At 50.8% G+C, this 140,750-nt stretch overlaps 2 protein-coding genes across 5 annotated transcripts; both read left to right on the top strand.

The window, feature by feature from the left end:
• Positions 1 to 8,956: 8,956 nt before the first annotated feature.
• Positions 8,957 to 91,017, top strand: CUEDC1 (CUE domain containing 1). 2 transcript variants are annotated; one of them, XM_086686873.1, is made up of 11 exons: positions 8,957 to 9,111; positions 71,341 to 71,974; positions 76,106 to 76,233; positions 81,087 to 81,213; positions 82,171 to 82,363; positions 83,473 to 83,574; positions 85,914 to 85,985; positions 86,822 to 86,915; positions 87,618 to 87,676; positions 88,492 to 88,562; positions 90,691 to 91,017. In XM_086686873.1, exons 2-10 carry the CDS (start codon positions 71,639 to 71,641, stop codon positions 88,557 to 88,559), a joined length of 1,179 nt encoding a protein of 392 aa, XP_086542999.1. In that variant the 5' UTR covers positions 8,957 to 9,111; positions 71,341 to 71,638; the 3' UTR covers positions 88,560 to 88,562; positions 90,691 to 91,017. The 2 variants fall into 2 exon arrangements, with proteins under 2 accessions (XP_086542999.1, XP_086543000.1); XM_086686874.1 differs by lacking the exons at positions 86,822 to 86,915; positions 87,618 to 87,676.
• A 10,828-nt stretch (positions 91,018 to 101,845) lies between these two features.
• MRPS23 (mitochondrial ribosomal protein S23) lies at positions 101,846 to 111,274 on the top strand. Of its 3 annotated transcripts, none has more exons than XM_086686876.1 (6): positions 101,846 to 102,001; positions 102,492 to 102,662; positions 104,687 to 104,764; positions 104,989 to 105,115; positions 105,540 to 105,675; positions 111,008 to 111,274. In XM_086686876.1, the coding sequence occupies exons 1-6, from the start codon at positions 101,958 to 101,960 to the stop codon at positions 111,016 to 111,018; spliced, it is 567 nt and encodes a 188-aa protein (XP_086543002.1). In that variant the 5' UTR covers positions 101,846 to 101,957; the 3' UTR covers positions 111,019 to 111,274. The 3 variants fall into 3 exon arrangements, with proteins under 3 accessions (XP_086543002.1, XP_086543001.1, XP_025772952.1); XM_086686875.1 differs by lacking the exon at positions 111,008 to 111,274 and adding an exon at positions 106,054 to 106,600; XM_025917167.2 differs by lacking the exon at positions 111,008 to 111,274 and having other exon boundaries at positions 105,540 to 106,028.
• Positions 111,275 to 140,750: the final 29,476 nt, after the last annotated feature.

The raw sequence follows: 140,750 nt of genomic DNA on the forward strand, positions 1-140,750 counted from the left end.
TTGAAGGAAAGTAATAATCCATGAACCCACAGTAAACCAAGCCTGGGGTGGCTCAGTCTGTTGAGCATCCGACTTCAGCTCAGGTCGTGATCTCACAGTTTGTGAGTTTGAGCCCCACGTTGGGCTCTGTGCTGACAGCTCAGAGCCTGGAACCTGCTTTGGATTCTGTGTTTCCCCCCCCCCCCCCCCCGTGTCTCCCTTCCTTGTGCTCTTTCTCTCAAAAATAAATAAACATTAAAAAAAAAACCAACAGCATAAATCTCAGTTTGGGCTTCCAGTGACCCCACCGTGCAGTGGTAGCTATGCCCCTCTATGCTACTATATTGCTGTGCCTCTCCTCTGACCTGCCACCATCATGTGACACTTTCCTAATTAGGAAACAGAGCTGAATTGAGCCCTGGCCTCTATCTCCTCCTACCCCAAGGGAAGCAGGCCCTGCAGGATCAGGTATGGGACCTGGAGCTGAGGGTCTTGGACCCTGGAAACTGAGTCACAGCCTAGGGTCCCCTTGTCCCAAGGGTTCAGCTCCTGCCAGAGGGCTCTATTTTCCCTTTTAAAGAGACACCCAGTAGGGGCGGCTCGGTCAGTTGAGCATACAACTCTTGATTTCTGCTCAGGTCATGATCTCCCGGTTTGTGGGATCGAGCCCCACGTTGGGCTTTGCACTGACAGCGTGGAGCCTGCTTGGGATTCTCTCTCTCCCTCTCTCACTGCCCCTCCCCTGCTCATTCACTCTAAATAAATAAATAAATAAATAAATAAATAAATAAATAAAAACTTAAAAAATAAAAGAGACACGCAGTAAGTGGAATCTCCCTCGAAGATATCACTCAGCCCTCTAGGGAGGGTCCCCTGCCCACCACCTTGGAACTGGCCATGGTACAACCCCAGGGAAGCTCTTCTGCCAAAGAAGAAGACATTCCTGCCTTTCCACTAGTGTCCAGAGCCTCACTCAGGGACCGATGATGTAGCGCCAGCTTCCTCTCTTTCCTTCCTTGGCCATTTACCGGCCCGCCCGAGGGGTCCTCCCCAGATGCTCCTTTACCTGCTCTGCTCTGCTCTGCTCCTTTACCGGCTCTGCTCCCCAAATCCGACTCAGGAATATTCATCTTGCCCCATCCCCAACCCCCTCCATGAATTGCTGGGACGGACCAGATCTAACGTCTTAGACTAATTTGATTTCGGGCAGGCCTCTTAGAATTATAAGAATGATAGTAAGCAAAACAGGCATCATTGTCTAAGTGTATTACAGTGATGAGGAACGGGCACTGCAGCCAGACCACCTCCTCCTGATCCCAGCTCTGCAAAACAAATGTGCACAAGTTATTTAATCTCTCTGTGCCTCAGTTTCCTCATCTGTGAACAAGGCCTAATGGTAGTACCTACCTGAGGGCTGTTGAGGAGTAAATGAGGTAAGAATGTTAGTGTTGGGGAGCCTGGCTGGCTCAGGCAGTAGAGCGTGCAACTCTTGATCTCAGAGTCCTGAGTTCAAGCCCCAGATTGGGCATAGAGTTTAAACGTTTAAAAAAATTTTTTTTTTTAATTTTTTATTTATTTTGAGAGACAGAATCCCAAGCAGGCTCTGCACCATCAGCACAGAGCCAGATGCGGGGCTTGAACTCAAGAACGGTGAGATCGTGACCTGAGCCGAGATCAAGAGTCAGACACTTAACCGACTGCGTCACCCAGGAGCCCCTAAAATTTTTTTTTTTAATTTTAGAGAGAGAGAGAGTGTGGGGGAGAGGGGCAGAGAGAGAGAATCTCAAGCAGGCTCCACACTCAGCATGGACTCGATCCCAGGACCCTGGGATCATGACCTGAGAGAAAATCAAAAGTCAGTGGCTCAACCGACTGAGCCACCAGGAGCCCTGGGGGTAGAGTTTAAAAATAATAAAAATAGGAGCGCCTGGGTGGCCTAGTTGGTTAAGTATTCGACTTTGGCTCAGGTCATGATCTCAGAGCTTGTGGGTTCAAGCCCTGCTTCAGGCTCTGTGCTGACAGCTCAGAGCCTGGGGCCTGCTTCAGATTCTGTGTCTCCCCCTCTCTCTGCCCCTCCCCCGCTCGTGCTCTGTCTCTCTCAAAAATAAACATTAAAATAAATTAATTAATTAATAAAAAGACTTTTTAAAAATAATGTAAAGGTTAACTGGCACATAGTAAGCATCATGTGTTTGCTTTTATAATCATTGTAATTGTTAACTCCAGGAGTGTAGTGAAGGATATGGACTCTGGAGTCACAGGCTGGGTTTGTACCATGGTTCTCCCACTTACGGTTGGAATTTGGGCAAAGCTTTTGGCCTCCCTCTGCCTCAGTTTCCACATCTGTGAAATAGGAGTGAAAAACAATGCTTGCCTCTTAGGGTGTTTCTGGATTAAATGAGGTAAAGTGTGCCAAAGTGTTTAAAACAGGGTCAGACACATTGTAAATTGTTCAAAAAACTTTGTCATTGACTATTATTGTTTTTATTTCACTGTTTTTATTTTTAAGTAATCTCTACGCCCAATGTGGGGCTCAAACTCACAACCCCAAGATCAAGAGTCATATGCTCTACCGACTAAGCCATCCAGGCGCCCCATACCATTATTATTTTTAATCTAGTGAGGAAGACAGTGATATTCTTACTGTCGTTTTAGAGATGAGAAAACTGAGATTCAGGCTAAGTACCTCGCCAGTAAGTAGTACAGCAGGGATTTACTTGTGCCCTGGTCTGACTGGAGCCAAGGTCTTGGTCACCACACTATGCGGACGGAGCAGGTTTAGAGGGAGTTTACGAGGAAGAAGGAATCTGCTGCTCCAAGCCAGGATTGAACGTCTAGCCTCGTGAAATATTTGTGCAGGCTCAAAAGCCACTTCGTCAAAGGCGCCCTCTCTGATCTCTCCCCCGTGACAATGAACCCCTTCCTCCCTAGATCTGCTTACACCTTGACCTTCGTGTCACACTCTGCCTTGTCTTGTTTGCCAGCTGCTCCACATCTACCTTCCCCTTAGACTTGGGAGGTGAGGTGAGGAAGGGCTAGACCTTGTTCATTTTGGGGGTCTCAGTATGGGAAGTGGGCGAAAAAGGTCCTAGAACTGGCTTGAAATTGCCTAAGTTAAATGTAATTGCGGAGGGAAAGGTATTTATGTTTAACTTTCCTCCTTCCAATCAAGGTGACCCTGAAAACTAACACAGACATGTACATATATATGATTACAAAGGAATGTACATTCAATGTAGGAAATTTGGCAAGTCCAGAAAAGTATTAATTAATAATAATTATTAATAAAACAAAAGTTATCTGGGGTGCCTGGGTGGCTCAGTTGGGTAAGTGCCCGACTCTTGATTTCAGCTCAGGTCATGATCTCATAGTTCATGGGTTTGAGCCCCAAATGTGTTTGAGTGCTCTCTCTCTCTCAACATAAATAAACCTAAAAAAAAAAAAGATAAAATAAAAGTTATCTATGAAACTCTCATTCAACAATTTGTTAATATGTTGGCAAATTTTCTTCTATGCTTATAACTAAATAAATGAAAATAAAGAAACGGGCTCATAATGCATAAGCTGTTTCATAGCCTCCCTTTTCCAAACACATTGTGAACATTTTTGTAGACATTAAATGTCCTTTTTGTTCGTTTGTTATTATTTATTTATTTTGGGGAGAGTGCAAGCAGGGGAGGGGAAGAGAGAGGGGACAGAGGAGCCAAAGCGGGCTCTGTGCTGACAGCAGCAACCCAGACTCGAACTCACAAACCACGAGATCACGACCTGAGCTGAAGTCGGTTGTTTGACCAACTGAGCCACCTGAGGCCCCTGGATAAAGGTTACCTGAAATTCCATTTATATATGCCTGATCGCCACCCCACTGCCTTGTAGAGGACAAGCTGGCAGACTTTGTACAGGAGGTCAGGACCCCTGCAGCCTTACAAACTTACCCGTGAAGGGAGGACATGTGGTTTTTGTAAGGGCAAACCAGACGCGTCTCACCCACCTGTCAGAAGTCAGTCCTTTGGCAAATAGTTACAGACAGTCCTTGCCTTTCAGTGGTCCAGTTTGTGATTTTTCGACTTTATGATGGTGCGAAGCACATACACACTCAGTAGAAACTCTACTTCGAATTGTGAATTTGGATCTTTTACCTTGAAATGTGAATGTGAATCTTTTCCCGGGCTCGTGATATACGAGGCTCTCCCGTGATGTCGGTGGCAGGACGAAGCTTCTAGTCAGCCCCAAGATCAGGAGGGTCACAACCCATACGCTGATAACCATTCTGTACCCATACAACCGTTCTGTCCCTCACTTTCAGTACAGTATTCAATATGTGACATGAGACAGTCAGCACCTTATTATAAAATGGGCCCTGTGGTAGATGATTTTGCCTACCTGTAGGCTAATGTTAAGTGTTCGTAGCACAGGTCAGGCAGCCTGGGCGAAGCTGTGATGTTCAGCAGGTTAGATGTATCCGATGTGTTTTTGACTTATGACACTTTCAATTTATGATGCGTTTGTCGGGACGTAACTACTGTAAGTTGAGGGAGATTTGTACTCACTCATGGCGCTGCCAGGCTGGGTGGTGCCAGCACTGAGACAGAGGACACCCCCTGTCTCCCAGGAGCTCATGCGGAGAGCTACTACCTTACCCTGAGCTATATGTAGGCAGGATGGACAGAGGGACCGCTGGGGAGCAGCGGGCTACTCAAGAGAAGGAGAGTTCGCAGAAAGTCAGGCATGACATTGGCATTGGTGCCCCGGGAAAGGGGTGAGGGGCCTGGGAATCCTTCTCTCAGTTGGAAGTCAGGTTGGCAATCCCACAGGTTTCCATCTAGTTACCATCCCGGGAGGGGAGGTGCGTACTCATTTATTTTGAGTAAAAAATGTTTCCCGTGTTTCCGTGTTTCTCTCATGTGTTCTTTCAAAACCCCCACGTGTTACTGCCAATTACTTGTCAGCGTCCTCTGAGTTTCCTGCTCAGATCGGTGAAGCTGGAGAAAGGGATAGGATTACCCCAATTATCTGGATGTTCGCGCCACTTTCTTTTCCACCTTGGACCTAAGCTTCAGTGATGCTAGAAGGCTTCTCTTTAGGGCAAGAGAATGGGCTGTTTCCCAAGCCGCAGCCACGTGTTCTTGTCCACGATTTGTGCCCCAGCATTTGCCTGGGGCTGTGGAAATCCCAGAAGGGCAATGTCTGGTTTTCCCTGGGGTCCAGTTGGAACCCGCTCTTTCCAAGCCTGAGCCCCACAGCTCAGCCTCAGCCTCACTGCAGAGGTGGGACACAGAGGATATGCTCCCACTTATCTGTGCTTAGTATAGCCACAGACTTGGCAAGAAGCTTTCCTCACCTTCCCATTTGCTCAGTGGGAACAGCAAGTGGTCTTGACTGTCCTAGCATGGGGGTAAGGGGCAAGGACAGGAAAGGGGAGGGACTGGATTGTAGGCGAAGGGCAGGCTGGGAAGGCCTCTCGAAGGAGTTCAAATTTTATTCTCCAAGCAATGGGTTGTCATTCGTATCTTTTCAACAAGACAGAGACATCACCAATCTAAGCTTTAGAAAATAACCTGCTGGGCGCCTGGGTGGCTTGGTCGGTTAAGCGTCCGACTTCGGCTCAGGTCATGATCTCACAGTCCGTGAGTTCGAGCCCCGCGTCGGGCTCTGTGCTGACAGCTCAGAGCCTGGAGCCTGTTTCAGATTCTGTGTCTCCCTCTCTCTCTGCCCCTCCCCTGTTCATGCTCTGTCTCTCTCTGTCTCAAAAATAAATAAACGTTAAAAAAAATTAAAAAAAAAAATAAAATAACCTGCTAGCATCGAGAAGGACGGATTGAAAGTCAGGAGCCCTTGGTGGCACCAGCAGAACAAGGGCAGAGCCGTGGGAATGCAGAGGGGGCACATTCCAGAGACATTCAGGAAGTAGAAAGCCCTGAATTCGCAGCATATGAACTTGGTAGCTCAGATGAATGGGAGGTGCCCTTCTTCAGGACAGAGAGTTCCGGCAAAGGAGGATGTGGAGTTCACGGCTTCCAGGCTTGCCACGCTGAAGGTGAGGTGGTTCTGTGCCAGCCTGTCCAATGGCAGTTACACATTCCAGGCAGGAGCTCAGGAGAGGGAGTGGGGACCCCAGAATGAGTCATCACCCCAGACAGTGGCGGCAGACGCAGTGCTACTATCATCAGTAACGATGCTAGCCGTCACTGAACATTTTGATGTGCCAGGCAGTGGTCTGGGCGCTTCACATGCGTGGATTTGTGTAAACCTCACCCCGATCTTTGGAGGTAAGGCACTGTTGTGAGGTCCAAATTCAGGTGAGGAAAACAGGCCCAGAGAAAGTTCAGTAACTGCCCTAAAGTCATGCAGCACGCAAGTGGGGGCAATCGGGGCTTGGTACCTGCTCCACTCTAGCCCCACTGAGAGAACATCTTGGGAGTTGTGGGATTTAAGGAAGAGGCAAGAGATCTGTACCCTGGAGAAGCTCCTGGGGCAGGCAGGGCTGAAGAAAGGAAGGAGCTGGTAGGAAAGCAAAGAAGGTGGGAAGCCACCGGGTGGGAGTCATTTCAGGGTGTTAACTGCCCCTGGAATGCTGGGGGCAGGGTCTCAACTGCAGGATCCAATGGGGATTGAGGGATTAGACAGCATGTCTGGTTTCTTTTTGGAGAAGTTTATTGAGCTATTGAGGAATGGGCAAGAGAGAACCAGGGCAATGGCCGGAGGGCAGGGCAGGGTTACAGGCTTCTTAGAAAGGGGGGCATCCCTCAGGTTTGAAGGTATGAAGGAGAGAAGGAGAGAAAGAACCGATGGAGCCTCCTGGAGCGTGGGGGTTGTGCCTGAGAGCATATGTCATCCTCTGAGCTGAGCAGGGACAACAGGGGCCCAACCCAGAGCAGAAGCTGGGGGAATAAGGTGGGGGTGGGGGTGGAGGAGGAAGGAACAGGACTTGGTAACCAATAGAATATAGGGCAAGGGACACTTGAGATCTGAGGTTCCCAGCTGCCAAAGAGGATGAGGAGGAGGATTGGACAGGCAAAGGCTCGGAGTTCGATTTTAGCCTCCTTGCCTGTGAGGTGTCCGAGGGACCTGCAGGCCTGGCCTGGGAGCCTCTGGGCCCTTATGGCTCAGAGGCAGTGGTAGGAGGGAGGGAAGTTACCCAGGGTGGGTATCAGAGGCAGGGGAGGGGTCTGAGGAAAAGCTTCCAGAAAGACAGCCCTGAAAGGAAGGATAAGGTAGCAATGCCCAAGAAGTGTCCTTCAATGAAGAGCGTCCATTCGAGTGACTGATTTCATTTGATGACTGTATTAATAGCATATTAAAAGATTTTATGAACACTCAGGGGCAAATGCAAATAGCGGCATCTCCAAGTCTGCGGATGCGTTTTCCGGGCTCTGCAGGTGACAGGGAGGAACTGCAGAAGCATCTTGCAAGTAGGCAGAAAAGTGAACCGCACTATGGGCTGGAATAAGGTAACACTCATGATGACATAATTTAGAAGACCGGCAAACAGGATCAATTCCAAGCTCCCAGTTACAACGTCAGGACAGGAGCCAGGAGTCAGCAGGGAGGCAGGAGGCAGTTGGTCTAGATTAAGGGTGTTTGATCTGGGGTCTAGGACTACCTCCTGAGGTTTCAAGCACCTCCCCCCACCCCCCACCCGCAAGGGCATGTACCACCAAGTGAAGGAGCATGAGGTGGGGGGTGGGGTGGAGAGGAGATCCTCAGAGGGTCTGGGCACCCCACCCTGGAGCTGTACTCCAAATGCTAACCTGATGTTGGACCTCCCCAAGGAGGGTGTGGTTCTGAGGTTTCTCCTCCTCACAGGTTCCCAACTTGCTAAAAAAACCTTCCCTTGACATGCAAATGATGGAAACACATGGTGTCTGGGGCACTCTGGTTTGTGGTTTTTACCATCAGATGTCTCTGTGGCTGAGCAGGTTGACTTGTCTCAGCAGAGCTAGGGGGAAGCCCTCAGAGGAAGAGGGGAGAGGGGCTATTCCCTGGAGTCTGGGCCCACATGGGAAGTGGGCCTCCAAGGCAGGCTGTGGGAGAGGAGGGTGCAGACCCTTCGCAAGCTGTCGGGGGCGGGGCTGGAACTGCACCCTCCTCAGACCTCCTATGTAGCTCCTCTTCAACGCAGAATACTGGGCTGTCGCCACCTGCCCCCCACCGCCCCCCCCCCCCCCCCCCGGCCCCACATTGGAGTTTGAAGCCAAACCACATGAAAAAGAATAGTCAAATCTGATCTCCCATTTATTGGACAAGTTCTTCTGTGGAAAATCTTGTCAGGGCTCAGAAGCCCTCAAAAGTGACCGGGGATGCTGGGAGATGGGGAGATGGCAGGAGGTATCTGATGATGTGATGTGATGGATAACAGCTTTGATCTCCTGACCCCCTCCTCACCATCTCCTCCGACCTCGGCATTTTGTTTCCTTCCCGGAGCCCTGGCTTCCCAGGGGCCACCCTTCCCCCACACCGCAGCTGTCCCAGGCCCAGATGTGCGTCGTCCACCGTCTGCACCCGCCCGGGCAGCTCTGCTCGTAGGTGGCCCTCCGAGCCACGCGCTCGGGTCCCCGCCCCACCCCGGCCCGTCTCCGGGAGCGCCTTCCCGGCGCCGGTCCCCGAGCAGGGAGGGGCAGGACGCCCCGCACCCCACTAGCCGGGGGAGACCGAGGCTCCTAGCTCACGCCCTCCGGCCCGCCGGTGGGGGCTCACGGCGGCTGGTACGGGGGCGACGCAGGGGAGACCCCGCCAACCGTCCCCCGGAGCCCCCCAGCCCCGCGACTGTGCCGCTTCCCGCCCCCCCCCCCCCATTCCTGCTTCCCTCCTCTCTCGGAAGGGGTCGGGCCTCCGAGAGGGTCTGGGGGCGCCGCGGCCTGGCCGGCGCCCCGCCCGCGGTCCCGCTCCTCCCCGCGCGGCCCCACTTGTGGCCCCGCCGGCGGCCGCGCAGGGACAGCTGCATTTCTCGCCGCCCGCCGCTAGGAAGCTGGCCTCGCCTCGCATTCTCCGCCTCCCGCGCCCCAGCCGCGCCGCCGCGCCGGGCCCGCCGCCGCCACCGCCGCCACCGCCGCCGGCGCGGGATCGCGGCCCCTCCCCCGCCCGCCGGCCCCTCGGGCCCGCGGGGCAGCGGACGCGCGTGGCGGCTGCTCGGTAAGACCCTTCCTTCGCTCCCCCGCGCGAGCCGGCTCCGGCCCGGCCCGGCGGCCCCACCTTCTCGGGCGCCGATCGCCGCGGCGCTGCCGGGAGGGCCGGGCCGGCGCGAGTTTGATTCCCGGCGCTGCCGCCGCGGCTTCCCGGGAGCCCGCGCCGCCCCAGCCGCGTGCGCCGGGTCGCGGCCCTCGCCTCCTCCCCGAGCCCCCTCCTCACCCAGGCCGTGGGCGCGCGAGGCGGGCGGGCACCGGGGGGCGGGGAGCGGGGAGCGGGGCTCGGGGCTCGAGGGGTGGTCGCGGGCGGGCGGGCGGCGCCGGGATGGGCTGCGAGGCCTCCCCGAGCCGGCGCCGCCCTGAGCCCCTGCCCCGGCCGCTCCCCCTTTTGTGTGGGCGCCCCTCGCAGCGCTGCCCGGGCCTGGGGGCGCTGGCTGGCGGGGGGCGCCTGCTGAGGGCAGAGCTCCTCCTAGGAGGAGGGGAGGCTGGCTTCCCGTCCCCGCCGATGTCACAGGTCGGCTCAGCCTTTTCTGGTCCCACCCGGTCCCCTGGGAGCTGCATCTCCCGGTGGCTCGCTAGGGAAAGTTCAGAACGCACTGTCCCCGCCCCTGCTCCCCCGCCCCTCCGGCTCGGTATGCCCCCGGCTCTAAGCTCCAGGGGGTTGGTGTTGGCGTTTATTCATTCTTTCCTCTTCAGTTTCTCCTTGCATTGTTGCCTTACACCCGGCACTGGCTTGGCCTTTTCTTTTCTCCTTAAAAGAAGTTTTGGCTGCAGGAAATTTTTACTGAAATTAAATTCCTGGAGAGGGACTTGTTTTAGGGGAAAGGAGGTTTTAGATTTTCCTTTATTTTATTAATTTTATTATGTGTGTGTGTGTGTGTGTGTGTGTGTGTGTGTGTGTGTACATTCACACACACACACACACACACACACACGTATGTATTTTGGTGAGAGTGAGGGCAATGACTGGGAGTTTAGATGTAAGATGTCCTAGAGGTGGTGCGGGATGCAAGGAGACCATCTCACTCCCCACCTGGCCCTGAGGCAGGAACACCACCCCACATGGGGAATTACCTTGCCTGTTGGTTATTCTGAGCATCCTGAGCCACCTGGTCCTGCAGAAAGGACTCAGGGAGATGTTCTGGGCCTCTCATGCTCTTTCTCTGGCAGGCATGCTCATCTTTACCGCCTGGTGGAGTTAGCCATGTATGCCTGAACAAGTGAGGGACACAGGGAATTCTCATGGAGGAGGTCACCTTACCATGAGATTTGGCCCCTTTGTGGAATCAAGTGTGAAACCGGGCCCTCTCTGTTGTCAGGGGTCGATGCCATTGGGACCTCTATTTTGAATGGAGGGTGGCATCTCTGGGATGGAGAGAGAAACCTGGCCCACGTCACCAGGAGGCTGAAGGGTGTGTGCAGGAGGGTTGGGTTTGAAATCCGCCTGTCCCCTTTCTGCTGCTGGAAGGAGCAGGAGACAAGGGAACAGGAGTGGTGCGTCAGGCCTGGGCACATCCTTAAACAGGAGAGAGACCTTGGACGACTAGGATGGCCCAGCAGTGGTAACATGACTAGCGGGGGACTTGGGGCCAGAGGCTGGGGTCATGGGCCCCTTTGAGAATCTGGTGAAAGCCCCAGCTCCTGCTGTCTCCAAAGTGCACGTGTGCAGGGACACATTTTGTGTACGCTATCACGATGTTACCATACCCTTTGGAACTGGAACCCCTTGGAAGACCCCCGATCTACAGTCTTGGTCCAGCAAAGTCCATTCAGAACGGTTCTCTCCTTTGTGGCCAGTCAGTGGATAATCCCAGCGTGCGAAGAGTAGACTTCTCAGGAGGTCGTTTCTCATGACCTTCTCATGCAACTTTGGGCGTGTGGCCACGGTGACCTGGGAACTCTGGACCAGAGCCCAGCTCCCTACAGTCAGCCAGAGGATGGGGGCGGATGGCTGGGGCAGGGGGCTTCTCCAGGGGCGGTCTGTGTGGCGAGAAGGCTCTAGGCGCTGCGTGGGGGCCACAGTTCTATCGGATTAGAGGCAAGTATAATTTCACTGGGTATGGAGCCAGGCGCTTTAAGAGCCCCAGCTCATTCTTGGGGAAGAGGGCTTGAGGTGGAAGGAAGAGCTTCAGTGGAGAGTGCAAGTGTGAAAACACTGCCCCTCTTGAGGAGTTTTGGGGCACCGTTGTCCAAGGCCAGGATCCAGGTACCGTAGGTTCCTTTGGACCTTAAACGACAGTGGGGGGCCCAGAGGAGACAGATGTCACCGACCCCAGTGCACCCCAGGAGGTGTGGCCTGCCTTTGGTTTCTTAACCAAAGTGCCCTACTTTGGCTGCTCAGGTGTTCGTGGCACCTACGCTTGCTGTCGGGTCTGGAAGGGCCTTTAGTAGGGGCTTCCATCTCTGACTTCTCTGCTTTGGTGTTGAGAAGCACTTCTGAGGCTCAAGTGCCCCGAGACAGTGGTAGCTCATGGGCATTTTGCTTTATTTAAGTAGCCAGCGCAGCGTTTGGGGTACAGCAGTACCCACACTTGTTCCCTCCTTCAGAGCTTCCTACATTTCCTCAGGAGTGTTCTAAAGCCTTGGGGGCAGGAAGCTGGAGTCAGGCAGGGGTCACCTCTAACTATGCAAAATGGCCCAGAGGAGGAGATGCCTCCATTTCATTGAGCCACAGGAGGCCTTGGAGACGCCATAGTCCAAGTCCCCGAATTTGGGACTTGGAAGTTGTCTTGGTGAGATGTCAGGGTCCTGTGGCAGTGACTAAAATTTCACATTCACTGCTGCTGCCCTGGATAGCACTGGCGACTTGAGGATGCTGGTTGTGGTGGCTCACTCAGTGCTTCTCTGATCTCTGCCTTCAGCGTCCCACTGAGCACGTCTGATCTGTCAGAGCAGTTATAGTGGGCTCGTAATAACGCGGCTATTACGCTTATTTTTAATTTTTGGTTTTTTGTTTTTTTTAGAGAGTGCACATGAGTGGGGGAGGGACCGAGGAGCGGGGGAGACTCTCATGCAGGCTCCACGCTCAGTGCGGAGCCGGACATGGGGCTTGATCCCGCGACTCAAGGATCATGACCTGAGCGGAAACCAAGAATCAGATGCTCAACTGACTGAGCCACCCACAGGGGCCTCTCTTATTATTTTTAAAACAGGTCATAAATGGCAAATGCTATAACAATGCCTGTAAACAGAAACTCCCTTGTAAAATGTGGTCTTTCCATTTCTGTTATGGTGGCACCAAGTGTCTCTGAGGAATGATTGGTGGGATAAAGAGGTTCCAGCTCCTTCTAACCTCCTTCCCCCAGAGGCAGTTGGGGCCCTTTGGTGCCCTCCCCCCCACCCCCTAGCTCAGTGGTTTAGAGCGTAGGATCCGAAGTTAGAGTCCCAGCCCTCTCTCTTCCTCTCTGATTTTAGAAGTGCCTCAGTCTCTCAGATTTAGAAAGCGTGGAAGGAGAGCTAATGTGTATGCCAAAGAATAAATGTTCTTTAGTGTGGAAGCTATTAGTACTATTATTTTTGTTAACTTTTTTTTAATGTTTATTTATTTTTGAGAGAGGGTGTGCGGCAGTGGGGGAGGGGGAGAGGGAGCGGATCCCAAGAGGGCTCTACGCTGACAGCAGCTGCCCCATGTGGGGCTCGAACTCACAAACCACAAGATCATGACCTGAGCCAAAGTCCAATGCTCAACGGACTGAGCCACCCAAGTGCCCCTATTATTACTATTATTATTTCTGCTCATGGGTGCTAATGTTCTGAGGCTCCTTGTTGTTAAGGAAAATCTTTGGTAAAGATTTTACAGTCTAAAGACTGTAGAGGTGGAAGCTGGCTTTAGGAGGAGTAGGATGAAGTGTGTTCAGGCTTTTAAATTATGAGCAAAGGGTTCTGCATGGTGGGGAGATGGGAGCCTGAAATGTCAAGGGTGATGATAGAGAAGCGTAGTTGGGTACAGAATGACTCAGCATCTGTAGCCCTGCTGTGGAACTGACTCTTCTCCCTTCTTTTTGGGTAAGAGAATAAGCTGATGAGAGTAAGGGAGTTGGGAAAGGGTCATAATAAGGTAGGAGAGTTGCATGACTTTTATGTTGATGCTAACATTGGTTCTGGAGAAAGGGAGTGTAGCGGGGGTGGGGGGCAGGCCCCCTATGCAGTCAAGAGTGAAAGCTGCAAGGTGGAGGGGGTTTCGGGAAGGAATAGATCTGCTGAATGATAATTCCAGCACTCCCTGAGCATTTGCTATGGCTCAAAGCCTGTTCCAGGTGCTTCTCACGGATCAGCTCATTTAATTCTCACAAGACTCTATGAGATGTCAGATCTGTTTTTCAGTTAAGAAACAGAGACGTAAAGAGGTTAAATAACTTGCCCAAGATCACATGTCTAGAAGGTGGTAGAGCCAGGATTTGAATCCAAGAGGCCTGTCTCTGTAGAGCTTACATCCTTAAAGAAATTCTGGGCTAGGGGTGGAGAGAGGCGAGGATGGTGGGGCTGGGGCTAAAGGGCTTCGTGCTCTGCTGGAAGGGCAGCCCAGGCCACATTCAGACATCACCAGAAGGTGCCTGGAGTGTTCAGTCTGCCGAGAACCGCTGGCCAAGTGCCAGGCACTCTGCTGGGGCTGACCCCCCGTACAAAGTCATTGAGGCCCCTGCCTGCAAGATGCCTGTGGTCTTGTAGGGGAGACAGGTTAGCCCAGAACTCCACGGCAAGCACTGCTGTGAGACAAAGCACTGCAGAGGGGACGCTCTACTGTCCAGAAGAGCTGGGGTGGGGAAGGCTGCCTGCAAGAGAGGGCACTTGAGCTGAGCGAGAGCAAAGGTGGCCGCTGTCTCCGGGACATCACTCTCCCACTCTGTGAACTTTGATTAGAACCGAGGGTCAAATTTTCTGGATCCTGCAACACCCTGGCTGGGGTGAGGCAGGAACTGGGAAGTGCAGTTGGCTTCCTTGATGTCTTTGTGGTTTTTAAGAGTCACCTCCTGTAATGCTTGCAGTGAACTTGCTGAAGAAGAAATAGAAATCTTCTAAGAGTTACTGCCCAGAGGGGCACCTGGCTGGCTCAGTCGGTGGAGCATGCAACTCTTTTTTCTTTTTAAGTTTATTTAATGAGAGAGAGAGAGAGAGACAGAGAGAAAGAGAGAGAGAGAGCAGGAGAGGGGGAGAGAGATAAAAGAGAGAGAGAGATTCCCAAGCAGGTTCTGCTTTGTCAGCACGATGCGAAGCCGGATGTGGGGGTCGAGCTCATGAACTGTGAGATCATGACCTGAGCAGGAATCAAGAGTTGGATGCTTAGCCCACTGAGCCACCCGGGTGCCGCTGGAGCATGCGACTCGTGATCTCGGGGTTGTAAGTTTGAGCCCCACATTGGGTGTAGGGATTACTTTAAAAAAAAAATAGAGTTACTGCTCAGAGCACAGTGATTCACTCCTGTCTCTCCGAACTTAGAAGCAGAACCAGAGGCAAATGAACGTAAGCTGCGGAGGAAGGACTCGAGTAAGGGATGAGGAAAACGTTCCTTGCAAATAGGATGTGAGATGTGAGAACAAGTGACTCATAGGAGCGGAGGGGAATGGCCTCCCCTGAAGGTCTTTAGAAATGGCAACGAGTTTCATTTGTCTTGGTGGTTTCAGAGATTTCATCTGGAGACAGGAAGATGAAGTAGAGGCCCCTAGAGGTCTGTGTCAGCTCAGCGATAGGAGGGTGAAAGGAGCTGGAATTTCTGAGCTAGAAGATGGCTCAAATCTGGCCTAGGTCCTTATTTTGCCATAACACGGAGTGGCTCATCCATTAGTCAGTGAGCCGGGACACGAAGCACATCTGCCCAACAGCTGGGGTCTTGCCCTGCGCTGATCCCAGTCAGAGTGCTGACTTACCGGGAGTGCCCACGGGGTGGGGTCCAAGCCTTGTGACGAGGCCTGCGGGAAACCCGCAAGGAGTTGACCTTTGGGCTGTTGGCACTAGAGAAAAGCATCAGCTGTGCTCAGATGCTTCTGAGGATGCCTGTTCCCTGCTGGAGCTACTGGGTCATCCAGGTCACCCTGCTGGCCTGGCACCCAGAAGAGCTTTGGGTGCACATTTGGCGCCTTTGGCGAACCTTGCCGAGTGAAAAGTAAATAGCAGAAGTTATTACTCTTTTGCCATACACCTGTTGGGCCAGCACCCTTGTCCTTGCACTTCTGTGTAGCATAGGCTGACAGTAGAATCATTGTCTAATCCCCCCAGGCGCAGAGAAAGGTGTCCCAAAGCATGCTGGGGCGAGGGGAATTGACACAACACAGTTTAGGATCTTCCTCAAAACATACAGTTCTTTGAAAGAACATCAAGGACTGACGTTATGTTCATTTATAATGACCTGCTTTTTTCGTTTGTTTTGGGTTTGTCATTGTTCCTAGCACAAAAGTAAAGGCTGAATTTTCCAAATTGAGGAAAAGCATAAGGATATAGTGATCTAAACTGCATTCAGCAAGAGGGCCACAGAGATCTCTGAAGAGAAACAAGGCTTGCTCTCAGAAGAGAATCTGATTAAGAATGAGCCAATGGGCGCCCGGGTGGCTCAGTCGGTTAAGCGTCCAACTTCGGCTTAAGTCGTGATATCACGGTTTGTGAGTTCGAGCCCTGCATCGAGCCCTGCACTGGCAGTGCAGAGCCTGCTTGGGATTCTCTCCCTCCCTCTCTCTCTCTGCTCCTCCATAACTTGTGCTCTCTCTGTCAAAATAAATAAATTAAAAAAAATAAAGAATGAGCCAAATATGAACAGATGTGGAACAGTGGCTTTGAAATACTGGGTGGTGGGCTTCACTTGCTGGGATTAGTTTAAATGGACTCATGCAAATTAAAACAAAGCAGCAACAGAAATCACTCTGCCTCCTCCTCTAACCTTGTTGTCCCTTGTTTGTTAAGGAAGGAGTAGGTACTAGGGGGCCATTCTCCAGAGCTCTGGTTTGGAGCTCTGTTGAGAAGATTTTCAGTGGTCATGTAGGGTGATCAGGCATAGGAAATGATTTCATTTTGTTCAGGTCTGAGATTAGTTTCGGTTTCAGGCTGTGCCAGGAGCTGAGAGAGCCAGCGAGCTCGGGCGAGCGGCGGGAGGGGTGAGCTGGGAGGGAGCCTCCCCGCTGGCCGCGTGTGGGCCCGTGGTAAGGTGGCCAGACAGGGAGCCCCTGGGTTGCGCAGGGAGAGGAAGAGGATGAATCAGAGATGGAGTCGGGCTAGGAAGCCGTGGAGGGTCTGTGTGTCTGGGGACTGGGATGCGTGATGAGGAAGGGAGTGTATGAAGATATCAACAGGAGTATGTAGGACACAACGTTGTGCAGTTACCTGACTGCTGAGCCACCGGGCCGGGCGGTCACAGGGAAGCTGTGAAACACATTACCTGCGTCAGGTGGGTTTTCCACGAGCAGGTGTAGACCTGAGAGGAGAGCAGGTGTAAGTATGCCACAAGGCCCACACACACCTTGGACTCACATCCTTGAAACTAGCCCCCACTGTGCACATTTTCTTGCATTTGACTTTCCTTAAAAAAAAAAAAAAAAAAAAGAAAGAAAGAAGAAGAAGTCAAATTAAGGTTTGCGCGCTGACAGTTGAGAATTAGCAGACCCTAGCAAGTTTGGGGTGTCCTGTAAGAACTTCAAGCTGTCATTTTTCCAGAGACGGTTTGCGGCCTGTCTGGTTGTTTTACAGGGTATCATTATCCTGGAAAACCAGGAGTTCTCCTCCGCTGGTGGGATCTGGGGAAGGCACACACAGATGTTTCAGTCTATCTTAGCAGTCCCACCACATCATCGCATTTCTCCAAGTCATAAATTCATTTTATTTCTAAAAGAGAGAATCACTGGGGTGCCTGGCTGGCTCAGTCGGTAGAGCATGTGATTCTCGATCTCGGGGATGTGGGTTTGAGCCCCACATTGGGTGTAATGATTACTTAAAAAAATAAAATCTTTTAAAAAAATTTAAATGTTTTATTTATTTTTGAGAGAGAGAGAGAGAGAGAGAGAGACAGACAGACAGAGCATGAGCGGGGGAGGGGCAGAGAGAGAGAGGGAGACACAGAATCTGAAGCAGGCTCCAGGCTCTGAGCTGTCAGCACAGAGCCTGAAGGCAGGGGCTTGAACTCACGGACCACAAGATCATGACCTGAGCCGAAGTCAGATGCCTAACCACCTGAGCCACCCAGGTGCCCCAAAACCTTTTTTTTTTAAAGTTTATTTCTTTATTTTGAGAGAGATAGAGCGTGAGCAGGGGAGGAGCAGAAAGAGAGAGGTAGAAAGAGAGAATCCCAAGCAGCCTTCGTGCTGTCATCACAGAGCTGAATGCGGGACTCGAACTCATGAACCGTGAGATCATGACCTAAGCCGAGATCAAGAGTCGGATGCTTAACCGACTGAGCCACCCACACACCTCCCCCAAATAAAAATCTTTAAAAATAAAAAAATAAGAATTACTGAATTTCGTTTATTTATAAAGTTTATTTATTTATTTTGAGAGAGAGCAAGCAAGCAGAGGAGGGGCAGAGAGAATCCCAAGCAGGCTGTGCACTCTCAGCCCAGAGACCCACGTGGGGCTCGAACCGGAAACCACAAGATCATGACCTCAGCTGAAACCAAGAGGCTTAACTGACTGAGCCACCCAGGTAGCCCTTGAGAATCACTGAATTTTATAGCCAGAAAGGATTTCGAAGCTCTCCCAGCCCGTTCCTGGAAGAATTTGTGATCCTGGGTTGTTAAGGCAGCTCAGAAAGACCTATGGTATGTGGTTAAGAACATGAGTTTGAACGCCGCCTCTGCAGTCGCTGTTGGGTTTTTGGGGCAAGTTAGTCTCTCAGAATCTTGGTTTCCTGACCCACACAATGAGGGTATTGCTGTTCCCTAATAACTGCCAATGAGATCAAATACTTAACGGTTTTTTTAACTTTTTTTTTAAAGTTTATTTTTATTTTTGAGAGAGAGAGCGCGCAAGGGTGGGGGGGGAGCAGAGAGAGAGGGGGACAGAGGCTCTGCAGCAGGCTCTGCACTGACAGCAGAGGGTCTGATGCGGGGCTCAAACCCATGAACCGTGAGATGGTGGCCTGAGCCGAAGTCGGACGCTTGACGGACTGAGCCACCCAGGTGCCCCATGAATCAAATACTTACTGAGTCCTTAGCGCAAGGCTTAGCATATTTGCAAGTTAGCATATTTGCTAACACGTAAGCGTTAGCTGCTGTTGCTGGTGCCAGTTGTTGTTTGTATCATCATTTCGTGAAATGACGTGGTAGTTGGTGGTAGGGCCAGGGCTACATGTGAAATGCTTTTCATTGCTAGCTCTCCAGCATGGCCAGAAGGTGACTTCATCAGTCTTGATATACGACGTGAAGAGCATTCATGGAAGCGCATGTGTAGAAATCTTGTAAGGAGCGTTCATAACAGAGCTAGAAGAGATGGGCTTAGTCCATTTATTAGATACAATTAAGAGTTTGGGCAGGAGCATATGCTTACCAAATAATTTGTTTCCACAAATATCATTACTCATGTTTGGAGGTTCCCTAAATACCAGCTTGGTTACCTCTGCTGGAAAGGTTGGTGTGTTTTCTGATGTTTTTGTGGAACAGTTCTTCTCAAACTGGAAACCTCCATTTCGATGAGTTGTGGCGGCAAGTGAGGCTTTAGGCGTAATGGAAATATTTCTGTAGCCTGGCTGCTATTTATCAAGGGTGAAGACAGTGCGTGTTTAAAAAAACTATGGGCTTGGCAGAAGTCCACACGGCTTAGGCCAGGCCTGCATAAATGTGCTCCCAAATGATTTGCACTGACCTTTTTTGCAAATCGCTGACAGCCTAGGAGCCTCCCGAGGGAGCCCTTTTAGTCTGAAACATTACTGAGGCCCGTACAAGCCTCCGCCGTGAGTGGTCTTTTGACACCTCTGATGGGGTGGCACCTTCTCCTAAGGCCGCTTTGGTGTGTTTTCTTGGAATATGAAAACAAATGGAAATTGATTTTGTTTGGCAAATCCTGCACCCTTCCCTTGAGATACTGCCACTCTCTGGGGGCTACGGAACTGAAATCTGTTTTTGATGCTGATCCATGGCACTTCTTAAATTTCTGTGCCTGAGGGAGGGAGCGTGCGAAAGTGTGAAGCTCGTCAGCGTGTCATTTGGAGTCCAAGACCAGAGGTCCGGTCTCACCCCTGCCACGAATGGACCGTGTCGTTCTGAGCAGATCACCTAACTTCTTGGTTTGTACTTTTCTTGAGGTTAAGCTATTGTTATACCCACAACAACAAATGCCTATTGAACACATCTGCTAAACAGAGCTGTTAATAATAATCCCTATCGCGCAGGATCGTTGTGATGGTCCAGTAATAACAGCTAGCATTTATTCCATGCCTGTTGCCTGCCAGCCACCTTCTTAAGCACATTAATTTATTTACTCAGCCCTATACGAGTATGGTATTATCACCACTTTACTGAGGCACAGAGGGTTGAATCAACTCGCCCGAGATCCTTCAGCTAATTAGTTGAGGAAGTGGGATGCGAACCCAGGAAGCCAGGCTGCTGAGTCTGTAGATGGTGTTTACAAGAGGGCTTTATTCTGTGGTAGCGTTGGACTTTTTATTCTTTCACTGCTCCTCTTCTTTTATTTGAGGAGCCGAGGGAGGGATAAGCTGAGACTGGAGGTAGATTAAGTGTACAGATCACAGTGTTGGAAAGAATGAGGGGACGGAGCATATGAGAGCTTTTTTTGGAGTTATAGGGAAACAGCTGCTTCTAAGTTTGGGACAGAGTTGAGGAGAGCCGCAGGGACAGAGAAGGACGTTTTCTGGGTGGATTTTTACTATCTGCCATGAGGGAGTGCACCGTCTATGGATTTAAGAGCCACGTGCCTCTTTCCCCTTCTATCACATTTTATCTGGAAGCCTGTCTTTAAATCCCAACTCAGCCCTCAGCTGTGACAGCTATAGAAACTTAGAAAATGAGCCAAGGATAGTGAATTCTTGGGACGTGAAAGGAAAGGTGAAGCAAGGGCTTTTTAGTGAATTTCTTCCTCGCTACCAGATTTCTATCAAGGACTTATGGGGATGAGCCATAGAGTGGCTTGCGTTCAATGAAGAGAAGATTGGAAACTTGTGTGACTTCCTTTTTTCTCATGAATCGACTTAATAAGAGACTGAATCATCCTATTAGCTATCATCCTGGAAAAGAAAAAAGAAAGGAGAGAGCAAGGGAGTGGGATGGCATTTGACCAAAACCAGAAGCCTTCTGTGGCAGTCTCCCCAGACAGAGGCCAGGCGGACACGAGGGGCCTTGAGGTTCAAGCCAAGGCTGAGGTCCCTCCAGGGGCTCTGGGAAGAGCTCCCAGCTTCCTGTCACTGCCACCCTCAGCCCTTGCCATCCCTGTGAGGCTCTGGGGAATGAACAGGCCTTAAGGGGAAATGAATAGGGGGTGTAAGGGTCATTTTTAAATGACAAACCACTGGTGAAATTCACACACAGCAGTGATCATTTTGAAGACATTAACATACAAATTCATTACATAAAACTAGACAATTCAAAAACAGCTTTTGACCTTCGGCGATGTGAATGGCTACTTCTGACCCCATCCTGTGAAGGTGGCAGGGGCCCTCCCTGTGCTGATGCCTGATGCCTTGGACCGTCTTTGGGGATCTCTCGGTCTCTTCCGGGACTCCAGACAGGAGGCTTCCAGGTGTGAGCACATCCTGCCTGCCCAGCCCCACCGGCAAGTCGCCCTGTTCTCTGAGTTTGCCAAGAGGCTGGGGAACACATCCTTTTCTGAGCCACTCTTTGTGACCTTTTTGTGGACCTTAATTTGGATTCTGAGCTGAGGCTGGGGTCACCAGGGGAATGTGAAGTCTGCCCGGGAGAGGCGGTGGGGAGGGTTGCAAGGAAGCTCCTCACACCAGCCCCTGGAATGTTAAAAGGGTGGTCGTGTTTTCAGACACTCTCTGGCTTCATGGCACACATTTTCCAGAGTGTTGGCTTTTCTCAACAATGTCTCTCTGTCCCCATTTTGCCTCGTTTTCCTTCCTGCCCCAGCCATCAGCAGCCGCCACTGTTAACAGCTCCCATTCATAAGAGGACTTACTCTGTGTCAAGCATTTCACTTAAGTAATTCAATTTAGTCCTGTATCAGCCCTGTGAGCTCGGGACTGTTGTCTGTTTAGAAGTAGGAGCTGCGACTAAGGACTAAGGTGTGAAGTAACTTGTCCAAATAATGCAGCCATTTACTAGGTAGGATGGTTTTTTGGTTTTAAACTTGTATTGTGAAATTTTTCTTTTCCTTCTTTTTTTAAATGTTTCTTTATTTTGAGAGAGAGGCAGGGGAGGGGCAGAGAGAGAGAGAGAGAGAGAGAGGGACAATCCCAAGCAGGCTCAGCTCTGTCAGTGTAGACCCTGACTCGGGGCTCGATCTCATGAACTGTGAGATCATGACCTGAACTGAAATCAAAAGTTAGATGCTCAACCCACTGAGCCACCCAGGCACCCCTTTTTGTGAAAATTTTCAAATATACACAGAAGTAGAGAGACCAGTATAGTACATTCACATATCCTCATCATCAGACTTCTCCAAGCTTTATTTATGGAGAAGCACTGTCTCCGTGCTTCTGTGGGTTCAGCATACAGCAGATACCACCGTGTGAATTAGAAGACAGGACCCTTTCTCGGGGGACCGAGCTTGGTAAGCAGAGCATAGGCTAGATTCCAGCCCCATTTGCCCCCTTGGATGGGCACCTTGTGAAGTGAACTGCTCACACAACTGTATATGGCAACCCTACGAGCTAACTTCTCGTCTAACTTTTGGCATAAAGGAAGGGGACAATAGCGAGATACCAGTTCTGGACAATGATTATTTCTCTGGTTGGTCCTCAACTATGTGGGGTCAGGAGAGAAAAGCGTAGTCGTTGGAGACTTTTGGGGCTAAGATAAATGAAGTGGGGGGGGGGGTGATTCCCAGAGGAGATCCTTCTGCTACAGAGGAGGGTGCGGGCAGAGGAGTTGTGTCTTCCACTGCTCTTGCTTTCTACCAGCCACCTGCTCTCTTGGTGACTCCTCCCTGATGCCTTCTCTCTTATGTTCTGTGCCCAGGGCAGGGGAAGCACTTGTGTGTGGCCATGAGGCCAGTGGGAGGGGAGCTGGGAGGGAGCAGGGTGTGAAAACCTGCTGTGAACTCACTCTTGGCTGCCACCGTCCTGGAGTTGCTGGGACCAGCTGCCTTTCCCTGCTGGCAGCTTACCTTTTCTCAGAGCTCAGTGTAGCCAGGCGCTGGCTGGGGAGGGGGGGGGGGGGTGGGGCTGGGGGGGTGAGGGGGGAGCTGCTTTCACACCTGTGGAACTGTTCTTTTTTAAAAAAGCCCCAGAGTGGGCATGTGGGTCACCAGATGAGGAGCTTCTTGAGGGAGGGACTGGGTCTTTTTTTTTTTTTTTTTTTTTTGGTACAGTGCTTTTGGCTCTCCCCATTACAGCATTTGGCTCTGGTGCTCTAAAAATATTTGTTAAGCAAATGAATGTTAAAACAAACAAATGTAGCATCCTGCAGACCAGGCAAATGTGCTGAAGGGCACAACAGGTCGAATAACTTGTGAACTTCAGTCAGGAGAGGCTAGACCTGTGCTGTAGTAATAACCAAACCCTAACGTGCCAGGGGCTTGACACAATCTGGGTTTCATTTGTGCTCATGGAGAGTCTGATGCCGTTCAGCAGTCCTCCCCTATCCACACCGTCTGAAATCTGGGACCTTTAAAGTTATCACAGGAGTGGAAGAGAGATGGAGACAGCCCCTGGCTTCTAGCCGCCTCGCAAGGAACAGACACCCCCTACTTCCATTCACATTTCATTGGCGGGAACTAGTCCCATGGATTCAACCTAACCGCTAGCGAGGCTGGGAAACACAGCGGGGCAAAGGGCTGTCTTCCCAGTTTCAAAGGATTTTGTATTTCTTGCCGGTGGCTTTAGTCCATTGGAGTGCCCCCAGCCTAATCACTTATCCTCAGTTATCCGCGTTTTGTTTTGTTTTTTACCTGCCACTTCCTTTAATCCTTTAAGGGGAGGAGGCACGAGATGGCACTGAAGGAGAGTCACACAGCACCGATTGTAACCTCTCCTTTACTACACGTTGGTCATGTGACTTCCATTGAGTCACTTCACCTCTGTGAGCCTCTTTCGTCATTTATAAAAGGAGGATAATAGCGCAGCCCATCTCTTAGTTCAGACTCTACTGACAGCCAGTAACAGAAACCTAGCTTGAGCTATTCGAAACCACAGAGGAATGGAAGATGGAGGGCAGGGACTATGGCTGGCCTCCCAAGTACCTACAAATGCAGGACGCCACTGCTTCCGTGTATGTGTGCCAGAGGTCATGGGCCCTCAGCTTCCAACTAGACCGGTTCTGGTTCCAGTAACCATCAGGCTGAATAGCAGCTCAGAACCTTGATTCAAATTCCTGGTGAAAGAAGCTGGTTGGCCCATTCGTGTCAGCTGTCTCCCGTTGGTCTCATCAGCTGGAGCCAGGAGGCCATGGTCTGTATAGTACCACCAAGGCCTGGGGGGTGACCCTGTGAAGGGGGGTAGAGACGGTCCTCAGAAAGGGGCCTGTGCTTAGCTGGTTCAAGGACTGGCGAGTTGGTTGGGTAATATCTGGAGTGCTGCGTTAATGTGAGCTGGCCTATTGGTGTGCGATTTCTCATTAGGAATCTCGGAGATTGCGCTGCCCCAAAGGGGGATGGGAGAGGTTGTAATCTTGTGAGCAAGGGGCCTGTTTTGAAACAAAAACAAAAGATAAAACTCTCCTAGAGGCAGAGGAGCTGTGTGTGGGAAGGTCACGGAGCCTGGACCCTGGATGGGAGGGAATGGACAGGACTGGCTTGGGGCATTGCCCAGGGTCAAGCTAGGTTCACAGGCCATTAGACCCTAACATGGTGAAACAGAGAGTACCTTGACTGTGCTCTCACCTGCCTAAATATGGATGCTTCTGTAGCTGAAACTGTGATGTGGAAAGGAACTGAGCCCAGGTTATGGCACTTCGTTCCTTGTCTGGCACTGTCCCAGCTGGCTGTGTGACTGTGAACGAGTCACTTCACCTCTCTGGGCTGAGTTCTCTGAAGATCCTGAAGTGCAGTATATGCGTGTGTCTGTGCAAGGTGGGGTTAAGGCCTGGAGTCTGGAATTAAGACAGCTGGGGCCGAGTCCTTATTCTCACTCTGCTAAGCTGTATGAGCGGGGGAAGTGTCTTTACCTCCTTGAGTCTGGGTTTCCTCACTTGTGAAATGATGATATTTGAGGTACCTTCCTCATATGGTTATGGTGGGGATTACATGAAATGAGTGCCCCATAAAATATCGGCTAATACTATTAGCAGAAGCCAAAGCTGGCCACTTGCAGGGACCTGTGACCAGGTAATTCTGTGCCCGCAGACCCTCTGCGTTGGAATGAGCATGAGGGCTGTATAGGGGTGTGGTGGGCCGGGTGCAGCCAGAAGTCCTGACAGGCTAGGGGGCTGGAGGGAGCTTGGGGAGACTGCTGACAGAGGCACGTCTAGCAGGCTGACGCTCAGGTCCTTGTATTCATTCAGTTCTGCCAGCACTGCCAGGTGCCAGGTGAAGCTTACAGCCCCTGGAGTGCCTGCCTGCCCACCATTCTTCCCACGCCCCATCTGCTTCCAGCAATTTGTTGAATTCGGGGGTTGGGGGGCTCCTTCCTTTCAGTCCTGGGGGGTGGGTGCGCGGAGGTTTGGGAGGCTCTGGGTGCAAAAGCGGGCTCAGGGTTGGGATTAAAGTGCTTCCCTTGTGAAACTGCAGACCTCGGAGAGCTGAAAAATAAATGAAGAAACCCTTCTGAGCGCAGAGCAATTTGAGGGCTGAATTATTTAGAGGCTGCTATCCCTCCGGCCGGTCCTGGGGGAAGGGGGGCTAGGGAGGAATGTAGGACCCGCTGGGGCCGAAGGTCCCTGACCCGGCCTGGGCTGCCCCTTTGTCCTGGGGTCAGCGCGGCGGTGGCCTCCCGCAGCCCGGCGACCCCGGCTGGCCTCCCGGGTCCTGCTAGGCTCCGGTGCGAGGCGATAATGAGTTACATAAAGAAGTGACCCCATTAGGGGCCGGTGGGCAGTGTCACCCCCAGCGTGGACGGGTCACCCGCCCTCCTCCAGGGAGCCACTGAAGGGGGCTGCCGCTAGGCTGCTGGGGGGAAGCCCTAATCCTCTTTCGTTTCGTTCAGGATTATGTTTTGAGCCGAAGACTTGAGGAAAAGCAGCGCCTCCAGCAGCTACGGGGCCCCGGAGAGGGTGTCCTGGCGCTGAGGCCTGCTGTGTCCTGCCAGGGGTGGACCGTGGCCATGGCAACTCCTGCCCGGGGCTGCGTAAACACAGGCTTTCAAAGGGGGCCTTGTTCCCTGCGGGAGCCCTTCAGTTCCAGTCCACTGGGGCTTTTCAGGCCTGGGGAGGAAAGGGAGGGCAGCGGGGAGGGGCGGGCCTGCTGGTGCTGGTGAGGAAGTGTCACTCGCGTCCCCCCCCTCTCCCCCGCCCTAGGAATGTTTCCTGGAGGCCCCAGTTTCCAGAGCTCCTGCTTCTGGGGAATGAAAAGAAGCGTAAGCATCAGGAATTCGTTCAGTCTCCAGGCAACAGGGTGTGTGTGTGTGTGTGTGTGTGTGTGTGTGTGTGTGTGTGTGTGTGTGTAATTGAGGGGAGGGAAGGAAGCTTGAAAAAAAAAAATCACTCTCCCTCTGGCCACCTCAGAACGGAAGCCCTCAGTCCCCAGACGGATTTCAGCAAGCTAGACAGGGCCACCGGAAGCAGATCCTTTTGGCAATGAATATCAAATGAGTGTAATCTCACAGAAAACGTCGAATCATTCATTAAGTGTAATGTAACCTCATGGGCAGTTTGTATGCTTATGTATGAGCCAGTGAATTTTTGTGAGAAGGCTGATCTTTGGAGCTTGAATAGACTCCACTGTCTTTGGGGGAGCCTGGCCCTGGGTTCCCCTCCCATCATTTTGTCTTTAAGGTAACCCCGGTGTAAAACCCGGGAAGGATGCATGGCTGATCACTAAACATCCATGTCATTTATAAGGCATCTTCTGTGTGTTGGTTACTAAATGAGTGATGAATGCATTTCCACTAGGGAAGGTGGGGTTGTGACCCGGTCTTTCCCCTTGACGCTGCCCTCCTCTCTGGCCTTGTGTGAAGATGCGGCCAGCAGGTGTGGGGAGGAGAGGAGGCAGAACACAGCTCTGACTGCTCTCTCAACTGTTAAGGTTGGCCAGCCCTCTGTCTGTGAGTTCTGATCCTACTGGGGCTCCTCGAGGGATGTGTGAGAAAAGACCCTAGCCTTTCAGGCTCAGATTTGGACAGCGGGTTCTGAGCCTGCTTATATTATTTTCAAGTCACTGTCAGTCTGAGGACCACAGGGTCCTGTCTGGTACTGCTACCGACCCCCAGTGTCACACCTTACGTTCTGGTCAAGAGGGGTGGGAATCGGGACGCACCTGGGAGGCTCAGTCGGTTGAGCGTCTGAATCTTGATTTTTGCCCAGGGCATGAGTGAAAGGTTGGTGGGATCCAGCCCCATGTCCAGTTCTGCCCTGACATTGTGGAGCCTGCTTGGGATTCTCTCTCTCTTTCTCTCTCTCTGCCCCTCCCCTTCTCATTCTCTCTCTCGCTCGCTCTCTCAAAATAAATAAATAAACATTAAAAAAAAAGAGGGATGGGAATCCACAAAGTTGAGTGAACACAGGTGGGTGCCCTGGCCACTCAGCCAAGTTTCCTCACACCCAAGGGAGAGCATGAAGGGTTCTCATTCACAGGTTGGACACTGAGAGCAGAAGCAGGTGGCTAGATTCTCAGGGACTCTTATGTCTTCTGCCCCCTCCTCCTCTCAAAGCTTGGAAGGGTCTAAATTCTTCTTGTCATTAGCTGCTGAATTTGGGGGAGCTGGTGCTGTTTGAAGCGGCTTCCTCATTTGAAGTTGGAGTGGAGGAGGCTCAATAACTTTCCAAACTTTTCTGATTAACACAAAATAGGGGGAACTGCATGGAGCTTTGTGGAGAGAGAGAGAGAAAAAAGGAAGATATAGTTCATGCTTCTGGAGAGATCCGGTCTAATGGATGAACCAACCAACACATGAAAAGAACATTAAGGGTTTGTAAAGTGACAGACATTCTTGTTTGCTTGTTGAATCTGGGGCCAGAATCAGAATGGTGTGGGATGGGGCCCTGGCGTGGGTGAGTTTTATAAGCTCCCCGGGTGTTCCTCATGTGCCACCAGTGTCCCAGGGCACTGTTCACAAATGGGGATGGTTCTGTTTCCCAGGAGACATTGGTTGTGTCTGGAGATATTTTTGGTTGGCATTCCTGGGGTTACTGGCATTTGTGGGTAGAGGCCAGGGACGCCATTACACATCTTCCAATATACAGGATAGACCTCCTCAAAGAGAATGATCTGGTCCCAAATGTCAAGTTAAGACAATGTTAAGAAACCTTGCTCTTGTGACCGCACCAGACCTTCTGGAGATTTGTGTTGAGCAGAAGTCTGAGAGCAGGAAGGACCAGCGGTCGGGTGGAAAGGAGCCAGGTGGGAGCATCGTGCAGGGAGATAGTACATGGTGGGGTTTGGAGGTAGGAGAATGTGATTTGGTTTTTGCAAAGGGAGAAAGGCTTGCGGTTGCATGAAAGTCATCTGAGACGTAGAAGGAGGTTTTCAGCCATGTGTCCCCTGGAGTTGGGCTTGCATCGGGTCGGAGGGACTTTTGGTTGGGACATCAAGCCCTTCTGACTGTTGGCTGTGTATGTCAGTGACTCTTAGGCCTCTGTCCGCTCTGTGTGAGTGAAGGAGCCCCTGTCAGGTACCATCCAGTCCCACTCTGGGGCTGGCTTTCCCTGAGCTCATGCATATGGGAAAGCTGCCCGCCATCCCTCTGGCACCAGGAACAGGCAGTGCCGTTTGCCTTAGTTAATGGCTTCGTGCGTGGCCCCTTCTTTCGTGTCCTCCCTGCTTTTTAGGGAAGGTGAGGAGAGGCCCAAGTCTGCTGAGTGCATGCTGTCTGCCCACTTCCTAATGGTCCTGGCTCATGGCCGTTGGTCTGTCATGTTTTTGAATAAACGAATGAATCCTTGAATGAATGGAAGATCGGGGCCTTCCGCAGTGAATTGCCCCTTGTATAAGTACATAGTCCTTCAGTCCTTGTGCCATAAGTTGTAATAGGAGAGGCTGCGATTGGCAATAAGGAGGAAGGTCTCTATTGTCAAGAATTTCCAGGGAGTAGAACGCATAACCGGAGGGTCACCTGAGGGAAGTGGGGGCCGTTCGTCTTTGGAGAAGAGCTGGCCTTTTCTGGCTGCAGGATTGGCCACCGAGGGGCCATTTTTGCCCTCCCAGGGTGACCCACATTACGTTCCCTCCTCTGAGGCTTCCAGCTTTTAATTAGATTTCTTAGCTCTTAGAGTAGACGTGAATATCCTTTTATAAGGAGTAAAAAGTGCTGTCCGAACACGCACGTGTAGTAATTCTCCTGGGGCATCACTGCTGGACATCCACAGCCTGGCACTCTGGCACGAGCGGAGCGAGGCCGTGAGCACAGTTCAGCCAAAACACCCCCTCTCCTAGGGTATGCTTAGAGGCAGCATTCCTCTGAATGTCTGCTCCTGCTTCTGAGCTGGCTTTTCTCTGCCTTCAGTCAAACCCTTGGGACAGAAAGGGCTTCTGTTGGTGCAACTCAGGAGAAAAGGGCCCTGGATGTCCCAGGCTCAGGCTGGTGTGGTAAAGGGTGTGTTTCAAGGGCTGCCTGTGAGCTGAGCCCAATCCTACCTTCCTCATAGCCAGGCCCGAGTAGTGAGCCTCTTCTTAGACCCTTTGCTAGACTCTGGCTGGCTTTGTCAGGCGAAGTTTCTGGCACCTGCCTCATCTGCCCTGGTGTGCTTGTGCAGTTAGAACCTTGCTGCTCAAAGTCCAGACTCCGGACTGACAGCCCTCACATCACCTTATTAGAAACGGGGAGTCTCAGGCCCCACCTCAGACTGCCAGAGTCAGTCTGCGTTTTACCAAGATCCCTGGTGGGTCATGTGCACGTTCGAGTCTGAGAAGCACCATGCTAGAAGACTTTGCATGCTGAGTGGACAACTGAGGGGATGGCTGGAGGCTCGCACACATATGCCCCCGTCTTTGCAGAGTGCTTTAGAACAGGGCTTTTTTGGGGCGTCTGGGTGGCTCAGTTGGTTAAGCGTCTGACTTCGGCTCAGGTCGTGATCTCATGGTTCATGAGGGCCTCATGGGGTTCAAGCCCCTCATGGGGTTCTGGGCTGACAGCTCACAGCCTGGAGCCTGCTTCAGATTGTGTGTCTCCCTCTCTCTCTGGCCCTCCCCTGCTTGCTCTCTGTCTCTGTCTCAAAAATGAATAAACATTAAAAAATGTTTTTAAAATAGAACAGGGCTTCTTCAACCAGCTGAGGTGAAGGATGGGTTGTTTTCATTCATTCAGGGAAGGGTATGGGGTCCCAATGTATGACCAGTCTGCACAAGTCTGACAGTGTCTGAACGGCTCTGTATGTGTTCCCTGTTCTAAGAGGCAAGTCCACCACCACCTGCTGGGTTGCTGTGGCAATGTCAAATTGCTAGAAACGTCTTTAAATCTACTTTCTTTTCCTGTACTTAACTTGCCAGGGACCCATAACTAACAGTTTGTGGATGGTCTGTGGACTTGCTTTCAGTGGTCCTGGTCTAGAACCCCGTGTTTAGGGTCAGATAGACCCAGGTTTGAACCTTGGCTCTCTCACTTATTTGCTGTGTTTTCTTGGGCAACTGTTTGACCTCTCTGAGCCTTCATTTTGTCATCTGTAAATCAGAGATGATAATGTCCTTACCTCATAGGATTGGGATGAGGATTAAATGAGGAAAGCACAGAGCCCAGCGCACAGAATGCACACTTAATGATATTGTCTGTCCAATGGCACTACTGTTATTGTTTAATGTCTTGGAACATCTGAAAATGAAGACAGTAGTGCTGGTTAAAGGATGCCTTTGTTTCTAGATATATAGTGGTCTTTAAAACTAGCAAATTCCTTTGGGACAGAAACATTTTTCCCCTGCTAACTTCTGGTAGTTTAGGGCTGCTGATAATGAATTTTCCTCTGTATGGATCCAAGCGAAACCCAAAATCAGAATTAAGACAGTGTTGGAACTTGTTTTTAAGTGATGGAAAGAAATAGTAAGCACTGTAGGAAATCCCTATCGTCCCGCAGGGCCTCGCTCTGAAAGCTTTCCCTTCCCTCTACCTGGGTGGACTTTCAGTGCCAAGTTGCCTAATTCTAAACTGCCAGTACATCCTTCCTTTCTGGAAATTCAGGCTGCCCTCTTGGCTATTTCTTCAGAGGAAAGAGGTAAAGGGAAGATGTAGAGGACCCAAGTCAGAAGATCTGTGTTCTAGAGTCATCTTAGCAAGGCTAATACCTCATTGGAATACAGTTCTTAGCCTCTTTTTGAGGCCCAGGCCCTTTGGATAATCTAAAGAGAACTTTGACACTCCCTTCCACCCTGAACAGTGAATGCACACACAAACACCAAGACTGTATGTTCGATTTTGGGGGACTGGTGGGGTTGGGTCCATGGACCTCATCAAACCCTCAAGGACTCTTCCACAAGGCTTGCTTCTCGTGTACCAGAATATCTAAGTGACCCGCAGCATGGGACAAGGGTTAAATGCACAGGCTTTGGAGTCAGAGTGCTGGGGTCTCAATCATTCTTCTGCTAGTTGCCAGCTTGTTGACCTTGGGCGAGTTACTTATGTCTTCCAAGCCTCAGCTTTCCCATCGATAAAGTGGGGATAAGAGTGCGCCTACCTCAGTAGGGTAGTTGTGAGATTAGAACAGGTAACATTTGTCAAATGTACATATTGCACTATTGTTTCCCCTACAGAATGTCCCATTGCCTTCTGAAGGAGTCCCACCTCGGTAGCAAGAGCCCACGTAACCCCTTTTTCACAGCATCCAGTATTTGGACTGAGAAAATGAGGCTTTCCTGTGGATGGGGTGGGGGGGGGGCGGGTGGCACAGACCCCTTGCCGTACCTCTTGGAAATTTGAAGGGCTGGGGAGCTTTGGAGCAAGGCTCCTAGAAACCCGCTAACCCCAGCTGCTCCTGTTCAGTAATTGCCATGCGCTGTTGGTTTTGGCTGCAGGCGCGCAGATCCCTGCCTCGGGAGCTTCCCTGAAACTAGACGCCCAACCCAGAAGGCTGGGGAGGAGTCGAAATGAAGAATGGAGAAGCAGACTTTTTTTTTCTCTCCTTAATTAACTCTGGCTCTTTTGCTCCCTGGGCTCTCTGCAGCCCCAGCAATTAGTGGGAGTGTTAACTGGGGTCAGGGCAGAGGCAGGGCTTCAGGGAGCTCCTGGGGACAGTGCTGAGGAGGCGGCGGAGGAAGTGCCTCTCAGGCCCGGAATGAGGGCTTCGCCTCCTGCTGCCCCGGGGCCCTCCTACCCCTTGCCGACCCCTTTCAGCTGAGCTGCCCAGACACCCAGGCTGCCCCCGTTACATTCCCCGCTCTGGCTCAGCTGTTCTGTGAGAATGGCGAGGAGTAAAAGGACTCCAAACATTGGCCCCCACCGGGCCCTTAATTACATTAACGCACAAAGCGGCAGTGCCGGCCGGCTGCTCCGGGTGCAGCGCCTGGCCTGTCCCCGAACAATTGCCCTTCTGTTCTCACGGCCTGTTTTCCCCCAGCTGCGCCTCCTTTCATCTGGGCCTCTTTCCCAGGGACGCGGGCGCATTCCCAGGAGGGTGGAATCTCAGTCCTAACCTTCTTACTTCTTCCCTGGTTTGGTCGGTTTCGTTTCCTCCCTTGGCCTCCCTGAGCCGTCTCTTTCCCCTCTGGTTCAGGAGGCCCATATGAGCCCCGTCTCGCACGCTCTGGACGCAGCCCCATCCAGTCTGGGTTTGGAGCGTGTTGCGGGGAATGATTGCGGTGGGGGGGGTTAATGTGCTCTTCTGTTTTTGCTTCTAGTTTGCAAGTTGTCACGAAAGGGAAGCAGAATGCCCACTTTATAACGACACCCCACTAATCATAATGATGCCTTCCGTTTGTTTAGAATTTGGTAGTTTTTAGAAGTGCTGTCCCATACATGTCTCACCGACCTGGGAATTTTTGTGTACGGCGGCCAGGACAGGTACCCCTGACCCCTCATTCAGGGTTTCTCAGGGACCAGGAAGCCACAGAGCCGGGCCAAGACCCAGGGTGGACTCCCAGGCCCCCCTGCCTCCTTGGCTTCATGAGCATGGCCCTTTTTCAGGCCTCCTCAGTGCCTCAGCAGAAATGCTGGCCACAGAAGGATGTCCAGGAGGGGCCCTGTTGGTGTTGGTGAGCTGGAGCTCCTTGCCATGACCTGCAAGAGAGGGGCCCCTGAGAAGTCGCATTTCTAATCTCTCCACTTGACTCTGTCCCCTTCCCCAGCTTCAAGGGCTGAGGCTGTCACTTCTGCTTCTTCCTCATTTTAGTGTTGAGCCATTCCAGATGCTTAGGTCTTTTGAGACTCCAGAGAAGGAAATTCTCTAGTCCTCCCCACATTCCAGGGTCAGCCGGCCCTGGCACGCGGCACAGGCCTCCTGACCCTGATGTGAGCTTGCCAGTAAGCGCGCCCGTGGAATCTGCTTTCTGGACCTGGGCTTGCCTGCCCAGCCCGGGGAGGCAGCAGGCCTGCGGCCCCAGCCGGATGCACTCTCACCACTGCCGGGCCGGCCATCGGGCGGCTAAGCACAGGCGGCTGGGTGCCTGCTGCCCCCCCACCCCATCCCCCGGGGAGCATCTCTGCTTGCAGAACCAGGCCTTGCTCAGGCGGCACAGCCCCTGTAATTAGTGTTCTTCAGGAGACAGCTGGTGCAGTTTTTTTGCTTTAAACCCCCTTCCTTCTTCACAATTGCACACGGCTTAGGGACCTGCCATTCTCACTCCCACCGACATTCCCACGAGGCTCCTGAGCCCCATATGGTGAAGTTTGTCTCTTTTCTCTCCTTGTGGCCGGGTGGGGAGTGGCGCAGGCAGGAATCCTTGTCCGCTGGGGGTCTCCAAGGGACACTGGGCCCCCGCGGGTGGCAGCTGGCTTCTGCTTCTCTGCCTGGGGCAAGGCACCTGACTGGGCCCTGTTTCACTTAAGCGTCTTTCACCAAAATCTTTTAGAGCACTTTGAGGGCTAATGGGCTTTTGTTAACATTCCCTGGAGAATTTCAGCCCCTTGGGAAAGGTACCCCACTGGCTTGTTGCCCAGGTGTCAGCACTGCGCCCGCTAGCCTCTGGACTGCAGCTGGGCCAGTTCTGTGTCACTGCTGAGGGTCGCCTGGGGTTTATGCCATCCCCGCAGATCTGCATCCAGACTCTCAGGCTCACTGCCTGTAGTCAGAATGTGTTCCTCTTATTCCTGCGCACTTTACATGCTCACTGAAGAAGAACTGGAAAATGCTTAATTTCTGACACAGAACGATCATTCTGATAATTTAAGCACTGCCACTGATAACGTTTGGTTGTATTTCCTTCTGCTTTTTTTTTTTTTAATGCACATAGATTTTAAAAATAGTTGTAATCTTACTAATTACCTACTTTTTTTGTAGGTAGCTTTTTCGTGTAACTGCAAAATGAGCATTTTTAATGAAATGGCATGATTTTATTTTATTATTACTTTTTAAATGTTTATTTATTTTTGAGAGAGAGAGAGCGCGACGGTGCAAGTGGGGAGGGGCAGAGAGAGGAGACAGAATCCGAAGCAGGCTCCAGGCTCTGAGCTGTCAGCACAGAGCCCACTGTAGGGCTCAAACTCATAAACCCTGAGATTATGACCTGAGCCGAAGTCGGACACTTAACTGACTGAGCCACCCAGGCACCCCTGAAATGGCATGATTTTAAAACGTGATTTCTGGGTGGCTCAGTCACTTAAGTGTCCGACTTCGGCTCAGGTCATGATCTTGTGGTTTGTGAGTTTGAGTCCCCCCACTGGGCTCTGTGCTGAGCCTCCTTCGGATTCTGTGTCTCCCTTTCTCTCTGCCCCTCCCCCACTCATGCTCTCTCACTGTCTCTCAAAAATAAATAAACATTTAAAAATTTTTTTAAAAATGTGGTTTCAAATGGCTGTAAGATATTTCATCGAATGGTCATACCATTGTTTATTTGCACATTCCACTGTTGTTGACCTCTCCCCTCCCCAGCTCGTCTTTGTTTTGAGCCTCAGAACTTTATGGAACATGACAGTCAGGAGCCATTTGTTTGGGTTGTATTGGTGTAATATTAATCCAGAACTGGGACCTCTGCCAAGGCCTCTTCTTGCCAAGGTGCTGGGAGGAGGGACCTGGCTATGGTATAGGCCTGGCTGCGACAGAGGTTCCTAGCATGGCCCCTTTAGTCCTCAACTTCCTAGTCCTTAAAGTGGGGGAACTCATGTGAGTGGCCATCAGGAAGCTTCTGTGGCTTATGCAGGGGTAACTCGGTGGGACACAAGTTTAGACTGGCTCTCAGAACCCATCAGGAAATTGGTTGAGTCTCATTTCCAGCCTTGGGCCTGGCATGGTGGCCCAGGTGCCAGGAACATGCTGCTGTGACCCAGCTTGGTCTCCTTCCTTGAGCTGTTTTGGACTCTTGCCTTATCCCACAAGCAGAGCCATCCCTTCAGACCTCCTGGGTATTCACCCTGGAGTCATCAGGTGCTGTTTACCCTTTCCCAGACGGCCTGGGAAGCTCAGTGGCCTGGGCTGCTGGAGACTGCCTAGGGCCAGTGCCTTGTTTAGCCACTCTAAATGTCAGGGCAGAAACCAGCCTTCTCTCCCAGTACCTCTTTTTTTTTTTTTTTTTTTTTTTAATGTTTATTTTTGAGAGAGAGAGAGAGAGAGAGAGGGAGAGAGAGACAGAGAGACAGAGCACGAGTGGGGGTGGGCAGAGAGAGAGGGAGACACAGAATCTGAAACAGGCTCCAGGCTCTGAGCTGTCAGCACAGAGCCCGATGTAGGGCTCGAATTCCGGAACAGCGAGATCATGACCTAGGCCGAAGTCGGACGCTTAACCAACTGAGCCACCCAGGTGTCCCCTCCACCCCCCGCCCAGTACGTCTTAATTCCACATCCGATGGGGGTGCCTGGCTGGCTCAGCCTGAGGAGCATGCAACTCTTGATCTCAGGGTTATGAGTTTGAGCCCCACGTTGGGTGTAGAGATTACTTAGATAAATAAAGCTTAAAAAGAATTATACATCTGATGGTGATAAGGATTAATAATAACTATAATGATAATAAGCAGTGTCCTTTGTACTTGAGACCCACAGCCACTTTCAGTTCTGTTGACCCTTTTCCCTCTCTTCCTGCCCCAGCGAAGGGTTAAGTTGAGGCGTTGAGAGATTTGAGTTTGGTGCAGTAGTGTAAGTAGGCAGGAAGGATTGGCCAGGCTTGGGTTCCAGTCCTGGCTCTGTCCTCTGTTCCCTTGTTGCTCCCCCACTGAGCCTCAGTCTTCCTCAAATATCCAATGAAAACAGTGATGCCTGACTTGCAAAGCTGATACAAGGATCGCATGAGAGTCTTTCCGTAAAATTTCCTGTGACGTAGTAGGTGCCCCCTCAGTGTTGTTTTGTGGATATTGTTCAGGGTCACAAAATACCAGAGGGACTTGCCCACCCAGTCCCCTCCCTGCTCACGTTTTCCTGGAGTCTCTTCAACTGTGTGTTTACCTAGCCAGCTCTAGGCAGGAAGCTTTCCTGTTGGGCCGATCAGAGAAGTATGGCAGGCCAGAGCTGACATCGTTTTCAGCTCCTGGCTAGGACATTCTGCCAAGACAGGCCATGTTCTCCTACACCTCGCTCATTCAAGTGAAAGTAACTGGGGCCTTTTCCTTTTGGCTTTTTCCTTGGCTGGTCTGGAGAAGGCAGCTCCACATAAATGCTGGGTGTGGTGTCATGATTAATTTGCAAGTATGTCTTCGTGGCCACACATGTCTGCAGGCTCTTGTTGGAACCTAAAAAAGCCAACAGGAAGCCCAAGAGAGTCATCTGGGAACAGGCTTTGCTTCTGGGTCCTGCCACCCTAACTAAGGTCACAAAGTTGGCTGCTTCCAGCAGGCACTGAACTCCAGCCTGGCTAGACTGAGCTGGCTCTTGAGAGTGTCCAGAGAAGAATCTTACAGACTTTCCAGCCGTCTTCCCAAGACCTTGAGTTTTGGATGCCATTCCTCTGGAGGCCACAGATCCATAGCATCGACATCACCTGGGAGCTAGTTGGAAATGCAGAATCTCAGGCCTCAAATCAAACCTATTGAGTCAGGACTTGGAGTTTAGCAAAATCCCTAGGAGGTTCGTGTACATGTTAGAGGTTGGGAGGCACTGATTTAGATCAGTTCTCAGCCAGGTGAAGTTAGAATCAGCTGTAAAAATGGGGCACCCGGGTGGCTCAGTTAAGAGTCTGACTTCAGCTCAGGTCATGATCTCATGGTTCGTGGGTTCAAGCGCTGTACTGGTCACTCTGCTATCATCGCAGAGCCCCTTTGGATCCTCTGTCCCCCTCTCTCTCTGCCCCTCACTCACTCTCATTCTCTCTCTCTCTTTCGATCTCTCTCTCAAAAATAAATAGACATAGGGGCACCTGGATGGCTCAGTCGGTTACGTGTCCTGACTTAGGCTCAGGTCATGATCTCGTGGTTTGTGAGTTCAAGCCCCGTGTCGGGCTCTGTGCTGACAGCTCAGAGCCTGGAGCCTGCTTCAGATTCTGTCTCCCTCTCTCTCTGCCCCTCCCTTGCTCATGATCTGTCTCTCAACAATAAATAAACGTTAAAAAAAAAAATAGACATTAAAAAATACAGTTAAAAAAAAAAGTATAAGCTGTAAAAAATGTACCGATTCCCTAGGTCCTTCCCCAGACCACTGAATCAGAATCACTGTGGATAAGATCTGGGCACTGGTGGGTTTTTTGTTTGTTTGTTTTGTTTTGTTTTTTTAAGTTTGTTTATTTATTTTGAGAGAGAGAGAGAGAGAGAGTGAGGGAGGGGCAGAGAGAGAGAATTCCAAGCAGGCTCTGCACTGTGAGTGCAGAGCCCAATGCAGGGCTTTAACCCGTGAACTAAACCATGAGATCATGACCTGAGCTGAAACCAAGAGTCCAACGCTTAGCAGACTGAGCCACCCAGGCTCCCCTGGGCACTGGTATTAAAAAAGAAAAAAATTTCCTCAGTGATTCTAACATGCAGCTGTAGCAGAGAATTAATTTAGACCCTTATCTTTGGGATGGATGTTCATAAATGACGATGATCATGAGAGTGCTAGTTGCTGTTTATTGACCTTCTACTCTGCATAAAGGTCATTACCCTTACCTAGAGTGCTGGATGAAGGTCTTTAGCTTTATCTAGAATCCTGCATGAAGGTTCTTTAGCTTTATCTAGAATCTTTACTTAAACCTGAAGGTTGTAGCCCTCTCACTGAGGCTCAGAGAAGTGACGCAAGGCCCCCAAGGCCACGTAAGTGGTGGGGCTGGAACTGCCTGCCCAGACGCTATACTGAAGCTCGGGATGGTTCAGATGGGTCTGGTTCTCCTTGGAAAATCCGGCAGCGGGTTCTTTTCTTTCCTGCCTCAGTTTCAATGATACTTTCAGATGGTGTGGCTTGGGGATCATTTAGTTCGAGGAAAGGCACAGCAGCTTTTAGCCCTCAGATTCATGTGTCTCCTAGAATGAAGGGATGGAGGGGTGGGGTGAATGGCAGACAATGATAGAGAAATCTCAGGGAAGGGAGGTATTTCCACAGGTCGTAGAGCCCCAGCCCAGCTCTGTCTGTGTGAAGCTAGCGGTCGGTTCCACCAAGTCCCTGTGTCCCTGTGTCCTCAAACTCCGCACTCCTCCAGATGAGCAGTGCTCTTTCCAGTTCTGCAAATCTGAGTTTCTACGATAACAGTGGGGAGACTGAGGCATTGGCCAGAAGCAAGCCAGACCGCAGACCCTAAGTCGTCTGCTCCAGGAGTAGCCGGGAGGCCATCGCGCGGGGGATGGTTGCCATGGGGGAGTCAGCGCACGGTGGAGGGGGGAGTACACAGAACCCTGAAGCGGAACCTCCCCGGGAGTTGTGAGCCTGCAGAGAAACCAGGCGAGAAGTGCAAAGAAAATGGGCCAGACATTGAGAAATGGCCCTTTTCTTTCATGTTTTGAACCATGTCCAAACCTAACTTCTGAGTTCGAATAAGGATTTGAAAATCAGCCTGAGGCTCCCACGGAATCTAAATCCAGGTTACTGTGTGCATCTTCCTTATAAAGTCATGGAATCGCTGCGTTGAGGGAATGGAATGAGCAAGGGTGGGTGTTTCACTGCTTCTTTTTTTTTTTCTTTCATTGCTTTTCTTTTTAAGAAAACTCCTCGCCCTTGTATTGTATGGCACCTTGCTATTCTCAGGGGCCTTTGTGCATGTCACTGCATCGCTGATCCCTGCACCATCTCTGTGGGGCCCAAAGAGTGTGTGAATGACCCCCAATATGTAGCAGAGGACGCACAGGCCCACAGATGCTAAATGAGAGCCTTGAGGCCCCACAGCAAATTGGGGCATAGCCTGGCCTGGAATCTGGGTCTTCAGACCCCAAGCACAGCAGTCCTTGTGTCCCACCAGTGCTTTTCTGGTGACTCCCTCCTCGGGCCTTCCAGGGTCTGGAGCTGGATGCTGTCATAGCCTTGGTGTAGGTGTCGCTCATAAAATACAGTCAATTTCAGTCATCTGCACTTGTGTTTTACTTATTTATTTTGAGAAAGGGCGCAGCGAGTGAGGGTGGAGAGAGAGAGAGAATCCCGTGAGAGCAGAGAGAGAGAAGCGGGGCTCACCTGAAGTGGGGCTCGAGCTCATCCGATGTGGGGCTCGAACTCATGAACCGTGAGATCATGACTTGAGCCGAAGTCCGATGCTTAACCGACTGAGCCACCCAGGCGCCCCTGCACTTCTGTTTTAAAACATGGTTTCCTTTTAAATTATGTAGCCAATGCACAACTATATTACTTTCATTAAAAATTTCAAATAATACAAATAAATAGCCCCCTTTGACTACCCTCTCCCTAGCCCACTCTTCAGAAGCAACCGCTGATGACAGTTTGATGTGAATCCTCCTAGTCCGTTAAAAAAATGCATTTTGCATGTGTTACTGATGGATTATTATAATCCCTAACCATCTTGCTTGCTTTAATTGCCAGCTGTGAGTGCATGTGTGTAGAGAAAGCAAACGTTCTAATATTACCTTCAGCAAGATAAAACCAGGGTGGTAAATCAGCCAGACTGGGGGTTTAAAGCAGTGATTCTCCAACTTGCACGTGCATATGAATCACCCATAGATTGTTCTAAAATGCAGATTCTGATTCAGTAGGTCTGGTATAGGTCCTAGGATCCTGTGTTTCTTTTCTTTTCTTTTTTTTTAATGTTTATTTGTTTTTGAGAGACAGAGTGCGAGCAGGGGAGGGGCAGAGAGAGAGGGAGACACAGAATTGGAAGCAGGCTCCAGGCTCCGAGCTGTCAGCACAGAGCCCGACGCGGGGCTCCAACCCATGAACCGTGAGATCATGACCTGAGCTGAAGTTGGACGCTTAACCAACTGAGCTACCCAGGCGCCCCAGATCCTGCATTTCTGATCAGCTCCCAGTTGGCACAGATTCTGCCAATTGTAGGCCACATTTTAAGCAGGAAGGGTTTAGAGCACAGGCCCTGGGCTCAAACACACCTGCCGGGCCTTTCATTGCCAGGTGACTGAGCTGGGCAAGTGTGTAAGCTTTCTGTGCTTGTACAAAGAGGATAAGAAGGACGCCTTATCCATGGGATTCTTGTGAAAACAAAATGATCTGGGGCATGTGGAGCATTTAGTCCAGTGCCTGGCACGTAGTGAGCGCCCGATAAATATAAGTTATTAGTGTGACCTAGAGATGAATACCATTATGTTGTCTAAGCCAAACAGAAAACGCCTGCTGGTTGGCTAGTATTTGGAACTGTCTGTACTGATGCACTTCTCCATTATTCGTTCCGTGTCATAATCACCATCGTCATCATCAGGATTTTTAATACGCTTTGTATGGTATTCTTTACTTATGAGGGAACTGAGGCTCGGGGAGTTTTTGAGTGAATTAACCAGATCCACAGAGCTAAGAAGTAGCAGAAACAAACTTACACCCAGGTTCCAGGTCTGGTGCTTGTTGTATATACGCTGTAGCTGACTTCTCTTGTCTGCGGAGCAGGAGCTAGAGCCTCTGAGGGTGGTGCCAGGGAAATTTTGAAAAACTGTATCCCCTTACACATTTTTAAAATTCACATGTAAAAACTTTTATCATAACTTTAAGTAGAGTGTATTACCAGGCTGACGGTAGGTCACCTACTTGCTTCGAATATATTTTTGTCAAACACAGCCCTAACACAGCAGGCTCAGCCCATGCAACTACGGAAAATGTCTGTCATAATTCCTAATGGGCAGACTGGACCTCGTTGTTCCAGCCCTCAGCCAAATCTTACCTTGTGTCAGAAAAAGTCAGACTTCATTTTGCGATTTGAATAAATGTGTTAAACGGGTGTCCCTGTGTCCGCTTCCTTGCTTCCCGATCCTAACCCTGAAATAAACAGATGGGTAGGTAAGGAGGTAGATAAGGCCTTGGTAAAATAAGCCACGGGGGCTGCATTCTCCAGTAGTCCCTTTGTTTGGTGGCTTTCACCGCCCGCCCGCCCTCCCCGCCCCCCCCCCCCCCCCCCCCCCCCCCGGCCCAGGGGAGAGCACCAGCGTGCAGTTAGGATGGCTAGCGGTGGGTCTTTCTTTTGGGAAATGTTGAGGAGGGCCATCATGAAAAGAGAGCTGTAGATCCAGATGGTTCCCAGCACCGTCTGTCTTTTCTCGTTTTGGAAAGGACTACCAGGGGCGCCTGGGTGGCTCAGTCGGTTAAGCATCTGACTCTTGATTTCGGCTCAGGTCATGATCTCATGGTTTGTGAGTTTGAGCCCTTCGTTGGCTCTGTGCTGACAGCATGGAGCCTACTTGGAATTCTCTCTCCCTTCTTTCTGCCCCATCCTGATGGGTGCTTTTTCTTTCTCTCAAAATAAGTAAACTTAAAAAAATTTATTTTTGGAAGGAAGGAAGGAAGAAAAGAAAAAGAAAGAATGAGAAAGAAAGAAAGAAAGAAAGAAAGAAAGAAAGAAAGAAAGAAAGAAAGAAAGAAAAAGAAAGCGAGCAAGTGAGCAGACTGTCTGTGGAAATGAGGTTTTGGAAATTGATCCCTTGAAAGCCAACCGTGTCTGAACACCCTGGGAAGTGCCCGCATGTCCCAGATGTATGCTGGTGGGAAGAACACTAAACCAGGTGCCCCACCAGAGATGCTACCCAGGGTTTTGCTCTGCAAATGTTATACCGCTCACTCCAGAGCTTGTGGGCCTTTGGGACTCTTTTGCTGGAGCTGGAGTCTTCCTCCTGTGGGCTCCCCAGTGACACCTTGGACCCATGCCCCATGTCTCTTCCCAGCTGCCCTTTTCCCAGTGAGATGGCAAGAGCTCACACTGTATACCTCCTTGTTACAGGTAAACTGAGGCCCAGAACAGGAGACTAACTTCATGGCCACACGCCAGTCCACGTACCCCACCAAGAAAGCCACTGGCTTTCCCAGGGGGAGCATCACAAGGCAAAAAAGCCTTGGGTGGGTCAGAAGAGCTGGTCTTCAGAGCTCATCCCCTGCCTCAGTGAAAGTCACTTGCACTCTCTCGTCCTCAGCATCTCTGCTAAATGGGCTGATGTGGCAGGCATTTGGCCGAGTGTTCACAGGCTTGGAAGCTGGGCACACCACACTTTGCCATTTACTAGCTGAGTGACCTTAGGCAAGTTCCTTACCTCTCTGTGCCTGTCTCCCCCTCAGGAAACCGGGATAAGGATAGTATCTCCCCCCTGGGCCGGTTGAGAGGGTCAATGAAACAAAGGCTATTTAGCGTCTGGCCCACACAGCATGCTCAGTAAATATTATTGTTGCTGTTACGCTTGTTTTTTGTTCTCCGTAGGAATTGTAGTCAGGAGAAAAAACTGAGTGGAGTGAAGTCCCAGTTGAGGCTTTCCAAGGGCAGGGCCGTGCTAGTGTGTGGCATCGTCTCCTTCCCAGGATGGCAACACGTGCGGAGGGGCGCTTAATATGTGTCACCTGATGACTGACGGGAGCCAGCCCAGAGGCTCTCATTACTGCCCTGGGCCCCTGCCATCTGCTGAGCCTGCGGTTGGCATCTTCCTCTGGCCTTCACCCTCCCGGGAGCATTTCAAGCCTCCGCCTTGTGCCGGGATGGGCGGGGGCGGGGGGGGGGGTTGCTGAAGACTGCCCCCTTCTGCTCCCCACATTTCCCCTCAGCTAATAGCTTTGAGAGTGCCCTGCTTTTGGGGTCCACCTGCCTGGCCCCTCCTGCTGCGGGTTCCTGCGCTCTTTGGGGGTGCTCTTTGGGGGTGCGTGGGGCCACAGACGCTCAGCCGACTCACCCTTCTGTTTCCAAGCTGGCCCGTCTCCATTTCTCATGGGCCTCTCCCAGCAGATATTTCATAAAGAGTCTTGTCCCCACCCCTCCATCCCTTCCCCTTGGGAATTTTGTCATCTTTTCTTACAAACTTTCAGCTGGAAGTCACTCCCTGGCTCTCTTTCCTCAGCCTCAGACACGGAAATAGTGAAACAAAATAAACGCTCCAATTCACCATGGGCTTTTGCTGTTCCAAGGAATCCCTTTGTCAAGCAAAGAATCCTTTTGTAAAGTGAATAATTGCTCACTTTGGATTTCTATCCGGGATTTTTTTTGTTGGGGAACTTTCTCAAGAGTGGGGCCAGGCTCGTTCGTAGGCCTGGGGGGTGGGGAGGCTTCTCACCTCCCTCCCTACCAACTGAAAAAGCTCAGGGTATGGCTTCTAGATCTTCTGATTACCTTTAATCCTTCCGCCGTCTTCCTGTCAGGGCTCTAGCCCGCCAACATCGATCATGCCGCCCGGAAGGTGGTGACGGGTTTGTGTTTCTCGCTCTGTTTTGTTCCTTTGCTTCGCCAGTCGTGTCTCCATGGAAACAGGTGCAGCCTTTGTGTTGCGTTTGCTTGGGGCAAATCGATGCCTAGTGGGGATTTTTCTTTGCTCTCCACCCCCCTCCCCAATTTGGCATCAAAGACAGAGGTGGGGGCAGCGCAGGGATTTACAGGGGGACTCTGGTAGCCGGGAGCACCCAGGGTGGGGGAGCTCTCGTCAGTCCTCCAGCGGGGACTCCAAGACTTGGAGCCTGGCCTGGCTTCCCTTCGTGGTTGCCGCATCATGAGGCTGTCAGAGGGAGGGGAGCCCGCAGTGGTTTGTAGACACGCAGCCCTCCTGGGCCCTTTGTATTTGCAGGGGCAGCTGCTTGCCACGGCGGCAGGGGCGGGGGGCGACGGGAGGCTGAGTGGGAAAGGTGACAACAGCACTGATCCTTTGGCAGGACCTGCGGGGCGAGGACTTTGACCTTTGCTGGCCTTGGTGTCTTCTGAGAGCGTGTGAGGTTTTAAACCTCTTTGGTACTTAGACTCCTTTTACCTTAAGGAAACCCCGCATGTGGGTAAACTCTGCTAAATTAGCGTCACATGATTGTTCCATGGTGAAGAGTAAATGCTGTGTTTGATTCAAACCAGTGAGTTACCTGGTTTGCGATGAGCCTTCAGAATCAGGAAACTCTCTTTAGACTGAACCTCGTGCTTCTGATCCAGCCCCCCTCCTCCCAAGCTCCCCCACCTCCTGCCCAAGGTATTCTGCATCCCTGGCTGATCACAGTCTAGTAGGTGAACCTTCTGTTCCAGGTCAAAGCCCCAGGGTTGGCCCCAGCAGCCTGGGGCGACAGCAGATCCGCTCTGTGTTCTCAAAACCCTCCCAGAAGTTCATGGGCAGGTGGGCTTCGAAGCAGCAGTGTCCTGCCTGAGCCCTGCCTGCCGTATTTCCCACAGTCACCTCTGGTCACCACTGCTTTGACCAACTCCGTCATCCAATAGATGACACAGTAGGCTTCTAGCAATACTGCACTCGTGCTAACCTTAAGGCAGTCACATCCACTTCTTGATTGAATCAGCAAACTCCAAACTTCATTTTCATATCTGAACTCTACCCAGCTGCTTGTTAAATGCAGCAAAGGTTGTATTTAACCTTGGCTTTGCATTGTCTGAAAGCCTCCCTCGACACCAGACCTGGAGCAAAATTCCCTGAGGAGACTCCTGAGCAAGTTAGAAGATACACTTGCTAGTGGTGGTAAAGGTCAAGTTGTCCGTCTCCTGCCTGCAGAATGGGTACATGGTGGGGCTACAACTTTCAGGTTTCTGTGCTGGAGAGTGAACTCTCTAATGCCTCTTCATAGTCAACAAGTTTCTAATGGAATCTAACTTAAATCCCATCTCATTTTGTCCTGGCTTGAGGAAAGATAGAGAACAAAGGGCAAGTATCCTTAATGCTTTACTCAAAGAGCCTTAAATCTCTGCTCAGCCTTGGCCAAACACACCCCATTTTTGAGGGTTGCCTTCTCGCTTTCTCTTCTTCCCGCAGAACAATGCCCGAGTTTGCTGTTGCTAAGACCAGGAGAATAGTAGCTGTCTCATTGGGTTGGTGTGAAAATTAAATGGAGGCTCTGGGAATACACCTCACTGTGCACCTGTCCTGTGGTTCATTTTCAGTCACTCCAGTTGAGCCTGAATACATTTTATTTCCTGCCTACTGTTATGCCACTCAGCCTTCCTGCTTTTTTGCACAGCCTCTCTGGAGTAAAGCCCCTGGGCTAGTGGGACCTCCTCCTCATTGTTCCTGGCCCAGACAGGCCGGGTGGGGCACGTGCAGGCGACCCCTCTGCTGCTCCCGAAGAGATGTGGGTGTGGGGGAGAAAAGCCTTTCTACGCCACGGTCTTGGATGGCATTGTCCCTGTCCCTGTTTCTCACCCGACCTCTGCTCCCAGTTGGAAACGCTGACGCCTGGTCTCTCTGCAACCTGGATCCGTGCTTTGTCCAAAGCGCGAGGTATGAGCTGCTGCGACCCCTAAACCTCAGGGAGCGAGGGCTTCAGAGGTAGCAGGTTTTTTTCTCGGTGTTACTCTTTCTCCCTTTGAACCCCACATGCCTTAGCAGACTGGTTGAGAGCAAGGAGCAGGAAGCCATGCTCCCTGGGTTCTTGCCCAGCTCTCCCACTATGCCTCCCTGGGCCTCAGGCTTCTCCATGGCACGTGGGAAGTGCTAAAACAAGTATTTGCTGTAACTAAAAAAATTTGCCTAGTGGAGCTGTTTGATTTAAAATCCCCTCCCCCTTTCTCCTGGTCAGCATAAATATCCATATTGCTTGTCCGCTTTATGCTGCGCACTGACCTAGGTGTTGGGGCGGAAGAGCTGAATGAGACCAGAACAATCCCTGCCCTGCAGGTGGGCACCGGACTGTTGGGGCCACCGGTCAGCCGCACACTGGTAATTGTGATATGTGACGTGCTGATGGTGCAAACAAGAATCTAACAGGCCAAGGCTACGTGGGGGTGAGCCAAAGAGTGCCTCTGGGAAGACTTCTTGGAGGAGGAGGACTGCAAACTGAATCCTGAGATAAAGAGTTGCAGTTGATCAGGGTGAGGCTGTTGGGGCCAAGGCATTAAGAGCACCAGGAAAGGGGCACCTGGGTGGCTCAATTGGTTAAGCGTCTGAAACTTGATTTCTGCTCAGGCCACAATCTCACGGTTTGTGGGTTTGAGCCCCACGTCAGGCTCTGTGCTGACGGCGTGGAGCCTGCTTGGGATTCTCTGTCTCCCTCTCTCTCTGCCCTCCCCCACCCCACTTATGCTTGCTCTCTCTCTCTCTCTCTCAAAATAAATAAATAAACATTAAAAAAAAAGGAGCATCAGGAAATGTGCCAGGATCAGCGGTGGTCAGAGGATGCCGTGGCCCAGGACTCGGACATGCACTGGCTAAATCAGCAGGTCCCTGGAGGGCAGGTCCACCTGAACTAGGAGGATGGCATCTCCTCTCCAGAACCAGATCTCTGAGTGTGCCCCGGGGTGGGGCTGTTGGGCAGAGACTAAGAGTACCTCAATGTTGACATTCCTTCTCCTCTCCAGCTTATCTCTAGGTTCTGGTGATGTTTTTCCCTACAGCCCCTTCCCCTCCCTTCTCCTTCTTAGATAATGATTTGCTACTCACTTCAGGGGAGCTGGGTGGGGGGGAGGGGTAGTGTCTTTTAAATAGAAGCCCCCAGAATAATACCCTGAGCCTCTTTGACTTGCTTGGGGTGGGGATGGTTGGGGAATGAGAATTGCCTGTTCCTCAGGAAATTCTGATTCAGTACGGGGCCCCGGACCTTTGTCTTTCACAAGCACCCCCCACCCTGTGATCCTGTTGCACAGAGGGGCGGGGGGCACAGACCCCCCTGCCTGGTCTCCTTGCAGTTTCTTTAGTTTACTTTTACAGGAGGCATTGTTGTTGCTTATTTTTAAATCTCTCCTTTTATTCTTCCAATGGGGATCTCTATCATCTTGTTTGGGGCTTTACTACTTTTTAAAAAGATACTGTTAGCTAGTGAAATGGGGGCACAAAGAAGTAGAAGTGGCCCAAGGTCACGGAGAAGCCAACATCTGCCTTATAGAATCCATGGGATCTTCAGCCTGCTCAGAATGTCTCGTCAGGCAGAAGCCTCAGTGCCCAGAGCCCCAGATGTTTGCCGAAGTGGGACAACGGTCTGCTCCTCAGACATTCGCTACCTTTTTATAAGGCAGGGTATCTTCTTGCCTCCCTCCCTTGGGTTCCAGGCCTGTGTCATCACAATTGACATAGGCTAGCAGTCCAGGGACCCGGGGCAGTGGGGGGGGGGGGGGGGCACAGGACGAGTCAAGAGGGTCCTTGGCTTCATGCAGGATAGAAATCAAATGCAAGCAGAGTTTACTAAACAGCTTAAGTGATAGGGTATAGCAGACGGTGTTGTCTGAAAGACTCAGAAAGGAAAGTTGTCTCTTGGGCTTAGGGGTTTATATTGGAAAGGGGTCCAGGGTACGTGTTCCTTCAGGAGTCCGGGATAGGGTCCAATCCAAAGTGAGTGTCAGGTGAACAATAGGTGTTGTTTCATAAATCATCAAAGGGAGGGAGTATTGATGCCAGCGTGGGCCAAGGTTTGTTCGAAACTAATGTCCTGGAACATGTTTGAGATCTGGTTCTTCTTAGATGGTGTCATGTGTCTTGGGGGCCTGGGACGAGACTCAGAGAATGATTAACTTCCTCGTTTCCCCCTTGCAGTGGGAACGTAGCTTCTCTGGTTTACCCAGACGCAAGGTGGGATACGGAGCATGAGTAAATGGAGCCTTTCTAAAATGGAGTCCCTTCTGCTTCCCTATCTCACAACCATTGTTCTGCCCACTTTCTTGAAAATCTGTTCTCCTACCAATACCTGCCCATATATCTTGTCTCCAGGAAGTCCTGGGTGGCTTAGCCAGGGAAAAACGAAGCCTGCAAACGGCAAGCAAACCTTCACCATGGCTACACGTGGGTGTGACCACAGCTGTGGTCACCTCTCAGGCCAAGGCAGTGTGTGGGTAGCGGTCTCTGGGGCTGCAGAGGTGGGCTGTTTGACTGCCTTTGGGAGGAGCCCTTTCTGCAGGCTTCTGTGGCAATGTATGCTATTGTAATTCTTGTTCTCCACGAAGAAAAGATATTTTCCTCTTGGGTATCCGACCTACAGTAGGTGCCCCCTAAGTATTTTTTGACTGACACTGAATGAATGGGTGCATCGTTAGGAGTCTGTGTGTGAGTGAAACAGATTCAGTTCTCCTGGGACATTTAGAATACCTCCAGGATAATGTGGGGTCACTGAAGAAATGTTCCTCCCAGCCCCTGCCCTTAAGAGCTGATATGATGGAAGGAGGCAGTGAATGGCAAAAGTGACAGGTTGCCCATCCACATGGCCACTAAGTGCTCTCTCCCCTTTTCCAGACCACCAGAACACTTTCAGTGCTAGGGATGGTCTAGAAGAACAGAGATCGATATGGGCTGACGTTTCCAGGGACTGCCTCATGGAAAGGGGAACTTGCACTAGCTCTTTAAAGCTGGACAGGGCTTGTTTAGGAGACGGAGGAGAGGTGCAAATCAGTGTTCTAAAGTGTGGTCTCTGGGGGCGCCTGGGTGGATCAGTTGGTTGATTTCAGCTCAGGTCATGGTCTCGCGTGAGTTCGAGCCCCATATTGGACTCTGCGCTGACAGTAGAGCCTCCTTGGGGTTCTCGGTCTCCCTCTCTCTCTCCCTCTCCCCCCTCTCTCCCTCTCTCTCTGTCTCTCTCTCAAAAATGAAATAAAGTGTGGTCTCTGGACCAGTGGTGTCAGCATCACCTGGGAACTTGCTAGACATGCAAATTTTGGGACCCCACCCCAGACCTAGGGAACAGGAGCTGTGGGTTAGAGCCCAGCAGCAGCGTGTGTTCAAGAGCCCTGCAGGTGACCCCAATGCTCTCTGAGTGTGGCCACCGCTGATGCAGACAAAGGGAGGAGTCTGATCTTTCCAGGACAGAGGAGCTGGGAAGTGACACAGCATATCGGCATATCGTAGATGAGTCCTTCTGTTGGCAGCACAGAGAGAAGACAGGAGGGGGACGGGAGAGCACTAGGAGACATCAGAGAAGCAGGCATGGGATAAACTTGAGGTTTGCCCCACTTTAAGAGCATTCTTTCCAGGGTGCCTGGGTAGCTCAGTCGGTTAAGTGTCAGACTCTTGACTTCAGCTCAGGTCGTGATCTCATGGTTTGTGATTTCGAGCCCTGCATTGGGCTCTGTGCTGACAGCATGGACCTTGCTTGGGATTCTCTGTCTCCCTCCCTCTCTCTGCCCCTCCCCTGCCTGCTGTCTATTTCTCTCTAAATAAATAAATAAAGCACTCTTTTCTTTAAATGTTTAAAATGACTTGTGCCCTGTCACACTTAGATGCTGATCATGGAAAAAATGTAAGAAGGAATGAAAGGTAGGGGCGGGACGCAGAAATCTACCATCCAAGACAACTATCGACAGACAGCGTGTTTCCTGCCACCCGTCCCCCTATGTGTGTTTCCTTGACAGGGCTGAAAGCATACCATATGTATCCATTTGCATCCTGCATTCTTACTTAACAAAATATTGTAAGCATTTCCTGATGTGCTTTCAGGCTGTCTCTTTTATTGTCATAAGAGCCCTGTAAATTGCCCAGAGGCATTGCTGGTAAGGAAGGAGTAACTGAGGCCCAGAGAGAAAAGGAAACTTGGTCCATGAACTTCAGACAGTTAGGGAAGTCCATAGTCACATAGCCTGGGCTCATCAATTCACAAATTATAAGGGGGAAAAAAAAGGGGAGATGACGGGGGAAGCTGTAGATTAAAGGACAAACAATAGGCAAGGCTAAAAGTACAGTGTCCAGGGATGTACATTTGAACAATAAAGAAGTGCACAAAAGTGATTACTGCAAAAGTCACTGTGTGGCATGTGGAGGGGTTATGGAGTGGCTGGCCACGTCTCCTTTCTTTTTTATAAATTTGTTTTTAAGTTTATTTATTTACTTAGAGAGAGAGAGAGAGAGAGAGAGAGATAATCCCAAGAAGGCTCCACACTGTCAGCACAGAGCCCAACTTGGGGCTGGAACTCATGAACCACAAGATCATGTCCTGAGCGGAAGTCGGACACTTAACTGACTGAGCCACCCAGGAGTCCCGCCGAGTCTCCTTTCTTGGCACGAATGTAACAAACTTACATTTGTTTAGAGCCGTTTTCTCTTATTTATTTATTTATTTATTTATTTATTTATTTATTTATTTAGGGAAAATGTTCAGGGGACAAAGGTGTTGCTCAAGGATCTATGTGGCAGAGCCAGGAGCAGAACCCAGGCTCAGAGGTTCCCCTCAGGTCTCCGTTCCCCATCGTTCCCACACTTTGTGCATTGTCTGCTCACCTGCCTCCCAGCCCCCAGCCTCCATCTGCCGCTTGCTGGAGAAACTACAGATTGATGGTTCGTGTTGGTTGACTTTCAGGGCTAGGCCAGAACACGCTTGGGGAGACCGGTGATGGCCCTTGACTGAAATGGGGAAACTCTGAAGGAGATTGGTCACGTTAAGAGTGAAGGTGTAGGGGCTCCTGGGTGGTTTAGTTAGTTAAGTGTCTGACTTCAGCTCAGGTCATGATCTCCCAGTCAATGAGTTCGAGCCCTGTGTCGGGCTCTGTGCTGACAGCTCAGACCCTGGAGCCTGCTTCGGATACTGTTTCTCCCTCTCACTTGCCCCTCCCCTGCTCACGTTCTGTCTCTTTGTCTCTCTCAAAAATAAACATTAAAAAAAATTAAAAAAAAAAAAAGAGTGAAGGTGCGTCTGTCACCATCTCCCGTCATCCTGTGCGGTGTGTGCTGGGCCGGGGGGTGCCTTGACCAGTCCTGCTGTCTCCGGTTGGTTCAAAGACAGACACCCAAACACCCAATAATGCTTACTTCTCAGAGTCCCTTTCCTTAGCCCGGTCCATCAGTTTCCTTAAAATACTGTTTTTTTCTTTAATAAGCACTTACCGTCCCCCTCCCCCCATACACGTGGCCCCTCTGCCTCAGGTGTTCTTTTCTTCTCTTTCCTATTGTTTTGGACAAGCCCAAGGAGGCAGTGCCAGGGCCACCACAGGGCACACCTAGGAGAGGGGACAGAAGATGAGCCCTGATGATATGAAGCACACCCTTTCTCCCGGCAGACAAATAGGAGGGCCTTTTCCAAATCTGGGCTTCTGAGGCCAGGGCCCTGCGAGTTTTGAACCCGGGACTTGGGCTTCTAGCTGGACCTCTGCTTCTCTCTGCCCAGACTGGCAAGTTTCATAGAACCAGCTGAGGTTCTGTGAGGACCCCAGTGGGGAGGGGTCCCAGGGCTCACCCCAGCCCTGCCTGCTCAGGAGAAGGGGTCTCTGCACTTACCCACCCTTCCCGGAAGGATGTGGAATTGGTCCTCTGTCGGGGATCAGCTGCCCACAGTCCTTGGTCTCTCCCAGATAATTGTACCAAAGGGCTCCAGGGCTTTTCACACTGCTAAGGAGGAAGGCTCCCCTTTCGGTTCTAGAATAGCACTGATAGAACTTCCTGAAATGTTGGAAATGTTCTAAAATATGTACTGTTCAATACCATGGCCATTGGCCTCGGTGGCTGTTGAACACTTGCAATGTGGTCTATGAGGAACTGAATTTTATTTTATTTATTTATTTATTTTTAATTAAAAAAAAATTTAATGTTTATTTGTTTTTGAGAGAGAGACAGAGACAGAGCATGAACGGGGGAGGGTCAGAGAGAAGGGGAGACACAGAATCCGAAGCAGGCTCCAGGCTCTGAGCTGTCAGCACAGAGTCCAATGCGGGGCTCGAACCCACAGACCTCGAGATCATGATCTGAGCTGGAGTCGGACACTTAACCGACTGAGCCACCAGGTGCCCTGAGGAACTGAATTTTAAGTTTTATTTCATTTTAATTAATTGTAATTTAAATGTACATGTCATATGGGACTAGTGGCTACCTTCTTGGACAGTTCTAGAAGGAATGGGTCTCTGAGAAGTCCACAGTGGCCACGTCGAGATGTTTCAGAAGTGCCTGCCGCCCTCTTTCCTACAAGCCCACGTACACACATTACACATTTCAGCAAGGCCCTGGATACAATGTCCTTTTATAACAAAGGCCACTGTTTGAATATTCTTATCTCGAATGAGGTGGAGCAGCCACGGACCACAAATGTGCCCCCACGCACGGCTTCCCTTTGTCTTTGCACAATTGAAGGCAAGCGGGGTAAGACCTCAGGAAACCGTGCACCTGAGAAGTCCCAATCCAGCAGACAAGCCTGCTGTTGCGCCCTGGCATAGGGTCTTGCCGTTCCCAGCTCCTCGCCTTCAGGAGGAATGAGTGCAGTACCAGTTGATGCCTGGTAGCTCGCCGACCCGAACGCTTGTGTGAATGAGGCCTGGTCACCGGGGTGATCCGCCCACACTGGCAGTTTTGACCTTACTTCCTTTTGAACAGCTTGGCCCTCAAGTAGAAAGGATTTTTCCTTTCTGTAAGAAGGTGGAGGCTGGGGGCAGTTTTGGGTTTCTCGGCTTTATATATGTGTGTGTGTATATATATGTGTGTGTATATATATATATATATATATATATATATATATATATACACACATATATCCATATATATATCCATATATATATATATAAAAGTTTATTTATTCTGAGAGAGAGAGTGAGCAGGGAGGGGCAGAGAGAGAGGGAGAGGGAGAGGATCCCAAGCAGGCTTCACACTGCCAGTGCAGAGCCTGATGGGGCGTTCAGACTCCCGAACTGTGGGATCGTGACCTGAGCCGAAACCAAGAGCCAGACACTTAACCGACTGAGCCACCCAGGCACCCCTATATGTACATATTTTTGAGCAGGATGGGTGGTGGCACGGATGTTTACCAGATGAGTCGGTTCTCTTACCCCCTGTCCCCTGCCTCCCATTTTCCCAGTGTCCAGCGCCCAGGAGCGCCCTGTAATGTTTGCTGAATGCATGAATGAGTGATTTCCCCCTGCCAGGGCACCCTGTAAGACAGACCTCTTCTTATCCTCCTCTGTCTTAGGCTCCTTCTGTCTTTTCTTCCTCTGCCCCTGCAGTACAGACAAGCCACCTCCCCTCCCTGCTCCCTTTCTGTCCCAGGCTCTCAGTCGCGTGCTTCATTTTCCAGCACGCTAACCTTTTCCAATAGCTGTTTCCCAGTGTGTCGTAACCCACCTATTCCGAATGTTCCGGAACGTATCCCTGCACTGCCATCTCCCCGCGGCCCCATGGCATGTGTGACTCTGCAGGACCACGTGAGCAGTCCTCATCAACAGGGGTGTCATTGTCCCCTGGCCCACTCCATGCAGATGGGGACAGAGTCCCTCTGTGCCGGCAGGATTTCCTGTGCGCTGGTTGCCCTGTGTTCGAAAAGAGCCCGAGTGGCGCCCCCTTCTGTCTGGTGATTCCGCCACCTCCTCCTACCTGGCTTCCTTAGGTCTTTACTTCGTGTTGTGGTAAAATCTGTATAACATAAACTTTACCATTTTAACCACTTCTAAGGGGCAGTTCGGTGGCATTAAGTACGTTCACGCTGGTATACGATCATCACCACCGTCCACTTCCAGAACTTGGTCATCATCCCCAACAGAAACTGGGTGCCTCAAACCATAACTTCATTCCCCCATTCCCTCGGCCGCCGGTAACCTCTGTCCTAATTTCTGTCTCTCGGAATTTCTCTATTCTAGGTAGCTCGTAGAAGTAGGATCATACAGCATTTGTCCTTTTGTGTCTGGCTTTTAGCATGTTTTCAAGGTCCGTCCGTGTTGTAGCATGTATTGCAATTTCCTTCCTTTTTATGGCAGAATAATGTTCCACTGTTCCATATGTATACACTATAATTTGTTTATCCATTCATCTGTGGATGGACTCTTGGGTCATTTCTACCTTTGGGATACTGTGAATAATGTTCTTAAGAACATGGGTGTGTACGAATATCTGTTTGAATCACCGCTTTCAGTTCTTCGGGGTGTATACCTTCGGAGTGGAATTTCTAGAACATATGTTAGTTTTGGGTTCAACTTTTGAAGGAACTACCAAAGTGTTTTCCAGCGCAGCAGCATTTTACATTCCCACCACCAGTGCACTTTATTACTATTATTTTTAATTCTTAATTTTAAAGTACAGAGCTAATACGAGTTTGTTGAAAAACTTCAAAGGATGCAGGGAGGCGGGAAGTAAACAGCAGAAGATCCCCCCTGGTGCAACCCCACCTCTACTAAAACTGCAACTTAGTAGCTGGGGTGTCTGCACCTCCTGTGCAGGTCTAGATACGCAAGTACACACTCAAGACACCTGCGTGCAAACAGTGGGTATGCACATGGCCCAGTAACTTGGCTTTCTCGTGTCATTCCTTGTTGGCCCCTGAACGTCTCGGCTGCATGCTTTCCCGTGTTGGGGGTGTATCCTGTGTTATTTATTGGTTAGTGGGTATTGAGAGACAAGTGGGGGGCTTTCCCCTCTTTGCTCTAGCAAACTGCCCTGAGCTTACTGCTTTGCACACGTGGGCCACAATCTCACCAGATCACAGCCTATGTGGGAAAAATGTGAGCAGAGCTGGGTACTGGGGAGGCCACGCGGCCCAGAACCACCTTCCCCACCAGTGGCCGCTTTTCCCAAATTGCTCTCCTCTCCCAGGGCAGCTAAGCTAAGCTGAGCTGTGGGCCTCTTTGTGAAGGCGGGCCACCCACCTCAGCCAAGAGACAGCCTTGGCCGGGCACGCCCTCCCCTCTGGGAATTCCCAGAGTCAAGTAACTTAGAGCTGGATGGAGAGGTGAGCAGTGGGCTGGAGAGACTGAGAGAGGAAAAGAGTCTGGGCTCTGGTGTGGAGGAGGGTAGGGCGGGGGTTTCTTTTAGGGGCACGGAGAAGGTGCTTGTGAGGCTGGCAAGGCATCCAGTGCTCTGACACACTAGGAAAGACCCAGTTTAGGCCTGGCAAGAGTCCACCTTTTAAGCCAAGGACCAGCCTGTCTTTTGCCAGCACCTTTTTCTGCAAAGCCCCAGGCAGCTGGTGGGAGAGTACAAAGCGGCCTGGAAAATCCATAAACTGCATAATCAGCCCCTGCATCTTGGCCGCTTGACTCTGTTTATTGCTTCCTGTCCCCGAAAGCCCTTTACAAACAGAGCGGCTTTGAGGGGGGTGAGCTGGACCTGGTGGGTGGCCTGCCCCTGCCAGCGGGGGCCCTAAACAAGCCCAGTCCCTTGTACTGCGCCCCCCGGAGGATGAGAGCTAGGGGACTGTCTGAGGGTGTGAGAAGACACCCCCCGAAGGAGGACGAGCCCCCAGAGAGCTGTTTACTTTGTAATTGACAAAGGACAAGGATCCCATTTCTACCAATTTCCTTGAAGGCCTGGAGGTGAAGCTTTAATGAGGTGCAGGAGGGGAGCAGGTGAAAACCTTAGCCTCTGACTGACCCCTGCTAGGTGGCGGTGGGGGGAGCAGGGGCCCATTCCCAGGGATCTAGGGACAGCCCTGGTTCCAAGGGCTTAGGCGACTTGCTCAAAACCTGTTCTATTCTTGTTGTATTACTTTTTTTGAAACAGGTTTTCCCCTGCTGACTGACTTCTTCCTTCCCTCCCTTTCCTCCCCCAACTTCATCCTCCCTCCCCCAGGATTAACTAATTCACTTTACATCCCTTCCCGCCACTGCCTGTGGCCAGGATGTGACTCTCTCAGGGGAGAGCTGCCGCCCTGAAAAAGTTGGTCTAGACACTGCTGGGGTGCCTGTGAGGGCTGTTTGCTGTACTTCCCTTGCCTCTGGGTGACGTGGTGACACCTGCTTGGTGGGAGGCGGGATGGTAGGCAGGCTTCCCAGAGCTGGGGCAGCCCCTCCCAGCCAGATGTGTTAGAGCCATCCCTCTGGAAGACCTGGGGCTCCCACCCCCCGAGGGGGTGGTTGGAGGCCTGAGTTCCCACCCCCCTCTGCTGCCTTGTTATTTCCTTCCTTTACTTGGCTTCCCTGGATGGTTGACTACAACGCCCTGATTTAAAAATCAGTGAAGGGGAGCCTGGGTGGCTCAGTCGGTTAAGTATCTGACCCTTGATCTCAGTTCGGGTCATGATCTCATGGTTTCATGAGATTGAGCCCTGCAGTGGGCTCTGCGCTGACAGTGCGGAGGTTGCTTGGGATTCTCTCTCTCTCCCCCTCTCTCTCTTCCCCTGCCCCGCTCGCTCGCATGACACAGTCTCTCAAAATAAATAAAAAATAAATAAACGTACAAAAAAAAAAAAAAAAAAAAAAAAAAGACCGTGGAGATGGCTTGGCCTGCCTCCTCTGTGTGGACCGGCCGTGGGTTTGCTTGTGCTTTTTCTCCAGGGGCTTGTCTATACAGACTTCCACGTGGGACTGTGTGTGTCTGAGCCTGCTTTTTTCGTTGTGCAATTCCGAGCCAGCCCCACCCTTCCAGCTCCTTCCTGAAAGTGAAATGTTACAGTCCTTGCTCAAGAACAAAAGCCCCAAGTTCAGCCCTGCATGTTAATGATTTTCAAGTGTGGCCACTTCCTCCTGTGGGGCGTGCAGCGGATTGTTGAGGACAGCCCAGACCCTGACCGGGAGGTCGCGCAGCGGGTGGGAGAGGGAGCCTGGGGCTGTCCCCTCCGGGCCTGGGGCTGCTGTAGCAGAGGAGGCATGTGGCAGGACTGGCTCAGCTCTCAGCTCGGCTGCACCCACTTCGTTTCTATTTCCCTGCTCTGGGGCCTACTCCACGCAGGGCTTCTGCTCCTGCTCCGGGATACCTGGAGGGGGGTAGGGAACCGTTGCCAGGCTGACTGGAGCCTCAGTTTCCCTGTTTACCCCATGCAGAGGTCAGAGGTCCTCTGACTGTGCAATACAGTGAGAGTGCGCTAAGTGGTCGGGAGTGTGGGCTTTGGGGAAGAATCCTGACTCACTACTTCCTGGCTATGAGACCTCAGGCGAGTTAATTCCTCTGTACCTCAGTTTCCTCATCTACAAAATAACCTACTTCCTGCCTTGGAGGATTGTTTCGAGGATTCTGTGTAGGTGAAGTGCCTCACACAGTGGCAGGGTGAGGCCCTACTGGAGCGTCCATGCCCAGCCTAGAGCCCGGCTGAATGGAAAGGGCTGTGGACTCTTTCTCCAGCATTATAAACTGTGAAGTGCAGAGCACATGTAAAGCACGGTCATTTGGGGCAGTCAGCATGTTCAGAGTGAGAGAATGATCTATTTCGGTACCTTTAAATGAGTAGAATCAGCAGACCCTAGCAGTGATTCCCAGATGTTTCCCACTGTAGAAGTTGGGTTTTCATTCTTGCCTTTTTTTTTTTTTTTTGAGAGAGAGAGAGAGAGAGCACAAGGAGGGGAGAGGGACAGAGAGAGAAGATCCCAAGCAGGCTCCACCCTGTCAGCACAGAGCCCAATGTGGGGTGCGAACCCACGACCCCGAGATCATGACCTGAGCTGAAATCAAGAGTCGGGCACGCAACCGACTGAGCCACCCAGGTGCGCCTCATTCTTGCCTTTCTTGTTTGTCCTTCCCGTTGGTTAATTTTGTGAGAACACATACAGGTTCACCATATGCAAAGGTGGCACAAAGCTGAATTCACCCTGTGCCTGTGGGCTGTGGGCCTGATAATCCCCACAACTCCACTGTTAAAGATGCATAGACCTTGAAGGACGAATCAATCATATGTTTGCTGCTAGTAAGCAATGTTTGAGCACTAGCTGGATACACTGTATTTTAACTGGTGATTATCAAGGAACTCCGGGGACTGAGGAATGCCCAGCTGCTTTTCAAAGGTCCCAGCAATCGTTGGGTGCTTCCCAGGCTGTTGCCTCATACCCCTTAGGTCTGGATACCTTGCGGCCCACTTCCCATGGCTGGGGCCATTCTGGCCATACCCTCTATCTGACCCAGCCACCATTCTGTGGTGGGAGGAAGGCGTGCAGGGTCCGCACATCCCAGGCCGGGTGCTTCCCTTTGAGAAACAGAGCGGGTGCGAGTTTGGGCTTGTGGGATGACTTGGCAGGGCCTTTGTTTGCTGACTGTTGACTAAGCCCAGGTGTGCAGACCCAGTGTTTACAGAGTCCTGGTTGGCTCAGGCTGGAATGAAGAAAGTCGATACTCAGGGGAGGGGGAAGTGTTATGGATAATCCAAAAGCCATTTGTTTAGGGCCTGGAGCCAGAGATAAGGTATTTTTGCAGATCTCCCTAAATCAATCAGACTGGAACTCTTTTTAATGTGTGCCTACAGTATACGTTGGAGGCTACGGGGAATGAACAGTCCATAAAATTCAGTTCATACACCTGTGGACCATCTGGGGACTTAGGGCGGACACAGAGGATGTCAGAGGAGAGAGAGGTCTGGAGATCATTTAATCCTCCCTGCCCATTTTTCTGGGAAAATGGAGGGAAGCTGGAGGCCCAGGAGGTAAAATGACTTGCCTGAGGTCACTTAGCTGGTTATTGATGGAGCTAAAACTAGAATCAAAGGTTTCATACTGCATCAGGAGGTAGTGGTCCTCGCGCTTTACTGGGCACCAGAATCATCGGGAGAGCTTGTTAAAATTCAGATTCCAAGACCATGCCCCCAGAGATTCTGATTTTAGTAGTGGGAAATTCCCCACCCTGATTTTAGGGGAATATGTGTTCTTAGCAAACACCTTGGGGGAGTCTGATGTAGTCTCACCACCCTCTGGGGACACACTTTTTTTTTTTTAATGTTTATTTTTGAGAGAGAGAGAGAGAGCACGAGCAGAGTGGGGGAGGGCAGAGAGAGAGGGAGACACAGAATCTGAAGCAGATTCCAGGCTCTGAGTGGTCAGCACAGAGCCTGACGTAGGGCTCGAACCCACGAACTGTGAGATCATGACCCAAGCCAAAGTCAGATGCTTAACCGACTGAGCCACCCAGGTGCCCCAGGGATATGCTGCTTTAATGCAAGGAGTAATTGCTTCTGAGACTGATAGGGAGGCACGATTATGCTTCCCAAAGAGTGGGTGGTAAGCAGTAGGGCAAACAGGCAGAGATGCAAACAGCTCAGGAGATGAGAGCATGGGGGTTACTCTCCCAGGCTTTAAAACTCTCGCAGGTAACTAGGGTGTCAGGAGACTTGGCGGGCACACTGGCCTTTGCCATGTAAGGCCATGCAGGTTGGAGGTGGCACAGCCCTGGACAACCTCTAGGTCACACATGACTCCGGAAGGTGGCTCTGATAATGGTAGAGGGCGATGATTTACAGTTCTGGATGATCGTGAGGATTAACTGACCCCATGCACGGGCAACATTGCCCGCACTCAGTAAATGGCAGGTTCTCTGACGATGCATAACTGCTGGGGGTGGGGGCAAGGGTGGGTTTCTGCTTAGTGTCATTATGGAATGGACTTCTGCTGAGGATTTCGTACGAGGAAAGGGGTCTGGTTCTGTATCTAAGAAAGGGTGCCAGTCCTTCCAGACCTAGGGTACTGGGATCCAGCCACCTCCTTCTGCAGAGACACCATCATGGTTTGTAACTAGTACAGTGGTGCCTTTCTCTGGCCCCAGTTCACCCCTACCCCACCCCTGTCCTTGCATCCCTGGGAGATTTCAGTGATGGGAAAGGTCGACTGAATAGGGACCGTTTCTGTCTCTAGCGGTGGAGACTGAGACCCCTACAGGCAAAGAAGGCTGGTTATGGGACACCCAAGAGTTCCTGCCCCCTTGCTCTGACTTTCAGATTTGAGGGCCAGGGCTCCCAGCCCCAGCTGGCCTGAGGCCCTTCCTTGCACTCCATTCCAGGAGCTGGTCCTACAAGCAAGTGGGAAGGCAGTGCCTTGGCCAGGGTGCATCGCTTCCTGGTTCTGGCCAGTTCTGCTGCAGGTCAGGTCGGCCTGACCTCACCTTTGCTGCCCAGACGCTGTAAAAAAAAAAATTCTGGGCACAGATGGGGACGAGAGAAAGGGCCTGGGGGCTCCCGTGGTCCTGCCGTCAGCCTAGTGAAGGGAGCGGCTGGCGTGGTGGGCTGCAAGACGGATGGAGGGCAGTGTTAGTGCAGTTAGTGTGTGGGGAGGAGAGTGTGGCTGTAATTTTAAAAACACAGCTTCAGAGTAAGGTGAAGGGAGGAACGGATTGAGTACCTAGGCTGGCTGGGAGTGTTCGGGAAAGATCTAATGAGGGTTGTCTGTGTCCCATGGCTGTATGAGTGAACGGGTTTGGGTGAGCCGGTGTGCATAGCACACACAGACATATGGGCTGTTTTGTAATTACTAGCGTGTGCACCACCGGGGGAGAGAGCACTGGCCCAGGAGTCTGGGTTCAGATCGCAGGCTCTGTGACCTTTGGCAACGGGCACCATCTGGAAGTGACAACATTGAGATTTCTTTCTGCCTTCCCAACCTGGCCTCTCTAGAGGGCATGTGTGGGCACATGGCTGTCTGGAGGCGAGGCCGTGTGGGCGAGTAAAGGCCTCAGGTGGGGAGGGGATGCCCGACAGCTGGCTACTGGGTGCCCCAGGCTGTGGAAGGGGTGCTCTGCTCTGCACAGATGAAGAAGGGGCCAAGGCGAGGAGAGGGGAGCAGCCTGTGGTCGGGAAAGTAGCTGGCCTGCTAAGTGGCTCTAAACAATCCCATCTGCTGTCTGGGCTGGCCCTTCTTGCTGGGGTGGAATTTCTGATGATGTCTTGGCTGCCAGAGGGGGAGGGCCACGGCCCTCCCAGCCACAGCTGCTGCCTGTTCTTTTGAAGCTCAGGGCCAACCACCCCCTCCCCAAGCCTCTGCTCCCCGGCCCTGAGCCTGCATTCCTCAGCTGCCAGAGGCGGCACTTCTGAGAAGGCCACTCAGCCTGTATGCCTGTGCTCCTGCTGCCCCGGGTAGGGAGCCCCTACCGGAGAGAGCCGGGCCCCCAGGAGGAGTGGGAGGGCCTGGGCGACCCAGGCCCTGGTATATTCCAGTCACTTCTCCCCCTAGGAAACACAGCAGAGTACGGACAGGCGTGGGGCTGTTGGCCCAGCTCCCCACTCCACTCGGGCCACAGAGCCCCTCAGCCCGAGGTCCTGAAGGCCCCTGAGGGGAGGCCTTTGTGCTGTACGCTGTCCCTTCGGGGCTGGATTCAAGATCCTAACTCCAGGCTTGACTCCTGGGCCAGGCTCTAGACTCAGCCCCTGAGAACTGTGTGGCCTTAGAGCCTTACTAACAGCCGCCCCGGGCTGAGAGCATCTGTGTGGAGCCTGTGTGTGCCCATGGCATGAATCCCCCTCAGAGGGGAACCCATCCTCAGAGGAACAGGCGTCCTGTTCTACAGGTGAGGAAACTCACTCAGGGAAGTCCACTCACCCAAGCAGTGGTGATCAGAATGTAAGCTGAGGTTGGCTTGGAGATAAATCTCCCCTTTTGACCTCCGTGCTCTACAGTCTTTTACCCCCGACTCCGCGCCATTCAAAAACCAGCTTGTGGGGACGCCTGGGTGGCTCAGTCAGTTAAACGTCCGACTCTTGATTTTGGCTCAGGTCACGGTCTCACAGTTCGTGAGATCGAGCCCCGTGTCGGGCTCAGCACCCGACATTCTCTCTCAAAATAAATAAATAAACTTAAAAAAAAATCTAAGTTAACTTAAAAAAAAAGAAGAAAGAAAGAAAGAAACAGCAACCTGCGGTTTCCCCTCTGCAAGGAGCTTCCTGGCCAGACCCGACCCTGTTCTGCCCCAGCAGATCCCCCACGCCGTGGTCTAACCTCTGAAATAGCTGTGGCCTGGGCCTCCACCTTGCTCGTGGGCCTTCATTCTGCCCTGTGAGGCCACCAGGAGGCGCGCGGGTCCCTGAGCACGAAGGGGCGCAGTGGGAGGAGTGGCGCCCGGTTCCCACTGAGGCACGACTACAGGAGACCTGCTGAAATAGTAGAGGCGGGAAGGATGGAGCTGGATTCTAAGGATTACAAAAGTTCTAGAGTCCTGGAGGCTCTGGGGTTTGCTTTCTTCATACGCTTTTCTTCTGTCACTATTCAGTTTTTGTTTTGCTTTGTTTTAATTTGTTTTTTTAACGTTTATTCATTTTTGAGAGAGTGAGAGACAGACAGAGCATGAGCAGGGGAGGGGCAGAGAGAGGGGGAGACACAGAATCCGAAGCAGGCTCCAGGCTCCGAGCTGACAGCACAGAGCCCGATGCGGGGCCTGAACTCATGGACCGTGAGATCATGACCCGAGCCTAAGACGGACACCCAGCCGGCTGAGCCACCCAGGTGCCCCTGTTTTGTTTTAATTAGAGAGACAGTATAAGGTGGAGGTTAAGAAGAGCATGGACTCTGGGGCCAGACAGTTTGGACTCGGATTTTGGCTCCATCACTGACTGTGTGACCCCACGTAAGTTATTTGAACTCTCTGGGCCTTAGTTTCCTTATCTGTAAAGTGGGTATAATAATTGCTTTACTTTGAGGCTCGGATGAGATAATGCATGCCAAGTGCTTAGAAAGTAGATGGCACACAGTTAACATTCAGACATTTGCTATAATTATTATTAAAAAGTAATTCACGTCCATTGTAAATAATATACATATGCAAAAGGAAAATTAAAAAAAAATCACTGTAATGCTGTCACTTTGCTATTCTTTATAGGTTATTATTTTATTTTTATGTTTTTATTTTTTAGAGAGAGAGAAAGACAAGCAGGGGAGAAAGAGAGAGAGAGAGAGAGAGAGAGAGAATCCCAAGCAGGCTCCACACTCTGCATGGAGCCCAACGCGGGGCTTGATCCCACAACCTTGTGATCACGACCTGAGCTGAAATCAAGAGTCAGACGCTCAACCGACTGAGCCACCCAGGTGCCTCTGCTTATTTTACTTTTAAATTAATGAATGTGAATCAAAACTTAAAAGATATACAAAGATTTACAGAGACGAGTTTTCCTGGTCTGTCTCTTCTGACCTAATCCTTCCCAGTGGAAACCTATGGAGTCAGTTTCTTACGAATCCTTTCCGAGTGTCTTCTCCATACACACTGACATACACATGCCATAACGCACTATAGTACGTCCTGTACGCACTGTGTTCGGCCTTGTATTGCTCCCCTGAGTGATGGGTCTTGAGCATAGAGACATAAAGAGATGCCTCATTTTTGTTTACTCTTGTATAGTATTCCATTATACATATTATATGAATTCCATAGAAGTGGGGTTCATGGTCAGTGGATGGGTGCACAGTGTATGTTAGTGGGGGGAGGGAATGGGGGCAGGAGTTGGCATTCTGTTCCCAGGACCCTCCTCTGCCCACCCTGAGCACCCCTCCCTAATCTTGGTTCCTTGAGCTGGATTCCCTGGGCATGCTCAGATACTAAATTGTCTGGCATCATTGACTGACTACCTGTCCCCAGGGGCCCAGAGACATCTGTGACTGTCTAGACTTGAGAGCTCAGCCCCAGACCACACAGGCCCTGCCTACGGAGGGGCCTTCAGCCTGACCGCCTGAAGGAGAGGCCCAGGGAGGGGCCGCTGGCCCGTCTCTCCCAAGGCGCTGGATCTGGGCCAGCATGAGCTCATGTCTGGAGCCAGCTCAGCTTTACTACCTTGCACCTGAGCTGCCAGTGGCTCCCTTCTCCCAGTTTGGGCCACGGACTCGGTCCCAGGTACACATACATTGGTGCCAGCCCGGAGGGGCGGGCCTACGGCCCCTGGGTAGGGCAGTGGGGAGCAGCACCCGCCCTGTCCACTGAGGTTTGATCTCCTCCCAGTCTCCTGGGCTGAGTGTCTTGGCTAAGCTGGTACAATTTGTTGATGGGGAGAGGGATTGTTGTAGAAATCGGTTTTAAGCAGCTCAGGTAGAAGTGGAAAACAGTTGGTCGCCCGGCCAACACCCTTGGTGGGGTGCGGAAAAGGGTTTTGTAAGGAAACTGCCACGGTTCTGTCTGTCCTTCAGGATGAGGCTTTGCCTGCAAACTTCCCCTTCCTCTTCTCTTGCTCCCCCAACACAGGCACCAGTCACCCCCAGCCTCTTGAAGGGCAACTCTGCCTGGTTAGGACTCAATTCAGTCCGCTGAGTTCTTGCCATGTGCCCAGCTCTAGCAATACAGAGGAGTGGTTGAGCTGGATGGATTTACAGTGCTGGCTCCGGAGTCAGACCTCCTGGGCTGAAATGTCAGCTTGGCTGTGTGACCTTAACAAGTTACTCGACTCTTCTGTGCTTCATTTTTCTATCTGCAAAGTAGAAATCGCAGTGACGTAGGCACCTTGCAAGGCGCAAAGAGCGGGTGAAAAGAGCTAACATGCATAAGGCACAGGGAGTATGGCTGACTTGTAAAGAAGCAGGCAACAGTGTTATGTTACCATTATCCTACCAAGATGCGCCAAACAAGTGACATGTCCCTCGTGCCTGAGGAGCTACATCTTGGGCCTTTTCAGCCGGAATGCAGAAGTGGTTTCCTGGTGGTGCCGTTCACACAGCCAAGCCCTGTATTTGGGCCTCAGGAACAGAGATGAACGATGGTGTCCTTAGGACTGAGGCTCCAAGGCAGATGCTTTCATAGGGGAGGGACCTTTTTAACTTCGTTGGAAACCTCTTGCCCTAGTCCTTACTGTGTATAGTTCCTGTTGGCCACAGACCTGGCCATGGGAGTTGAGGCAAGAGAGGGAAAAATTAGGAAAGAAAATGTCATTCTTCTCCTTTTTTTCTTCTACAGACTTTTAAAAGATATTTTCTGGGGAAAGGGGATTTTTTTTTTTTTTTTTCTGCCCCAGCCTTAGACTGGACTAAATGATTGGGCATGGCCCAGAGAAGGTAAGTGCGCAACCCAAGGTCACACAGCAGGGCATGGCAGAGCTGAGTCTGTCTCTCTGTCTCTCCTTCTTTTTCTCCTGCTGCTCTCAGGTCTAGCCCCCCCCCCCCCCCTCCGGCGTGGCTATGCCTGAGGGTCCTCTCTGCTCCTAGTGCCACCCAGAGGTGGGCACAGGTGTGGCCGCCCAGCAGCTCAGTCCCTCAGAATGAGGCTGGCTTTGTCACAGCCCCAGCAGCTGTGGCCGTTTGAGTTTCCATTAAGCCTTTTCCGCGCCTTGGGCAGGAGCAGGAGGCTCGGCATTTAAAGGTCACCCGGCTTTTGAAGCTGCAGCGACATTAATAGCTTGGGAAGAAAACAAGCCTGTGCAGGGGCAGGAGGACAAGGCGCCTCTGTCAGGGCCGCCCCTCCTCCTCCCGCTGGGCGCGCACACGCATCCACACAGGCTTATACGCTTGTGCACCCACACGCAGCCCCCGAGAGCCTCTCTCTGTCTCTTGTGCCCCCACCTTCCTTCCTCCCCCCTCTTCTGCGGCCTCTCCGGCTCAGGAGCCAAGGTGCTTAGCAGACTAGCCTGCGCCCTGCCCCCATGGCGTCTGAGGTGACAGTTGGACAAGGACGCAGCTGCCCTGAGTCCAGCAGCCTCTCCATTAGCGCTGCCATTACCCGCCTGAGGTTTCCCCGGGACTTAACCATGGTTACACAAGCGTCCCAGGGGTCATATGACCTCATTCTGGCCCCGCTGGCTTTTGCAGCCTGGATTCCCGATAAGACGAAGTAAGCCCAGGCCTCGGATTCTCATATGGGAATGAAAGGGCTGGCAAGCAGGGCCTATCTTGCTTGCCAATTCTAATCACCTGGTAGGGGCTCTGTGGGCTCCAGAGGACAAGAATACCTGGATAGATTAGTGATGTCTGCCAAGGACATAGGCTGGAAATCGGTGGTCTGTGTGCCTTGCATTTCCCACTTGGAGAATAAGTCATCTTGAAACTTCCAGTCTTGGATTCTGAGACCCTTGGGCTGGTTGGGTTCCTCTCCTTTTGAGTCGGAGGTGGGGGTGGGACAGATTCTTGGGTTCTAGGAGAGAAGCTGCTCCATTTGCCCTTTCCCTGGGAGCCCCGGGGCCTGAGCCCTAGAACTCCACCTAGTGGCCTGGCATGGCAGTGCCACAGGGCTGGGCCTCTGAGTCCCCTCTGCGGGACGGGATCACAGCAATTACAGATGGGTCACAAGACCTGGTCTGTCCCTTGTCCCTCAGGGATTTTCAGAGGAGGGAGCCAGGGGTGTGCAGAGACAGAGCTGGCCTCAGGCAGTCCCTCCTCCTTCTAGAAGAGAAAGGGTCGGGCAATTGGGACCTCTGGCCTCCCAGCCCCACATCTCTTCCTAGGGCCTCCTGTTCTATCCCTGCTTTCAGGGTTGGGTTCTCCCGGGGTGCAGTAGAATGTCAAGTCAGATCTTGGAGGGGGTTGACCTCCTGTCCCCTGGAACTGACGCTGGCTTGGAAAGGGGACCATCCTGCCATTAGCCTTGTGTGCCTTTTAAGGGATGAGGCCCTCAGGCCAGGCAGCAGAAGGCTCACGGGACCTCAACCATGTCACTGATTGCCTTGGCCTCAGCTGTTTCGTCTGTGAAATGGGATAATGCAAGCCCCTATAGAAATTATAGCTTTTTTGTGTGAGGACTAAATGAGAACATAGAGGAGAAAGGGCTTTGGAAACTAAAGTGTCCTCCCGCTAACCCCCATCTTGCTATGAGCCAGAGGGAGGAGGGGAAGGGAAGACAACCCACAGTTAATTGTGCTCCTGAGTCTTTCCTTCCCTTCTTTATCCACCTAACAAACCTCTGTTGTTAGTGCCAGGCACTATTTTAGGCACTTTACTCAGCACAGTGAATAAAACGGAGACCTCGCCCTCACGGACCTTGCATTTGAGTGGCGGAGGTGGTCAGTGACAAGTAGAGAAATAATCTCTCAGGTGGCCTGTTCCATGAGGAAACGAAAGTAGGGCAAAAGGGGAGGGAACGTGGCAGAGGGGGGTGGTGATGCCTCTCTGGTAAGGTTGTGCTTGAGTAGGGGCCAGAGGGAAGGGAGGGAGGGCGCACATCGATATTTGGGCAAAGAACATGGCAGGTGGTAGAAAGAGTAAGTTCAGCATGGGAGTGCGTGTGGCTTGCAGGTTGACGAGCCAGGATCCAGGATGCCCAGAGCGAGTGAAGGGAGGGGACAGAGTGAGGTTTGACAGTGAAGGCAGGTGGCACAGGCAGGACAGTGTGGGGCCTGGTGGGCCACGGTAAGGCTCTAGGTTGTGTTCTGAGGACATGAGGAGCCATTGTGGGGGGTGGAGCAGAGGAATGACATGACCACCGTGGTGAGTTGTCTGCAGAAAGGCAGTGGGGGACACAGAGGCAGGCAGGGGTGGTAGCAGTGGAGGTGGTGGGGCGTGGCCAGATGCCGGGTTTTGAAGCTAGGGAAGATTGGATTTGCTGGGACTGGGTGTGGGGTGTAAGAATTCGAGCACTCAAGGAGACGCTCAGGCTTTTGGCCTGAGCCCTGTGGAGTTGCGGTTAACAGAGACGGGGAAGGTGGGGGGAGCAGGCTGGGCTTGGAAGGAACCAGGGAGTCGAACTCAGATGACCCATTCTGTTGGAGCTGCTATTGGACATCCAAGTGGAGGCAGCAGGTCAGATGTGCAAGTGTAGAGTTGAAGGGCATATTCCCAGGAGGCCTCAGGGCAAGAGAAATTTGGGAGCCGGGATTCAGCATGTAGATGGTATGTATTTAAAGTCATGGGACTGGATTACATTGTTCAAGCCACAAGTGTAGCCAAGGCAAAGGGCCAAGACCTGTGCCTGAGGCCACACCAACCTGTCTTCTTGGGTGCTTCCTGGCTCCAGGCACCCGTGTAAGTTCCATCAGAGCACCCCCTCCAGGGCGTATTCTACCAATTTTTACAAATGAGGAAGCTGAGGTTCAGAGAAGTGAAATGATTTCTCCAAGTCACACAGCCTTACTAGGCCCAGTGAGAATGGAAGCCCAGGACTCTGGCTCCTAGGCGCTCAAGTCTCCCAGGTGGACCCTACCTGGTGCTGCGGGAGAGGGGCTGGGATGACCTTGGGCAAGGTCAGGCGGCGAGCTTGCCGGCAGCCTGCCCACCTCCCTGCGCCAGGCCAGGAGTGACTCAGGCCTTGGCTGTCTCCTCACGCTTGGAGTGAGGATTGGCAGGCTGCTGCCCCCCTCCCCCCAGTCCCAGATTCCTTTATGGGGAAGTGGAAGGCCTGGCTCCCTGGGACCTGGGGGAGGACAGGTGTGGGATTTCTGCTTCCCAGTGCCTAGGTCACACACAGCCCAGAGTTCAGGAGAGCCTTAGAGTTGGCCTCCAAGACCAAGACCTCCAACAGGCTCAACGGGTTTCATTCACTTCCTTTTTCAGAAGTGGGTCAGGGGTTATCTCCCTCTGTTGCCCTGCCAGAGCCCCGCAGCTGGGGTTCAGAGAGGTCAAGTGGTTTCCCCAAGGTCACAGAGCCAGCTCTGGGGCTGAGCCAACAGACACCCTTTCCCCTTCCCTCCCCCAGTGCTGTCTAGGTCACATTTCCTCTGCTGGAATGTCAGCCAGGCCGGGCCCAGTCTCCTGAGCCTGGGCCACACACGGTTGCATTTCTGAGCCTCCTTGGCTCCTAGCCCTTCAAGCCTGACTTGGCATTTTGGGCTCTTAGGAGGTGGGTTCCTAAATCTGGCCTCTCTACGTACTGGCTGCGTGACTTTGTGCAAGTTACCTAACTTCTCTGAACTGGTTTCCACAGCTACGAAATGGAGACAAGAGTGTCTATCTCTGGAGTTGTAATAAAGATTAAATGTGAAAGTGTCTGGCACAGGGCTGTAAACCTAAGTCACCTGCCTTAATTCTATCATGTGGTTTTTTAAAAAATTTTTTAAAAGTTTATTGATTTTGAGAGAGAGAGTGAGTTGGGGAGGGGCAGAGAGAGAGAGAGAGAGAGGAAGAGAGAGAATCCTAAGCAGGCTCCAGCCATCAGTGCAGAACCCAATGCAGGACTCAATCCCGCCGACTGTGAGATCATGACCCGAGCCAAATGGAGTGGGACGCTCAAACGACTGAGCCACCCGGGTGCCCCTCTTCCATGTGTTTTAAATTGCTTTTCATTTGAGCTGTGCTCGTTGCAAAAGGCAGCCTGGCACGGATGACCCTGACCCCTAGGATAGTCCTTCTCCCTGCTCCCAGTGGTGCTAGCCCACCTCAGCCCTGGCCTCACGGTTTGCACTTGAGCTTAGCAAGGGATGGTCCTGTCAGAAGGGGGGAGGGGCATGCACGGCCCCACCTGGTGCCGATTATAGGCAACTTGGCTTTTGGATCTGTGCATTCCGGCAGAGTCCTGTGGAAATGGTGTTTCTGAACAACGACCTCTGTTCCCTCACACTTCCCATTAGCGTTTCTGAGCCACTTTCTCCTCACAGAATGACCTTTGATGGAAGAGTCTAGGCTTTGCCACTGCCGGCCATATGTCTTTGGGCAATTCTGACAAGTCTCGGGCGTCAGTCTCTTCATCTGCAATGTGGAGCACGCTGTGGGGCTGGCCCAGAGTTGTCATCCGTCACATATTGGGGCACACACAGAAAAATGCTGTTTTTCCAGGCTTTTCACCTGGGGTAAATGGAAGAGGAGGCTGCTTGACCTGCAGTGTCTCTAGCTGCCCAGGTCAGCCAGGCCTCCCCCGGGGCTTCGCAGATCAGTACTCCTTCCAAGGGCTGAAGGACGCCCTCCCCACCGCCCCCCGCCCAACCCTGGGTAGTAGCTCGGCCAGTGTCCCAACTGCTGGCTCTCTGGTTTAATTCTCCCTGAAGCCCCATAAGTACGGGTGAGGTCATTGGGCACCGAGAGGAGAGGACACTCCTGGGAGGTCCCACAGCTGGGGAGTGGCAGAGCAGGGATTGCAGCCTGGGTCTGAGCCACTGCACTTCCTGTAAACGGTGGGGGTGCGGGAACTTCCCGACAGTCACACCCCGAGGGGCCGGTCCGGATGGCCGCTAAGGGGGAAATGTGGACCCCATCATCTTCCCTCCTCCTCCACCAGGGGTGGATCAGGTCCTGGCTTCCATCTCTAAGGGTCTCCCCTTGGCTAAGTGAGAACCAAGTCTCTGTCTTAGTAAATTACTTGCAGGGCAGGGGAGAAGGTGGCTTTACTCCAGAGGGTGTTCACACAACGCACTGACTCGAATGTGTGATGACAGCAGACGGCGGCCCTGGGCACTGGCTTCCCGGGCCCCGTGTCCCTGAGGTCCTTGTTAGAGGCCTCAGCGCAGGTTTCCAGAGCTCGGGGTAGTGCCTCGCCCTGGAAAGCCTTCTGGCAAAGTCAGACCAGCATCCTCACCTCCCGATGTGGCAGGGTTGGCGGGAGGTGTGGACGTGGGGGTTGGGGTATCTAAAGCCGGCTGTGGGAGGCCATGTTGTACTTGGCGACCTTCCTGTGCTCATGTTCATAATGACTGATCATTTGAGGTCACCCCTCCGTTTCTCCTTGTGAAATGGCTCTAGCCTCTCTGGAACGTGAGTTGCTCATTTGGGAAAAGAGGGCGTGTAACAAGTTGGATGGTAAATCATGCTTCACCCAGTCAACAGAATACTACTCAGGCATTAAAAATGATGCAGTAGATCTCTATGTTCTGACATGAGAAGGTGACTACAATACATTACTAAGCGGAAAAAACAAGTTGCAGAGAATTTATGGTTTGATCACATTTCAGGAAAAAAAATTCATACCTATGGTAGTAGATGCATAAAGGAAGTATCTAGATGTAGATACACCAGAGTGTTCACAGGTGTGTTCTGGAAGCTGGGAGGGATTATAGTTCTGTAACATCTGTGTCCAGAGGTTGCATGGGGCCAAAGTGCTTCTAGTTTTCCATTCTTGAATACAGCTCACTTCTCTGGACTGGGCAGACGCCCACCCGACAGGCCCCAGAACAGGAGCCCTGGACAATTTCCACGGGCCTCTCAGGACGCAGATCTTTCTAGTAGGTTAGAATGTCAGCATGGTGGCACTGGGGAACAATACGCAGCCTCATTTGACCTGTGCGGAGACTGTCCTAAGGGGAGAGAGGGAATCCGTAGTAGTGCTGGCTCTTCTGACCCCAGAGGGAGTGAGAGCCTATCTGTTGCACTTTCCACGCTCCTCTGCTCTTGTCTTTCCTATACCATCAGCTGTTTGACTGTTGGAATCATGGCAAGGAAGATCATCATGTCGATTTGCTCACACGCACGTTTCAGTGTCAGCTGTTAACGATTATGATCCCAAGTCCTAGAAACGGGAAAACAGGTTTGCACCTGTTTCATCAAATTTAGGAAATACCCTTTGATGGAACGGTCCCTTGAAATAAAGCTGCCACTTTTCTACAACTAACAAAATTACTGTGAATCTTGGGGTAAGCATGGGAAATTCAGAATTTGATGTTTTTAGATGTACTCACCTCTCAGTTGACTGCACTAACAAAACTGTGACCTTCGCAGTGATTTACATGCTTGGTGGTGAGTGGGCAGGACAGTTTTCTGTCGCAGATATAATGGCACTCTCCACAAACTGGAGGCCATGGTGTTGGGATCAAGTTGGGACCCTGATGTGAGAAGCAGAGACTGGGTGGGTCGGAGACCGGAGGGTCAGGATGGGACCTGTACAGGCCCCTCCTGCCCTCAGGTCCTCAGGGCTCCTTGGCAGTAGGAGTAGTGATTAAAACCAGAGCCACAGTCCTGGGTTCAAATCCTAACTCCACTTCCTCAGCATCTATGCCTCAGTTTTCCTACCTGCGAACTGGGGATGCTAGGGCCTACCTTACAGTGGTGTCCTGCGTCGACCCACGCAGAACCCATGGTGCCTGGCCCAGAGTTAGCCGTGGCTAACAGGTAGCAATCCTGCGTCAGTACAGAACGGTGGCTATTTAATTATTGCAGCTGGAGAGAAAGCACAAAGAAGTGGTTCTCCCGCGGGCGAGGCAGGAGCATCCCCGTTCCCTTGCCATTCAGCTCCTGACTCCTCCTCCCTCGGTTTCAGGTGGGACCGTCGGTGGAGCCGGCTCCAGGATGCCCCGGGGGTGTGGATGACCAGCTGCCCAGCCCGGATGCCGCCGCCCCGCGAGGGCCGCTCCCCTAGGGCCGCCGGTGGCCCCGCGCCCTAGCCTCCTGACCCGGGGACCCCGCGCGCCCCGCCCCGCCCCGCCCCTGCCGCCCAGGGGAGCGGGAGCCACGGGAAGGAGCCTCCCGAGCCCGCCGAGCGACCGGCCACGGCGCAGGGACCCGGGGGCAGGGGCTCGGCGCCGGCCGCCAACATTTTCCCCCAGCGGCTCGGCAAAATGACCAGCCTGTTCCGCCGGAGCAGCAGCGGCGGCGGGGGCGGCGGCTCCGCCGGGGCGCGCGGGGCCGGGGCCGGGGGCGGAGCGCCCGCCTCGCAGGAGCTCAACAACAGCCGGCCCGCCCGCCAGGTGCGCCGCCTCGAGTTCAACCAGGCCATGGACGACTTCAAGACCATGTTCCCCAACATGGATTACGACATCATCGAGTGCGTGCTGCGCGCCAACAGCGGCGCCGTGGACGCCACCATCGACCAGCTGCTGCAGATGAACCTGGAGGGCGGTGGCGGCAGCGTCTATGAGGACAGCTCCGACTCGGAGGACAGCATCCCCCCGGAGGTAGGGGCACGGCCCCGATCATTCGCCTGGAGCTCCAGCGCTGTTTGAACCTCACAGAGGACTTGGGTTGTTTCCCCCGATGAGTTCTAACTCGCGGCTAGCGGGTTTCTCCTAGGAACACCATACCCAAATCAGCCAGTGGCCTTTTATGGGCAGAAATCATGCAGTCATTCAACAAACATTGAACACCTACTCAGTGGTGTGCCACGCACTGTACTGGAGCCAACTCAGGGGTCATCAGAATCGAGGAGCTTGTTAAAAATGCAGACACTTGGGCCCTACCCCAACATACTGAAACACAATTCCAGGCTGGGGCCCTCTAGCCTGTATTTTTCTAGAAAGGCTCTTTTTGAACCTCTGGGTGTCCACCTTGGCCAAGTCAGACCAAGTTTCGGCCTGCACAGAGCTCACAAGAATCAGGCAATGACAGCCTCCAGTGGTAAATGCTATGATGGGAGAAATGGAAGCAGGAGAGGCTTCCAGGATGGCTTCCCAGAGAAGGGAGGGCTAAGCTGAGGCCCGAAGAAAGAGTACGGAGCAAGGGAAAGGGTGTGCAGGCAGAGGGAACCACTCGTGCAAAGGTTAAGAGGTGAAACAGAGCACGAGTCACTAGGGAGCTGGCCGTGGGACCATCTGTCAGGACCCTGGAATGAGCAGAGACCGGCAGCTCGAGGAGGCCTGGTGGTTGAAAGCGAGCAGGGCTGTATCCTTAGAGCACAGGGAACCGTGGAAGAGGAGTGACCTCAGACTTACTAACTTCCTCTGGCCAAGCCATGCCGGAGGCGGGAGCAAGCAGTGCCCGAGCGGTTCCCTCCTTCCTCAGGGAGGTCACTGGGGGAGAAAGGGCCACCCTGCTGCATCAGGGCCCAGCCGGCCGCATCCAAGAGTCCAGTAAATGTTTGGCCCCTCAGTCACCGCAGGACCTGCAGTGCTGGGTGCAGAAGGGGCACACAGGTCACCACCTGCAGGGACATCTGGGACATGTGGCCATGGGCAAGACTGAGCAGGTGGGATTTAACTCTGCTCTTCATGGAGTCCCAGCCTGTGCCAGGCACCACCCTACATGTTTTAGATGTATCGGTCCTTCCAGCCCTCATACGCTTTGTGAGGTGGCATTATTATTACCCTGGTTTCACAGAGAAAACCTAGACCCGGCTCTGGCCTCAGACTCCATCTCAATGTCAACACAGCCCTGCAGGGAGATGCCCACCTGCCCTCCCTTAGTGGGTGCTGCCTGGGATTTCTGTCTCCAGGCAGGGGAGAAGCTCTGTGGGCAGTGGCATCTGACTCACGCCCGTGTCACCTGCAGCACCCAGCACGGTCCTGGCACATAGCAGGCACCCAAGGAATGTTTGTTGAGTGACTAAATGTTGCTGCTGTCTTTGCACAGCTTTCTTCAGTCTCTTCCCTGAGGAGACCACTCTTTGACCTGCCTAGATTAGCCAGTGGAAGGAGTCTTAGAAAACCCAGATGGTCTTTGTAGAAAGGAGGGTGTGTGTGTGTGTGCGCGTGTGTGTAGGCTGGGCGTGTGTTTGCAAATACATCCTTTAAGTGTGAGCAGGAAGGAAAGTATTCTGCATACTTTGACCCCTTCCACAGTCTCATTTATCCTGCAGTCTGGCAGGTAGGGGAGAATAATCTTTCCTCCTTTGTCCATGGCACCCACAGGGCTGTGAACCTTTGTGGGGCTTCACCATCCCCTAGTTAGGCCTGTACTGTGCGAGCTTCTGTTTTTCTGAGACCCTTGCTTTCCAATTTGAGCCCCTTCTCAGCACCCCGCCTTGGCTGTGTCCCCAAGCCCCCACCTTTGGAGCTCTGCCTGGCCCGTCGGCAGGCAGTTCCTGAGCCAGCGGAAAGTGCTTCAGAAAATTTATGAGCAGCAGCTGGAATGACAATAATGGCTGACTGGTGGATGGTGGGCTGCCCGAGGGGGATCCTTGCTACAGAAACGTATCTCCTGTCAGACAAATGGCCCAGCCCCCAGCCCCGAGAGCACCTGGCAGGCATCTGTCACCCACACGGAGTTAAGCCAAGAGGCCACAGAGCCGAAAACTTCAGCACCTTTAGAGCCAGAAAAACAACCTCATTGTGGCTGGTGGGGTTGCAGGGAGAGAGGCAGAGGGAGGCCAGAAACATGGCTGGGGTTACTCTCCCTGGAGACTCGGGATCAGCCTTTCTGGAGCGTGCCTGGCCCACTGCCTGCCTCCTTGGCGTTTCCTCATTCTGCTCCAGGAGCCTCTGATGAACGTCTGGTTCTTGCGGCCCCAGGAGGCTGTGCTGAGGAACAGAGTGGCTGCCAGGGGAGGGGGCCTCCTGGTGCAGCCCCCGAGGCCTGCTCTCCCTGAGTCTGGAGGCCGGCCGCTGCAGGCCACAGTCTAGGAAACCCCAAGCAGCTTCCTTCTGGGAAGAGTTCCTTCCCAGCTCTCCCCTCCTCCCCCATCTCCTTCACACCAGCCTCAGTGGGCCAGGTCGGCCAGCCACTGAGCGAGAAGCTGGCCTCAAGGCCCCGGTCTGGAACCCTGGCTCTCAGAGCAGCAGGGTCTGAAGAACGGGCTGGGGGTCAGGAGCAACACGTTCTCTGGGGGCACCTGGTAGTTGCTGAGCCCCTGTCCTGTGCCAGGCACCAGGGGCTCCCCAGTGAACTGGACTGGAGCTTGCAGTGTTCTCTCCCTCTCTTTTTGCTTCTTGTGGAAATTTGGGGTAAGCAGAGCAGTGGCCCACAAAGCAGCTACATTCTTCTTTTTCTGCAAAAGCATCTGTTTAAATACTTTCCGCCTCAAAGGAAAGAACGTTAGTGCATTCCAGGGTGGGAGGCCTCCTTGGGTCGGGCTGGCTGTGCATGCACGAAGTGTGGCAGTGCGTGTGTGAGTGTGTATGCACTCGTGTGTGTGCTCACTCACCTGCCAGGGTGTCCCTGCAAGACCCTGGGCGCCTGGGCATGGGTGGGCTCAGGGCAGAGAGGGGGTAGTGCAGCCTGGCCCCGCCTCGGCTCGCAGAAACAGTTTAGCGTGACTTCTGCAAACTCACTCAGGGTTAAAAGGCAGGGCCTGGGGCCTCAGGCCCATTGACAGCCTCTGAGCCCTTCCCATGTTCCTTGGTTTTGGAGGAGATGGAAACAGAAGTGGGGAGCAGAGGACGGGAAGCTAAGGTGTAGGTCAGCTGGGGTTGGTTTGACCTGGGATCTCCCGGTTGATGGTCGCCTCCTGCCCCGGACTCCCCTGTGGATCTCTGGGGAAGGATCTAGGTCAGTCCACGGCGCAGGAGCCCTGGGTCTGGCCCAGCCCTTGGCTCTTCCCTGCCCCGCTTTCTGGCTTCTGGATGAAGAGAGGAGTCCAGGAGGGAGAGACATTCTGGGTCTCTCAGGTCTCCCTGAGACCTGGGTCTCTCCCCTTGCCACTGTCCCCCCTGAGAATCCAACCAGGGTGTGTAGGCATTGTGCCTGACAGACAGGTCTTTGCTGTGGACGCCATGTCCAAGTTGAAAACTCAGTTCTGAAAATAACACATGGCTTTGCCATGTCACTTAGTCAACCTGGGTCTCAAGTTCCTTATCTGTAAAATGGGAGTAACAATCCTTATCGTACCTTGCCAAGTCGTTTGAGGTTAAGGTGAGCTAATTGAGGTAGAGGCAGTCTGAGAGCATGAATGACGTTAAAGTTACTTATCAGAAGGAACACACATACCGAAGGGTGCATGTGGCCGTGTGGCTGGATGAAGTTTCCCCAGCACCCGGGTCAAGAAACATCAGCAGAGCCTGGAATCCGGGTGTCTTCGCAGCCTTCTCCATCCCCCGCAGAGGTCATATTGCTCTGACTTCTAGCACTGTGATTTGTTTCGCCTGTTTTTAAACCTTGCTTGGATGGGTAATGCTGCTCTGAACATTCTTTCGGGGACGTGTGCTTTCATGCCCATTGAGTATGTTGGAACTGTAGGGTCAGAGGCGGCCATGCGTTTAGCTTTACAGAAGCCCAAACAGTTTAGCAGACTGGCGGCCGTGTCCCTTTACACCCCCACCAGCAACACAGCGTTCCCTTACTATGCATCCTTGCCCACACTTGTGATTTTGTCTGAATGTTATGTAAATTCAGGGAAGGATTGTTAACATTTTTTTTTTTTATTGTGTCTGATATAGATCTTGGAGAGGACTTTGGAACCTGATAGCTCCGATGAAGAACCCCCGCCTGTATACTCCCCGCCAGCCTACCACATGCACATGTTCGACAGGCCTTACCCGCTGGCTCCCCCCACCCCACCTCCCCGGTGAGAATCCATCTCCTCTCCGGGCTCAGGGCAGTGGGGCAAGGGATCAGGGGTTGGGCTTGAGAAACAAACACAGTGGGAAACTTGGCTGGACCCCTCAGTATATTATTCCACCAAGAACAGGCTTCTACGGCAGCAAGAGACATTTTAGTTAGATACCAAGGAGAACTTTCATGCCGTAAGGATCGAAAGAGCAAATATTCACTAAATTCATACTCTAGGCTAGGTGCTGTGCTGAAGGTGACTGGGGACACGATGTTAAATAAGGCTCAGCCCTGCTCTCTGGGATCTTACAGTCAAGGCTGATGCACGTGGGAGAAACATGTACTGACGCTTCCCCTCCTGAGCCATCGGCAAACATTACTAATTGATCACTGTGCTCTTTCCTGCTCCGTTGAGACAGAGCTTCAGAATGCTGTCCAACACAGCACTCCCAGAGTCCTCAGTGACTGATGGAATGGAGATCTATTGGCTATCCCTGGCCTAGGCATGTCGTGGGGATTTTCAGGCAATGGGAGCAAGTTAAGTCTTTTTCTGGGATAGTCTGGTAATTGGAGACTGAGGAATGGACTGCCGGGTCCTTGGAGACTTCTGGCAGGTGAGGGACTCTGTAATTTCGAAGTTTAACAGGAAGCTTGTTGCCAGTGGGGTCCCGCGGTCTCTCGGGTGCTTGTTTTTCTGTGCCTCGTGTCTGTAGGGGGGCTGCTGGGTGGAGCCCAGGTGCCTCTGTGTCCGGGAGTTTCATTTCCTTAGAATGGCTCAGGGCGGGGGTGCTGAGGAGTGGGGACACATGATGGGACAGGAGACTTTTCCAGTGGATCGTTCCTTCTGGGGATCTTGGGAGCCTCAGATGGCAGTAGTGAACTCTGTCACACCCACGTGGAGAGTAACAGCAGCTACCGTTTACTAAGTGCTGGAAACAGGTGAGGCTTTGTACGTTCACCGCTTAGGAGGCAGGCACTGTCATCCTCATTTCACAGGGGAGGAAGCTAAGAGAGGTTTCGTAACTTGCTCAAGACTACAGAGCTGAGCTTTGATTTGGTTCTGACTCCACAACCAATGTCCTTGCTGCTGTCTGTTGCCTCCCTTTATGAGAACATTCTCTGCGGTTGCAACTCAGAGGAGCTGACGGAGGCCTAGAAGTTTACAGGGCAGAGGGGACAATGTTTTGAGTCAGGGGCAGGAGCAGAGCTGGGTCCTTCCTTGATTGCAGGGGTACCAGGAGGCTGCAGTGTGGGGCGGGGAAGAGGCAGGGAGTGAGTGGGTTGGTCTGGGTGAGGCCTCGGCGGGACTGGCAGCCTGGCACAGGTCACGGAACCCAGGGCTAAATAGTTTTCCTTCGACTTTTCTTTCTTTTTTAAAAATATGCCGAGATGCTTTCGCAAAAGGTGCAGTTTCTGTCAGGCAAAGTGGTTCTGCCTGTTTTTCAGAAGCGAAAACTGAGGCCGTAAGAGATGGGATCCCAGCATGAACCCAGGGGGACCCCGGCCACATCCTTCTTCCTCTCCTTTGTCCGGGTGTTCAGCTGCTGTGGGTGCAGTAGGGCTGCGGGCAGGGGCGGTGCAGCTCAGTGATTGAAGCCACTGTTGGGGGCAGGATGACCTCAGCACTAGACCAAGGCTCCAGAGGCCTGAGATTCAGGGTCCTGACCTGGAAATGAAGGCTTCGCTAGGCCTGGGAAGGATACAGGGAAGAGAACTTGAGTTGTGCAGTCAGAAAAAAGGAAAGTGCTCTCCCACCCCTGTCTTTCAGCTGCCCAACTTCTGATACTTTAGGTGCTTCTGCTATGTGGGCTTTGGCTCACTACTTAACCTCTCTGAGCTTTGCTCCCCTCACATGTGGAGTGGGACTACTAATCCCGGCCTCGGCACTGCTGTGAGGACTAAAAGAGATACCGTGCGTGGAGCACTTAGCAGTCCCAGGCGTGAATCAGACCTACTCTCTGTGGTTTCCTGCTCCCTCCCATCCCTGGCTGTACCACTGGCCTCTGAGCTCTAATGTGGAACACTGAGACCAGTGGTGAGGCTTCTCTCAGGGGCCAGTGTTCAGAAGAAGCGGGGCCAGGCTCTGAGCGTGTGCCCCTTTGTCCCAGGATAGCCCAGATATGCCCCTAGGCCATCTCCAGGCCTAGAACATTCATTTCCAGCATTTATTGAGTCACCTGCAACATGCAGGTGCTGAACCATGTGTGTGACGCTGAGATGAATGTAGCATTGCCTTGACCCCCAAGGAGATCGGAGTCTGGGGGAGGTACAGGGCTGGGGGCAAGAAAGCCTGCGTAGAGGAACTCATGTCTGAGCTGTGTCCTGGAGAGGTAGAGGACAGGAGGGCATTTCAGGCAATGGAAGCAGCATGTGCAAAAGCCAGGAGGCAGGAAAGGGGGAACCATCCAGGAGCTTCAGGAGTCCGGGGAACTCCGGGAAATGTGGAATGGCCTTGAAGGCTGGAGGTCATGGGGAGCCTCTGGGTCCTCTGAGGAGCTTTGGCCTTATCCTGCAGCCAGCAGGTTTAAGCCGGAGAGTGACAGGATCAGGTTAGTGTTTTAACAATCTCCGTCTGGCTGCCAGGAAGGGGTTTGGGGGAGGAATAGCAGGAGGTCCCTGAGGGACTGCAGCCAGGGCGGCAGGGTTTGGGAGCTTGCCTTGCTGAGACACAGAGAGGCAGGGTGATCCGAGGGGTAAGTGCCCGGAAAGTCAGGACCCCTAGGCCCAGATTTCACTGGCCCCATCTGTGTGTCCCTGGACAGGGCCTGGATCCATCTGGGCCTCAGTGTCCAGTGTTTACCAAAATTCCTGCCTGGGAGGTTTATGTCTGAAATCTTCCTCGAGTGTGGTGTTCCATGGGTAAACCTGCGGGTCTGATGGGTGTGCAGTGTTAGTTTTGGGGCCTAGGGGCCAGGAGAGCCTCCCAGCCTTCTCTCTCCTTCCCCTCCCCCAGCTTGCCCTTCCCTCTATCTGAGGGATGAAAGAGGTCTCTCAAACCCAAAGGCACCCCTCCACACTGGCCACCTGCTGTTTTTCCATTGAAATTACAGCCTTAGAAGTTTTTTATTTGCCTCTCAGCTCATTTCTGACATTCCTTTCCGACCACAATGGAGTTGCCTGGGCTCAGGCCCCCCCCCCCCTGGCTCTCGCAGCTGTGGCTGACCTCATCTCTGCTGGTGCCAGGGCAAGGGCTGGGGAGGGACTGGGCACGTCCTTCCTTGGGACCATGGGCCCAGCAGTCAGGGAAATGGGGCTGAGGAGGGGGCCTCCGGCTCCTGTCCCCCCTCGCCTCTTGGTCTCAGTAACTAATGGCCAGAGGGGTCCCAATGCAATTCTGGGAGTCTCTCTCTGCCCTTGCCTGGGTGGCTCTGGGTGTGGTTGAGTTGGGGTGGGTACCTGTGTCCTAGGGGAAGATGCTGGAGAGGAATTCGCTGTGCTGGGACCAACCCCGGGTGGTCTGCGAGTCCCCAGGAGACATCCTCTCCTCTGCCCCGGGCCCTTGGGAGAAATGAAGCCTCCAACAGTGACAGGCGGCAGAGTGATGTGGAGAGAGATCCGCCTAGGACTCAGAGTCCCGGGTGGCGATGTTTGCTCTTCTGGAGCGGTCCCTCACCTGTACACGAGAGGGTGGACAGCGTGCTGGTTTCCTTGGCTCCCACCGCGCACTTAGCAGCTTGTTATCCCGTCTGCTGCCGCCCCCGCACCCCCCCTCGTCCTGCCAGGCCACCCGCCCAAAATAGAAAAGGAAAGGAAGTTATTTCCACAGTCAGCGGCAGCCCGGAAAAGCTCCCCTCTAGTGAGGGGGCGGGCGGGATTCCTGGAGCTGGAGACAAATCAAAGCCAGGCGAGAGCGGCCGCCACCCCCGGCCCGCTGCCTTCTGTGTGTGTCATTTCCCTGATTCAGCAGAACACGTGTCCTGCGGTTGCCACGCTGCAGGCTGCCGAGGAGCTGTGGGGAGCTCCTGGCCGGGCCCCAGGCTGCCCTCAGGCCCGGGATGGCAGGGCAGAAGGCTGGGGGTCGGGGGGGCCCATGGCCCCCCCTTCTCTGCCTGCACACACCCTCCCCTCCACCGTTGGCCTCTGCCTTGGCCCTCGGACCTCCTGCCAGGCACCTTGCGAATGAGGAGCCGCTCCTGAGCACCCCTTGGAACGAGAAACTTTCCATTCCCACCTTCAATGTGCCTTTTCAGAACTCTGTTCAAGACATAGCCTCAGAGCCTCATGAGGGGCTCCTGTATGCTTGGGCAGGGAGGCAGTTTTTCCATGAGGAAGCTGAGTCCCAGAGGGGAGCAAGGTCTTGCCCAGGACCGTCCTGCTGGCTGTGACCGAGCCAGAACTGGAGCCTGGATCTGCTCTACTCTATAGGGATCCTGCCGTCCCCATGTCCCCCACCCCCACCCCCCGGCAAACCAACATTCGGGCGGACTGGGCTTGGTGGTTTATGTGTCTGGTCACTGGGAGCACACCTGTTCTCAGCAGCTGTGAGGGCACACTGTCCTGGGTGCTAGGGAAATGCCGCTGTGTTTAGAGGACATTCGTAAACATCTACCTGTGAATCCATGACACGCAACTTGAGCGCCGTGAACACAGAGTGCTCTACGCCTAGAGATCTTGAGGGCACAGGGTGGCTGGAGAGCAGGGACTGTCTGGAGCACGAGAAGGCTGGGCCCTGGGGCCAGAGACTGAGGTTAGCAGAGGCCAGATTGGGAAAATGAGCCGGAGCCCTCAGCCTTCGTTCTGGAGGCAGTGGAGGCCTTGGGAGGCTTCAGAGCAGAAACACCATTCTGAGCAGCTTCCCGGTGTGATGGGCTGGGACCCCCGTGTTTGGGCCTGACCGTTCCCTCCTCATTGTTCCCTCCCATCCTCCAGCATCGATGTGCTGAGCTCCGGACCTGCTTCGAGCCAGAGGCGCTATCGTAACTGGAACCCACCACTGCTGGGCAACCTCCCGGATGACTTTCTCCGCATCCTGCCCCAGCAGCTGGACAGCATTCAGGTAACGGGGGAAGCCCCTAGCTGCCTGTGCCACACCTCCGCTTGCCCACGGCTTGTGCCAGCCGTTTTCACTTCCTGATGTTTAAACCCGGGTGAGCTATTTCTGTTGCCTTGGGTTCCCAAGGAAAAAACGCTGAGCCCAAAGCCTCATTTCCTGTCTGGGCCTGCAGGTTTCCTATTCCACCCAGGAAACGTGACAGCCCTGAAGAGTCCGTGGCTGCAGCCATCAGCTCAGGCTGGAGGGAGGTGGGCCTGGGGGCAACTGGCCGTGGAAGGGCAGAGCACCTTCCCTCCCTCCCGTGGGAAACGGCCAGGGGCAGCTTCTGCCCCTGACGTTGGCACGGCCCGAGGGCCCCTGCAGAAGGGGGCCTCGCCCTGGGACAGGTAGGACAGGGGGAGTTGGGAGTTTGGGAATCCATGTGGAGCTAGCCAAGCTATTGAGCAGTTTGCAGATCACTTTTCAGGACTGATCCCTCGGGACTGACGAGGAATGGGGTGGTCCAAGGGGGAGGAAAAGTAGTTTTTTTTTTTTCAACGTTTTTTATTTATTTTTGGGACAGAGAGAGACAGAGCATGAACGGGGGAGGGGCAGAGAGAGAGGGAGACACAGAATCGGAAATAGGCTCCAGGCTCCGAGCCATCAGCCCAGTGCCCGACGCGGGGCTCGAACTCACGGACCGTGAGATCGTGACCTGGCTGAAGTCGGACACTCAACCGACTGCGCCACCCAGGCGCCCCGGAAAAATAGTTTTTAAGACCTAGCCACTTTCCCCGCAGAGAGGCCTCTGGCCTGCTAAGTTGGATTTTGGCTGACCCCTAGAGCTCAGTAGCAGGTGCAGGCCCCAGGGTGCGGCTGGAGGCTCCTGGGAAAGAGCACGTGTGCACCCAGATGTGCGTGGATGTCTGTGCGGCACGTGCCCTTGCGAGAAGCCATTCGGTGTGCTTGCTCCCCCGTCAGGGTAACACTGGGGGCTCCAAGCCCACGAGCGGAGAGAGAGGCCTGCCCTCTGTGGCTGGGCCGGGGTCCCGGGACCAGGAGAACCGCTGGAAGCAGTACCTGGAGGACGAGAGGATCGCGCTCTTCCTGCAGAACGAGGAGTTCATGAAGGAGCTGCAGCGCAACCGGGACTTCCTCCTGGCCCTGGAGAGAGGTGGTGCACCGGGCGTGGTGCCGCGGTCACTTCTGTGGTGGGGAAGGGGGCTGGAGTTGGCTTTAGCCTTGGGGCTCAGATGAGGCACTGAGCTGGAGGCCAAGGTGGCTTCTGTCCTGTTGATACACGACCCCCACCAAGTTAGCCCCCCCGGGATTCTGGGATTCTGCCAACAGGGACACAGGTCAGTGGCCAACTCTTCTCCCTCCCCTGGGACTCAGAGCAAGAGGGATGTGCCTTCTTAGGCCCTCTCTTTGCCCCTGTGCCAGGCATTGGCCGTGGCCTGGAGCTGGGTCCATAGGGGCTCTCTGAGCAGAGGACATCAGAGCGGGGCCTCTCAAGTGTTTTGGCAGTTTGGGTTATCTCTGGCTGGGGACTGTAGTTCCCAGTCTGGCTGCCTTTCTCCTTCAGGGTGGGAGTGTGTTTGTGGTGGGGTGTGGTGAGAGGCCTGTGGGAGGCCTGTCTTGTGAGGGTGTGCGTGTGTGTGTGTGTGTGTGTGACTGACAGTGTGTGGTTGGGGAGGAGTAAGGTGTGCAGAGAGAAGGTTGGCTCCAGACCTGCAGCACAGGTGCTGGGGTCTCAGGGCCTGGCATTTTATTTTATTTTATTTTACTTTATTTTATTTTATTTTACTTTATTTTTTTTTAAGTTTATTTATTTTGAGAGAGAGAGAGAACAAGCGGGGGAGGAGCAGAGAGAGAGGGGAGAGAGAGAATCCCAAGCAGGCTCCATGCTGTCAGCTGTAGAGCCTGACTCGGGGCTGTATCCCATGAACCGTGAGATCATGACCTGAGCTGAAATCCAGAGTCTCTTAGCCCACTGAGCCACCCCGGTGCCCCAGGGCCTTTCCTTTTAAATGAAGGGTTGGACTACATGATCTCTCAGCGTCCTTCTAATTCTGATGTTCTAACATTCCACGTGCTTGTCAGGGCAGTAGTTTCTATGGTACGGCTGGTTCTTTGAGAGCCGGTTGACGTGTGTGTGTGCACATATTTTGTGTATGTCATGTGAGATCCGGGGCCTTAGCCGCCAACGACCTCCTGTGTCTCAGCCCAGGGTGCCCCTGGGAGAGAGCTAACTGTCCTGACAGGAATGTGGTCCTTTTCCAGATCGCTTGAAATACGAGTCCCAGAAATCCAAATCCAACAGCAGCAGCAGCAGCAACAGCGTGGCTGTGGGAAATGACTTTGGCTTTCCCTCTCCTGCCCCAGGTAACCTTGCCTTCCTAAGGAGAGAGGCCCAGAGGGCATAGAGGCTCACACCCCAGCTGTGCTTTGCATGTTTGGAGTTTAGAGGTAGGGTGAGGAAACAGGCTGGAGGGGAGGGTTCTGACCCCACCACCGCACTGTGGCGTCAGAACTGTGAGTGACATGGCCCTCCACTTAGCAGGCCTGGACTCTTACCAATCCAGTGGCTGCTGGAGCCCCCCCTGGGATTGGCTAACAGGCTGGCTGAGCTCAGAAAGTGCCTGGAGCATGGCCAAGAAGGGGACATACCACATCACATATGTCCCGTGGTGGGTGGGCTCCGGAAGGACTCAAAGACTTCTAAGGCTTGATCTCTGCCCTGGGGAATGCAGGAGAAACATCCCCAAAATGGGTAGAACCAACCAGCAAAGCTGAGGACACACTGATTATAGCAAATGCTCATGGTGAGAAGGGCAGGGAAGGGTTTATTCATTCAGTCGCTGGGGGAATACCTGTCGTAGCCAGGCCCTGCCCTAGTGTTGGAAGAAGAGAACTTTGAGTTTCATGTGCAAGGTGGTAAGAAGCAAGAACTGCCTCAAAAGAGGGGCAGGCCCCTCCAGGAGCCCTAACCCGCTGCAGGTGGGCCAGGAAGGGACAGCAGGCTGTTGGGATGCACGAATAAGCCTCGGGCTGGAGCTGGGAACATGGGAACAGAGAGGTCTAGGAGGCCTAGATTCTGTACTTGACATCTGGACCCTGCCCATGTGTCCCTGTGTGTGCGTCGGGGCCCCTAGCCAGTCAGTTCCTCCTTGCGTACGTAGGCTGCCCACCTCAGAGGAAGAAGCAGCAGCGGCTTTTGCCCAAAGCACACCTCACGTCACGCCGTGGAGTGGGGTGGTAGGGCAGAGGATGGGACCTCAGCTGATCCCAGCTCAGAGAAAGAAAATCCTGTGGAACTGATTCATAAGCAATTGGCTTGGAGCTTAGGCCCCACCAGATGTGCATCTGGTAGTCTTAACGACAGTCTCTTGTCCTTGATCCTGAATTAACTAGACACACCAGGGCTGCTGGGATGGATCATAATGACTCACAGGGGACTTAGCAGGCAAGGTGACTCGGGATTAGCCGAGTTGCAGGGTGGAGAGCAGGGGCTTTAGAAGGGCAGCGAGGGATGCAAGTGGGTGCTGAGTGATCGGGGAGACTCTAGGTGGCCAACTGGGTTTTGACTTGGGAACTGGCCCTATTCTCATTCCTACTCATTGTCTAAGGAGTCAGGAACTCCATGTCTGGAGGGAGTTAATGGAGGAGCTGACCCAGGCAGGAAGGAGAAGGGAATCGGCACGGACAAATGTCTGCTCTGTGCCCACGCCTCGTCTCCATTCCCTTATTAACCCTCTCACTGGGTCGGGCTGCAGGCCAGCCTCTGTGTGCTGGTGGGTATCTAACAGCCAGATCAGGGTGCAGGGGCAGCCCCGGTGCTTAGCGTCTGGTGACTTCCATGATGTAAACACTCCCACCATACTGGTTTCAAGCTACCAGCATGGCTTTGCGGAACACGGAGTTGATCAGAGCAGTGGACGGTTGGAAGAGTGTGTGAGCCACGCACACAGGACATACCACTGTCTTGCCTTTTACACAAAAAAGCAAAGCGGGGCTTGGCAGAGAAAGAAGTCCGCCTCAAACCCCTAGTGTCCTCCTTTCTTTCTTTTTTTTTTATTTTATTAAAAAAAATTTTTTTAATGTTTATTTATTTTTGAAGGAGAGAGAGAGAGAGTGCAAGCAGGGTGGGGGGCACGGAGAGGGAGACACAGAATCGAAAGCAGGCTCCAGGCTCTGAGCTGTCAGCACAGAGCCCGACGCGGGGCTCGAACTCACGAACCGCGAGATCATGACCTGAGCCGAAGTCGGTTGTTTAACTGACTGAGCCACCCAGGCACCCCTCCTTTCTTTTTCTTTTTTTTTTTTCTTATGTTTATTTTTGAGAAAGAGATACAGAACATGAGCGGGAGAGGGGCAGAGAGAGAGGGAGACACAGAATCTGAAGCAGCCTCCAGGCTCTGAGCTGTCAGCACAGACCTGACACGGGGCTCGAACTTAGGAACTGTGAAATCATACTGTGAATCAAAGTTGGAGGCTGAACCTACCGAGACACCCAGGTGCCCCTAGTGTCCTCCTTTCTTAAAGCTCCCTCTTAGTTAGGGAAGAAGCCTGATTTTTGCCTCTCTCCTCAAATGGAAGGGTTGGGGCCGTCCCCTGTCCTATGGGGACAGCCCTGACCTGCTTCCCCTGGGCCCCCAGCAACGGGGCCTTGGGCAGCTACTGTCCCTCTGCAGCCGGACCTCAGAGGTGTCTTCCCCTTCCAGGAACCGGTGACGCCAATCCTGCTGTGTCTGAAGATGCCTTATTCAGGGACAAGTTAAAACACATGGGAAAATGTGAGTCCTGCCTAGGCCCCCTCCCCATCTCTTCCAAGACAGGCCCTGTGGCCTCGTAGGAGGGAAGGAGCCATGGGTGTTTTTAAGGTAGCTGACTCTGGGTGAACCAAAGTGACATTTTAATCGCAGGCTGGCTCCCTCAGCCTTCCTGCCTCGCTTCCCTCTCTGCGGCTGAGTGTGGATACAAATTAAGTTTTAAATCCTCTTGAGCCGGCTGTCTGCAGAAAAATAATAATGTGCTGCACCCACCCCACCCCGTCCCTATTTCAGAGTTCACGTTCTTTGTGGCTTGAGGGGACTTGGCCTGATGAGTGGGGAAGCCCGTGTTAAGCCCACTGTCTGCAGGCAGGAGGCCAGAGGGGTCGGTGACCTCTCCCCGCAGAGTCCTGCCGGCCAGGATGCACCTACCCCCCTCCTCCCCTCCCCACCGCCCAACCACGTGTGAATGAGGCTGCCATCCTTCCAGGCTCCATTTCAGGGAAAATCTCGGATTAGTCATGGAAATCCCAGAACCGACTCTGGAGGTGGCGAAGGGGGCGGGAGAGGCGGCGGGAAAGACAGCCAAGACGCATCGGTGTCTGTCACAGCTGGGGAAGGAATACCCGGATCTCGGGCTGCCTGCCCGGGCCTGGTCCTGCTCTCGGTGGCCTTTGCTGCCCCTGCAGGCCGGGCCGGGAGGGCAGCCTCCCTGCTTGGGGATGCCCGGCCACCCGCCGGGCAGCGGCGGGATGCAGCCACTGCCGCCTGCCGCATTCCTGTCGCCCTCCCACCCAGGGGAGGGAAGGCGGGATGGCCCTGTGGCTGCGGCTCTCCGCTCACGGGTCTCTCTGCCCCAGCCACCCGGAGGAAGCTGTTTGAGCTGGCCAGGGCCTTCTCCGAGAAGACCAGGATGAGGAAGTCAAAGAGGAAACACTTGTCCAAGCACCAGTCGTATCCTTTCCGGCCTGGCGCTGGGGGGCTGCGGGCGCCGACCCCCTGGCCAGACTGCCGGGGCTGCGCTCTCCCTGGGGCTGGGACCGGCTCTGCGGCCACCCCTCTCCTCCGCGCACCCGAGGCCAGCCCACCGCCCTGCCTGGACCACCTTGACCGGCCCTGGGGACAGGCCAGCGTCTCCTGCCGCCTTCTGTGGGCTCCCAAGGAGAGAGCTCCACTTTCTGGCCTGGCTAATCTGCTCTTGGGAGAAAACTTGGTTCTTCCACTGAAACCAGCGAACCTCTCCCTGATTTCCCGAGTTGAATTGATCTGTAGATCTTGCTACCTCCCCACTTTCCTCTTTGTCCCCCGCCTCCTCGCTTTCAGTGGTTCCTTGAGGAAAAATAGGGTTTTCCACATTTTAACCTAGACTCCCACCCATGCTTGTCACATGGGACCCAGGCTATTAGAAGCTGAAACGGCCAGTGGGGAGCAGGGAGGATGCCCCTTCTCCACCCCAGAGATGGGAGCTGGGTGAGGAAGTCTCCCCCCCCACCCCAAGGAAAGGAGGCTTTGGGGAGCCCTGGGGGAGAAGGCTGGAAGGGGAGGAGTCTCCTGGGCTCGCAGTGGGCGGTAGCCAGCCAGGGGCAGGGGCGGTACAACTGGAGGACGATGGCAGTGCCCCCCACCCCTGAGACGTTTTCCTGAATGGCCTGGCAGGCTGGGAGCCGCGGTGTCAACGGCTAATCTGCTGGACGACGTGGAGGGTCACACTTGTGGTGAGGCGAGGAGGGCAGGGAAGCCGGAGCTCTAAGTTGCTTGTGATGGGTGATCCTCCAAGAGGAGGGCCCGGGTATTTCATGGGTGGGCCCAACCTGGGGGGGATACATCATGGATAGGTGGGCAGGTGACCCAAGGAAATGGGTCCTCCTGCTTGGTTCGTGTCGCCTCTCCCTTCCACTCCCCGAAGGGGGCCCCGGCCGCACCTCCACCTAGATCTCTCCCTGGAGCACAAAGTGTCAGGTGCTGTTTCTGGGGAGTCTTCCCTGGGGTGGGAGGGGGCAGGCAGGCCTACTCACGTGGAGGGGCCTCCCCTTTGAGAACCAAGCGCTGTGCAGTTTTAGTCTCTGGGCCCAGACACCTTTCAGCGTGCATGCAGTCCCTCCCAAAAGACACTGCCTTAGTTGCTAGCAGGCCCATAGCTGAACCTGATCCTTAGGCCTCAGAGCAGAGGGGCCCTTTGGTCAGGAGATACCCAGAAGCAAGGGCCAGGGGGGTCTTAGAGGCCATATGGAGGGTGCAACTTCCGCACCCATTTTACAGAAGAGGAAGCTGAGGGAAGAACTTGTCCAGGGTCTCAGAGCTCAGTGATGCAGCCAGGCCAGCAGCTAGGTATTCTGACTCCACACTGTGCCCTGGTGCCCTCACCAGACCCACATATCCCCCCGCCCCCACCCCACCCCAGAGTCAGCTTGTGCCCCAGCAAACAAGGGGGATGGAGAGAGTTGGGTCAGCTCCCTTGCCCAGCCTGGAGGACGTGCCTGCGCGACACCCGGCACGGTGGAGGATGAGACAACTTCCCTCTGCTTTTCAGATGAAGACTTCCGGGGAAGGCGTCAGGAGGCACCCAAGATGGAGGAAGCCCTACGGGAAGGACAGTAAGAGGTAAGGCCTGGAGTCACAGCTGCCCAGAGACCGGGCCTGCCATGCCCTCCTCGAGGTGTCTTCCCAGGGCTCCGGAGGCATTGGGTTCAGGCAACTGGATGGCACAGGTCCTGGTTTTCTTCCCTTGTTGTGAGAGGGGACATGGTCTTCTGCATGGAACTCGTCTTTGGCCTGCCTTCCTTCCTTCCTTCCTTCCTTCCTTCCTTCCTTCCTTCCACCAGAGTAATCACACCTGCCTGTGCCAGATCCTGGGAAGAAGGGGGGGAAAGTCCGCTTTGACCTTGAGAGTTTACAGCCAAATTGAGAAGACAGTCCAGGATACACACTGCACAGTGGGAGGGCCACTTAAGAAAAGTGACATGGCCTCACCACAACCGAGCACACGGAATCCTCCCACTGCCTGCTTGGGTTGGGTGGTGTAGGATCGGCCAAAACCAGATGAAGAAACAGCGTCTCTGGAGGCAGCTCTGTTTCTGGCTGCAGCCCTGGGCCCTCAGGCTGCTTTTCCTCCTCTTAACCTGTGCATCCCCGGGGTTGGCGGGGGGGGGGGGGGGGGGTTGTGTGGATCAGGGAATGTCAACACCTCCTCCAGGGCTCAGCGGGACCTGTCCCTGTTCCAACTCCCTCTCTGCCCATGCTTCCTTCCGCTAGCCGCTGTCCTACAAGGCTCCTTGAGCTGACGGTGTGGCAGGTATGACCCTGTTTGACTGAAGAAATACTTGCCTCCCTCAGGATAGTTGTAGTGGAGGGAGATTGGCCAGCTGGCCTTCACATCACTTCAAGGTGACTGCCTGTCACACCCCCCCCACGATGTGGACACACTCAGTCTTTCCTCATGCACGGAGCTGCACCCACGATTTCCACTGGTCCGGAATGCTCAAATACGGCCAGCCGGGGAAGGGCCCCCACAGCCCCACCGCTGCTGCCATCCGGTCTCCTTTCCACTGCTCCCCGGGAAACCGTGTCTGGTCCAGAGCCACCCCCCACATCAGGACCTTGCCATCATTTACTTCTCTCCCCAAGTCTTCGAGCTTTTCCTTTTCCAGCTTCTTCCTCAAGTCTATACCCTGTTCCTCCTCATCTTAAAAGCCAAGAGATTTCATCGTTTCCCTTCATTGCCTGACTTGTGAAAAAGTGGCCTCCTCTCCACCATCCCCAGGTTGATCCAGGAAGGTCACCGGCAGGACTAGGTCCTTCTCCGGTTCTGTATCTTTGTGCCTTGCCCCGCCCCCCTACCTTGCTTCTGTGGCCCAGGGCTCCTGGGCCGCCTTCCTCTCTTCCTCTCTGCTGTGTGCTTCCTGCTCCTGATGCCCCTCCGGGTCCCTCCGCCCCAGCTCCCCCGAGGTCCACCTTTGACTCTCTTCCAAGTCTTCTCACTCCTCTCTGGCAGTCCACCACGCTCGTTTACAGCAACAGCGATACTTCTGTGCAGTGGGCTCCAGAGTCTGAATCTCCCTCTCAGTCAGTCCGCCACATCCACCCTGCATCTCCACCGTGCCCAGGATTGTCTTTCCAGCCCTGGGTATGAACTCACTGGCAGCCAAACAACACCTTCCTCCCGACTTCCCCATTTCATTTCCCCTACCCCTTTCAGCTCTGCGCTGGCAAACTCTCACGGCCTGGTTAACGCTTGCTGGTCTCTTCGCTGCCCCTGCTCTGCTCACCCCATCTCCGGGACACCACCTTCCTGCCATTTCCCTCTTGCTGTTTGAGCGAGTACAGGCTTCCGAACTCCCAGCCTGGTGTGTGTGGCCTGCTGAATTCTGACCTCAGTTTACTTTTCTGCCCCTCCAGGTCCCCTGGGTCCAGCTTATCTGAGCTACAGCTGCGTCCCGGAATGGGCTGGCCCCTTCCCCACCTCTCGGCCTTTCCTATCCAGCCGCTTCCCCAGCCCCCTACTCTATCTCTAGCTGCCAGAGGCCCTGCTCCCGCTGTTGTAGGAGCTTGGGTTTGGGGGGGCAGGGCATGACCCGAGGCAGAGTTCCAAGGCTGGCATAGAGTCCCCGGAGGAAGGACAGGGCACCTGTCTTTGGTATCTTCTGCCCCAAACTGTCTCTCCAGGAACCACTGACAAGGAAAGACCCCTGGGCTCCACTGAAACACTTCATCCATCTCTCTTCCCCACCAGATGCCAGCAGTTCCTCCTCACCAGACAAGATCTGACCTGGCAGAGGCGGCTGGAGAGCAAAACCGGCCCCCAGCTGAAGGGCCCAGCTGCAGCCGGACAGATGGTGCTTGAGTACTGAGGCCTCCTGATTCTCTGGCCCCAGTCCAGTCCAGCCCAGCCACTGCCACTGCCACTGCCACTTTCACGGGACTTAGAACTTTGGAGTTTTGTGCTGTGATTGGAGGAAGGACCTGGGGCCCCTAGGGGCAGCAGCCAATCATGGCCCCTTTTGTAGCCAGGCTGTTCTATGGGCAATGAGCAGAAATGCAGGAACCACCATCAACTTGACCCCCCCCCACCTTGTTTAAAAAAATCCCGGAAAATAGGCAAAGGTCAGGGTGCCCAAGAGGGCAGGATGGTGAAGCCCGAAGGCAGAGCCCCTGCCTCTCTCCCCAACTCTCCTCTGGGCAGCAGACACTGCCCGACAGCCCCCCCCCCCCCATCCCCAGCTCCCTCCTGGGCGCCTTGGGCCCTTGATTCCCATGATTTCCTGCATCCCAGCCGTTTCCCCAGGGCTGCTGACCCTTGGTACCATCCCTGCACAGATCCGTGGGTAGGAGAGCCCTGGGCAGTCACTCAGGCTCCCTCTGAGTAGTTACGGGGCCACCGCAGAGAGGTATCTACTGACCGCCCCTCCGGCTGCCCCTGGGGTTTGCATGGGCCCCCAGCAGGGACGGGGAGGGTGGCCCCCAGGGAGCTGGAGGACTCTGGCCAGGCAGGAGGATTCTTTACTGTGGCAGGAGACAAAAACCAATTCTGGATGGGAACTGGGGAGGCGGGGGAAGGGGGGGGGGCGCGGTTCACGGGTGGGGTAGGGGCCCTGAGTAGAAGTCCTGCTGTCACTAAGGGTGAGCAGCAGCAGGTTCTGAAGTGATCCTTGAGAAAGTGCAGGACTGAGGAGCGTGGGGGATGAGGCTGCCAGCCTGGGTGGGGGCGGGGCGCCTGGGGCAGAAGGGCTTGCTGGGCGTCTCTTGCCTAGAACAAGAAGGTGAATGATCCGAGGAGGCACACTCCGGTTCTACGAGCCTTACCGGGCACCGACCACTGCCAGTGGGAGGGTGGCTGGCCCGGTCTCTCCGGCCAGACTTCGAGACGGGAACGCGCTGACCTCTCCGGAGAACCCGGGAGCCTGGGCAGGCACGAGGCGTCGCGGCCCCCGCAGTGGAGAACCAGCCCAGCCCAACCGCGCGGGGTGGGGAGGTTGGAAGTGGGAGCCAAGCCTCGGCGGGGCCCTGGTGGCCGCAAGTCGCCCCTAGATAGTGAGGACTTGGCGGGCGCGATCGCACCTCCTTCCGCCGAGGCCGGGTGCACTCGGCCCAGCTTTCCCGGCGCGCTCCGAAGAGGCGACCCCCGGAGGACGTGGGGGTGGGGATCGGGACGCGCAGCGCCGCCGCGGAGCCCGACCAAGTTTGGCACCCGCGCGGGGCCTAGGGCGCTGGCGCGGGGCCGCCCGCCCTCTCCTGCTTCCTGCGACCCGCCTGTGGCCCCCGAGGAGCCCCTGGGCCGCCAGCCCGAGCTCCGAACAGCCTGGGCCCGGGGGGCAGAGGAGGGGCCTCTGGGCTGTGGCCGTGACCCTCCCGGCGCATGGCGGGGAAGCCCCAGCCCCACGTCTGTGTGTGTTGCTTTGTTAGTTGTTTTTTCTCCTATGTGTGGGTTTTTTCTTGGAGCTGTTTCATAGGAATTCCTGTAATAAAGACTTGGTGTTCTCTTGGTGCTCTGATGTGGCCGGCAGTGTGGGCTGGACCCTTCCTCCTCTCTTCTTGTCCTGGGCAGGGTTTGGCTCCTGGAGCCCCCCTCGCCCCCGAGGGTCACCTGCCTCAGTTAACCCTCAGCGTCTGTAAGGCCCCGAGGGCTCAGCTTTCTCCGCAGCGCACTCCCGAGAAGAGACCTGCCGCCCGCAGGGCAACCTCGCCCACCTGCTGCTTTGCTCTGCGCAGTCGCCTTCCTGTTTGCCCTGGGGAAAATCCCTAGCTCCACGGCAAAGGAAAACTCCAAGGCAAAAGCCAGTGTGTGGCCATAGCTTACCCAGATATCCAGAAAGCTTCAGGAGTGACGCTGACGGGAGGCTGCAGGGAGGTGCAAAGGCCCGTAGAGATCTTCCCATTCAAGGACCTCTAGCTTTCTTTCCCTTACTCCCCAGCAGTGTAGGACTACTGCCCATGCCAGGGAACTCCCAGCCCAAAGAGGAAGCTGGTGCCCTTTGCAGACAGGGCAGTTCTGAAGGTTAAAAGGTTCTTTGTTGTGTTGAGCCCATAGGCCTCCTTGTGGCTTTCACTCACATTTTATTCTGGGCTCTCAGTCACCCAGGCCAAGGCCACCGCTCTAACCCCTGCTGCCACATTTGAGCTCAGTCTGGAGGAACAATGCAGGTTCTCCCTGCCCTCCTATAAACAGGTTCTCCTTCACCCCCAGTTAGACCAAGGTAAGACAGCGGGTGATGCTCTCCATACATACTGTTTGGATGTGGGCAAACAAAGCTGATCCTCTAACCCTGGCTCTGTGCATTAAAAAAAACAAAAACAAAACATATATATATATATATATATACACACTGTATATTATAATATATGTAACATAATATATATTATATATATTTAATGTTTATTTTTGAGAGAGAGAGAGAGAGAGAGAGAGTGTGAGCAGGGGAGGGGCAGAGAGAGAGGGAGACACAGAATCTGAAGCAGGCTCCAGGCTCCGAGCTGTCAGTGCAGAGCCCAATGTGGGGCTCAAACCCACGAACAGCGAGATCATGACCTGAGCCACCCAGGCACCCCTAAAAAAATATTTTTATGTAATCTCTACACCCAGCATGGGGCTTGAACTTACAACCCCAAGATCAGGAGCATGCTCTACTGACCGAGCCAGCCGGGTGCCCCAGTGTTGTGCATTTTTTACTGATAGGTGTGTAACCCTCAGGTGTGTAACCTGGGACCTTGTTAGAAATGCCAATTCTCAGCCCTACCCTAGACATACTGAATCAGAGACTCAGGGAGTGCAGCCCAGCAATCTGAGTCTTGTGTTTGGGAACCACAGTGCCAGGCCCCTACCTACTACTGGCTGCACAGAATTACCTGAGTAGCTTAAAAAAAAAAATCCTGATGCTCAGTACCCCAGATCAATTAAATCAACAGCCATGGGGTGATTCATTTTACAGCTCCTCATGTAATTCAAATTTGCAATCAAGTTTGAGGACCAGCACACTGGGCAGTCTGGTAGTGTTTCATATTAGCTCAATTAATCTGACCCAATAATGGCCACTTTACGGATGATGAAATGACAATTCAGAAAGTAACTTTGCAAGGTTGCAGAGGTAGCAAGGTGTGAAGCCAGAAACACGGTCCAGGGGTGCCTGACTCCAAATGCTGTTCAAGGTGTGCTGTGTGGACCCGCAGCATCAGCATCACAGAGCACATTAGAAATGCATGTTATGGGGCCCTACTCCAGATCTATTGAATCTCAAACTGGGAGTATTTTAACAAGCCCTCCAGATGATTCTCATACATGCCAAGTTTGAGAAGCACAATTCCACAACTTGCTACTCAAAATTTGGTCTATGGACCGGCACCCTCTGTATCACCTGGAGCTTGATAGAAACACACAATTTCAGGGTCTACCCTAGACCTACTGGACTAGAATGTCCACTTTAATATATATATATATATATATATATATATATATATATATATATATATATAATTTTTTTTTGAGAAAGAGAGCAGGGGAGAGGGAGAGAGAATCTGAAGTAGGCTCCATGCTGAGCATGGGGACTGATGTGGGGCTCGATCCCACAATCCTGGGATTATGAGCTGAGCTGAAATCAAGAGTTGGACGCTTAACCAACTGAGCCACCCAGGTGCCCCTAGAATGTCCATTTTAATAAACTCTTCAGGTGACTTGAATGCACATTGAAGCTGGAGAAACACTACTCTAGAACACCGGTTCTCAAACTTGCTATATACGTTGGAATTCTTTTTTTTTTTTTCAAGTTTTTAAATTTTTTTTAGTAATCCCTACACCCAATGTGGGGCTCAAACCCACGACCCTGAGGTCAAGAGTTGCACATTTCTCCATTGCTCTTCCCAGCCAGGCACCATATACTGGAATTATTGCTGCAACTTGGGTCCCATTCCCAAAGATTCTGATTTCATTGGTTTGGGATTTGCCTGGGAATCAGAGTGTAAAAGTGCCTCAGGTGATTCTAATATGCAGCAAAGTTTGAGAACCATCCACTCTTTTGCCTTTTAGTTAACTGACTGAAGGTAATTGTATCCAGAGAGGGGATATGGGGAGAGAAGGTAAAGAAAGCGTTCCAGATACAACTGGAAAATGGAGATGCACAGAAGATGAAGCCTCTGCTCCGTGATGAGTCCCTCTGGGCCAAACAGTGTTTACAGGACCTAGGAGGGAGTCAGGCTGGGCCAGGCAACCCCCTTATCTATCTGCCCTCACATGCCAGGCTCATCTACAAATGTTGGGCTCCTGGTATCCACAAAGTGATCCTTGGAGAGTGACCTGCTAAAGTGCTGAGCTGGGCTGTCTGGAGTCTGGTCCAGCTCGTGCCTCTCCTGTTTGCTTCAGTGTCCCCAGGGCTCAGCCCCAACTTGAGAGATCATGGGTCTGAAGAATGCTGTGCCCAGAAGAACTGGACTGCTTATTACCATCCTGGAGTCTCAACCCTTCCTCTGTTCACTTGAGGCACCTGGTAGGGGCCTGAGATTGGAAGAAAGACAGGAGGACAATTTGGTTTGAAGAAGGCAGAAGACAGGCAAGATACAGGATGATGAAGATGATGGCTGCTTATTGAGTGCTTACTGTATGCAACTTTTCTGGGGAGCTTTACGTACATTATTTTACATGATCCCCACAACTATTATATGAAATCAGTATTATTATTTGTATTTCACAGATCAGGAAACTGAGGCACACATGCCCCTCAGTAAGTGGTAGTACTTACTACCCCGGCAGCCAAACTCCAAAGTTGTTACCTAGACACTAAGCTATACACTGGGGCGGGGGAAGAGGTGGTAAGAACTAGAACCTCGCCATAGACAGGATCTGCCGAACACAGAAAGTTCTACCTGCTTAAAAACATCTCCATAGTGTGATGTCTGATCCAACAGTGTGCTCGGACATCACCTATTAGCATTCTTTATTTGGTTTTAAAAATGATCTTAGCATTCCCATTAAATGGAAAATATGCTATTTAGAGAGAAGCACATGAACTCCTTTGCCCATTATCAGAGCATAGATTAATTTGTTGGATTAGCTGGCTAGGCCAGCTGGAGGAAGATTTAGAAATTTCTGGAGATGGGGGGGAGCGGGTAGGGAGCAGGGCGGGTGGTTGAAACGGGGCTGTGTAAATCTACTGCCACCTGGTGGTCATCTCACAGAACTGGCCATTGAGAGGCCAACACCGTTTTCCCAGAAGGAAGTGAGCACCTGTTTGGCCAGAGAGAGGCCAGAGACAGAAGGGAATTTACTCTATTTGCATGGTTATATGTTTTGCAAATTTTATAAAACAAAGATATTTTTGTACTTTTTTTCTTAAAAGAGCCACTAAGATTATATAAGCCTTAGGCCCTACAGAGCCAGCATCTACCCTGTCATTTCTAGAGATTAAAGAGTCACAATTCTTTATCAGGTCAAGAGGATTATTCAGGGGACTCTGAAGTGAAGGGCTGTAAAGCTCAGTACAAACTCAGCTGGCTATGTCCTTGCTACTCGAAGTGTGGTTCTGTGGATCCAGTGACCAACTGTCCTGGTTTTCCAGGTCTGCGTGTTCCTCGGATGCGGAAATCTCAGTGCTAAAACTGGGAAAGTTCTGGGCAAACTTAGGCCAGTTGGCTACCCTGCCTGTAGGTTAGCAGCGCTGGCATCGGCTTGGAAGAAGACTGTTAGAAATTCAGAGTTTCAGTCCTCACGCCAGACCGCTCGAGTCAGAATCTGAATTTCCCAAGATCCGCGAGGTTCCAGAGCATATTAAAGATAGATTTGCTCTGCCTTCCACAAGAAGAGGGGGGCCCACACCAGCCTGCAACATCTGCCTGCAAGGGGCTCATCCTCTGCTGGGAAAGCTCCAGAGTGATTCCAATTGGCCTTTAATTCTAATAATAAAAGGCCAGATTGTTGCTTCAGGCCCAGCTGGCTCCTGTTTCCTTGGCTACAAAAGGAGCCACAGTGATACAGGGCTGTAGCGGCATAAAGTGCTTTTCTTTCCTCTGCTTGAACTAGATTCTTGTTGGGGGTAAGACTGTTTGCTGAAGAAATGAACAGGCAGCTGTGTGAACATGCCTTGCAAATTGTTAGGTGTGATTTAATTGTAGGTGTGATTTAATAAATTGTAATTTGTTGCTCTTAAACGTGCAGTGGTCAGAAAACGTTATTATCATCACTCTTATTTATTGAGCCTGTACACTAGGCACTGTTTTAAGCACTCGGCAGATATTAACCCACTGACTCCTCGTAAGAAGGCTATAGGGTGCGTGATCCGATTATGCCCATATCACAGGTAACGGAGCTGAGGCCCCGAGGTTTGTAAACTGGATCTACCTGTCAGTGGGCCACAGAGGATAGCCAGGACTAGAAATGACCAGGTTCTTGGAGGAGTGGAGGGTTATCCCCATTCAGCCACAGCTTTTGCCCACATACCCATAGCGTGTCTGAGGAAGGCCTCCAGAAAGGAGGGCCGGGGTGGCTCCCTCATTTGGCCTAACTTGGCCTGATTCAGCCATGCTGTTGATGACAAAACTTTCTGAGAGCCACCTCCGAGCCAAGCAGCAGCCGGGGCGTGGGGAGGCAGAGATAAGAGAGCCAGTTCCTGCCCTCAGAGAGGCCCAGTTAGACAGACTCAGACCAGTGAACACAGTTACAACACCACATTCCGAGAGGGAAAAGCTTAGGGAGCGAGGGAGCAGAGTCTGGCAGAGTGTGCGCTGCGGGCCGAGGTGCCCTCCTGGCTGACCCTCGAAAGGAAGCGGAAGCGTGGGCCTCCGAGGAGGTGTAGGCCTCCAACCCACGCGTGCCAGGAGAGACAGCACACAACAGCTTGGAGGTGGGAGGCGACGCTCCGGCCTCCTCTTTGTGCATCTCCCCCGCTGCTGCTCCTCTCCCTGGTCCCTGTACTGTGTATTGAATGTATACTATTGTTTTCCTCCTCTTCTGAGGCGAGCAGCTAATTTCTCCCTGATCCTGGCTCTCTGCCAAAGATGGGTAACGGTATTCATGATTTCATCAATACGCTGGGATTTTCACTCACCAAGGCCGTTCTGCCATCGGGGATGCTTCTCCACTTTTTGTCTGACAAATTCCCAGGCACTACTTAAATAAGGGTGCTATTTATAAAGACGTGGGCAGAGTGTAGGGAAGCCACAAAGGACGGCCTAGAACCTATGGCTAGTAACAGAGGGGCACAGTTTGCTGAGTCTCGGCCTTCAGGGGCAAGGGAGGGAACAGTGACTGGAACCCGGTGAGAGCTCTGTGTGAACAGGTTGCCCTGTAGAGCTGTGACTTTATGTTCCTGGACTGTACGTGGAGGGAGCCAGGGGAATAGAGACTACCTTCACTCTCCTCGTTCCTTCCATTCCCCTGCCAATGCCTCCCACTGGTGGTACCTCCTGGAACCCAACTGGAAGGAGAGGGCCGTGGTTTCGGTTCCTAGAAGTCAGCCTCCCGGGGAACAGAGCAGGGTGAAGGAGAGCACAGAGTGCGTGTGCATCTGGCAGGGCACATGGATGCTGTTCAGCCAAGTACTTATCAGTCAGTGTCATGGGGCTGAACAATGTCCCTTCAAAATTCGTATGTTGAAGTCCTAACCCCCAGTAGCTCGGGATGTGACTGTGTTTAGAGATAGTCTTTAAAGAAGTATTGAAGTTAAAATGCAGCCATTAGGTTGGGCTCAGGTCCAATATGACTGGTGTCATAAGAGCACACAGGCACATACAAAGGGAACACCATGCGAGGACACAGGGAGAAGGTGGCCGTCTGCAAACCAAGGAGAGAGGCCTCAGGAGAAACCCACCCTGGCAAGTTGATCTCGGGCTTCTAGCATCCAGAATAGTGCGAAAGTATCTTTCTGTGGCCTAAGCCACCCAGCCTGTGGTACTTTGTTGTGACTGCCCTAGCAAACTGATATAATCCACATCCTATTCAACACAGAAGTTCTCAGTTATGAATTTGCCAGTCTCCCCCACTGGATAGTCAGCTTGTCCAGGACTCGGCCCAGGGCCAGGCAGGTGCTTAAGCGCTTGTGAGCTGAACGGGATCATTTAACAAGAAAATGAAACAATAAGGCAATTTATGAAATATCATCAAAATGCTGCCGTCCCAGGTGGCAATCAGGACACAAGAGCAACAGTGATGCTGTAACTGCCATCAGACTTGTTACTTACCAGCTCCCGTTTGGTCTTTGCAGAGTGGTGGCTTCTACTCTTGCAGCAAGCTACGCAGGTAGTTGATACTATTTAGTGGGCACATCTACCGGGGTCGAGCAGGGTAGCGGAAGGAATACGGCCTTTTGGAGAGTTGACAAGTTCTATTTCCTTCTGTGTGAGATTTGTCAGGACGTTACCTATGGCATCAGGTAGCTGAACATTTGAATAGGACAAATCCAGATTGCTGCTGCAGTGCAAGGCATGAGTACATCAGTCCCTTGCAGCCTTGAGAGGTCCTGGTGAGAAGACAGAGGCCTCTAATGTCCAGTTTGCCTGCCCCCAGCTGCCCCACAGCTTCCTCCTTTTCATGAATGAGTACTCCCTTGGGCACACACTTCCTGTTGCAGGGTCAGAGGGTTCCCAATTCATCCTGCTGTCACATCCCCAAGGTCTTCCTATCTACCCACCAACATTCCACTCTCTCAGTCACAGAGGCATTAAATAGGATGCTGAAGGGGAAACTGCAAAGTTTATTAATTTATTTTGAGAGAGAGTGTGTGCGTGTGTACAAGTGGGAGGAACAGAGAGACAGAGAGAGAGAGAGAGGGAGAGATTCCCAAGCAGGTTCAGAGCTGTCAGCGCAGAGCCTGACGGACTCAGGGCTTGATCCCACGAACCATGAGATCATCACCTGAGCCAAAATCAAGAGTCAGAAGCCCAACCCACTGCGCCACCCAGATGCCTCAAGGAGGGGAAACCTGAAGGGCTCAGAAGAGGAAGTAACTTCCCTAAAAAGATCTAGAGGAGAAATTCCAACCTTGCAAATCCTCCCCCACTGAGGGTTTGGGTCCTTGGCTCTCCTCCCTGAATAAATTCTCCTAATTCTTTACCAGTGGTAACTGCAGTGGCCTAGGAGAGCAGGCCTGAGTGGGAGAAGGGAAGTGTGTCTGTGGTCTGGGCTGGCAGCTAGCCGGGACTTGGACAGAATTAGAAACTCGTTATGAGGCCTGGGAAGACTATATTTAGTTGGGAGTATGTTTGCTCGACCTAGAGCAAAGCCTTCCAGACCTTCCTAAGACTGGGAGACTGGAGTCTCTACACCTGGCCCAGCAGCCAGCACTGTGCTCTCTCTTCCCTGTGTCACAGGGCCCTGCAGCAGCCATGAAACCCACCTCTCAGGTTAGCCCTGGGCCTCAAATCCCTCCTCTCCTGCCCCTGGGGCCAGTTTTGGCTGACCTCATAGGTCTACCAATCTCCAGCTTGAGACATAGCTAAGGAGGGTTGTGGGTTTCTGGAAAAGGTCCAGGCTGTGTGGGAAGGCTGGCTCTGTCAGTTAGGTGTCTGACAGGTTACTTCACCTGCTATGGCCTTTCTCATCTATAATAAGGCTAATAATAGCTACCTTCTGGTTAGGTGTGTGGATCCAAGACAATACAAACAAACAAACAGTAACTGCTCCTGAAACATTACTTTCCTCCTCCTCACCAGCCTCCCATAGAGTGGGAGTGCTCTGGAATGACCTGCTGCTCTTTCTGGCTGACAAAGATGATAATGGGCTCCCGGGAGATATATTGTGTGTATGCAATTCAAAACATTGCACTGGATTAAAAAGTTCAAACACGAATAAAAACCCTACCGATCAAACTCTGAAGGAAATATAAAGAAAAAATGCTGTCTTCTCTGGCAGTCTCACTGGAGATAACCAAGGTTCACAGCCTTGTGGGCCTTCTACGTAGTTTCTATCTTCATAGAAACACAAACACACGTACAGGTGTTTTCTTTTTTCTTTTAACAGGTTAGGATCCCACTAAAAGATGTTTCTCTGCAACTTCCCTTTTCATTTAACTATAAGTCATGGGCATTCACAAGTGGATATAACTTGTTCATTGTTAACAGCTGCATAGGAGTGCATGGGACACAAGAACCATAATTTTCCATTTGATTTTTTTCCTCCAGTGCAGTGACGATCCTTGCACAAACATCCTCATGAAAGAAATTGTGCTTTCATTTCTTTGGGGTACTTTACCCGAAGCACGATTCTTGGACCAATAAGTAACCCCGAGAGGCTACCTTTCCCAGATTTTTGGGTCTCCGTCTGGGAATTTGTTTCGTTCACTTTCGCTTTGCCAGCCCCACGGAGGAGCGAGCCCGCGACGCCTCCCGCGGAGAAAACACTAGATGCCGGGCGCATCCCGAAGGGAGCAGATGCAGGAGGCACTCCAGGGCCTAAGGACTCACGGGGCGCGCTGCACAGCAGGGCACGGAGGACAGACGCTTGAGCTTTAGTGTGACCCCAGGCCAGTGCCTGCCCGTCCCAGTGTCACGCCAGGCCAGTGACTGCCCGTCCCGGCCTCGGTTTCCTTCTGCGGAGTCTGTGGCTCCAAGCAAGATAAGGCGCAGTTCGGGCCCAGCGCCAGCGTGACCTCTATCTGTGCCTTTACGTGTGTCCTGGCCGGGCTGGCTCCCCGGACGTAGGCTGCGCCTCCCTCCTTCCTCCCCCTCGTCTTCCCTCCGCGCCGCCCCACCTTCCAGACTGGGTGGCTCAGCAAGGCCAGAAAGGGTAAAGCAGTCACCAGCGTGAATCCCTCCTCGAGATCGGTCATTTATTGCTTCTGCCCGGCTCTGGCCGGCTTCCTTCCTTTCGTCTCGGCTATCGAGTGCTCCCGTCTGAATCTGGCCGGGAGCCGAGGGCCGCGCCAGTTCGGCCCATCCTTTGCTTCTGCCTGGCTCGGCTCTCCGGCTGGGGCTGCGGAGAGAGCGCCGCGATCCTCTGCTCGGCCAGCAGCCTACGCCCCCTTCGCCGCCGCGGGCGCTTCCGGTTCCGGTAGCCGCTGGCCGTGTGTATCCGAGGCGCCTGCCATGGCGGGGAGCCGGTTGCAGACGGTGGGGAGCGTTTTCTCGCGGTGTGTGCTCGGAGGCGGGGTGGGCTGAGGGCGCCTCCCCCGGGATGGGGGCTCTCGACCGGCCGCGCTTTTTCTGGGTGGGTGTGAGTAGGGCGAGGCATTCTCCAGAGTGCGGAGTGGAAGCCGGGTGAGGCCCTCTCGTGCTGTCCGCCGTCTCTGAATAGGTGTACTTGACATCACTCCCCGAATGTACCTTTCTCGTTCAAGATTGCACCTCTCCCCCTGCTGGGGTGGAGGTCTCTGGGAAGAGGAGGGGAGGAAGATGCTGATGGGCCCAGCTGGAGCCTCTATTTTCCTTGACTGGACGGGGAGGGGGGGAGGGGGCGTGGGACGCACCTGAGAAAATAGAACACCCGTGCTGCGGCCTCCTTCCGGTTCTGTGTTTCGGACTCCGCAATCCCACTGATGCCCCAGGCTGTGACTAGACTGATTCTTGGGCTTAGACGGGCTGTTGTAACTGGCTGACCTTCGTTATTTTTCCTTCCTTAAGGACTCGGGACCTGATTCGGGCTGGGGTGTTGAAGGAGAAGCCCCTCTGGTTTGACATATATAACGCTTTTCCTCCACTGAGAGAGCCGGTCTTCCGAAGGCCCCGCCTGAGATACGGCAAAGCCAAAGCTGCCATCCAGGACATCTTGTACCCCGAGGATCGGATTAGAGCGTGAGTGCAAAGCCCCCGTGGTGGACAGGAGGCAGCGCGATTTCAGAAGGAAAGGTTTGGCTAGCAGTCGGGTGACTTCCAGGAATTGAGTCAGGGCTTTCCCTGTGGAGAAGGTCTGGGCTATCTAGCCTGGTGAGGGAACCAGTGCCCCTCCCACATGTGAGAGAAACAAGTTCTGGGAAGTAGAGTCTGGAGCTCAGCAACGGACTGATCATTGCAATTATAGCTGCCTGTTTCTGTGCATGGATTAACACTATGCTAAACCCTCAAAAACATTCTCTCATTTAGGCCTTACTTTAACCCTACAGTATTTTGTCTCCATTTTATTCATAGGACTCTGGGGTTCAAGGAAGTGAGCTTGCTGAGAATTCAGTGGAAGAACTTTTTCCCTCAAATGTTGATGCCAGTTTTTAGTACCTAGAATTTGTAGGATTCCACTTCTCTTAAATATTAAGATCAGGGATTGTCCTTTAGTCAATTTAATAAATACACCTTATTCTTATCTCTATTTCTGGTTATAAGAAAACAAAACTTATAAAGTCATTATATTCTCATTTGAGGTCCAGGCCCCTTTCTTTTGAGGAATCTCCTCTCCACCCCCCTCCCTGCCCCCGACTCTCCTTGAGGTAGTAAAACAAGTATGTTCTGCTCTACGTGGAAATTTTCAGAGTAGGACATGAGATCTTTGGGGGTATTAAATTGCCAGCACTTTTCTGCGCAGGCTCATTGCATACACTTGGAAGCATTTGGCAGTTTGCAAGGCCATACTGCAAATGCACATACCTTGAGCTAATAGTACTGTTATTATGAATCTATTCCAGACTTGCATAGTGTACTAAGAAATATTGATAAAGGTAATCATTGCAGCACTCTCTAGAGTAGCAAAGGATTGGAAACAGAAAAGTTCAGTGATTTGAAATGATCTTTAAGAACTATTGAGGGGCGCCTGGGTGGCTCAGTCGGTTAAGCATCCGACTTCGGCTCAGGTCATGATCTCGTGGTCTGTGGGTTCGAGCCCCGCGTCGGGCTCTGGGCTGACAGCTCAGAGCCTGGAGCCTGTTTCAGATTCTGTGTCTCCCTCTTTCTCTGACCCTCCCCTGTTCATGCTCTCTCTCTATCTCTGTCTCAAAAATAAATAAATGTTAAAAAAAAAAAAAAAAAAAGAACTATTAAGGAGAAGAGGCAAAGGCTTAATTAAAGTTATTTGCTCTTAGCTTAGAATATGAATTGCCCCTTCTCATTCTGAGGTGGAATCCACCACTGACAACAGGAGTTGAAATCTGGGGTTCTGTCTTCCATAGAATTTGTCCCTTTGTCCTCAGGTGAATCACTTTAATTAAAATAACTTAGTGATCTTTGTCTTGCTCTCTCAGTTAGAAGAATTTTCTCCAAGACTCAGATTTGCCCTTGGATAGTTAAAAATATTGCATGGAGAAACTCCTTTTATTTCCTCTAGAAATACCTTTCCTGGTAAATACCTTTTTATTATGACTGGATATTTTAGTTGATGTCTTTGATAAAGATTATAACACCACAAACAAATTTAATATAGTTCAAGCCAGGGCAATAGAAATATTCTTCAATATTTGATTCTTTTTGGGCTGAACACAATGCCTAGTAAGACTCAAAATAAACTTGGTGAATGAAACAAAAACAAAAAAAAAAAGGAGAAGAGGCAAGATGTACTAGAGTGTTTCCTGTCCTTTGGGTTAAATTACGTAGCTTGGAACAGGGAAGGATAGATGTGTATATGCTTATATGTTAGGAGAATATTCTTGGATGAATGCAGAAGAAACAGATTGGTATTGATTCCTGGGAGGGTACTGGGGGTGGGAGGAGGTGAGCAGGAATGTCACTTTCACTGGCTACCTTTTTGTAACATTTGTTATATTTACCATATGCATTACTTAAAAAAAAAAAAAAAAAAAAAAAAAGCTTATGCTTAGCCTAGTAATTTTTATTTACTTTGCTCTTGGCCGTGATCTGTAGTTGGAAATTTATATTGTGTTGTTTGTATTTTCTAGGAAATTTTATTCGGCCTATGGATCTGGTCAGAAAGCTTTTGATCTGTTCAATCCAAACTTCAAGTCTACCTGTCAACAGTAAGCCATTTTACAGGTCCTGTGTTGGTTGTTGTTGTTGTTGTTGTTGTTGTTGTTGTTTTTTGTAAGGAATTTAGTTCCCAGTGTGAGGAGTTTCATTGAATTCCACTTGAGGAAAAAGATGTTCCTGTAGGCGGACCTGTTGAGCCGCTTGATGTTGTGTAATAGCACATCTTGATGACTCTCCATGCACAGACCTAAGATGTGACTGCTTGGAATTCCAGGTTTGTGGAGAAGTACATTGAGCTACAGAAGCTTGGAGAAACAGACGAAGAGAAATTATTTGTGGAAACAGGAAAGGCTTTATTGGCAGAAGGTGTCATTTTAAGACGAGTAGGAGAAGCAAGGACTGTGAGTATTTTGTTATTAAAATTGTTGTTAGATTAACTGCCTGTTCATTAGAGGTTAAAGGAAGGCTTGGTTTTCCTTCCCCAACCTTGGTTTATGTCCCTGAACACCGGGTCAAATACTGGTAGATTAAATATACTGAAACTTGAAAAAATGTATACACATACACACACACACACGTATATACACTGAAATTTTGTGATAATGACTGCTGCTTGGAACAAGTGAGTTGTCGTTAGGACTTTTGAAATTATGGTTCTGTAGAGATTTTTATCATGTGTGTTGCTTGTTATAATAGAATCTGACCTGGAATATAAATGTTCCGTTTTTGACTCTGTGATAGAATGTGCTTAGTCATATAGCTTCAGCTGTCAGTGGAGTGAAAATGACAGCATCTGTGTGACATATTTCTGTCTGGTCTTTTAAGCAAAAGGCAGGTAGTCACGTTTCCTGGGAATCTGAACCTTCGGATGTGAAATCCCAAACAGTGTTGGAAAACAACAAGCCTCTGCCGGAAGCTCTACAGGGCCAGCATATGGAGCCATCTGAGGAACAGTCGAAAGGTCTCTCACCTCCCTGACGAACGTGTATACTGACATCCAAACTGTATTCACTGGATGAATGTTGAACTGTTTTTAACAGTGGAACTGTGTAAATGTTTCTTGATCTCTAAGGCATTATGTTTGCCTTCTTTCAGTTCCTATTTCTAGGTTGTCATAAAACTCAGTTTCATGGTTTGAATGAACTTTTATGTTAGGATGGTATTAAATAAAGAATTCCCTGGCTGCTTATAAAGTAAATTTACTTTAAAATTGTAAATAGCATAAGGAAACCTTTGTAAGTATTGTTTGAATGAGACTCGTCTGAGTAGGTTTGCTTGGATTTCTGTGTTAACATGTGGGTTGGCTCTATTTGATCCTCTGGTGTCTTTTTTCCATCAGGCTTTTACTTGTGCATGTGGTATGTTCCCTGGGCCAACTGTTTCTGTCTGCAGATAATCTTTAGATTTTGCTCTGGAACTATCTTGATCTTCAACTTGAGAGGCTAAGCTGACTTGTGCTTTGTAGTAAGAGTGAGAATCTATCACTGACGATGGACAAAGGTCAGAACCATAACTTTAATTTCATAGATTGTGCTGGAGACAGCATAGGCCTGAACATAGTAGTCTGCTCAGTAAAGATTTGAGTGAGTAAGTGATTACATCCAGCTAAAGACTGAACTCAGAGGACCTCTCTGTAGATACCTGGATTGCCAAGAGGGGGCCAGCTAATTTAGATGCTGTTGTCCACCAGTGTTCACCTGCCTCCCTGGTGGTGTGATGTGCTTACACGACCTTATCAACTGTTCTGCTTTCTTCATTTTCATATCTTTTACTGAACATGTGAAATATTCCTTTCAGTTTGTAGCCCTTTTATTTGTGATCAGGCCAGTGGTTTTCAGCTACTAGTAATAAGCTGCTTCATAAATTGTTTATTTTATGTTATTTTATTTATTTTTTAATGTTTATTTTAGAGAGCCACAGACAGCATGAGTGTGGGAGGAGCAGAGAGAGGGAGACACAGAATCCAAAGCAGGCTCCAGGGTCTGAGCTGTCAGCACGGAACCCGACACGGGGCTCGAACCCACTGACTGGGAGCAGTTTTCAGCCACGCTGCATCCTCCTGCCACCTTTATCACTGTTTGGCAATTCCTCTTGTTTGGGAATGCTTTACTTTTATTTTATTTACTTGTTTATTTTTTAAGTGTATTTATTTTGAGGGGTGGGAGGGGCAGAGAGAGGGGGAGAGAGAGAATCCCAAGCAGGTTTCACTTTGCCAGTGCAAAGCCTGACACGGGGCTTGATCCCACAAACTGGGAGATCGTGACCTGAGCTGAAATCCAGAGTCAGATGCCTGACTGATGGAGCCACCCAGGCGCCCTGGGGATGCTTTACTTTTAGATGGGAAAGTAAATCTCATCCATTCAACAACCATAGACAACCAGTGAGTGCCAGGCCTTGGGAGGAGGGCTTAAGCAGGTGGAAAAGATGATCGTGCTCTCAGAGGAACAGTCAGAGAGTCACTCATTATTTTTCTAAACCTTAGGTTTCTGGGGTTTAAAAGGCAGTTTCTTTGCCATAACGATGAAAACATTTTTAGAAAGTTGTTGCATACTTTTCTATTTTAGAGAGAGAGTGTGAGCCAAGGAGAGGGGGCAGGGAGTGGGGGAGAGAGAATCTTAAGCAGGCTCCACACCTAGGGTGGAGCCTGACATGGGGCTTGATCCCACACTCCCTGGGATCATGACAGGAGCTGAAACCAAGAGTTGGACGCTCAACTGACTGAGCCACCCAGGAGCCCCTTCACGTACTTTTTTAAAAAAACTATACATGCACATGGTTCAAGATTTAAAGGTAAAAAGCTGGTCTCCTTTCCGAAACCTGTTCCCAGCCACCTATTTGCTCCCTCAAGGCCACCATCATCACCATTCCCTGTTCAGAAATATTTTGGGCATATGCATGGGGACACTGTACCTCATTTGCTCCCATCCTCTGTATGGATGCACAGTGATTTAGTGCGTGCCAAGGTGACAAAAGTGGCTGTGTGTTTTCTTGTGCTGTAAACAGGCCAGTGTTGCTGTGGGTGCATTCTTAGCAGTGGTGCTGCTGGACTCGGGAATAGCTCGTCTTTACTTCTGATATTGCCCTGCATGGAAACTGCTCAGTTCTACTCCTGCCAGCAATATAGGGGGATGCCTGTATCCCCACATCCTCACCAGTACATTCCAGTCTTGTTAAATCAGGCAAGGATTCTTCTGTGAGGACACCCTAAGCCTGATAGAAGGGAGAGAGACTAGCCCTTATGGCAAACTTCCTTTAGGTTGAATCTCAGTGGTCAACACGGTGAAAGTCGTGAAGTTTATCGGGGATTTCAGAGCTCTTCCCCACAGTTGTGGGGGCAAAAACCACCGTCTGGTCCCTATAGGGATGTTTGGAGAGAATGGAAGTATGACCTCATTCTTGCCTTAAAGAGCTTAAAATCCAGCTGGGAGACCAGAGTGACTTTGGAAGCCATAAGATGAACAGGAATCCTTTTAAATTATGATAGAAAATTACAGTAGAGCTGGGGGGAGGAGCCAGGTCTGGACCAGTTCAGGAATATGCACAGAGGGCCTTGCAAGGTGGGAGCAATTGGAGAATGCATGCTGTCTCCTCTGCCAGGAGTGCCCTCCCTGCCACCACGGTCTTCAGAAACTGTACCTTCACTGCCATTTCCAAGTGATGTCTGCTCAGAAACGTTAGCTGATGTTCAAGTCAGATCTCAAGTCCCTTATGGAGTCCCTTCCAGGCCGCACTCATGCCCATCATTCAGTTGGCACACCTGGCCTGCTGTTTACAGTCTTTGCTTACCTGGTTGTCATTCCAGGGTTCCTCTTTCTTCCTTTCTCTTCCCCTTCCTCTCCCCTCCCTTCCCCTCCCCTCCCCTCCCATTCCCTTTGTTTTTCTGGCAGTTTTTTCTTCTTTTAATGTATATTTATTTTTGAGAGAGAGAGAGAGCCCAAGCAGGTGCCATGCTGTCAGAGCAGAGCCCGATGCAGGGATAAACTCACAAACTGTGAGATCGTGACCTGAGTAGAAATCAAGAGTCAAATACTTGATCAACTGAGCTGCCCAGGAGCCCCAGGGTCCCTCTTCCCATCCAGAGTGTAAACAAGTGTGGAAATTCTTACTTGTACCCACTAAAGCATTAAACAGAGCTTTTCTTTTTTTTTTTTTTTTTTAAATTTTTTTTTTCAACGTTTATTTATTTTTGGGACAGAGAGAGACAGAGCATGAACGGGGGAGGGGCAGAGAGAGAGGGAGACACAGAATCGGAAACAGGCTCCAGGTTCTGAGCCATCAGCCCAGAGCCTGACGCGGGGCTCGAACCCACGGACCGCGAGATTGTGACCTGGCTGAAGTCGGACGCTTAACCGACTGCGCCACCCAGGCGCCCCTAAACAGAGCTTTTCTAGAGCAGGCCCTCCATGTGGGTCTGCTGAACTCAAGCCAAGAAGGGTCCACGTCCAGGTTACAGTGCAGTTTATGAAGACAAGTTTGAAGATCCGGGACTAGCTCTGGTTCCTCCAGTTTTTGCTGGTGTGACCTCGTGCCTATCACAGTCTCAGATTACAAAATAGGGGTAATGTTTGCCTCTTTGGCTTCTAGATAGTGTTGTGGAAATTGAGACAGACTGTAAAGCTCACCTGTAATATTACAGATGCTTTTATTACTCTTGAGGAGTAGTGGGAAAAGGTTTGAAACAGGCTGGGATCAGACCACGTGGCCCCAATAACTACTCAGAGTTGTTCCGTTGGCTGTAAGAAAGTTTGAGCAGGAAGTAATGTAGTGAAAGCAGCGTCAGGTGGAAGGAAGATTTGCTCAGATGTGATCCAAAGAATGGGATTGGCGGAGTGCGCAGGGAAGGGAGAGGGAGGGAAGAGGAGGCCCGTCAGACTTGGTCTCTGCAGCCATCCCAGTTGGAGGCGGGTTCTAAGGTCACAAACCCGAGTGACCAGAGGAATATGTGCCTCACTAACAGGCAGCAAGGTTGGGAAGAGGGCGGTCTTCAACACACTGAGTTAGGGGGTGATGCTGCATCATCCAAGTGGCAGATAGAGATGAGTTAGATGTCTGGGAGATGGGGAGGAAGTCCCTAGCACAGGGTAAAGGTTGGAGGTGGGAGAATGAATGAGCTCTCCAAGGGCAGGATAGAGAGGTACGAGATGCTGGGGGCTGAACCAGGTGAATCCTCTTAATTAAAGGGCAGAAGGGACAAGAAAGCCAACAAAGGCAATAGGTCCCACATCTTCCATCGTCTACGTAGCAAGACTTTAAAGTGGTTTTGGATTCACAAGGTTTTATAGAGTTCTTCGTTTCCTTTCGTTCAGCAGGCCTGATTCTTGATCATGTGTCCTTAAAAGGCAAGCCCTAGTATTTTTCTAATTTTGTGTAATATTTAGTGTCATGTTTTCTGATAATGAAAGTGGTTTTACAGAAAAATCAGTGCTCCCATAGGATTCCTGATTTTATTAAAATGATAGCCTTCCCTGTAAATAAATGGTGGCTTGCCACTTAAAACATCCTACAGCTTCCATGGCTCAGTCAGTGAAACATCTGACTTCGGCTCAGGTCATGATCTCACCGTTTGTGAGTTCGAGCCCCGCATCAGGCTCTGTGCTGACACCTCAGAGCCCGGAGCCTGCTTCAGGTTCTGTTTCCGTCTCTCTGCCCCTCCCCTGCTCGTGCTGTCTCTCTTTCTATGTCTCAAGTGTAAAAAAATAAAATAAAAACATAAAATCATTCAAGTGGAAGGGTAAGATTTTCTCTGAGCCTAGCACTTCTGCCCTTGGGAATCCAGACAGGCACACAGCTATGACCAAGTATGGCTCTGAACTGGGCTGTCAGTTTTCCTGACCACCAGGGCACTAGGGCATATGACAGGATGTGGCTCTGACAGGTGCTGGTACTGCCTCAGAGGCATGCGGAGGTGGGAATGAGGAAAGGTGAGTGTATGTGTGTGTGCGTGGGCCGGGGCATGCGATTATGACTTTGTTCTGGGTCTCCATGTTCCTGAGCTCTCTTCCAGAACAGCCAAAAGGTAGAGGACTGACTGGCGGGGTTGGTCACGTGTTTTGAAGCTTTGCCGGTGCTCAGTGAGATGGATGCCTGAGCAAGTTCAGTGGGCCACTTGGGGTCACCTTGAATGGTGGAGGAAGGGCACCTGCCTTCCCGTGGGCAAGATGGGAAATGGCTTCCGTGTCACTCCTAGGGTAGTGCTCCGTGGGGCATCTGGGTCTGTGACTGGGTGAGTCTGGTGCTGGAGCGGTTTCTGGGGAGATGCCGAACGCGACCATTGTTTTTTGTTTTTGCTACAGCACTCAAATGAAAAGGTTGCTAGGGGAAGGCAAAGGAGGCGGCAAAGGTGAGTGCTACCTCTTCTCCAAGATGTCACCAGCACTGACCTCTCCGGCCAGACGTATCACAGGAAGAGGACTTTTGCTGAATGGTAGCTGACAATGAAATTACGTTTTGGATATAGTTTTAGTCTGGATTGATGCTTTTCTTGGACTGGAAGTTAAATGTCAGTCACCTGACCTTCTAGTTGTTCCGTTCTTTTAATTAAAAGATGGTTCTAAGCAACATCCAGTAGTGGTCTATTTATTATTTATCAAGCATTTTCCTTCCAGCAGTTAGTGAAAGGTCAGTGGCTTCAACGGATGCTTTGTTTTTGGTGAGTAGCTTAGATGAAAAAGATATACAATCAATCTCTGCTCCCTCCTGTTTGCTCACGGGCAGGACACTGTTTAATAGTCATTGTGGCATTTAGATCGCAGGCCTCTGAAACATGCAGAAAAGTGCATGTGTATCCCTTGCCGCTGAACATTTCTCCAAAAGTAAACATCAGGTTGTGATTATGGTTAATAATGAGATATTGATTGTTTGAAAATGTCACCGCCAGGGACCGTTGGCCCAAGAACCACTAGGTGGCGCTGCGCTCATGCTGCTCAGCCACAGTAATTTTATTACCTTGCCTCGGGGTACCTTGCCTTTCAAGGTTGGCGAGTGTCCTTGTAAAATACCGTTCTGGCTGAGATTTAGGAAGCCGAGGTCCTCGGGTGCCTGGGATAGGGTAGAGATGGGAGCAGAGAGGCCACAGGACAAATGACAAAAGCCTGCAGGGGGAAACCGACACTGCGCCATCATGGGAGCCAGAGAGGAGAGCGCTAACTGTGCGGAGCCCCTACAGACTGCTCAGATCAGTGTTTCCTAACCTTCTCCGGTCAATGACAGAATCTGCGAATTTGCTGCGGAGGTCGGCGGGAGAGCAATGCAGGCAGTGTGGGCCAGTGGAAAAAACCCAGGCCTTGTGGAGTCAGACCTGGGACGGAAGCCCTGATTGATTGCTTTGTCTCGTGCCATTAGGGGAGTTGGTGAATAACTTGACCCTTGGTTCCCTTGTCTGTAAAGCAGGGGTCCTAACATCTCCCTCATCAAGTTGCTATGCGGGTTAAATAAAAGCAGGAACAAAGTTCTTGGCACGGAGTCAGTCTTTCCTCTCAGTGCTTGGAAGGTTCTCAGCAACTGTTGCTTCCCACTGGGTGGAGGCGAATGTGCATTATATTAAAACAGAGAAGGAACAAAAAACTAGGATTGTGTACCTTTTCACCAGCTACTTGTCTAACCGCTTCTCTTTTCTGGGCCCCGCCCCACAGCAGTTGCTATCTCTTTTATCTCCTTCCAAACTTCTAGCGCCAAACCAATCAATCGGACAATCAATCAAACAATTATTAAAAAAAAAAAAAAAAAAAAAGGAGGAAACTAAAGAACAACCTGGGAACTCGTCCACTATTGGAGGTTACCCAGTGCTGGTAGGTTTCACTGGAAAACTTGCCTTTTTTAAATTTTTTTTAAGGCAGAGAGACAGAGAGTGAGTAGAAACCAACGTCTTAGTGGCCTTCCTTCTGTTTCTTCTTCCTCATTGTTGCCCCCCTCCGCCCTCCTCGCAGTAGACTTTGCTCCCTTCTTCCTTCCCCCATCTCCCCAGATTGTGGAGGGAAGCCAGAGGTCACTACCTAGAGGTCCAGCAGAAGAAAATGGCTCCAACCTCAGAAGACATTGTTTCTGGGGTCCAGTGCTGCTAACAGTTGGGGCAGGAGTTTCTGGAACTCCCTCTGGTCCTCCTCCCAGTGAAGGACAGGGGGGATGTCAGGGTTGAAATGGTGGGTGGCATGGGAATGAGGTCTGGAAAGCCAGGAAGATCTATTTATGTCCTTCCCACTGTCCTGTGCCCCTCTCACTCCATTTGACTTTGGTTTGTCTGTAGGCGGCCCGTGGGGCCCCTCCACCACTGCTCACCTGGGATGCTAGGCTAGAGGACACAAGGGCTGAGGGTGCCACCGAGGTACCTTACCGAGGCAGAGCTCTGGTCTCTCTCCTTTTTAGGTCTCAGTCGAAAGAGCTGGGTTCCAATCGTGGCACTGCTGCTCCTCGTGTGACGGTGACTTCGGGCAAGTCACTTAGCCCTTCTGAGCTGCATTCAGTTCCAGCACAGGGTCTGGAGCCTGATAGATCCTTGAAAGTGTGCTTGTTGAGTGAGTGGATGAACAAATGAATGGTTTCCCTGACTACAGTAGGGATACTAGTACTTGCTCCAAGGATGTTTTGGGGGTGCAGAACACAAAGAAGGTGCTGGTTGTGGCAGAACTTTGTAAACGCAAGCCTTCTGCAGTTACACAAAATAAAGATGCCGGGCAGAAGAAAATGGCTATGGAGCTGCTGGGGCTGGGCTTCCCGCCTGAAGAGAGCAGAGCCCAAGACTGTGGACTCAGGAGAGGAACGGCAGCGGGGAGGGTGACTGGTCTAATCTCTGTTTGCTGAGGAATTCTGCAGGAAATGCCGGGTTGTTCTTCAAACCCCCTCCTCGGTGCTTTATTTCAATCCCAAACATGCTCGGCATTATCTCTTGAATAGTAAACACAAAGACAGTTGGATCCTGGGCTTTATCACCCGCTTCCCTTGGCTCCTGCCAGGTGAGGTGAACCGGCCCTGCTCTATCTCAGCAGCAGAGGGTCACGGCCCCCCTGCCCTGCTGGAATTCATCCCTTCTTCCGGCCTGGCCCCCTGCTGGGAACCATGTTCCCCTGCCCTGGCATATATGTCACTTTGGCTCCTCGGGGGGCTTCCAGCCCCTTAAAGGTATAACTCAAGGGCCGATGGGCTTGTGTTACCACTTCTGCCGCAGCCCTGAGCTGACTCAGCGCAGGCAGGGTCTCCCTTTTCAGGCTGGGAAAGCGCGGGCTCAGTGCCTGGCTCACCTCAGTGCGCATGCATGAGCCTCAGCTCCTGGTTTCCGGGTCCAGCCACACTGCCGGGGCCCCTGAGGTTAGAGCAAGAGGTAGCCAGCTTAATCCCAGAAAGTTTCCAACTGAAATCCTAAGAAGGCAAAGCTGGTCTTTGGCCACCCTGCCCCATCCCTAACTTTCCGACTTTTGGTTGTGAGAGAAGAAAAAGGGGCCGTGGGAGACAAGCCAGAAGAGTAGGAGGGGTCGGGTCATCTGAACTGCAGGCAGGTAGAGGGTACCAGTATGTTCCACGGTCCTGCTGCAGTCCAGCCCTGTTTCTCCTGGCCTTCTCCAATGCCGCGTGTTCTCAAGGTTGGAGCTGTTTATTCCTTTCCTTTTGATTATTGATCGACACACCTACCGTGGCTTTTTGAAAAGAGCCACTTTGAATACTTGTAAAAGTCAAAAAGGTCAAATTTAGGAAAGTCTCAAAGGAAGGACTTAGTTCCCCCATGCAGTTGTCTTATAATTAATAACTATGTTATAATATTATTATAATAGAGTTGATTATAGTTGTTATATAATAATATTAATGAAGTTAATTAATACTATAATTAATGTCAGTGGAAGATAGATGACAGATACTTGTGGCTCAACTGACACACACTTTGCCAGGCCTCCAAGGGGTTACTTTAAGGCATAAAGGACCTGAACGTACTTTACTGTCGTGTTGAAGAGAATAGAGCTTTCAGGTATAATCAAGATTTCTTATATATGAGAACCCAGTGACCCGTAGGCAATGTCTGCCTTAAAAAAAAAAAAAAAAAAAAAGAACTGAGTGTGCCTCCATTGTTAACTGACACTGAAAAATAGCTCCTTCAGCCCACAACTGAGGCAGGAGATGGCATGGGACAGCAGCCGGGGACCTGGATGGGACTCCTGGAGACCCCGGGCCGGCCCCAACTCATCCCACTCGTTGGCCGTGTGAGTTTGGAAAGTCATTCAACCTTTTTGGCCGTTTGTAAAATAAGGAGGTTGAAGTACAAGGCCTTGGAAGCCCTGATCGTTGGGTCTGTGGGTCCAAGAAGAGTTGCAGTGGGAGAGAAGGCGCCTCCCAAGACTTACAAAGTACTTGTTTCTTTTTTTTTTTTTTAATTTTTTTTTTTTAACGTTTTATTTATTTTTGAGACAGAGAGAGACAGAGCATGAATGGAGGAGGGGCAGAGAGAGGGAGACACAGAATCGGAAGCAGGCTCCAGGCTCTGAGCCATCAGCCCAGAGCCCGATGCAGGGCTCGAATTCACGGACCGCGAGATCGTGACCTGAGCTGAAGTCGGACGCTTAACCGACTGAGCCACCCAGGTGCCCCCCAAGTACTTGTTTCAACTCTTGCCGCCTTAAAATTTTGATGGTGGAAACACTTATGACAGTTGAGAGAATGGTATAATCCTCCATATGTTCATCATGTAGACGTAACCATTATTAATATTTTTTCTATTTGCTCTCTCGATCTTTTCCAAAGATTTTGCTTATCCATATATTTCTTATATTTTATATTATTTTTTTAATTTATTAAAAAATTTTTTTTATGTTTGTTTATTTTTGAGACAGAAACAGCACAAGCGGGGGAGGGGCAGAGAGCAAGGGAGACACAGAATACAAAGCAGGCTCCAGGCTCTGAGCTGTCAGCACAGAGCCCGATATGGGGCTTGAACTCATGAACCATGAGATCATGACCTGAGCTGAAGTCAGATGCTTAACCGACTGAGCTACCTAGGTGCCCCAGTTTTCTATTTTATTTTTAGAGAGAGAGAGAGAGCACATGTGAGTGGGGGAGAGGGGCAGAGGGGGGAAGAGAGAGAGAGAGAGAGAGAGAGAGAGAATCTCAAGCAGGCTCCATGCTCCGCAGTGGAGCCCGATGTGGGGCTTGATCCCACAACCCTGGGATCATGACCTGAGCTGAAATCAAGAGTCTGAGCCACCCAGGCGCCCCATCTATATTTTAAAGCAAGTCCAGACATAACCTGTCTCACTCAAGGCTTCAGCTTTCTTCTCTGAAAAATAAGACCTTTTCTTACATCAAGACCATTACCATTATGAAGCCCGACAAAATGGTAATTAACAGTAATGTTGTAATGTTACCTAATCGTCAGTCCATATTCAAATTTCCTCACAGTCCCCTGAATGGGCTCTCTGCCTGTCCCTGGGGCCAACCAGGGTTAACTATTTTCAGTTTGGGTGCTTCTGGTGATTACCTTCGCCCATCAGTTTATACCCCCTACTGCAGCCAGTGTGTCCTCGCTTTCTGCCATGATGGAGGAGGGTGAGGTGAGTTAGATTCTCTCTTCCTTCCACTGTGGTATTTCCCCCCTTTAGTTCCTCTGTTATTCACACCTATTAAGGTTCTGTTTGGAGTTGAACTGTGTACTCCCTTCCCCCTCAAAAAGATACGTTGAAGTCCAAGCTGCTGATACCTGCGAGTGTGACCTTATTTGGCATTAGGGTCTTTGCAGATGTAATCGAGTAAAGATGAAGTCATGGTGGAGTAGAGCAGGCCCTAAACCCAATGACTGGCATCCTTGTAAGGATAGAGAGCTTTGGAAACAGACACTCACAAAGCGGGAAGACAGCCTTGTGGAGACGAAGACAGAGATTGGAGTGGTGCAGCCACGAGCCAAGGAGGACGGGGGTTGCTAGCCACCATTTTGGGGGGGGGGCGGAGCTGGGAGAGCGAGGCAGGAATCTCTCTGGAGCCTCCAGCGGGAGCACGGCCCTGCTGACATCTTGATTTCAGACTCCTGACCTCCAGACTGTGCGAGAGAAATTACTGTTGTGTTAAGCCACTCCATTTGTGGCGATTAGTTCTGGCAACCCCAGGAAACTAACACGGTTCCTCTACTTTTGGAACATTTCCGTAAGGGAAAACTTGGTTTTCCACCTTCCTGTGCAGGGAAAACCCGGTTCTTCCTCCCTACTGCGTTCCTCCCCATGACCCTCCTTTACCACCCATATAAAACACTTTATTTCTGATCACCAAATGTGGTGGGGCAAGGGTGGGGGCGGGTGTTGTCCCCTCAACAAGCAATTGTCTGCTACACCAGCTTGGTGGCTTACAATTTACTTTCATTCTAACACTACCCAGACATGGTGTCCGATCCCACAGGTTAAGGGCTCAATCCCACAAAACTGCCCCTCAACCCACATACACACACACACACACACACGCACACGCACTTCTGATGCCAGTTGAAAGTCTAGATTATCACCTACACTTCTCACCAACCGGCTACCGATTGCATGTTCCAACGACCTTCTCCTTGGGTTCGATTGATTTGTTAGAGCAGCTGCATCAGGGAAACACATTTACCAGTTTATTAAAGGATAGGACACTGGACACAGCTGAATGTCCACACGGAAGAGATGCATGGGACAGGTATGGGGGAAGGGGTGCGGAGGCCCAATGCCCCCTCTGGTTGCGACACGTTCCCAGAGCCTCCCTCCACATGTTCACCAACCTGGAAGCTCTCAGAACCCTGTGCTTTTGGGATTTTAAGGAGGCTTCATCACGCAGGCGTGATTGATCACTGACGCCACTTCTCAAGAGAATGGGAGGCAGGGCTGAAAATTCCAAGCTTCTAATTTCGGCTTGGGCTTTCCAGCGACCAGCCCTCATCCAGGAGCCACGCAGAGTCACCTCATTAGAACAAAAGACACTCCTGTCCACGCAGGAAATTACAAGGGTTTCAGGAGCTCTGTGTTAGGAGCTGGGGGCAGAGACCAGTATGCACGTCTTTTTACAAATCACAATATTATAATCACGTAAAGTACTTACGCCTCTATTTCTTGTTCCATCTACTACCTCTTGACTCCCTACTTTATACGATGAGGGTAAAAACCAAAGGTTTAAACACAGCTGGATGGACCCAAGGTGTGAGAAGTCAGAGTGATCGCCAGCAACACTAGGCAAAGGGTGGATGCCTTCTGGTCCCAGGGCCGGGACCTTCTCAGCCTGCAGAGACGCTGGCCGCCTGGATGCCGTGTCCACAGCAACGTGTCCCAGCAAGAGGAGCAGACGTTTGAGGGAGAGAACTGCCCAGAGTCGAGGTTATTTCCTTCCCCTCCAGGGGATGCCTTCTAGAGTCTGCCTGCTTCCCTGCTGCTTCACCCAGGCCTGTTGCTCTGGAAATGTCCCAGACGCTGGCAATAGAGAGGGGCCCTCATACAGCAGCTCCTTCTGAGTCCCGCCCTCACATGAAGCCATTGGCATGCGTTGGGGGATGCTAGAAAATGGCTGATGCCCCTTCCCCCCCTTTTATTTCTGTACGAATGTTGTTACTAACCATCTTTTCCACTGTGGTGACGCATGGATGAAATTCCTGTTACATCTTGATTCAAAGGAAACCCGTGTTGCTTCTGAACTACGGGGGTAATTTATTGTCGTGGTCTCTGCCAATCTGGCACCTTAGGGTCCCTCCTAGTTCCGGCTGTGAGTCAATTCAGAGCTGAATTGACGGTCACATGCAGCTCACAGTCGCATAGGAACTTATGATGGCTGTGTTTTGATAATTATGAAATAGATCAGGTGTACAAAAATGACAGGGAATACATAACAAATGTCCCGCCACCCAGCTTCAGACGTAGAACTTAGCAAAGACAAACGCAGGCCTCTGAGCACCTGGTCCTGACCCCGTTCCACCTCCTCCCAGCCCTGTGGGAGGGCTCTTCCTGGACTTGCTTTCTCCCTTCCTATTTAAAAAAGAATAATTTTTCTCCAAACATATGCCTCTGTAACAAACATATGGTATTGTTTTACATATTTAAAGACATTCTGTAAGTGGTTTCATATTATATGTATTGCTCTGTAATTTTTTGTTTTACTCGAGGAGTATGCTTTTGTTTTTAAGGTTTTAATTTATTTTGAGAGAGAGAGAGAGTAAGAGGGGAGGGGCAGAGAGAGAGAGAGAGAGAGAGAAAGAGGAGTGAGAATCCCAAGCAGGCTCAGCACTGTCAGAGCAGAGCCCAGTGTGGGGCTGGAACTCACAAACCATGAGATCATGGCCTGACCTGAAATCACGAGTTGGACGCTTCACCCACAGAGGCAGCCAGGACCCCCAAGGCTTATGTTTTGAAACTTACCTGTGCTGACACGTGTAGCTCTAGTTAATTCATTTTTCGCTACCGTGTAGTATTCCACCTGGAAGAGAAGACAAATGATTATGTGGTGTCTCAGAGCTTGGCCCCGGGACAGAATGCCAGGGTTCAAATCCTAGCTCTGCCACTTACTAGTTCTGCGACCTTGGGCAAATTAACCTCTCTATGCGTTAGTTTCCTCGGCTATAAAATGGGCAAATGACAGCACCTACCTCAGAGAATTGATGTGAAGATTACATGATGTCACAGATGTGAGGCATTTAAAACATGCCTGGCACACAGCGCGCACTATGTAAGAGCTGGCTAGTACCGTTACATATTTCTTTTCCTATTGGTGGGCGTTTCCAGTTTTTTCCCTGTCTCCAGGATGGTGCAGGGAACGTTGTTACATCGGTTCCTTTGTGCACGGGTGCAAGACGGAGTTCCTCTGAGCCGGGGCACACACCTGGGAGTGGATTGCTGGGCTGTAGGGTGTGCCCAGCTTTACTTTTCTGGGCAATGCCAGTGTGCTCCCCAGAATGGCTGTGCCAAATCTCACTTTTGCCTGAGTGCGTGAGTGTGCCCGTTGCTCCTTCCCGGCCCGTTCTCAGTGCCATTTTGGTGCACCATTTTTGCCTAAATTTTGCTAAATCTTTCTTTCCCTGAATGTCCCTATCTACATTTTTTTTTTAAAGTTTATTTTGAGAGAGACAGAGACAGTGCAAGTAGGGGAGGGGCAGAGAGAGGAAGACGGAGAATCTCAACGAGGCTCCGTGCTGTCAGCATAGAACCCAACGCGGGGCTTGAACTCATGAAACTATGAGATCAGGCCCTGAACTGAAACCAAGAGTCAGATGCTTAACCGAGCCGCCCAGGCACCCTCCCCCCACCCATCTACTTATTTTTATCGTAGTATGTATTTCTGTAAGCATTCTCTTGCCCAAAGGGAAGCATTGGCCCTTTTTCTTTTGAATGATGCGAGATATAAATACATACCAATGAAACAAGACCCCACAGAATGAAGAGCACAATACCCAGGGGCTGCCTGCTGCCCCAGCCTTGACCTACAGGCTTCCTGGCTCTCAGGATTCATTAAGGTTGCTACCAGTCGTGCTAATGTTGGCTGAGTGCTTCCTATGTCATAGGGCTCTGCATACATTATCCTGTTCAATCTCATAGCAACCCCATGAGTAGGACCGTTATTCCCAGAACCTTGACTCAGATGAGGCTGTCTGATGCCAGAATCTATGCTCTTAATCAGGACCTCCTACAGGGCGGTCGTGTGAGGTGGCTCGGGCTGCACATTGCACAACTCTAGGGGGCACCATTTGCACAGATTGCGATGTGAATGGCGCCCTTTGGATTTGTGCAGTGCAGTGGTCCTGGCCTTCCAAGTAAGAGCTTAAAGAAAATGCTTTCTACCTACTTGACAGGCTTAGAAGGGTAGCCCCCACTGCCCACTGAGGGGCTTTTCTGCTCAGGATTTATAAGACTTTCTTAAGGTCATGGTTCTTCATGTTTTAAAAGCCTATCGGCACGAGAGCCCTCCCGCCTACATAAACATTTGTTGAGGAAGGGGGAGCCCAGCATGGGCCCCACACGCTGACACCAACCATGTAAGGTCACGGACTTGGCCGCTGTTCGTGGCTTTCCCCCTTGGCTACCGCAGACTTATTGAGCAATATATTATGAGTGTGGCTCACTCTGATGATGTGTTATGGATAAATCATTAAGGAGGCAGCTCACCGCGGTGATGTATTGGTGTAATAGATCATCAGAGTGAAGTCTTCTGCCGACATACGGGCTGGCTCAAAGGGTGGTGTCATTCAGGGAAGAATTAGCCCAGCAGCAGATCTGGCTTAATTACAGGATAAAAGGTTTGTGAATGATAGGCTGAAGTCTGCGGCACTGGCATTTTGATTCTTGATGTAAAAATATAATTGGGCTTCCTGAGAGAATTTTTGATTATTTTCAAACAGCCTTCTGCTTTATCACAACAGCACAACCTGCCACGTGGTTGCAGGGGTACCTTTCATCAGGGGGTCTCGAGGCCCTTTCCACGTCTGAATTATTGTCGTCCTTTCAATTTGTAGGTCACAGAATGAGTTAAGGGAGATAAAATCCAGGAGGCCTGCCTTTAAGGCCTCCAGAATGATGTCCTTAGCAACCAGACCGCTGGAATTGAGTGATTTATTCAAATCATCATTAACTAAGGCAGTGGTTCTTGACTGGATCTACGTGCACGTGTGAGGAATATGGGGCAGCCCGGGGAGGGTGTGTGTGCGTGTGTGTCTGAGGACATCAGCGTCTTAGGGATAATAATAATCATCATGTTTATCAGACACTTAACATTGTGCTAAAGGCTTTGCATGTATTATTTAATCTCGTTTAGTCCATACGACAACGTTGTCAGATAGACATTCTTCTTCTTCTTCTCATTTTCCAGTTGAGAAAACCAGCTAAGACAGGCGCCACTGGCCAAGGTTGCACAGTGGCTCAGTGGCAGACCCAGTGAACCTGATGTTGTGGGGACTCCTACAGTCTTCCCTTCCCACCTCCAGACCCCCTTCCTTTGAGGACCCTAAACCAGTGCGGCTGTGAACTGCAGGCCTCAGTGAGCGCAATTAAGGATGCTTTGTTGAAAATTTGATTATTTTGTTTTAAGACACATAAATCAAACCTCAGGTATTCATAGGGTCCCAAATTTGTTTTGAGTTGCTTATTTCGTTTTTATTATTTATTTATTATTATTATTGTTTTCAATGTTTATTTTTGAGAGAGAGAGAGAGAGAGAGAGAGAGAGCGCGCGCGCATGAGCGGGGGAGGGGCCGAGAGAGAGATGGAGACAGAATCTGAAGCAGGCTCCAGGCTCGGAGCTGTCAGCACAGAGACCGACACGGGGCTTGAACCCATGCACAGCAAGATCATGACCTGAGCTGAACTCAGTTGCCTAACCAACTAAGCCACCCAGGTGCTGACTTTTATTATTATTATTTTTTTTTTTTTGAGAGAGAGAGACCACGCACGTGTGCTCATGTGCACAAGCAGGGGAGGGGACAGAGGGAGAAAGAGAATCTCAAGCAGGCTCCACGCCCAGCCCAGAGCCCAACACGGGGCTGGATCCCATGACCATGAGATCATGACCTGAGCTGAAATCAAGAGTTGGACGCTTAACTGACTGAGCCTCCCAGGCATGCTGAGTTGGTTATTTCTTGAGAAACTTGTAGAATGAACCTTCTTAGCAATGGCAAGGTAAACTACCTGGACCAACTCTCCCACTACATAAAATAACTTCTGAAATCTTCTTAAATAGTATTGCTGACAAACGGTAAGAAATGACTAGGTCAACAGACAGAAGAGTAGGAATAAAGAGGTGAGTGGGCACAGAGGCTGATTTTGCCCTGAGGGTTACTGATCCTGGGTGGCCTTGTAGCCTAATGGGAAGAGAGGGCCAGGAGCTGGTCCAAGGAGGTAGGTGGGTGAGGGAGATCTGGAAATGGAGCACCTGCCACACAGAATTACAACACAAGGTTCCAATTACCAGATTGTCCTGGCCCAGGAAATTTCAGGCCTTGCACTTGGTTTAATTTGGGCCCAGGCTGGTATGGCTCTCATGCATTAGAGAAGCAGATTTTTGGGCATAGGTACTTTTCCATTAGGTCTTACATTATTCCTATCAATTATTTTTAAGATATTGGACTGTGGTCAGTGACAACCAGACACACAAGGAAACATGACTCCATGAGTGAGAACCAGCAAAAACAGACAATAGAAGCAGATCTATAAAGACTTTCAATATGAAGCCATCAGACTACAGACAATAAATGACTTTTCCTTCTTACTATGTTTAAACAAATAACGTAAGTTTGAAGATATCTTTGGAGAGCAGAGAACAATAAAGAAGAAGTTGTTACAGAACAAATATGCAGCTATCTATCCACTGTTCTTCCTTCCCACTCCTCATGTCAGACATAGAACTTCCTTTTGGCCTTTATTTGTGACTTTAAAAAATTATAATTTGAAAAGTGTCATTAATATGGAAGCAAGAAACACCTATAGACAAATTGACTGAAAAATCTGGAAAACAGACAACAGACAATATACCACACCCTTATTTTGCAAAAAAAAAAAAAAAAAAAAAAAAAAAAAAAGTATACAGCCTCACATTTTTAAATTGTCATAGAAAATATAATATTACATTTGATATGTAAGTGTTAAAATCTGAAATGTAAGCAACATGATGCTATGGCTATAATGCTATATGACATTGCTAAACATCTGTAGGATATCAGACTAAAACATCACAGTTAAAAATACGGGCTCTACCTCAGGTGGGTTGGTTGGGGTTCCAGCTCTCCCATATACATTTCATAATCTTGGGCAAATTACTTAACTTCTCAGAGCCCCAGTCTGCTCATCAACAAAATGGGGATAATAATAGCATTGCACCTGATTCCAAGGGTTGAAGGAGCCAAAAAAGATCCCGGATGGAAAAAGCTTTCATTGTGCTGACACATGAAACATGCCACAGTGACTTTGGCTCCTTAGAACTGCATTTCCACATCCAGGTGAAGTTGGCATTTGCATTTTGCTTGTATTTAAGTCCAGAAGGACTTACGTAAGAAAGATTGATTCCCTATGTGTAACTAGTCAGAAAAACTCTTTTACCGTGAAAAGGTGATGAGATTTGGCTCCTGGGGGCTGGCTCAGAGCTGCTCAGGCTTGGCCATTTACTGTGAACCTTTTGACAAAGAAGCCACTTATTCTGGCCTCTAAAATCAAGGGCATCTCCTTGCGAAAGTAGAAATCCAGGTAAGATAAGATTGATAATCCTGCATTGCAGAATTTATTAAAGATGTCCAGATTAAAAATTGGGTTGTCTGTCAATCAATCAGCCTGTTTTCTACGTTTTTCTCTGTCATTTACTAAAAATATTCCTGTATAACACTGAACCCCCTGTAGACATCATAATTGCTAATCTCTCTTCCCTTCCTTTCAGAAGGACAAGCTTGGTTGTGTTCCCTAGCAGATGTCCCTGGGTTCGTCCTTGTCTTGCTGAAGGCTTTACTATTAATACTTAAAGTTTTCTTGAGTCATATGATTCAAAGTGAGGAAAAAGGGCATGTGAGTGAAATTCACCAATGAAGTGTGGTTTAGGCTGCATTCTCCTTTCTTTGGGTAGTTTCCTTGAACCCTGGTGAGAGGGGACAGTTTGGAAACAGCCAACCTGAAAATTGATCTAAGGCTTAACTGTCGATCAATGGGTTGCTGTACAACTGTTGGGGTTCCTTGTGTCAGGGAACCAAGTCCACATCGTTGGAGTTTCCTAATACCTCAGCCTGAGTCTGGGGATGTTTCTCTGGAAGCGGACTCTGAGATGAAGAGCCACATGTAAACCCTTAATTAGGGTTGTTCTCTGGAGATACACCTGGAAGGGGGCAAGGAAGGCAGGATCAGACAGAGGGAGAAGATGTCCCCCAGTGTGGTTGCCATGGAGACCTCAGCTAATTGTACAAAGACTCTGCAAGTGGGGTGGCCCTTCAAAGTTTTCCCCAGGTAATGGGGATGGGCCTTTGTATCCCCATCCCCCTTCAACTAGTCATTGCTAGAGCCATCCCCGGGGCGGGGGTGCACCTCGGGTAAAGCAATTTCCAGCATGAAGCTCTGAGCCATCAGTAGCCCATGTTTTCAACAACTTGAGGATGGATGGGTGGCCCTGAACAGGGGCAATCTCAGCAGACAGAACTCATGGCAGACTGTTCTTTGAGCTGTTCAGATTCACTTGCTTCGTACAGTAAGTTAGCTCCATCTCTATGGAGATGTCCAAAGTGTGGACCTTGGAACCTCCAGGATCTGATGGGGCCTACCAGGCATTGTGCTGCCTTTTTGTCCCCCTTGCCACTGTGCTTCCTTCCTTCCTCCCTCCCTCCTTCCCTCCCTCCCTCCCTCCTTCCCTCCCTCCCTCCCTCCCTTCCTTTCTTCTTTCTTTTATTTATTTTGAGAGAGAGAGAGAGAGAGAACAGGAGAGGGGCAGAGAGAGAGAGGGAGAGGGAGAGAGAGAGAATCCCAAGCAGGCTCCGCACTCACAGTGCGGCATCGTACTTCTTGACTGGTGGCAGGAGCTGAGGTCCTGGCACTCTGGAGCTGGGACAGCTCTTCAGAACTCTTCCAGTTGAGAAATGGAGGCCGTTGGGTGGCTCAATCAGTTAAGCGTCCGGCTTCAGCTCGGGTCATAATCTCACAGTTTGTGAGTTCAAGCCCCACACCGGGCTCTGTGCTGACAGTGCAGAGATTCTCTGCTTGGGATTCTCTCTCTCCCTCTCTCTCTGCCCCTCCCCTGCTCCCTCTGTCAAAATAAATAAATAAACCTAAAAAAAAAAAAAGGAGGCTGAGTGTTTGCACCCCCACCTTAGTCAGTCCTTGGCCATAGGCTGCCCTCTGGAAGGGGTGTGATTTGGGGCAAGGCAGTTCCCTGGGCTACAGTGACCCCCAGTGAGGGATGTTAGCCAGAAGCCATCATCAGCTGATAGTCTCAGTAGCTAGAACGGGTGCAGAGAGGGTCTGGACAGAGACCACAGTATCCACACAAAGGATCAAACTCCAGGGCTGGGCCAGAGTAGGTCCCAAATTCAAGGAGTCACTCATTCTCAAGGTCATACAAATGTACTTTTGGCACCTGCCTCACCTTAGTCCTGGCCCTGTCAGACACTCATGGGAATCTGATATCTAAAATGGTAGAAATTTCAGGTTGACCAGGATAAACATCCCAGTTACCATGAAGGCAGCCTCTTTCTGGAACTGGTGGAATCTTGGGCAACACAGTCTTAGAATATTTCCTTTCTATTTATTTCTCTTCAGGGAATGGAAAGGTGGACACTAGGGAAAGGTGTTACTTGTTACTACTGTTAAAAAAATTTATTTTTAAATACTTTTCCTAACCAGCCACTTCTTCTGTAACTTTATCTAAGCCCATGGTCATTTCCCCATGATCTCTGTGTTACGGCAATGAAGTCAGAGGAGGGAGTTTGAGCTAGAAGATTCATGTTTCCTCCTGCTACCATGACATTGAAGATATTGTCCAATCCTGACCCTACTGGCCAGCTTCGGTGGGTGAGACCACTCCCCTGCACGAGAGGCATACTGGAGAATAGTCAGCCATGCCATGCTAGGAGAATAAGAGGCGTTTGAAAGGCCAGAGAAACACATAACTCATATGCAAGTAGGAATCAAAGTTGGAGCCCAACAGGAAGAAAACACAGGAACTGACTACTGAGCAGGCTGAGTGGAGGGTGACATTCCAGAACTGGATCTGGAGCAGGATCATTCCAGAACTGATTCGGAGCCTGTTGGATTCTGGCCATGGCATCCTGGGTAGGTGAGAAATCCATGCATAGTTTTTGTTTTTCTCTTTCACATAAAGAGTCTTGGACCATCCTTCCCAACTTAATATATACAGATAGGGCAATTCCAATTAGGTCCCATTGAGGTGTTCGATTTTTAACTTCACAAATTGATAATAAAGTTCACCTGCAAGGAGAAATGCATGAGAATGGCTAATCAAATTTTGAAATATCAAAACACAGCATTAACTACTCACTGTCAAAGGTATTACAAAGCGACAATGATTAAGACAGCATGATATAGGTATAGGAACAGGCAATTAGACCAGGGGAATACAACAGAGAATCTAGAAAAAAATTGGTACATATACGGGCATTAAGTATATGACAAAGATAGCATTTCACATCAGTGAGAACAGGATAGGTTGTGAAATAAACTGTTGGGAATGGGTTGTGAATTGCAGGGAACATTTAAGTTTAATTCTCTATCTGGTACCATGCCCCAAATAAACCCCAAGTGAACTAAAGATCTAAAAACAGAAAGTAGGGGTGCCTGGGTGGCTCAGTCGGTTAAGCATCTGACTTCAGCTCAGGTCATGATCTCACAGTCTGTGACTTCGAGCCCCATGTTGGGCTCTGTGCTGACAGCTCAGAGCCTGGAGCCTGCTTCGGATTCTGTGTCTCCCTCTCTCTCTGACCCTCCTCCACTCGCGCTGTCTCTCTCTTTCTCTCTCTCTCAAAAATAAATAAAACATTAAAAAAATTTTTTTTATAAAAGCTTAGATTTGTTCTTTAATAAATAAATAAAAATAAAAAGTAAAACTATGAAAGTACTAGAAGAAAATATAGGGCCTTTTTGAGCATGACACAAAATGCAGAAGATAGCAAGGAAAGAGTGACTACATGAACAAACAACAACTTCTGTATGATGACAAATACCACAAACAACACTTAAAGAATGGAAGAAAATGTGTGTTTTTTTTTAAGTTTATTTATTCATTTTGAGAGAGAGAGCAAGAGCAAGAGAGCGCACAAGCAGGGGAGGGGCGGAAAGAAAGGGATAGAGAGGATTCCAAGCAGGCTCTGTGTTTTCAGCATGGAGTCCGACATGGGGTTCGAACCCATGAACTGAGATCATGACCTGAGCTGAAATCAAGAGCTGGGCACGTAACCAACTGAGTCACCCAGGCGCCCCTGGAAGAAAACATTTTAAACATATATACTAGACAAAAGACTAATGTCGATAACATACAGAGGGCTGCTACAAAGCAGTAAGAAAGAGAAATCCCATAGACAAATGAGCGAGGGTAATGAACAGGTAATTCGCTGAGGAAGAAACGCACATGTCAGACAAAGTGTGAAAAGGTGAGCAAACTGAACAACAATGAAAACAACACACGTGAACACAAGGAGGGGTATTCTGCCTGTCAAAGCTGGCAAAGGTTAACCAGACTGGTACAACCTAGAGTTTGGAAGAATACAGATAAAAGCTATACGTAGTTGAAACTGAAACTTGCACTAATGTTTTTGAAGAATAATTCGGCAATACCAGTCAAATTTAAAACACATCTGCCCAAGGGGCGCCTGTGTGGCTCAGTCAGTTGAGTGACCAACTCTTGATTTCAGCTCAGGTCACGATTCCAGGGTCATGGGATCGAGCCCTGCGTCAAGCTCCGTGCTGAGCATGGAGACTACTCAAAATTCTCTCTCTTTCCCTCTGCCCCTTGCCCCCACTCGTGCTCTCTTTTTCTAAAAAATAAAATATAAACAACAAAAAACCACATTTAAAACACATTCGCCCTTTGACCCAGAAATTGTACTTTTAGGAATTTATCATTTAGAAACCTACCATCAAGAGAGAAGAGATGCAGGCTTCCTGAGATCAAGCCTTGGGTTGGGATTCTCTCTCTCTGTCTCTCTCTGCCCCTCCCCTCCCCTCCCTCAAAATAAATAAATAAACATTAAAAAAAAAGAGAGCGAGAGAAGAGATGTATGCCCAAGTATATTTACTTAGCATCATTTGTTACAGCAAAACATTGCAAACAATCCATCAAGGTAAGAGAGGTTGGATAAATTATGGGATATCCATACAATAGAAAGCCATTAGAAAGGACAGGGCTGATCTATGTTGCACAGATTTGGAATAAGGTCCACAAGAAGCTGTTAGTTAAAGCAAAAAGCAAATTGACTATTACATGAAATATCTGAAGCAAATCCCAGATAACCTATCATTGTATCCATAAATGCTCAGGTCCACTTTCAGACTCAGAGGACGGTGCGGGAAGGGAAGCAAGGCCCAAGGAAATCACACCGAGTTGATGTCAGTGGTCATTGGGATTGATGGGGGTCGATTTTTATTATAAACATTTCAGTATTATATGATTTGTTTTTGCACTATTTATTTTTGAAATAAGCTCAGTAAAGTTTTGAAGACAAAGAGAGAAACCTCAATCATCCCTTTTATCTCTACAGAACCTCTTTCTAAATTTTATTTTATTTTAATTTTTAAAATTATATATACAGAGAGAGCATGAGTGGGGGAGGAGGGCAGAGTGAGAGAGAGAGAGAGAGAGAGAGAGAGAGAGAGAGAGAGAATCTCAAGCAGGTTCCAGGCTCAGCACAGAGCTGGACACTAGGCCCAGTCCCATGACCTGAGCTGAAATCAAGAGTCAGACGCTGAACGGACCTGAGCCACCCTGGTGCCCCCCACCTTCTAAATTAAAAAAAAAATAAATAAATAATTGTTACTTGATTTTTTTTTTTACAGTAAACTCTAGGCTGAACGTGGGGCTTGAACTTACAATCCCAAGATCAAGCATGCTCTACCAACTGAGGCAGCCAGGCTCAATTACCTGATTTTTAAAAGCCACCTCAAATCGTTTATGAACTTGGCTTGGTATTAATGCATCAATAAAGATATTAAAGCTTGAGTACGTGATTAATACTTATTATTAGTGGAATATCCAATTTAGGTCTCATTTTTGATAGTTGAGTTGTAGCCCTTTTTGTGCTGTGTGTTTAGTGTGTATATTATAATACAGAGAAGCTCTTTTATTTATTTTTTATTTTTTTTAATGTTTTTATTTATTTTTGAGACAGAGTGAGAAACAGAGTGTGGGCGGGGGAGGGGGAGAGAGAGGGAGACACAGAATCCCAAGCAGCCTCCAGGCGCTGAGCTGTCCGCACAGAGCCCGACCTGCGACTTGAACTCACGAGCAGTGAGATCATGACCCGTGCGGAAGTCAGATGCTTAACTAACTGAGCCACCCAGGCGCCCCAGAGAAGCTCCTTTAAAATCAATGCTGCTGTGGACTGAAAGTTTGTGTACCTGGCAAATTCATCAATGGAAATCCTAATCCCCAGTGAGATGGTACGTGGAGGTGGGGGCCTTTGGGAGCTGATTAGGTCATGAGGGTGGAGCCCTCATGAACGGGATTAGTGCCCTCATAAAAGAGACCCCAGAGCACTGCCCTTTGTCCCATCCACCATGTGAGGACCTGGTGAGGACACAGCTGTCTATGAACAGGGAAGGGGTTCTCACCAGGCACCGAATCTACAAGCACCTTGATCTTGGACTTCCCAGACTTCCCAGACCGGCAGCCCGGTCTATGGTATTCTGCTGGAGCAGCTCAAACAGATGGAGACACACGTGCACATTCATTACCGTGTTATGGAACTGCAGTCGCTCCGTTGAAAAGTTCCCAGAGGGAGAATCTGATAGGCTCCCATTGGGTCACCTGTCCCCTCCCGGCCCAGTCAGCTGTGAGCGGGGGGGGGGGGGGGGGGGGGGAGGGTGGTGTGACCTCGACGGACATTTTGCCTCTGCTGGGCCTGCTTCTCCGGTTCTCTCCCGTGTTTCCTTCCCTGTGTGTATTGACAAACTACCTCATCCAGCCAGGAAGAACATCACGGAGACAGGGGAAGTGGCTTTGAAGGCGGACGATCCGGGTTTGAATTGACTGTGATTTTGAGGAGGTCCCTCATCTCTGAGGCTGGTTCTTCACTTTAGTAAAGGGATGTGAGGAGAAGATCCCTTATGGACGAAGAGTACCAGATCTATGCCTGGCACGAAGTAGGCCTTCGATGCACCTTTATCGTGAAGCGTGACCCTGGGCTTCTCATTCGAGGATGTGCCCGCTCCCGGAACGTTCTGGTGTGGAGCCTTTGGAGTCGCCACAGCACGGGCCCTGTTCCCGCAGAAGCCGTTGGCAAAGGCCTCCTCCCTTCCTTCCCAAGCTGCGCTGACAGGACCAGGCACGTCCCCAGCCCGTGAAGCACCGTCTTCACATCCAGGGGCTCCTTGGCTCTTCCCCCACGACCTTGGAGTTCAGCCCCCAGGGCATTTCCTCACAGGCCTGGTGCTCCCACTCAGGCCCATCTCCCTCGCCACAGGCCTCTCCACAAGCCCACTTGGCTATGCACTAATGCCATTATCTTTCCGAAATTAAAATCAAGCCTCAACCTATAATGTTTCACGGAGAGGGAATTGGGGTTATATATTCCTGCGTCGAGCGGTATTCTATTTCAGTCATAGCATTTAATTATGATTGGTATGTTAGTGCCCACCGGAGCATAACAAATTGTCATTATGTTATTCTGCTGAGTCTAATTTAATTGGCAAGTTGTCACAAAAGCAATTATCCATCATTTATTTTGTTGCCATAACCACATCTAGAAGAGCACCCGCTGTCTGTGAAGAGAAATGCGCCACAGTCTCTCAGCCCTGGATCCAGGCCACTTATCTGACACAAAGACATTGCTTCCCCTTCTGATTTAAAACTCTGTTCCTCATTTCCTGCTGCGGTCTCATGAATCCTCCTGGGGGAGCCTCAAAGTGCCAAAGGAAATTCACGGGCTGGGAAGTCGCCTGGGGCCCCACCGAGAGGCTGGAGGTCAGCCCTGCTCTGTCAGGGTGTGGGTGGGAGGCAGCAGGAAGAAACAGGCCCTGTGGAGTTCCGGGGCCTGACTGGGTTGGGCTGTGCTCTGTCAGCTGTTTCAGCTGCCACCTCGGTGATGGATTTATAAATATTTGTTGCTCTTTTCTCCCAAGGCACACCGTGTGCTCGCTCCCTGGGAAGCGAGATTGTTTGGCCATTTCACCGAGAGGGACCCTGAGGCCCTGGGGACTGGAGACTGAAAGTCATGAGGGAAGTCTGAGAAGGAGCAGGACAACAGTGAAGATCTCTAGAGTCCAAAGGCTTTTTTCCTTTTTCAGATCAGGCTCGCGCAGGCAAAATCAAGTTACCTTTGGGCCTGACGGAGTCCCAGAATGTGCCTCTGGTGCGGCAGGACATTCCTCTGGCCTCCTAAAGGCTAGGCTTCTCTGGCTTTGTACCATACGGACATATCAGAGGTAGAGGCTGGCCGGTGGGAAAAGAACAGAGGCCAAAGAGAGAAGGGAGGGAAGAGCCAGCCGACTGCCTGCCCACTCAGAGAGCCTGAGACCCGAACTGCCCATTTTGCCCGGGGGGCCTCCGATTCCCAACGCTTTGGAAGGTCCTGTTAGCCCCATCCCCGCCTGGTTGCCTCCCCATGCTTTGAACAGCATCCCCCATACCCAAGCACAGTAAGACTTTTGTGAGTGACAAAGTGATTTTTTTCTCCTCAAGTGGGAAGACAGTCATTCCTCAGGGAAGATGAAGCCTGCAGGTCTGTGCCCTATGGGCTGAAAGCAGATGGAAAATGACTAAATATTGTTCTTGCTTCCATGATGCTCTTATTAGCATAGTAAACAAAAGATTCCATTAAAAACAAAAGCAAAACCAAAACAAACAAACAAACAAAACAAAACAAAACAAACCATCCCACCCACCGTGTTGCAAAGGGGAGAAAAGGATCAGACCTTTAAAGCAACCAGCTCTTCGCTCTGGGGCCAGTCAGCTCCAATTCTCAGGCCCCGTCTTTGGGGACACTGGAAAATTACCAGCTTCCTGAACATAGGCAGATCAGTTCTTGCAACTCTTAAAAAAAAAAAAAAAAAAAGTCTCATTGTAATTGCTGACTGAAAATAAACTAGGGATCTGTCAGGTTGCTCCCTCCCAGACCAGCATTATCCCTAAGGAATGTTCCTCACGGCCGTGGAGAAGTCACTCTTGCCACCAGGAAGGCCACCACAGCAAAATGTCCAGGGTGTCTGCTCAGGGTGGGAGGCCCCCAGTGGGTCCCGGGACCAAAGCTTGTACAGCTGATATCAAAGCAGAAAAAACTTTAACGTGCAGGGAGGAGGCTGTGCCTGAGGGCCCTGCTGGGCCCAGTGGTGGGTACACGGTGGTGCTTGATTACAAGCAAGGGCGCCGATTAGCTCTAACTCTCTGGAAAGTTAAGTTGGGTTAAATGGGTCAAGAGCCGTAAAAGTTGTCCATCATCTTTGACCCAGGAAATCTGCTTAGGATAAGCAAATTGCTTCAAAAACAGAAGGATGATGCTTGCTCTGATGTTATTTTATAATAGCAAAAACAAAATCTGTGCCGAGGGCAAACTGACCCGAAGCACGTGGCTCTACGCCATGGATGTTGCTAGAGTTTGCTTTATGTTCTCGGGGAGGGATGTTGAGTCAGTGGTTCTTTACGCAGTTGCATTAAGGAAGCATTTACTGAGCACCGGAATAGAGGCAGCTGAGTTATGTGTGGATGCAAATTCGACCGAGACATGGTCCGTCCTGTGTCCGTTTTCCTATTGCTACTGTAACAAAGTACATCTAACTTAGTGGCTTAAACAATACATATTTATTATCTTACAGTCCTGTACATCAGAAGTCTGAAACGGGTCTCCCTGGGGTAAAATCAAGATGCCTGCACGGCTCTTTCCCTCTCCGGAGGCTTTAAGGGAGAATCTGTGTCCTTGCCCTTTCCAGCGTTTAGAGCCTGCCTGTGATCCTAGGCTTGTTGGCTCCCTCCTTCACTCCCTCCTTCACTCCACAGCCAGCAACCGTGAGCTGAATCCTCCTCACATTGTGTCACTCTGACCTTCCTCAGCGGTCACAGCTCCCTCCGACTCTCTTCTGCCTCTCTGTTCCATTTGTAAGGACCCATGTGATTATGTTGGACCACCCAGATAATCCAGGATAATCTGGTTTTAGGTCAGCTGACTAGCAGCCTTAATTCCCCTTTGCCACATAATGCAGAATAGTTACAGGCTCTGGAGATTCGGATACGGGCATCTTTGTGTGTGTGTGTGTGTGTGTGTGTGTGTGTGTGTGTGTGTGTATGTGTGGAGGACATTATTCTGCAACCCACACTCCGGACTAGGAGCTCACAACTTAGTGATAGAGACATGTGAACCTGTCTTTAGAGTATATGGCAGAGTGCCATAATCAGTCCACAAGATCTGGGGAGGCAGCACGCACATTCCTAAGTAATCCAGAAATTCCTTGCCAAAGCCAGATGCTGTCCAACACGGATTTCCTCCTCCTCCTTGCAAAAGCTCTCTGCCCCGGTCACTCGAACCTCCCTGCTGTCACATAAGGACCACATGCTCTTTCCCAGTCCCACACCTTTGCCCATTGCTGCCCCTACCTTGCTGCCCTGGTTTCTTCTGACTCCCCGCCCAAATCCTACCCACCCTCACAGTCCAGATCAAATTCCACGTCCTCCGTGACTTCCATGTATGCCCTCACCCAGGGCTTCTATCGCATTTATATTCTCAATTACATGATACACTCCTGAAGTGTAATTGCTCTCAGGCACAACTATCTCCATTTTAGCGTGTCATTATGCCTCAGCTAGATTTTAATCACTCTGATATCAGGGGTCATGTGTTATAATTCTTCCATCACCCCCACGGCACCTGACATTGTGGTGCCAAGGAAAAGTTTGCCAAATTGGTTCAAGCTAGCTGAACAAACAGAGAACTCACAAAGGTGCTGGACCCTGGGAATGGACATGTGCTCCAAAGGGAGTCCTGCTCTATTTTTGTTTTCTTAATGTTTATTTATTTTTGACACATAGAGAGAGCATGAGCAAGGAAGGGGCAGAGAGAGAGAGGAAAACAGAAAATCCAAAGCAGGCTCTGCACTGTCAGTGTAGAGCCCAATGCGGTCTCAAACTCACGAACTACAAGATCATGACCTGAGCCGAAGTCAAGAGTCAGACGCTTAGCCCACTGAGCCCCCAGGCAGCCCTGGGAGTCCTGCTCTAAGACTATCAGTCTGGAGGCGGGGGACTGACAAGCTGACGAGTGGGTTATGATATGATGTGACAAGAGCTAGAATAGAACTACACATAGGGGGGGCATCTAGGTCAGCTGGTGGGTGGATCAAGGAAGGCTTTTCAGAGGAGGTGATGTTTGAGGTGAGTTTTGAGAAATGAGTAGGAGTGAGCTAGATAAAGGATGTGGGAGAAGGACTCTATTCCAAGAGGGAATTAAAAACAGAACAAAGAGGGGCAGCTCACCGGCCTGACTCAGTTGGTAGCACATGCGACTCTTGATCTCAGGGTTGTAAGTTTGAGCCCCACATTGGGTACAGAGATTATTTAAAAATAAAATCTTAAAGAAAAGCAGAACAAAGAGATTGACTGAATTATGGAAAAGCTACTCACCTCTCTCTGCCTGATATAAGAGTATTATAGATGCTAAATTGTGTTAATTTGGTTTTCCCATCCTCCTGGTTTTCCCAGACATCCTGATTAAGTATCACTTGAACCTCCTCTCTGTTCTGTTCTATAGTCATGGCGTGATTTTCCCCAGCCCTTCACCTTTGTCCATTAAACCTGGAAAAAACAGTGAAAGCTGGTATTCACAAGTGAAATCGACAGAGAATGGACAGAAATGATGGAGTCCTACTGAGTCAAAAAACTAACAATGATAATACCTGTGACAGACAATAAATAATATTGTGAAAGTATAACCCGATAAGGAAAAGGCAAAACTTAAAAAAAAATGGACAAAGGATATGAACAGGTATTCAACAGATGAGAGAATACAGATGATCCACAAGCATATGAAAAGACACGCAACTCTATTTGTAGTCAGGGAAACGCAAAACAAAACAACAATTAGTACCAGTTTCACTCATCAGATTGGCAGAAATTAAAGATTGATAACATTCTGTGTTGTCAAGTGCGTGGGTAAACAGACTGCAATGTGAATTGTTAAACCTTTTTGAAAAAGTAATCTCAAGGTGACTTTTAGAAGTAAAAATGAGCACATCATTTGGCTCCAATTTTGAGAATGTATTTTACAGAAATAATAGCATCAGTGTGAAGAAATAAAAGATATATACAACATATAATAAGACATAAATATGTATATATACAATAAGATATATATACATGCACACAAAAGATTGACCCTATTTATAGTAGCAAAAGCTGTGTATAATCAGAATTGTCCATCAAACAGAGGCATCATTTACATGAATTAATTTCTCATGTCTTTTTTTGAATGCCATGATCATGATCGTAGAACAGTTGCAATATAGATACTGGTTTATGTAAAAGAAAAAAAAAGAATTGTCCGTCAACAGCAGAATGTTGGAGAAATTATTGTATTTATTTATTTATTTATTTATTTATTTACTTACTTATTTACTTGAGAGAGAGAGGGCGCGAGTGAGCAAGGGGAAGAGAGAGAGGGAGAGAGAAAGAATCCCAGGCAGGCTCCATCCTGTCCTCACGGAGCCCAAAGCGGGACTTGGGCTCACGAACAGCAAGATCATGACCTGAGCCCAAGTCGGATGCTTAACCAACTGAGCTACCCAGGCGCCCCTGTTTTATACTTTTTATCTTGGAGAGCAGACTCTCATGCAATTAGCTCAATGACCTCTAATCCCCTATTTGTTCACTTTGGTATTTTCCCTTTCCCGGTGAGGGAAGGAGGTGAATCTTGAAAGATGGGGTAGCAAACATGGAGCAAAAATTAGATAAAATTATATCAACAATCATTACATAAGTTGTAGTACTTATAGACTATTATGGAGGCACTGAAGAGTTAATTAGATCCGTATATGTTGATGTGGAGAAATCTCCAGGATGCCATGAGATCACCTTACTGAGAGCAATGCTGCAGCAGGTAAGCAGAGGAGGAAGCCATCAAAGGGAGTGGTTATGCACGCTGAAGTGATCGCAAAGAAAGCTATGGAAGACTATGTATACTTCGGGATGTTAACACTGATTACCTCCACTGACTGCAATTGGAGGGGAGACAAGTAACTTACAATAAATTTTGTATTGTTTGACTTGTGACGGTGAGCACCAACTATTTTTATAATTGCAAACATTAATAACATTTTTTAAAAAAGTACTGTGGAAGGAGCTCAGCGGGGGGCCTACCAGTTAAGGGGGTGAGGAATGATTCGCAGGGGCAAGTTCCTGAGTTCAGGCCTTTTGTCCCTCCCTGGCCTCTCTTCTATTCAAATGAGCTAATTAAACAAATGTGAGATAGCTTTCATTTCCTTGGTTAAGTGCCTTAGATCCTGGGATAAAAACAGCGTCATTTACATTTGTAGTGACCCTCTCTTTATATCCGTGAACTCCAATAATAAATTAATTAGAGCCATTCAGCCCGAACCCGCCTCCCTGAGGAAGGCCTTTCTTTGCGAGCGGGCGTCTGTTTGAATGGGGCTCAGGGCGAGGTGTTTTGTTAACGCTTCTTCTCGGGAGCAGCAGGGGGAGCCCCGTGTCAGCTCCCCCGCATCTGAAGTGGTTTGGGTACTTTGCTCAAGGCTCCGAGCCTCAACTAGTCGAATATCTGCCCATCTGCCCATCTGCCCGATTGACCAAGGAGAATGCCATTTGCATCTCGGTTCCCCGCTTCCAGGCCCCGCAGGCCGGAGGAAACCCTTTCTTCGGAGTCTGAGCTACTCCAGAGGTCAACGTCCCACGGTCACCATGGCAACTCCCTGCAGGGGATGAGGGAGGGAGCGGGGGAGAAGAGTCAGAAACTTACCAGGGGGCCCCTGGAGAAAGCCACTTTCCCCCCGAGAGGGATTTCAAAGCCTCAATTATTGGGCTGCTATACAGGGCACTGCTTTATATAGGATAATTATTTCTGGAAAAGTTGCTCTGGGTCAAGTTTTTGGGTAACATTTTGTAATTTTATTTTGAGCGCGCAAGTGGAGTTCCCTGTATTTAGTACCCTATTGTGAAGTCTTTTGTAAGGTGAATAAAAACACCTATTATTCTTTTAGTGCAAGCATAGATGTTCAGATGTCAGGTTGTTTTGAAGTTAGACACACCACTTTCCTTGGGTTTTTGGATCGTGTGGGTGAGAGTTGGGGAGAAGCCTCCTCTGATTGATGTCTCAGGTGGTGTTTGGATGCTGTCTTAAGGTGACGTTCTAGCAAAAGAAGAGCCTGGGTCAAAGATGCGGGTGCCAGTGATTTTAAGTCCACTGTCAGAAGAAATCCGTAGGGGAATGGGAGAGGCAGGATGGGGAAGAGAAGAAACCAAGCAAAGGTGAGATTTCCCATCCCAGACTCAGCCCGAGCTGTGGAGCACAGATTACTCTTCAGAACTCTACCACCTAGAATCAAAATTGCCAGGTGTAGGGGCGCTTGGGTGGCGCAGTCGGTTAAGCGTCCGACTTCAGCCAGGTCACGATCTCGCGGTCCGTGAGTTCGAGCCCCGCGTCGGGCTCTGGGCTGATGGCTCGGAGCCTGGAGCCTGTTTCCAATTCTGTGTCTCCCTCTCTCTCTGCCCCTCGCCCGTTCATGCTCTGTCTCTCTCGGTCCCAAAAATAAATAAACGTTAAAAAAAAAAAATTGCCAGGTGTTTATGCTCTCAAATCAGTCAGTTATTGGGTATAGGCTGCTGAGGGGAAAGTGTGAAATTCCCAGAGTGAAGCAGCTTTGGTGCCCAAGGTCAATTCTCTGAAAGTCATCAGTGGAAGCTGTTAGGAGCAAAGTACCCAGAGTGGGCAGTGGGCATGGGGAGCTGGTGAAAGGGATCCCAGAGGAGCCAGGAGGGGTTTCAATGGAGTGCATTGCAAATACGAAGTGTGGTGTACAGACGGCTCTCTAAGGGCTCAACCTTAACAAGAAATCAGGGAAATGAATTAGCTTCCCACAACAACGTATTTAGAATGGTGTTGGAGAGGAAAGATGATAGTACACTTAGGTGGACGCAAAGTGTGTTGAACAAACATTTCAGGAGAACATGGAACGGATGGCTGTTATTTGGAGGAATAGCTCCAGGGGCAGACCACAGGGCTCCACCTGGGGACTGTATTAGGAAAGGTTTACCGTAAACTGAGAGGAAAGGTACTAGAACACAGGGAAAAAGTTGAAAAGGAAGATTCCAATGAATGGATACCTCTAAGATTAAAAATTTAAAAAGATAAACGTAAATGTGATGTGAAGTTAATTTTATTATGGTTATTCATACAATGGAATATTACATGGCCACTAAAAATAATGTTTAATAATAATGACATAAAAATGTTTGTGATTATTTGGTTATAAAAGGATGTTACAACATTCATGGAAAGCATTTTGAAAGATACTCTACAATGGCGATGCTGCTTATCTCTCTAGAGGTAGCACTATGCTTGATTTTTATTCTTCTGTTTTTGTTCATCTCTATTACTACTTATTTAAAAATTGGAATTTATGAAAAAAAGCAGTCACAGGTATTTTTGGTTGGTGTCTTTGGTTTTTTGCTTCAGCCATATGGGGTAAACATAGCTTAAATACAGATGGCATTAACAACTCTAAATCTGAATGCATCTAGTTAACAGAGTTCTGAAATACATGAATCAAAAACTTATAGAACTGATGAATGGCAATGATCAGTAGTTGATAGAAAAAACACAGAAAATCAGTAAGGCTCTAGAAATCTGAAGAACACTGGCAACCAAATCAACCTAATTGGTATTTGTAGAACATTATCCTGAACAATGGCAGAACAGATCTTCTTTTCAACTGCACAGGGATCTTCACAGAGATAGACCATATACTAAGCAATAAAACAAGAATCAATAACTAAAGGAATTGACATAATATAGAATATGTCCTCTGAGCACAGTAGGATTAATATAGATTTCAATAATAAGGAAGTATCTAAAATATTGCCCTAGGGGAGGCTGGCTGGCTCAATTCGTGGAGTGTGTGACTCTTGATCTCAGTGTTGTGACGTCAAGCCCCATGTTGGGTGTTGAGATTACTTAAAGAAGAAAAATCTTAAAATAAAGTAAAATAAAATAAAATATCATCCTAATATCTGATAATTAAGCAACAACGAACGATATAATCCTTGAGTCAAAAAAGAAATCACAAATATTTTGAAGTGGGTGATAATGAAAGCAACATATCAGACTATCAGAGATGCAACTAAAACAAAGCTTAGAGAAACATTTAGAGCTTTAAATGCTTACATTAGAAAAGTAGAAAGATTTAAAATGAATGACTTAAGTCTCCACTTTAGGAAAAAACAGAAAAGTGAAATATACTCAAAATAATAAAAGGAAGAGATTATAAAGATTAGTGCAGAAATAAATGCAATAGAAAACAAACAGTAGAGAGAATTAGTGGAAACAAAAGCTGTTTTAAAAAATAATGAATAAAAGTGATAAACCCATAGTTAGGATGATCAAGAAAAAAATGAAGAAGAACCAAATTACCAATATCAAGAATAAAAGAGGAGATACCACTATATAGCCTGCAGACATTAAAGAAATATTAAGGAAATAATATAAACAACTTTATGCCAACGAATTCAACAACTTAAGAGATTTACAAATATCCCCAGAGGCAAATTACCAGACCTGACTCAAAAAGAAATAGAAAACCCAAATAACCTTATTTTTATTAAAGAAGTTAAATTTATAATTTGAAAAGCCTTCTTATAAAGAAAACTCAAGGGGGTGCTTGGGTCACTCAGTCAGTTAAGTATCCAACTTTTGATTTCGTCTCAGGTCCTCAGGTCATGATCTCATGGTCATGAGATTAAGCCCCATATCAGGCTCTGCACTGAGCATGGGGCCTGATTGGGATTCTCTCCCCCGCCTCAAAATAAATAAATAAACATTAAAAAAAACAAAAAAACCCTCAAGGCCCACATGACATCATTGGTGAATTATATCAAACGGTAAGGAAGAAATAATACCAATCTTACACAAATGTTTTCCAAAAATAGAGAAGACTTCACAACTCACTTTACGAAGACAGTATTACTTGATACCCAAACCAAAGACATTATAAGGAAAGAAAACCATAGAATAGCATTCCTCATGAACACAAATGCAAAAATTCTTAACAAAACTTTAAGAAATCAAATCCAGAAATATGTAAAAAGGATAATGCATCATGTCCTAGTGGGGCTAACTCCAGGAAAGCATGGTTGGTTTCATATTCAAAAATCAATCGGCATAATCAATTTTACTAATAGAGTGAAGAAAAAAAGCTACATGGTCATCTTAATAGAGAAATGTAT

Source organism: Puma concolor, chromosome E1, assembly GCF_028749965.1.
Source record: "Puma concolor isolate L17-30 chromosome E1, mPumCon1.1.hap2, whole genome shotgun sequence".
NCBI lineage: Eukaryota > Metazoa > Chordata > Mammalia > Carnivora > Felidae > Puma > Puma concolor.

What these genes read in the sequence shown, in the direction of transcription:
- MRPS23 (XM_086686875.1), top strand. Translation starts at nt 101,958, where the DNA reads ATGGCGGGGAGCCGGTTGCAGACGGTGGGGAGCGTTTTCTCGCG. An exon ending in TTCAAGTCTACCTGTCAACA is followed by an intron (nt 104,765 to 104,988) that starts GTAAGCCATTTT and finishes TTGGAATTCCAG; the next exon opens with GTTTGTGGAGAAGTACATTG. An exon ending in ATCTGAGGAACAGTCGAAAG is followed by an intron (nt 105,676 to 106,053) that starts GTCTCTCACCTC and finishes TTTTTCCATCAG; the next exon opens with GCTTTTACTTGTGCATGTGG.
- CUEDC1 (XM_086686873.1), top strand. Translation starts at nt 71,639, where the DNA reads ATGACCAGCCTGTTCCGCCGGAGCAGCAGCGGCGGCGGGGGCGGCGGC. An exon ending in CCCCCCACCCCACCTCCCCG is followed by an intron (nt 76,234 to 81,086) that starts GTGAGAATCCAT and finishes CCCATCCTCCAG; the next exon opens with CATCGATGTGCTGAGCTCCG. An exon ending in CTTTCCCTCTCCTGCCCCAG is followed by an intron (nt 83,575 to 85,913) that starts GTAACCTTGCCT and finishes TTCCCCTTCCAG; the next exon opens with GAACCGGTGACGCCAATCCT.